This window comes from Haliotis rufescens, unplaced genomic scaffold (assembly GCF_023055435.1).
Source record: "Haliotis rufescens isolate VD_foot unplaced genomic scaffold, xgHalRufe1.0.p SCAF_59, whole genome shotgun sequence".
In the NCBI taxonomy this organism is placed as follows: domain Eukaryota; kingdom Metazoa; phylum Mollusca; class Gastropoda; order Lepetellida; family Haliotidae; genus Haliotis; species Haliotis rufescens.
Window position 1 is genome coordinate 2733602 of NW_025964323.1, and position 139953 is coordinate 2873554.

Consider the following 139953-nt stretch of genomic DNA (forward strand, 5'->3'; position numbering starts at 1 on the left):
GTAGGGTACTCCTTGTCTCGAATGCGGACCAGTCCATTGACACAAGTACAAGTATTTCTTCGAATGGTGTCCACATTTTTATGAAATATGGAGAATTTGAAACTTCTCCGATTATCAATATTCTGAAAAAGATCAGTTAAGTTTTGGAGAGAATCTTGGGACCTATCACAACAAATTCAGTTTTCACCTGGTTAAGTTTCAGTAGTTTGATGCCATTCCCTGCTTAATGCCAAGACAACAACTTCCAATCTGGCAACACAATCTTCAGCATCGCCATGTGAGAAACCAACATCTAGCTGGGTATCATCAGCTTCTTTTTTAAATTATTTATGTTCATAGTTTGTTTTGTTTTTTGTTTTGTTTTCAGCATCTTTATTATATCAGGATTCCACGTTTTCACAACCCTGTACAATTCCACGTGGACATGCGTATCCGGGGATATTGTTTCCATGCCAAAAGTATTTAAAATTATAGTATTTTTTTAATTGACATCATGCCAGCACAGTCTTTAGTTTGGATGCAATGGGTGACCTGATATACTAATATAGTAATTTGTACACTAAAGCGTAATAACATTTCGGAATGTATTAAAATGACAGTCGTTTCGATATATTTTACATATGTTTGCAATACCTTTAGCCAATAACAACAAATAACTCAGAATTATCATTTTGTCTTTCAAAATATTTCAAAGAAACATCATTCTTGACATACCCAGTAGAACATATATTTGAGAGAGTATGTTCACAACAGTTATTGTGATTATGATGTATCAAAATTGAAGGTTCAACTTCCACTTCAAATATATGGAAGTCTTCTATCGTGGAAGACCATATTGATGTATACGTTATGTATTGATGTTATTTCAAATAGCAAAACGTATTGGTAAATAGAAAACGTATCCGTCATGAAGGATGGGAACATGTAGGTAGTATATATCCATGATATTGTGTAGATGATGGTATAGATTCATAGTATCAATAAATAAATAGATCTGCTTTTTCGGATGTAGATGACACAATATCAAGTCTCTATACAAAATAACAGAAACCACAACCAAATATATACAGTTATATCTCAATACATATTTGGATAGTGGACGATTGAGAGAGGTTTTCGGATTTTTTTCGGATCGCTCAATATACAGGATCAAGCCAGTGGACCGACCACGTTACGTTCTCAAGTCTATACAATTTTCTTTTAACGTCTATTTGTCTGTACTGAATCCATTGAATTATTTTGAGAATTCACTTGTATGTCTAAAAAATGTATTTTACACTTTATATGCACTTTTAGGAATATTATAGAAATACCACGCTAGGGCATACCATAAATGGGCTTCACACAGTGTGTCCATATGGGGAATACAACCCGTGCCTTCGGCGTGACAAGCGTCTTCCACACCAGACACAAAGACCACATGGATTTCAAAGATCTTCAGGGCATCTTACTTAAGAACACTAGTTATCCATCTTCCAAAGTCAACGCATAGTAGCCCATATCTTAGTTTTGTTTCTAGGGTTTGTCAGCACCATACGGGTTATTTTTTGTGTTGGAGTGTATATGTATAAACATGTGTTTATTGTAAAGACGATAGATATTATACAGGAACGAGGCAGACTCTTTTTAAGTGTTTTATTCAAGGAAAACGCTGCAGGGCTCGACTATTTTCCAACAGGGGTACCGGCGTTGACGTGAATCATCAGAACCTGGAGAGATAGAAGGGCATTCACCACAACACAGGGAAGAATACAGAGAGGGTGTTCGTTCTACAACACGAGTCTTGAAAATGGTAAAATAGTCAGGAATGAGGTTTTCAGAAATCTTCAGTTCATAATAACAAGACCATTTGCAAGTTTGGGTTTTAAATGTGTCAATGTAATTTGGCTACATTTGGGTCTTAGCAATTATCCTTCTTGTTAACTTACGGCACCAATTGATTTGTGGAAGTTTAACTTAAAATGTTAACTTTGTTGGGTTTAGTTCAAAATTTAATTCTTTAACCCTGTTTGTACATTGACTCACTGGCTCACTGCGTGCAGTGTGGTGAGTTGTGTACAATTATCTCCGATTGGTCATACATTTAATGTATCAGTGATGATTAGTAAGAGCTAGTCCAGATGTAAAGTAATCTTACTTTCCTTTTATGCACAAACAGATGCATGTGAGTAACTGAATGACGGAGGTGAATCTTACCGTAGGATACTTAGCCTGAAACTCCACCTGTGTCACTTTGCCATCGCCTGAAATGTTTTGACAGTATGGTATTATAGATTCTATCCATTATTTCCACTTGGTGTTATCAGGTGTCATTATGTGAATGATCATTATTTCTCATGATACGATTGGTAATTGGAATCACAGAGTCACCCAGTGTCTGACACTGAGATTGTCATCAGCATGGTTTCGGTCGTGGTATGTGGCAAGGATCTGCGTCACTTCAAGCCTGACAACCCGACCCCGTTCGTCGTCTCTTGCGACAAGCATATTCGCCCCTTACGGCAAGCATGGGCTGCTGAGACCTATGCTAACCCGGATCTTGACGGGTCTAACCTACCAGTGAGACATTTTGGTATGGTAGACATTTATGAGGTGAAGAAAATGTCCAAAACGTCAAATTTCAGCTCTTTTCATTATAATAAAGTGTTTGATGTTTTGTTTTAACCAGTAGTAATGTATATATCAATGTAAACACATGAATCTTCCAACACATAAAAGTATGAAATATATTTCATAACACTTAATTGTGTAGGAGTGTCGAACACTCACTGTCAACGTCCAACTGGTTGAAAATTAGCTTCACATCATCCAAGGTTATAGTTCCATCACTGTTGGCATCGTATTTGGCGAACTCCTTTTCTGCAAAGACTTTGTTTCCCTGGAGAAGTGTCAGGAAATCGCTCTTTGAGATTTTGCCATCACCTTGAAATAGAATCATTATGATGATTCTCAAGATGTATACAGAATTTCTTTATTGCACTTACTTATAATCATCATTTTCCATGGAGCCTGTATTAGATTTACAACCAAAGGTAAATATTTACACACTTTATTCAAAGGCATTTAAGTTGAAGGATATATTCGCATCTGACTATTTTCTGCAGTCTATATTTCGCTACGTCTTGTAAGCAAACCGGAAACTGAGCACTAGTGTGGAAAACACTTAAATACATTTCTCCTACCGTCGATATCACCAGTATTAAAGTAGCCTTCCAGTTCGCCAAGCTCCAGTGTACCGTCCTTGTTGGCGTCAAGCGAGTGGAAAACGCCGTTAGCCAAGTCAGTTACACTTTGGCTATACGCCACGCTGCAAGAAATGTTACCTGCTGGTAAACTATGGATAACAAACACCAACTGTTTATGTGTTACGATATACTAAATGTACCATGGATAACAAACGTAAATGCTTATGCATTACGGTACACTAAATGTACCATGGATAACAAACATCAACTGTAAATGTTTATGTATTACGATATATACAATGTACCATGGATAACAAACATCAACTGTAAATGTTTATGTATAACGATTTACAAAATGCACCATTAAAATATTGTACCCACGGAGGTAACATACTGTACGTCCGGAGGGTGATATCCATGTACTAACGGAGGGTGATATACATGTACCTACGGAGGGTGATATACATGTACTAACGGAGGGTGATATACCTGTACCTACGGAGGATGGTATACATGCACTAACTGAGGGTGATATACCTGTACGTACGGAGGATGATATACCTGTTCCTACGGAGAGTGATATGCATGTACTAACGGAGGGTTATATGCATATACCTACGGAGGATGATATACCTGTACCTACGGCGGGTGATATACATGTACCTACGGAGGATGATATACCTGTTCCTACGGAGAGTGATGTACATGTACCTACGGAGGATGATATACCTGTACCTACGGAGGGTGATATACATGTACCTACGGAGGAGGATATACCAGTACCTACGGAGGGTGGTACACCTGTACTAACGGAAGGCCATATAGCTGTACCTACGGAGGATGACATACATGTATCTAGGAAGGATGATATACATGTACTAACGGAGGGTGATATGGCTGTACCTACGGAGGGTGATATACATGTACCTACGGAGGGTGATATACATGTACCTACGGAGGATGATATACCTGTACCTACGGAGGGTGATATAGATGTACCTACGGAGGAGGATATACCAGTACCTACGGAGGGTGGTACACCTGTACCTACGGAGGGTCATATAGCTGTACCTACGGAGGATGACATACATGTACCTACGAAGGATGATATACATGTACTAACGGAGGGTGATATGGCTGTACCTACGGAGGGTGATATACATGTACCTACGGAGGAGGATACACATGTACTAACGGAGGGTGATATGGCTGTACCTACGGAGGGTGATATACATGTACCTACGGAGGATGATATACATGTACTAATGGAGGGTGATATGGCTGTACCTACGGAGGGTGATATAGATGTACCTACGGAGGATGATATATATGTACTAACGGAGGGTGGTACACCTGTACCTACGGAGGGTCATATAGCTGTACCTACGGAGGGTGATATACATGTACCTACGGAGGATGATATACATGTACTAACGGAGGGTGATATGGCTGTACCTACGGAGGGTGATGCACCTGTACCTACGGAGGATGATATACATGTACTAACGGAGGGTGATATGGCTGTACCTACGGAGGGTGATGCACCTGTACCTACAGAGAGGGATATACATGTAGCTACGGAGGGTAAGGTACATTTACCTTCGGAGGGTTATACATCTGTACCAACGGAGGGTAATATACCTGTACCTACGGAGGGTAATATACCTGTACCTACGGAGGGTGATATACCTGTCCCATTGGAGGGTAATATGCATGTACCTACGGAGAGTAATATACCTGTACCTAAGGAGGGAAAGTTATCCCAAATATAACATTTGTTACTTATAAGTAATCTATCTGATATGCTGAAATTGAATAAATTGTCAAAGAACTTATTTAAATACGTGTATGGATGCTGTTTCTTTTATTCATAACTCACACACTCATTTACCTGAGAACAAGCGCAAACACTCACTTACCTGAGAACAAGCGCAAATACACACATGAAGAGGGAGCCCATCGTTGTTTAGCTGGGGAATACATATGTGGCATCAGAATTTAGAATGTCTCAGTTCAACTTTATAGGGCAGAATAAACACCTAGAAAACATCTAAGCCCCCAGCTTATATATATATATATATATATATATATATATATATATATATATATATATATATATATATATATATATATATATATAAAATAAAATAATAAAGTCCACGTTAGTCCATCATCTTCTTTATATCAGTTTCATACATAGTGCTTTCGCTGTCTCATGACAGCTCTTCAGTGTAACTGACATATACATATAATGACGTCATACTTATGATGACGTCATAAATTACAACTGTGACGTCACAATGTATTTACACACTCCAGCGACGACACCAAGTAATTTAACAGCAGATTAGAGACCCTAATGTTCGATGCTTAGGTGTCAGCAAACACATTGATGATTGCGGAAACGGGAAATTTACTATTTTTCCGTTTTATAAATTGTATACAAGTAACAAGCAGCTGAGACTGGAAAAAGAACAAATGTTTATCCAATTGATGAAACCAAAGTTGAACTCTAGAATGTATTAATAGATTTGTCATTTCAATCGTAAATGTTGCACTGTTACTTTACAAATACTGTATATTTAATTCAAATGTCTCCCTACAATTGTTAAATTACTTGGTGTCGTCGCTGGAGTGTGTAAATACATTGTGACGTCACAGTTGTAATTTATGACGTCATCATAAGTATGACGTCATTATATGTATATGTCAGTTACACTGAAGAGCTGTCATGAGACAGCGAAAGTACTATGTATGAAACTGATATAAAGAAGATGATGGACTGACGTGGACTTTATTATTTTATTATATATTACATGTACACCGAGTGAACATTTACCTCATTGTACCTCATTTAATATATATATGTTCTGTGTTTCAATACTTTATTTACTGCCATGTCGTATGTATATTTATATTGGCCCAGGCCCACACATATTACCGTATCTGTCAATATTGGTGATTATTATGTAATGGAGAATTTACTCCTCATTGTCCGAGAAGTGATCACATGATATAGAAATGCATATTGACTCCACCCTAGGTCTGATATTTTACGATATTGACTTGGGTTACTAAAAATAACAGGAACATCCCAGGACTATGGTATCCCTTCGTTCTCGGTCAATATTGTTAAACAGCTTGCCAATATTGTTTCTCTCGGGTCCATGCAAACATATATTAACCTCCTGAAAAGTCTATAATTGTAAAGTATACATCATCATAGTTACTATGTATTGAAAAATTGAAATGCACAAATTTGGTTTTTGGCAGATAACATTATCAAATGGAATATCTTCTTTAGCTAAAAATGGTGTCAAGTTGTTTAACAAGGTCACATATGGGTCAATAACTTGAAGAAATGCATTACTAACTGGCATACCAATGATACGGAGATATATGCATTGTGTTTAAATTAACAGTATAATTAACTCGTTCCAACCAATATAATTATAAGCATTGTTATACAAGCAATGAAAGCACATCTCACCTATGTTGCGGAGAACGGAAAGGGTTAGCTGTAAGCCTTGGTTGTATATATACGAGTTTCGTACAGAGATAAGAAAACGTACACGTGGTCGTGTAAAAACTCGGATCGCGGTGCTGATATACTTTGTTCATTCGTCTGCAGTGATTTCATTTCTCATTGCACCAGGTGCGCGTTTTACTAATAGCATTTTGCCTACGGTGCACTTTAACTGATACAGTGCGGTTTCCCTACGACGTGGGGCACTCCTTGTCTCCTTGTCACGTGAGAAGGAGACCCCAGGGATATTCCGAATTCTTTTTTATGCTTTTTGTGAATGTTCCTGTATACTTTAAACTGAACACGATTGGTTAATTGGTTCCTTTAAGAGATGAAGGTTTCTTTTCGTGAACACTTGGTGTCATCATTGATTTTTAGTGATCCATTCATATATTTTCCACCGCTGTTTTGGAACTTGTTTCGGCGGAAAATCGAGACTGATTATTTTCTGACGTTTTATGGATACTGGATGGTTGAAAAACAGTCATTCTCCTTCATGCTTTGCCCGGAGAGCAGGTGTTCAGCTTTTTGTTTACCTGGCCGCGCCATACAAAAGACGTTAAAAGATGGTACATGTTGTTACTCTGCCTGGTGCTTGACATAAAGGGGATAAAACAAGGACTGGTCAGCTTGGTGTCAGTATACTGTGTCTGGGTAGGATATGTATGCGGAATGGTATCTCAGGAGGCTGGCACTATAAAACCGGCATTAGTCCAGCCTTTTGTTCAGGTTGGACCCTACCCTTAGAGGTTGACAATAAGCCGGCTCGAAGTAAATATTTCTCCGGATAATCCAACCTTGATTCTTTATAATTGCCCCTCGGAGCCCATTGGAACCATTTTCAATTAAGATCCGCTTATAAAGTGAGCTTTAACTGCTTCAAATCAGTATTACAGCCGTGGTTCTATAACAGAATATTCAACATCGACAATTAAAAATATGTGTCAACGTTACGTATGTCGCTTTGTCTTCTGTAACTTGACCTGTATTTGATGGTGAAAGTGGCTTCCAGTAGATCCACTAATCACGAGAACTCACTAAAAACTTAATTGTGACCTTGATCTTTACTGTTAAACATTGATGCCGTTTTAATGGTGACAATTTTGAGTTGCGTAAGCCATTATATTATGTAGGTCACCTGGTGCCACACAACTGCTAATAAATGAAAACTTTAGCAATGGTTTGACACCAAAGGGTCCACATTCAAATCGATACCAGTATATCACTGTAGAGGTGTGGGTACACAAGTACAAAATGAATACGATATTATAATTAGTAATGATTCAATGCGAGTATTCTGTAAACCAAACTGGGACAAGTATCCGAGCTTGACCACCCAAGCAATGTAGTGAGACCAACTTTAGCTTATCGCAACCTATTGTAATCTAAGGATTGCCACATGTGCATGTTAGTTGGGATATTTGTGCAAACATTCATGAATTACTTTTTCAACCAGGTCTTTCAATACACTTTCCTTCAGGGGGTCACGGGTGGCCCAGTCGTTTAAGACGTTGCAATTCATCATTTAGAGTTGCGTCCCTTAACCGTGCCAGTATCCAATGGTCGCGGGTTCGAATTCAAGATTCTTAGTTTGACAGCACGATTGGCGTACTTATGGGTTTCACCAACATGGTAGGCATTTACGACCGGCATCGCTTCGGTGCTTTCCTCGAATAATACACTGAACGTCGTGACATCACTAAAATTGTACCCACTCACTCACTCACAATGTGGTACCCTATCTTTGTGTACTTATATATGTTACAGGAAACAAGTATAATCAGTGATTAAGTCTAATAACTGGAAATTTCAGTGATTATGTCTAATAACTGAATCACTCGGTGGTTATGTCTAATTACTGAAATCTTCAGTAATTAGACATAATCACTGAAATGAACCAAGGGATTTTATATTTGTTTACTGAAAGCATATCCCTGCCTTTTTATGATAACTTGTGAGAAGGCTTCCTTAATCCTGTCCTAAGCCAATCTTCTGTAAACAAACAGAATCATGTGTTGTAACAACATTTGAGAAGGCTTCGCTAGTTGTCCATAGAAATCAAAACATATGTTACAGGAAACAAGTATAATCAGTGATTAAGTCTAATAACTGGAAATTTCAGTGATTATGTCTAATAACTGATTCACTCGGTGGTTATGTCTAATTACTGAACCAAACCAAACTGTATAATGCTGACGATTTCAATACCGATTGAACACTCTCTTTGCGTCAAGCGGTTTAACAAGATTTCAGTAATTAGACATAACCACCGAGTGAATCAGTTATTAGACATAATCACTGACATTTTCAGTCATTAGACTTAATCACTGATTATACTTGTTTCCTGTAACATATATACACAACTACTAATGGAGTATTTCAATGATCTACCTGGTGTTTAATCTGGCTTTAACTGCAGACAATGACTCTATGTCGATTGTCTCCACGGATAGGATATAACCACAGGACCACAGTCCTCAAAGTTGCTTTCATAACAGTAAATTCATTTTAAAATGAAGTATTAAATATTTGGGTTATGATTCAAAGCGTAACAGTTTGCAATTACATAAATTATCCGGCAGCGCTGCGTGTAGTGTGATGTCACTCGTGACCTAGGCCTGTGAGTGCATATTTGTAAAAGATTATCTATGTTGAAATATCACCCCACTTAGCCCAGCATTTGACGTGGGTTTGTTTGTGACTAATGATTAAGGCATTATCTCCAGGTCACAACTTTAGTCATGAGGCAAAGTCACTCAGTAAACGTGGACAGAAGGACAACATAATTATGTTCACACGCCTGGAAACTGGAAGTACTTAGTCACGCTATCTAGGAATAGTTGTTTTCTTTAACCAGCGGCAACATTTCAAATATTCAGTAGAGTCTCCAAATTTTCCCAAAAATCCAGTATTTTATAGCCGCTGTTATAGCGAAAGAGAAAGAGTCAACACTGCGATAATATAGCGTGTTGTTACTCTGAGGTGTGGAGTTATATACTGACACAGTAAGAGAAAGGGTCAACACTGACTATAGCTGTTGCAGTTACTCTGAGGTGTGGAGTTATGTACTGACACAGTAAGAGAACGTGTCAACATTGACAATAGCTGTTGCAGTTACTCTGAGGTGTGGAGTTGTATACTGACACAGTAAGAGAAAGGGTTAACACTGACTATAGCTGTTGCAGTTACTCTGAGGTGTGGAGTTGAATACTGACACAATAAGAGAAAGGGTCAACACTGACTATAGCTGTTGCAGTTACTCTGAGGTGTGGAGTTGAATACTGACACAGGAAAGGAAAAGTGTCAACATTGACCATAGCTGTTGCAGTTGCTCTGATGTGTGGAGTTATATACTGACACAGTAAGAGAAAGGGTCAACATTGACTATAGCTGTTGCAGTTACTCTGAGGTGTGGAGTTATGTACTGACACAGTAAGAGAACGTGTCAACATTGACAATAGCTGTTGCAGTTACTCTGAGGTGTGGAGTTGTATACTGACACAGTAAGAGAAAGGGTTAACACTGACTATAGCTGTTGCAGTTACTCTGAGGTGTGGAGTTGAATACTGACACAATAAGAGAAAGGGTCAACACTGACTTTAGCTGTTGCAGTTACTCTGAGGTGTGGAGTTGTATACTGACACAGGAAAGGGAAAGTGTCAACATTGACCATAGCTGTTGCAGTTGCTCTGATGTGTGGAGTTATATACTGACACAGTAAGAGAAAGGGTCAACATTGACTATAGCTGTTGCAGTTGCTCTGAGGAGTGGAGTTATTTCTGACTATTTGCATCATATAAGTTCATGTTGAAATGTTATGTGTCCTGTTACCAGCTGAAAATACGTTCCTCGGATCATTTGTTACAATCAAATGTCACATTTTGACCGAGCTACGTCCGATGGATTGTCAGCGACAAAGCATGGCTATATTTGATAATTCCAGTGGTCTGCTGTTATTTCACTTCACTTCCGCCAACACATACTGCCTGTAAAACGCTTAATACAAACAAGATCAATTAGTACCGACTAGGTTATGATCTGATCTAAATGAAAATTGCAAGAGGTGTGACATCTTTAATAAACCAGGCAGAGAAGCTCTATGTATGAAATACGATTCATGCAATATAGCTTTATCATGTGTCTAGTCATGAACATCATGCGGGAAATTACATAATAAATAGCACATTTGTCTTTTTCTTGAAAAACAACATGTTTATCTCTTCAAGTGAACGAAGTAACTTGTTTTCAGAGACGTGACATCTTCTTAGTGACCTATTGTTTTAGCGTTCGCTCGTCACGTCGCCCTGGTTTGATTACCCAACATGAGTTAGAATTCCTTGCGTGAAGCCTTTTTCTTTTTTCCTCCGCCATGGTATTGATGGAATATTGATAAAGCGGCGTAAAACCATACTCACTCACGCACTCACATCACCATTTGTTCGTGATGAAGGTCATAGACATATATAAACCTCTTTAGTGAAAACCATGAGCACAACTACGGTGCCACCACACTAAGGATGATCTTTGAGACCAAGTTGGGATTCGAAATCATAAAACAAGAGTATCGCAGGTGTATGTTTCTCAATAATGAACATGAATTCATGAGTTGAATATTGAAACTAAAATCACAAGAAAGGACAGATGTCACCATGCTGTTCCTATCTTATCTTGGTGAGGTCAGGAGTCTACATACTGATTTTCACATTAGCTTCAGACTGTCTTACAAGGTAAGCATATATTAAAGTGTAATTGTAGGAGTAATATCGAAGCCATATTTTACTTTACCAGTGTAAAGTACTGCGATAGTCCAAAATAACACAACGATATTGAAAATAACACAACGATATTGTTGCAAAATGGGAACAATTTGCAAGTATTTGTGATAATTTCTTTTTGTGGTGAAATGGTGTTTAATGCCTCGTTCAAGTTTATTGCACTTCTACAGCAACGTGTGTCGGTTTGTTTTCTTTTGTTGTGTCTGTCTTGTGAGTGTGTGTGTGTGTGTGTGTGTGTGGGTGTGTGGGTGGGTGTGGGTGTGGGTGTGTGTGTGTGTGTGTGTGTGTGTGTGTGTGTGTGTGTGTGTGTGTGTGTGTGTGTGTGTGTGTGTGTGTGTGTGTGTGTGTGTGTGTGTGTGTGTGCTAGACCAGACATATGCCGATTTAAAAGTACCACCCCACGAAGATATCATGCCACAGTTTAAGATTAAGTACCTCATCTAGACACAGTATACTGATTCCGAGCCGACCAGTCCTTGTGTTAGCCCCTTAATGTCGAGTGCCAGGCAGGGAGCCATAAAGTACCGACTTTTAACATGCTTTGGTTTGACGCGGCCGAGGATCGAACCACCGACCCTCCGCTTTCCGGGCAGACGCGGTGATGAAAAAGCCTAATCCGTCCGCCCAGTCCCACATCCAACAGTTAGCATCTTGAGGTGATGAGGGAGGTTCCTCTGAGTATTGCCTGATTTTTACATGCATGTATGAATGTATGTGTGTATATGTATATGGGTCACCAGTGTGCGTGTGTGTGTGTGTGTGTGTGTGTGTGTGTGTTTGTGTGTGCGTGCGTGAATACTTATGTGCATGTATATTGGTGCGGGATCGCACGCTTTTGTTTTGTATTGATTACTATTCTAGTCTATTGTATTGTTGTGTGCATGTTCATACCAAACTGTTTTAATTGATGTCAAAAGTCTCCGGGTGGTTTCTGTACATTTTACCTACTAAATGTAGTTTTAATCTGTTTCAGTACCAAGACGATTCTGTTCACCACGATATGTTTGTACAGTCTTGAATAAACGAGCTCCATATCTCTCCGTGTTAAATATTGCCGATAGTTTAACTTGTCATGACTTTAAATATTTTGATCAGTTGTTAAATTCTGAGTAAGATGTGTTTAACGCCGTTTTAGTATTCCTGTTTATCACGGCATGCCAGAGTAATGCTGGTCTCAGACGTTTACCACTTTTGTAAAACCAGCGAGCACGGATAGAGTGCTGACAGACCTAGAAAGATATTCGTGGCGAACAGAGATTCGAACCCACGATCATAGGTTTCTGGCGTCCCTAGAGACGCAAGTATGCATAGCGAATTGCGGTGCCTGAGACGATAGGCCACTCGTGTCCCATAAACTCCGAGCAGGTATGCCAGATGTCATCAACTAAATGTTGTTTTCATCGTTGTTTTACAGTTTGTCAATCGGCCATGATGTTTTCGTCCATGTTTGTCTTCCTCGCCCTCTGCTGGTACGTGTTGTTGAATTATACCATGAGAGAGTGAGTGGTGTTAAACGCCTGTTTTATATCAAGGTGTGACAGCTAAATGAGACCCGCGGAGATTCGGGTTAGTTATTGGTCCCCAGAAACATAGTCGTAAGAGGCGACTAAATGGATCGGGTAGTTTGATTAGGTGACTTGATTCATTGCATGTAATCCTATCCCAAATAGCGTGGAGCAATGATTGTTGCAATCACTGGATTGTCGCGGAGGTATAATCAACAAAAATAAACAACACACACCAAAAAAACGAACAATTGTTTTTAATCACTTGTCAACATTCTGTTCCAGCATCACATATAGTGACCTCCTCGATGAAACAGAAAAACAACTATACGGCCAACTCGACCTCGACAAAGACCATGAGGTCACTCTTCCTGAAATGGACAGCTACTTCGAGAAATTTGACACGGACGGCAAGCATACACCTTTTCACATTTGGAGTCCAAACTATTTATTGTATCTTTTTTTTAACCTTAATTGACAACAGAGAAACCACGATAAACACAATCCCTTACACACCCACATGGTTAAGGGTTACTGGGATAGTAAGACTTTATTTCTGTAGTTAATGAGACAATACTGAGGTGGATAGGGTTGTCATCGGAAAAGAAGGGCACGGGGGAGGAGATAGGACAACAGTATCTAATCTAAGTTCAGAATTGACCATTTTTCGTTAATAATAAAACAAAGGTGAAATCTTTGAAAGGCATTTTGACATTTAGCAGTGATACACATAAGGAAGAGAATTTATGGATGTCAACTTCTTTATTATGAGGAACACAACGTTTCGGAGTTTATACTGACTCCTTCATCTGGTGAATCAGCATTCACCCGATGAAGGAGTGAGCATATACTCCGAAACGTTGTGTTCCTCATATCAGAGAAGCTGATTTTCCATACATTTACTTCCTTAATACAAAGGTGTTTTTTGGTCTCCAAGTATGAAAGATACTTTATCGAGATGCAGGGCAGGATCTTATTAGTCCCTCCTTCATAACCAGTAAAGTATTTTACTGAGGTTTCTATGGTTTCAGATTCTTTATTGCGAAACGAGCATAATCCGTCTTCACTTTTTCCAATATTTAGCAAAAACGTTTTAGTTGTTATAATTCTATGGATAAGTTTGTACTGAATGTTTCTTCTTTTATTATCCGCAGTGGATTTTCTAATCATATCAAAGCATTTTGACAGATAGTCTTCAGGTAATGTTACAGTTGGCTTCGACTCCAACTTTGCACAAAGGATATCGAGCGAGATGGCTTGTACATGACTTAATAATTTAAAATGAATTTACAATCGTTAGTAAACAGCATATCTAAGAATAATTGACAATGTTCACCGTCATTATTTCTTCCTACAAACTCACCCTTTGTACGTTTTATCCAACACTGTGGGATATCGTTTATGAGATTAAATGTAGAAGATAATTTTATGTTACTTTCAATTTAAAGTCTATTTTTAGATTTGAAAATGTTTTCAAGTGCACAGTATTTGTAAAAATGTCTTTTGAAATCGTTGTCGATATCTCTGAGTTGTATAAAATCTAATATAGGAATGGACGAAAGTTCTTTAATACTTTGTATTTCAGTTAATTTAAGACTGTTATTATTTGAAAGCACATCTTTCCAAAAAAACGTTTCTTACTTCCTTTACGATTGTTTGGAAGTAAAATTGACAATGTTGATATTTGAAGATCGTGTAATGTGCTAAATGATGCCATAAACCATTTTGCTATATAATTTCTTAATCAATTGTATAATATTATATATTTACAGAAGGATTCAATGTCAATCATTTGTAATCCGCCACTCTAATAATCATTAATTATCATTTTCCGTTTTCCATTCCAAATATATCGAAATAGTAGGGGGTTAAGCTCCTTGAAAAATGGATTGAAAAAAGATGGGTAAAAAGGGGCATAATTTGGGATAATATTTATTGTTTATCGTTAAACCCGTATATGTAGATATCAGCCAAGTACGAGTTTTTAGTTTAATGATCAGGAAGTGACGTTTTGGCAGATACACATTGTATCAAGGATCATTTTCAATGTGGGTGATGATGCGATGACACTGTGTCGGGAGGCGTGTGAATATTTTGATTGTGTGATCATGTAGCAGGGGTCGTGTATTTGCAGGTGATGGCATTATCACACTGAAGTATCTCATCACGCAGCTGGCTTTAGATTGGGCGACAGCCAAGAAGCAGATCTCGGTTTTTGACAAGAACAAGGACGGCGTCATTACTAAAGTAGATGTTAAGCTCATCTTCGATCTGCTCGACACAAACAGTGAGTTCACTTCAACATCATTCCCTTAATACAGCAGATGACAAGTTCATCATCAGTTTGACACAAGTAGTCCACCCATCAACATTCCATTACAAAAGCAGATGACGCAAAAAAGCGACAAAACACTTTCCATATTCATAAGAAATATTTGCCAAAAGCAGACTCGACTGCACGATTCCGACTGTATCATGAGCATGTATTTATGAACCACTATAAAAATAGTGATTACACCAGGTGTTCGCGAAAAGGTGGGCGTCGCAAACACATGCAAAGTAAAGTCACTTGTTCATCTGTCAAACATCACGGGAACATATGGTACAAGTCAACAAAGGGAATCTTCTTTGTCACTGACTCGTCAAATTTTGAAAATGTCCTCCAAATGACTACCCTAAAACGTTTCAAAAGATTTGGTGAGGCCTTGAATGTTGTGACCTTGATCAAACAACTTCTGGGCAAGAGTCGTGTGACGCACTTTCAAAAGTGAAATATTGAGACTAAGAGCTGGAGCTCCAGGAATATTGCTCGACCTGAAGGAAAAGTTGACTATAAGAAAGGTTAAAGTCATCCCTCGTCCACGGTCTAATGGAGAATGTTTTGTCATTCTGAATCTTTATGCATAGATCGAAATATGAAACAGATGAGGCGGTCTCACTGGTCTCCTCTATTTCTAGTTTAGTTGGGTAAATCAGTGAATGGGAATTGTCTATTTGATGGTTATTGAAGGATATTTGACCATCCATATAATTTGAAGGTTAAGTTAAACTTCTTGCCCAAATGACCTTGTTTTGACTCTGGCAATACGAATAGAAAATCCGATTTTTATTCATAAAGAAACGGATCAGCGGGGAGGGGGGCACAATTGTGCCCTTAGGGATGCCCACCCCTTGCCCAAATCCTTCCAGCATCCCTCCTTTAATACAGCAGTTTTAATACAAACTCATCTATAACTAGCTTGACACAAACAGCGATATTTGCATATTTTGGACCTGACGCAACACTAAATGCAGAGGTGACATACATTTTCCTTGACATGAGCCAGAGATGTAGGTGAAGACTGTGGTTTGATGGAGTAAAATAATCAGCTTGAGTCACAGATTTGTCCATAGCTAGACTCTAGGTTGAAGATCGCAATCGACACTATTTACTGATACTAGCTATACTCCTTTATGCCACATCAAATCATGCATTTCAGAAAATGGAAAAGTAACGTTGCAGGAATTTCAAGATAAATATGTTGAGGTAAGTAAAAGTAAACTGAAACAAACACAAACCTACCTTTCTTACAATATTTAAACGACATATAAATATTTGAATCACTGGATAATGAAACCAGTTGGTTACGTTAAACGCATAATTGTATATAGATATTATCTCAGCATTTGTTTGATAAAAAAATATGTTTCAGTTTGGAAACAAATCATGATCACTTGATTAATACAAAACAATTTGATCAGATTCAGCAAATAATTCTACGTCGATTTTTTAATTTAATAGTATAATAATAACGATTTTGACGTTTCAGGTTCTTACCGCAGGCGTAAATATTATCGGAAAATAAGATGGACATAATTTTGTGATATATTTGATAACACTCATGAAATAAACATATATGTTACATATAGTAAATATGCTTAAATCAAGGGACCAGATGTTCAGGGAACTGAACACTATGACTCGATGGAACAAGATGTGTATATATTAATGAGTGAATGCGTCTTAAACCATAGTCATTGTCGTATATTGCACGTATTGTACGACGACATGATAGGACAACAGGAACATCAGCCTAAACATCCCATATTATGACCACATTGAACGTAGGCATAAGCATCACATACCATGACCACAAAACAGTGAGCGTAAACATCGCATACTCGGACACATGACAAGCATTTCCTCTTCGACCATATGATCGTCGGCACAAGCATCTCACACAACGGACACAGAGCCCCTTAGCTTAAGCATCAACGAATATGACCCCAATACAGTTAGCACAAGCATCGCATACTTCGATCAAAGTACCGTTATCATGAGCATCGCATACCACGACCACATCGTCACTGAGCAGCAACATAGCAGTGAATAAGACCACTCACCTAAATCGTCAGTCTGTGTTCACCTCATCGTTAAAGGAGACATCTGAATATGGGCATGGTCTTCAATGCCAAAATATGTTCTGCCAACGGATTTGAACTCGGAAGTGCTTCATCATATGTTTCTTGACATTTTATTGGTATCGCGCGCAACAGAAATGAAATCTCATTTACAATCGTTTAGTATGAAATCTGCGTTGATGAAAATACTTTCTACATAGATGGAAATACCTTCAACGTAAATGAAAATACCATCTACGTTGATAAAATTACCATCTACGTAGATGAAAATACCATCTACGTAGATGAAAATACCTTGTACGTTGATCAAAATACGATCTACGTTGATCAAAATACCATCTACGTTGATCAAAATACCATGTACGTTGATGAAAATATCATCTACCTTGATCAAAATACCTTCCACGTAGATAAAAATACCTTCCACGTAAATAAAACAAACTTTTTAAATAGTAAACACAAAAAAATGTAATGAATCCTCTGTAGATAAACTTCAGTTCAAATGTAAAAATTCACGCAATTATTAAGGGATTCCCATTCATCTAACAGCAAGTTAAGAACACACAATTTGGTCAAGTCATCTATAAATATTGAGAATTATCTTACATATTGTAAAAACAAAGGTCATAGGTCACTTTTCTCAAAACTTCGTTTTAGTAATCACAAACTAAAAATTGAAAAATTGATAGATATACAAAAACACCAACCCCATTAGAACAACTTATCTGTGAAACATGTGATGTCTCAGAAGATGAGCAACATTACGTACTGTCTTGTATAAAATACAACCAAGAAAGTGAATCACAAATAATCCTCAATCATGATAAAGAATTTGGTACACTCTGTTAAAAGGAACAGTTTTTAATAACAGTTATCCAGAAACAACTTCCAAGATCTGCTATCATTTCAACAATTACAAACAAATTACCATAGTTTTGCTCAATTCTTATATTGTTTCCATATCATTATAATACACTTGTTTGGAAATAAAATTATAATGTACCTCCTTTGTATGTTGAATGTACCTGTGTTTCTTAATTGTCGTCTATTGTGCATGTATTTTGTAGTTTGTGATAGTGTAATATTGCCACTGTTTCGTCATGGAATGTTTCGCAATACATATCTCATCTAAAACATCTTTTTTGTGTGATAGTTTCTTATAGTTGTGTACGGGGGCACAGTTGGCACAGTCGCCTAAGGGGCTGCAATTCGCTATGCAGAGTTGTGTCCCTTGGGCACGCCAGAAACCTATGACAGTGTGATTTAATCCCGGTTCGCTCCAATTTTGTTGTCAACACAAAACCCGTGCTCGTTGGTTTCACCAAAGGGGTGAACGTCTAAGACCTGCATCACCTCGGGCTTTCCTCCCACATCAAGCTGACACGGAATACTATTCAAAACGGCGTTAACCCAACTCACTCACTCACTCTTGTGTACGGCACCGTTTGGTTAACCGGGTTTGTGTTGTGATTGCTTCCAGTTTAGATTTGAAGTATGTTTAGAAGAATGTTACTATTTTTAACCTAAACATCGTGAAGATATCATGCAACCGGATTATCTTTTAGGCAAATAATTGCAAACTACAGACCAACTTGATTTCCTATGTATCCAGAAGCAAAGAACATATACGGGTGTATAATCTATTCCGGAAGTTAAAAAAACTATCAAACCGTAAACTGCCGCATGAAACGGTATGAATCATACATTACATACAGTGAACTACTTGTAACAGTGATACTGGAATATTGCTAAAAGCGGCGTAAAACCATACTCACTCACTGTAACAGTACTGTGCTCAACTATGCCCAGCAAGGGTCATACATGTGATTATGAAGACAACTAATTACAAATTTATCATATCAAACACGTTGTTTTACATGTGTTGTTTATTGAACAAAGTCATACTTTTTAGAAGCCTGGTATTTAATTGTGTTGAACAATATGTTGCAACAGCAATGTGAGGTTGAAAGATTGAGTGCGCGTGACAGGCTTGACCTAAATTCCTCCCTGAAACCTTTCTCGATGGCTGCCTTAATAACATGCGATACATTGCAAAGGTAGTGCGCAATAGAGCTGTTCGGGTAAGTGCGATAATCATTCGTTCGCAGTGATACAGCTTGAATAAGATACGATGTACAGCATTGCAAGGTCAGTGCGTGATGAAGCTCAATACTACGCATATAGCTAAAGGAGATAATCGTTTCATGCGCAATAGTTTATTCTTACAAAATATAGACCGGATAACTTTAGCGAAATGAGATATATATTTCCCCTAAACATTTTTAGCTCTTTTAAAAACAAATTGAACAAATGTCATGGGTTATCTGCATTACGAAACGTGACTAAGTCTCAGAATAGCAAGACGATTTTGAAGCATCTCCTAATGCGGGAAAAGACTGGCATCAACATTCCACGCACATGATCATGACTTGTATGTTTCGTTTCGGTAAATGCATGGCTTGAAATTTCAAATAAACCAACATGTCGACATACATGCTAGAAAACTAACCGTTCCCGTATACTTACTTCCCCGCCTTCAGGGCGGGGAAGAATGATCCGAGAAGCCTAGAATATATCTTCAGCTACTGATAATAGAACGCACCATCTTTCAAACTGTTGTATTGCTAGAATATAAACGAATAGTTTCTTCAGCTGTCTCGTGGACCAATTCAGCCGGCGGGTGGCCAAGTATATAACTCTACACCACAGTAGAACTTCAGCAGCTATAGTCAATGTTCACTCTTTCTCTCTATACGTATATAAGTATATACGTCTATACTACAGGGTAACTGCAACCGCTAAATACAAACAATGCCAGTCGGTACTGATTGATCTGGTTTGTATTAAACAAAGCGTTTTACAAAAAAGTGTTGGCGGAAGTGAAGTGAAATAACAGCAGACCATTGGAATTATCAAATATAACCATGCTTTGTCGCTGACAATCAATTGGACGTAGTTGGGTCAAAATGTGACATGCGTTTGTATCAAACGATCCGAGGAACGTATAACCTATTTTCAGCTACTGATAACAAGACACATAAACTTTCAACATGAACTTATATAATATGCAGAAATATGACTGTCATTACAAAGTAAATGTAATACCTATAAACACTACCTCAGTGTTGAGTCTTTCTCTAATTATGTAAGTATCTATATATCTTCACATCACAAAGTAATTGCAACAGCTATAGTCAGTGGTGACTCTTTCTTTCACTATACTTTGTCTATGACACTCTATGTCTTACCGTAAGTATGTAAATCTATACCTCAAAGCAACTGCAGCAGGTATATTCCCACAGTGCTGACTGCTGATCTATAATCCTTCAGTGTTGATTTTTTCTCTTACTGTGAAAGTATATAAACCGTACACCACAGACTACTGCAACAGCTATAGTCAGTGTTGACTCTTGCCCCAACTGTGTACGTACACACCACACCAACTGCAAAAGCAATATTCCCACAGTGTGCTCCTGCGGTAAAAGTATGCAATGCTTCAGATAACGGTTCTGTGGTCACAGCATATGAAGCTGTGTGCAAAGCCTATGGTTTATGGTCCTGTGGTTGAAGTATGCAATGCTTCAGATAACGGTTCTGTGGTCACAGCATATGAAACTGTGTGCAAAGCTTATGGTTTATGGTCCTGTGGTTGAAGTATGCAATGCTTCAGATAACGGTTCTGTGGTCACAGTATATGAAGCTGTGTGCAAAGCTTATGGTTTATGGTCCTGTGGTTGAAGTATGCAATGCTTCAGATAACGGTTCTGTGGTCACAGCATATGAAGCTGTGTGCAAAGCTTATGGTTTATGGTCCTGTGGTTGTAGTATACAATGCTTCAGATAACGGTTCTGTGGTCACAGTATATGGAGCTGTGTGCAAAGCTTATGGTTTTGATCCTGTGGTTGTAGTATGCAGTGTTCAGTGTATCAAGTAGTGGTATGATAAATGCTTCTACGATTATGTCTATACGTGTTAAGACGACATTCACTCACTAATATATTGACATAGGGTGCTCCTAGTGTTGACTTCCATGACACTGAGGGGGGCACGGGTGGCCAAGTCGTCTAAGGCGCCGCGATTCGCTGTGCAGAGTTGCGTCCCTTGGGCACGCCAGAAACCTATGATTGTAGGTTCGAATCCCGGTTCGCCCCAATTATGTTTCTAGGTTTGTCAGCACCATACCCGTGCTCGTGGGTTTCACCGAAGTGGTAAACGTCTGAGACCTGCATCACTTCGGGCTTTCCTCCCACATTAAGCTGACACGCCGTGATATAACTGGAATAATGTTTAAAGCGGCGTTAAACCCAACTCACTCACTCACTCATTCCATGACACTGAGGTCAAATTCTCTAAGCATGCGTTCTTCATGCAAGCAATATGTCTTTATTTCACGAGTGTTCTTAAATCTATCACATAAGCATACATATCCGTCCTATTTTCCAGTAATGTTTTTCACTGTAAGATACAACTTACATAGAATAATGGGTTGAACTCATTAGCTACAGTACCCAAATGGTTTGGTCCAGTTTTTTTCTAATAAATATCAAAAATACGCTGAGGTTATATCTATATAGAATTATGTGTTGAACCTAACCAACTGGTGTCATTATTATTTCAGTGTTCAAATATTCATATGTCGTTTAAATATTGAAAGCAAAGAGGCGTTTGAATTTGTCTCAGTACAATGTTTTAAATGCATTATTTTACTCACCCTAACATATTTATCTTGAAATTACTTTTTCATTTTCTGAAAATCAAACATGATTTTAATAAGATATAACGTTTGCAGGCAACACACAACATGAAAACAAAATATATGGCTAAGGATCTTTTTATGATCAATACGCCCCCCTTATCTTTTTTTCCAATTGCACGATTGGTCTAGTAATAAAGAACTATAGCTAAGATTAGCGAATAGGGTCGATTGCGATCTTCAAGTGAGAGTCTAGCTTTGGGAACTTTGTGACCCAAACTGATAACACGCTCCACGATCAGCCATTTTGTGATGCACCTGTGCATTTAATGTTTTGACACGTCCAAAATATTCAAATACAGAAAATAACATCTTAATAATATGAATAATTTTTTCATGAGGATTGTTTAAAGATTTCCATCATTCTTGAATTGTGTGACTCAAATTGGACGAAACAGTTCATTGTCATACATTTTCCCTTAACTGGAAGATTGATGAAAGGAAATCACTGTTTGTGTCAAACTGTTCGAAGATGTGCTTGTCATCTAATTTAGTAATTGGAGGCTGATGGAAGGAAATCATTGTTTATGTCAATCCAATTGAAGATGGGCTTGTCATCTGCTGGGTTAAGGAACAATGTTGGAGGGAACTCACCGTTTGTGTCAAGGAAACCGAAGATGAGCTTACCATCGGCATTGAAATGACGCCGTTCGTGTTCTTGTCAAACACCGAGGGCTGCACCGTGGCCGTCGCCCGATCTACTGTCAACAGCGTGATGAGATCCTTCAGTGTGATCATGTCATCACCTACAAACACACGCCCCCTGACACAGTGTGATCATGCCATCATAATATTCATTCGCCAACGACACAGTGTTAATGTACCATCACCTACAAATACACGCCCCCCTGACACAGTGTGATCCTGTCATCACCTACAAACACACGCCCCCTGACACAGTGTGATCCTGTCATCACCTACAAACACACGCCCCCCTGACACAGTGTGATCATGTCATCACCTACAAACACACGCCCCCCTGACACAGTGTGATCCTGTCATCAACTACAAACACACGCCCCCTGACATAGTGTGATCATGTCATCACCTACACACACACGCCCCCTGACACAGTGTGATCATGTCATCACCTACAAACACACGCCCCCCGACACAGTGTGATCATGTCATCACCTACAAACACACGCCCCCCTGACACAGTGTGATCATGTCATCAACTACAAACACACGCCCCCTGACATAGTGTGATCATGTCATCACCTACAAACACACGCCCCCTGACACAGTGTGATCCTGTCATCACCTACAAACACACGCCCCCCTGACACAGTGTGATCACGCAATCACCTACAAACACACGCCCCCTTGACACAGTGTGATCACGCCATCACCTACAAACACACGCCCCCTGACACAGTGTGATCATGTCATCACCTACAAACATACGCCCCCTGACACAGTGTGATCCTGTCATCAACTACAAACACACGCCCCCCTGACACAGTGTGATCCTGTCATCACCTACAAACACACGCCCCCTGACACAGTGTGATCACGCCATCACCTACAAACACACGCCCCCCTGACACAGTGTGATCACGCCATCACCTACAAACACACGCCCCCCTGACACAGTGTGATCACGTCATCACCTACAAACACACGCCCCCTGACACAGTGTGATCCTGTCATCACCTACAAACACACGCCCCCCTGACACGGTGTAATCATGTCATCACCTACAAACACACGCCCCCCGACACAGTGTGATCATGTCATCACCTACAAACACACGCCCCCCTGACACAGTGTGATCCTGTCATCACCTACAAACACACGCCCCCCCTGACACAGTGTGATCCTGTCATCACCTACAAACACACGCCCCCCGACACAGTGTGATCATGTCATCACCTACAAACACACGCCCCCCTGACACAGTGTGATCCTGTCATCACCTACAAACACACGCCCCCCTGACACAGTGTGATCATGTCATCACCTACAAACACACGCCCCCCGACACAGTGTGATCATGTCATCACCTACAAACACACGCCCCCCGACACAGTGTGATCATGTCATCACCTACAAACACACGCCCCCCTGACACAGTGTGATCATGTCATCACCTACAAACACACGCCCCCCTGACACAGTGTGATCATGTCATCACCTACAAACACACGCCCCCCTGACACAGTGTGATCATGTCATCACCTACAAACACACGCCCCCCTGACACAGTGTGATCCTGTCATCACCTACAAACACACGCCCCCTGACATAGTGTGATCATGTCATCACCTACAAACACACGCCCCCTGACACAGTGTGATCCTGTCATCACCTACAAACACACGCCCCCTGACACAGTGTGATCACGCAATCACCTACAAACACACGCCCCCCTGACACAGTGTGATCACGCCATCACCTACAAACACACGCCCCCTGACACAGTGTGATCATGTCATCACCTACAAACATACGCCCCCTGACACAGTGTGATCATGTCATCAACTACAAACACACGCCCCCCTGACACAGTGTGATCATGTCATCACCTACAAACACACGCCCCCTGACACAGTGTGATCACGCCATCACCTACAAACACACGCCCCCCTGACACAGTGTGATCACGCCATCACCTACAAACACACGCCCCCCTGACACAGTGTGATCACGCCATCACCTACAAACACACGCCCCCCTGACACAGTGTGATCACGTCATCACCTACAAACACACGCCCCCTGACACAGTGTGATCCTGTCATCACCTACAAACACACGCCCCCCTGACACGGTGTAATCATGTCATCACCTACAAACACACGCCCCCCGACACAGTGTGATCATGTCATCACCTACAAACACACGCCCCCCTGACACAGTGTGATCCTGTCATCACCTACAAACACACGCCCCCCTGACACAGTGTGATCCTGTCATCACCTACAAACACACGCCCCCCGACACAGTGTGATCATGTCATCACCTACAAACACACGCCCCCCTGACACAGTGTGATCCTGTCATCACCTACAAACACACGCCCCCCTGACACAGTGTGATCATGTCATCACCTACAAACACACGCCCCCCTGACACAGTGTGATCCTGTCATCACCTACAAACACACGCCCCCCTGACACAGTGTGATCACGCCATCACCTACAAACACACGCCCCCCCTGACACAGTGTGATCACGCCATCATAATATTCATTCGCCCACGACACAGTGTTAATGTACATGTACCATCACCCAAAGGAAATAATCCCCGATACAATGTGTATCTGCCAATACACTCCCTCGTTAAACTAGAACTCATACCCGGCTGATATCTACATACACACGTGTCACCTGTCCATTTCAGAAAGAGTGACCTCATGGTCTTTGTCCAGATCGAGTTGGCTGTATAGTTGTTTTTCTGTTTCATCAAGGGTGATGCTATATGTGATGCAGAAACTGTTAATTTTTATATTTATACATATCAGTTTTTATCAATTGTGCCAAGTGATTTAAACAGAAAATCGTTAAAATGAATTATTTAAGTGACCCCAACAGCAGAAAACGTAAAATATATACAATGCGACCACTCAAGAACTGCGATTTGAATAGTCAGCAATAACAGCATCTGTGCTTGAAGATATTTATACAAATGCATGACAGCCAAGACAGAAGTTGTGTTGTGTTGTGTTGTGTTGTGTTGTGTTGTGTTGTGTTGTGTTGTTCTCAGGAACATTCCAGCTGTAAGCCTGCGGCCTGTACACAATTGTGTCTGGACCAAGCAGTCCAGTGATTGGTATTGTGAGCAAGGTACCATGCCGTCGCGTTATGTTGACACGCTATTAAGCAAAACACCGAGCCAGACCTCCCATCCATTAAGTCGCCTCTTACAGCCAGGGTGGTGGGGACCAATGCTTACCCGGAATCCAGACAGGTTCTCATTTAGCTGTCACGATTATGTTTCTAGGTCTGTCAGCACCAAATCCGTGTCTCGCCTCGCGTGTTTCACCAAAGTGGTAAACGTCTGAGACCTACATCACACTGGGCTTTCCTCCCACGTTAACCCGACACGCCGTGATATACGTGGAATAGTGAATGCGGCGTAAAAGTCAACTCACTCACAATTCGGAATTTAATAACTGTCACACACTGAGAGAAGATGTTTATTTAAGTCTCACATTCTGTACACTCATATCATGCAGATAACATTCATGGCACTGAAGCAGGATAAATATACAGTAAGTAGCTAGAATGTACAGGAACTACCAAGGGTTTATGAGAGACTATTAAAATCGAGGAAAACAGTTTGGTATAAACATCATTAATTTTTAAGGCAGATAATACAATATATTAAAATAGAATAAAATAAAACACAATACAAGCAATAGACATTCACACAAACGCATGAACGAACACGCATACGATGACACATATAGATGACAGGCAAACACAAGCGCATACGCAGGTGTCACGTACACTGTTGATAGTATCGGCAGATACATATAGATGACTGAGGCACACACAAGCGCACACGCAGGTTTCACGTACACTGTTGATAGTATCGGCAGATGTAATACAATACTATCAACCAGTCTCTCACCCATCCGTTTTGAACCAAAATACTATTTGCTTGAAAAGACACGTGGGTATCCATTCAGAATACATTATGTAATTATACATGAGGCAATACTCAGAGCTGCCTCCTCAACACCTCCTCAAGCTAATTACTGGATCTAGGACTTGGCAGACAAGTTAGGTGTTGTCATCCCCGCCTCCGTGGTGTAGTTGAGAGAGCTTCTGTCGGTGGAGAAAGCGTAAGGTCGGTGGGTCGGCATTAAGGGAAAAAAACAAGCACTGGTCGGCTCAGAATCAGTATACTGTGTCTAAGTGGGGTATCCATATTGAACGGCGTAGTAGTATCTCAGAGGGTAAGGCATTAGTACGCACGACACACACATACACACACACACACAGAAAGAGAGAGAGAGAGAGAGAGGGAGAGCGAGAGAGAGAGAGTTTAACGTCGCGTCCAAGATTATTGCACTTATATAGCGACGTGCATGCACGTGTATGTGTGTGTGTGGCTGCTTTTACTAGTCCGGACTGATGCCGATTTATAGTGCTAGCTCACTGAGATACCATGCCGCAGTTTAACATGAATACCCCACTCAGACACAGTATACTGACTCCGAGCCGACCAGTCCTTGTTTTAGCCCCTTAATGCCGAGCGCCAGACAGGGTAACAACAAGTACAATCTTTTAACGTCTTTTTGTATGACGCGGCCCGGGATCGAACCCTGGACCTTCCGCTCTCCGGGCGGACGCTCTACCACAAGACCACGGAGGCGGTCGACAGAGAAATGAAATGATTTTATATTGAGAGATAAATATTAGTATTTCGTCACTAACTACACAATAAACCTCTTTAAGCATAAATCCTATTTCTTACATGAAGCCTCTATTGTTTGGTTTATTGACTGGGGGGCGGTCGGGTAGCCTAGTGGTTAAAGCGTTCGCTCGTCACGCCGAAGACCCGGGTTCGATTCCCGACATGGGTACAATGTGTGAAGCCCATTTCTGGTGTCCCCCGCCGTGATATTGCTGGAATATTGCTAAAAGCGCCGTAAAACCATACTCAGTCAGTCAGTCAGTTATTGACTAGGCGTCACACCTCTTGAAATTGTCATTTAGATCTGATCACAACCTAGCTGGGACTAGAGATGTGGAATAGTCTATATCATGTGGGAAAGGTTACCGCCCAAGGGTAAGACATGATGTTTGCAATTGTGAAGTAGGAAGCAGAGAAGCAAGGAAGCACTTTTTAACGAAGAGTGGACCTCAAGTCAGACAATCTGGTGCGCGCCCGCTCTCGTCGTCTTGACACTATCTTTCGAACCAGAAACCAATCTGAGGCATCAGCATTCCGACTGACACTGAAAGTCCCTTAATTAAGTGCCAAATAGAGTGCGGAATGACCAGCGACACAAAGAGTGAATAAAAGCTGTAGAATGAAGGACGTCCTCTTGTGGTTGCTGGGGGAACTACGGTAAAGGTCCAAGGCCCTCGAGCACTGACACTGTACGGCCCGCAGATCCTAAATCGCCAGGACCAAAGAACGAGGGTTTTCCTGTAGTTCAGGTGACGGTACGTCAATCCAGAAGTTGGCAACGACTAAGCCGGAACCCAAACGACCTTCAAATTACCGTAATTAACATACACTAAGTACCTTGGGCAGTACGTGTGGGAGGAAGGGAAGTGAAGTAACAGCAGAACATTGGAGTGAGTGAGTTAGGTTTAATGCCGCTTTTAACATTATTCCAGTTATATCACGGCGTGTCAGCTTAATGTGAGAGGAAAGCCCGAAGTGATGCAGGTCTTAGACGTTTACCGCTTCGGTGAAACCCACGAGCACGGGTATGGTGCTGACAAACCTAGAAACATAATCGGGGCGAACCGGGATTCGAACCCACAATCATAGCTTTCTGGCGTGTCCATGGGACGCAACTCTGCACAGCGAATCGCAGCGCCTTAGACGACTTGGCCACCCGTTCCCCCGCAGAACATTGGAAGGATCAAATAAAAATTACTTTGTCGCTGACCAGTCATAAACGTACTTTGGTCAAAATTTGACGTGTTTGTGACAGATGATACGACGAACATAGAATCTATTTTCAACTTCTGATAACAGCACACTAACCTTTCAAACTATTGTATTCTAAAAATGTACATGCACAGTTGCTTCGACTGCCTCGTGGACCAATTTAGCTTACGGATTAACCCCTCACGGGGTCATCACAGCGTCGTTTTACATGAAACGGCCAACTCAAAATTACACGGAATGGGGAATCCTACTTTCCAATTGAAACATTACAAAATATAAAAAATCAGAAACATGATTGGCATAACAACCTACTTTTAGAAAAAGTTTTCATTGAGTTATAGAATAACAGAAAAACTGCAACAGCTGTATTTAAATATGTTAACATGTCTGTATCTGTTGTCATGATCACTTTACAATGAATATGTGAAATTGACAAATGATAAGATATTGTAGTTTTGGCCACAAATCGTTCACAGCAAAAAAAAGTGTAGGTTTCCGTCTTCCGGAAACCTTCCGGATACCTTCCCATTTTGAATCCGGCCCGGATACCTTCCGGAAATCTTCCAAAAATATGTCAAAATTTGGGGGGTGCATTTTTGTTCACATAGGTGTGAAACACATACAAAAAATATCTTGAAAATACCAAGAAATTTGAAGGTTGCTGAGGGCATCTGGAAGGTTTCCGGAAGGTTTCCGGAAGGTTTCCTGCTACACTTTTTTTGCTGTGGTTTTCAGATGTTTTCATATGAATGAGAATAAGTCTCTTTTAATCCACACTTGTATATACTTTTAGCAACAACACATGTAAGGTTGAGGCTAACATGTGCTTTAAAATGGTTATTTTTCGAATATACATGACCAAGTGTTTTATTTGTAGACAAGGCGTGAGATTTTCTCATGAATTTCGAAAAAGTCGTCCTTTTTATGCACCATCCTTACTTAGTACTCCAACTTCTAAATGCCTATCAAAGAAGCACCATATGACGTCCTTCATTCTAAAAGTGGAATTAATACCGATGCTACTTTGATGCTGAGAGTGCGACCATTGCAAGATAAGGCCTTCGAATGGTTGGAAGTAATTAACATTTAAAATCCTAAAACCTGATCCAGAATAGGTTTGGAAACAATTAATAAATTGCCGAAAGAATGCAAAGAATGTAATAAGACACACGTTCGATAGTAATCATACTATGACGAATAGAATTGTTTGCAATTAAACATCGGGCATATGCTTGTCTAACAAGGTGACAATGGCGTCTGAAGCTGCTCATAACATCACTCACTGGTTCTTCTGGCCCATATTCGGTTATGTACAGACGGTCATTATGTGGCTGGAATATTGCTGACTTCATGTGGCTGGAATATTGCTGACTTCAGCAACAACAACCAACAGCAAACAAGTAATGTTTTGCAATGTTTGTGACACACATATTGACTTCTATAATATCCATGGATACCGTTGTACAAGCAATCATCTAGGGCCTAGTTTGCTTCAAACATAGTGCTAAAATGCTGTGTGGAAGAAAAGCACATTGCACGAGTCGTAAATAAAAGCGACAAAGCCCTCCTCGCAGCCACAAGAAATTTCTGCTGTACGGAGACTGAATTGTACGATTCCAACTGTATCATGAGCATGTGTGATTGAATCACTATCACATAGCGATGATGTAGGGTATTCGGGAAAAGGTGAACTTATCCTGCTCCATCGGTGGCACCCGTCACACGGAAACGTATGGCACAAGTACATCTTTATGTCGATGGACGGATTAAAGGCAGGTAGGTGAGGGTGCAACAACACAGGTCTTGATGATATCATTCCATTCTGTGTTGGCAGGGCAGGGCATATCATTTAGAGTCCCAGCGTTACAAACAGCATACATGTGACAGCCTTGACAAGAGTGGTATCGTCCATCTCTTCCCGTACAGTCGGTCACACAGGCATCTGAAGAAACACGTTCATCAATCGATCAGTATGTTACAACATTGTCATCAGGCTTAGTTATACAACATGGCATCCTAGTGATATTTTCTCGTGAGAGGGTTTGGTTTAACGCCGCTTTGAACAGTCATATCACGGCGTGTCAGCCTACTGATTGAGGAAAGCATGAACCAAATTGAATGCAGGTCTTAGACGGTTACAACTTTAGCACAGGTATGTGGCTGTGAAACCTAGATATACTCTGAGCAACAAACTTATTTGGGGTCACAGCAGTTGAACATGGTCATTTAATAGCTTCATTTTGTATTGTAACATACATGTCTCAGCTGCAGTGGTGGTTGTTGTCATTGTTGTAGAAGTAGTAGTGGTCGTTTCTGAAGTGGTTGAAGTGGTCGACGAATGTTTGATCGTTGTTGTGGGAGCAGTAGTGTCGGCGTTGAGCGTTGATGAGTTTGGTGATGTAGTCGTGGTAGTAGACGCATACGTAGAACGTCCTCCTGTGGTAACAGTCGTTGGTGCGACACTAGTTGTTGTTGTGGGAGTAGTAGTGTCGGCGTTGAGCGTTGATGAGTTTGATGATGTAGTCGTGGTAGTAGACGCATACGTAGAACGTCCTCCTGTGGTAACAGTCGTTGGTGCGACACTAGTTGTTGTTGTGGGAGCAGTAGTGTCGGCGTTGAGCGTTGATGGGTTTGGTGATGTAGTCGTGGTAGTAGATGCATACGTAGAACGTCTTCCTGTGGTACCAGTCGTTGATGCGACACTAGTTGTTGTCGTGGTTGCGGCTGCAGGTGTGGTAGGTGTCATAGAAGGTTGAGTTAAGCCTGTATAATAAGAAGCGTTACATTTCTGTAAGAATTTTGTTTTTGGCTTCTTTTTAAACTATGAGATTTTAGCCGGGTCGGATTATGTGCCCTGGCTTAAAGTACCTTAACCTTTTTTCTCAATACAGTAAACTACGGTTATAACGAACTTAAAGGGGCCACTAATTTTAGTTTGTAATAACCGTAATCCTTTATAAGCATATACACAGGATATTTACAACAAATGGCCGGGACTAAAAACAAAGTTCTTTACACTGATCAGTTCGTTGTAAGCGTGTTCGTTATAAACGTAGTTTACTGTAAGCTCATTCTCAAAATGCCTCTTGTTGGACCTTTCACCTTCCCTTTTTAGTGTAACATATTAAAACAGTAAACTATGTTTATAACGACCACGCTTATAACGAACTGACGGATATAACGAACTTATGTTTGTTCCCGTTTGCTGTGCATATGTTGTATATGCTTATGACGAACTACGGTTATTACGAACTGAAATTAGCTGTCCCTTTGAGTTCGTTATAACCGTAGTTTACTGTATTAACAATATTACCTGAAGTGTTTTAGTTTGTTGTTGAACGCCGCCATCAGTAATATTCCAGCTATAAGACATCGGTAAATAATCCAGTCTGAATCAGACAGTCTAGTAATTGCACTTTTCCACCTCATTTCCACATGTGGGGGATAACCTTGGCTTTGTACAATACAGCTCACAAATAATAACCTCTTTCCTGTAGATTTTACGCGAACTTCCTGCGATACCACACTAGTGGCGAAGTATGCAATGTGTATTTCCGCAAGCATACTGCCGTAATTCCACAAACGTATCTCGATCGTACAGCGATAATTCGGCGTGTAGCATTAATTCCGCGATGTACCGCGTCAATTTCGCAACCGTACTGGGGTGTAACCGCGACAGGCTTTCAAAATTATTTGGGTAATAATAATCTTGCGTCCTCTTTGGGTACTTAATTGTGAGCAATAGTGTACGACCTTTAGTGGTCACTCGAAGGATTAACGCATGGCTAATATAACAGAAAACAATGGTCGATGATCATGATGTCAATCACTGGATTGTCTGGTCCAGATTCGATTACTTACAGTCCGCCGTCATATAGCTGGAATATTGCTGAGTGCGGCGTTAAACAACAAACCAACCAAGGCATAGCTGATCTGTTACACATAAGTATGAACCTTCCCGTGTATAAGCAAAGCATAGCTGATCTGTTAAACATAAGTATAAACCTACCCGTGTATAAGCACAGGTGACCAGTCCCCGCCTCCACGGGGACACAGATCTCCCCAGTATGACATGGTCGGCTCATGCAGGGATGCTGGTCGTTCTGAAAGACAGAGAAGATGCTTCGTTTTAAACGTTTAATAACTTGACTGCCTCACATATTAAGCAGCTTCACTATATGTGTTTCTTGTTTAATGCCACAACCAGCAATAGTTCAGCTCTGAGATGGCGGTCTGTAAATATTCGAGTCTGGACCAGACAATCCAGTGATCGACATCATGGGCATCTACCCATTGTTGTTTGTTTTTTTGTTTGTTGTTTAAAGCCGCACCCAGCAATATTCCAGCTATATGACGGCGGTCTGTAAATAATCGAGTCTGGACCAGACAATCCAGTGATTTACATCATGAGCATCGATCCACGCAATTGGGATCGATGACATGCCTCAACCAAGTCAGCGAGCCTGACCACCCGATCCCGTTAGTCGCCTTTTACGACAAGCATAGTTGCCTTTTACGGCAAGCATGGGTTGCTGAATACCTATTCTACCCCGGATCTTCACGGGTCACTGAGGTAATATGTATATGTAGCTGAATCTGAATCAAACACAAGCAAATGAACTATTGATCACAGTAGACAATACTCGACAACCGATCTCAGACATTACTAGAAACAAAATAGTTTTTGAGTGTCGTGATGTGGTAAGGAATGATCATTTAATGTTATTCAAGGAGGAAGAGAACTGCTACCATATTTTTCACAACATGCAACATGTCCCGCAAAAAATCCTATTTAATTTAAAACCTGAGGCAACTTATTTTTTCAGTATTTTCTTGACCGGCTCCACGTACCAAATGGTCGGTCACGAAGTAATTTGTAGTTACTTACAATTAAATATACAGTAAACTACGGTTATAACGAACTCAAAGGGACCCCTAATTTTAGTTCGTTATAACGGTAGCATATAGAGCATATGCACAGCAAATGGTCGGGACTACAAAAATAAGTTCGTTATATCCGTCAGTTCGTTGTAAGCGTGTTCGTTATAAACGTAGTTTACTGTAAATGAGTACATATCAATGTAATTTAACATGTGAATGAATCGATAGTGACATTGATTGATGCCTGGCATCCCAATTGCACACGATAACTCACTTAATAAAATTATGATGATGGGCCATATTCCCTTAAGTCCCTTTACACATATAAAAATTACAGTACCTCGCTGACACTGATTGGTATTTGACCCCTTAATTCATCAACAGCAGATGCATTCCCTTTTTGCGAACACCTTGTGTCTTCACTGATTTTCAGTGATTCATTCACATAATTTTCACTACTATTTTGGGTTTTACGCCCAATGGAAGCTGTTTCGGTATATACAATAAACTACGGTTATAACGAACTCATGATCAAAGGGACCACTAATTCTTATTCGTGAAAACCGTAGTTCGTTATAAGCACATGTACGGAATATATACCGCAAATGGACAGGACCAAAAATAGTTCGTTATATCCGTCAGTTCGTTTTAAGCGTGTTCGTTATAAACGTAGTTTACTGTAATCTAGATTTACTATTGTCTGACGTTGACGTTTTAGATTTACAATTGAAACAACTCACTGATTCTTTGTGTTGTAATTTAACTTCGTGTCTATGCATCGGTGTGATATATAGATATTATTTGCTGAGTGTGTTATATAAAAAAGCCTTTGGCTCCCATAATACAAAATTTCTTATCCCCAATATATTATATTTTGTTACAGTAATAATTTCTTTATCGCATAATGTCATTCTAAAAATAATCGATGTTTAAGGCGTTATGTCGCTCAATGTAGTAACTTTGAAAAGGTGTATGAATGTAGTGCTGGATCAAACCTCCCTATACTACGCCAAATGATTTACAGTCTAGTTTTTCTGCTACAGAAAAACACACACATTGGAAAACCCATACCAAACCTTATTGGAAATGCTGGTCAATAGTGTATTGAGAATACAGGCATTGTATGGAGTTTAAATTAGTTCTTGCAAGGTGATGCATAATTTTTCGATCTTATTTTTCTGTTTTTCAGACGGGATTATCGCATCGATAACAATATCCATTACAAAAGAATGTAGTAAGTCAAACCAACCTGTGGGATAGATGGCAAACTGACACCAGGCATGGCATGTATTTCCGAACACAAATACAATCATAAACTAACACCAACACAGATAAAACCAGCTGCAAAACACATTAAACAAAATAATCCAACGTAATCCCATTGAATGAGTGAGTGAGTATGGTTTTACCCCGCTTTTAGCAATATTCCAGGAATATTCCAGCAATATCACGGCGGGGGACACCAGAAATGGGCTTCACACATTGTACCAATGTCGGGAATCGAACCCGGCTCTTCAGCGTGACGAGCGAACGCTTGAACCACTAGGCTACCCAACCGTCCCTAATCCCATTGAAAGCAATATAGCAATATATAGTTTTGGATATAGTCATTCAGTTTTCAGATATTTTGGAATAAGGGAAAATTTAATATGTGAAACAAACGTCAAAGCCAGACAATAACCAGTCTCTATTACATGAGGGATGTATTCGTCTGTTTTCATACAAGGAGTTTCAAAGATCGGATTAAATCGTTCCTTTCGTTCATTGGGCAGCAAGTGATTCTGCATGAAATAGTATTTATCTTTACTAAAACAATAAGTCCTCTATGAAGGTGTATGTAGTTTTTTTTATACATTCATGTATCTAAGCAAACCAACGTGTATAAATTTTTATTCCTTAAACAAACCTACATTCTAAGTTATTCATTCTTACGTTTGTAATAAAACTCGAAGGTAAAAGTCTGCGTATCAAATTCCGTGCAGTTATTTTGATATAAAACGTCATTCCAAAGAGTAACCAGTCTCGATTACCCGATGCTACTGATTCCATTTGGCGTACAAGGCAAGACAGAGGTGAAAATTTGTGAATGGATCCCTGAAAATCAGAGATGACACCAGGTGTTCGCGAAGAGGGAAAGCATGTATGCCCAACCGGTAGCACCAGCCACTCACGCAAGATTGGTGAGTGAGTGAGTTAAGATTTATAGTCACATCGGCAATATTTAAGCCATATCGTGACTAAAGCAATTTATACGTTAAGAAAACATCGGTTGGGACTATATTAAAACCTGTCAGCAAAGGACAGAAAAAATTACTAGACTTATCACAGATTTCAATTTTTCAAAACTAGTATGTGGTCATAAAAAGAGATTACTAAACAGAACGATACATTGTAAAAACGGGCTATAGATCGCCAACAATTGAAGGTAGATCACCATACTAGAGACCATGGGGACTTATAGTACCTAAAAGTTTGCTACCTGCATGGATTTACATCATTCCTTCAGCTGCTGGCGCTTTAATGCAAGTTTAGCCATCAATTAAAAGTAACAATTATTCTACGATTAAAATCGTGGTAGGCCTAAATTTACTTTGAATGATGTGGAACTTACGTACCCACTCAGGGACACGCAAGATTAATACGACCGTGACCTGTAAACAAACGAGTCTTGACCAAACAATCAAGTGATGGACCAGACAGCGCCTTCACTGAGTTTGGTGAAACTAAAAAGGACATGTTAATTTTGCATTATGTTTGCTGTGTACAAGAATTGAATGAGCGTCCATTCCATGTTCATTTCAGCTTGCAAGCACCAAAGTGACGTTAGTATGGACAGAACCCGTGACGATCCGGGGTAGAATAAGTCTTCAGCAACCCATCCTTGCCGTAAAAGGCGACTATGCTTGTCGTTAGAAGCGACTAACGGGATCGGTTTGTCAGCCTCACTGATGCATGTCAGCGTATCCCAATTGCGTGGATCGATGCTCAATCACTGGATTGTCTGGTCCAGACTCGATTATTTACAGACCGCCGTCATATAGCTGGAATATTGCTGAGTGCGGCGTTTAACAACAAACAAACAAACAACCGAAGGTGTGTTTAACGATCTAAACCATCGGGTCACAATGACATGTAACCAGCTTTTTAACAGGCGTTTTCAAATTATGATCTATATGTACCATATCGACAAAAGCATACCTAACATTCAACGTTAAACAACAAACAAACAAACAAAGTATGGACAGTCACGTTTGAGACATACACTCATAAAAAGTTAAAATATATCAACCTTTGTCTCATCTTACATCTGTTTTTACTAATTCCTAAATTATTTCGTATTAGATGGATGTAATAAATCATATAATGAAGTTTACATTATCGCCTAGCTATAAATACACAGAAACAAGAAGTATGTTCTTGTAGCATGACCGTATGGCAAATTGCTTACGTTATTACTGCAAGTATATTCCTGGAAACTTGCTTTCTGTCGTTTAAATATGAAACATCAATGCCAGAGAGTAACCAGTCTCGATTATCCGACGAAACCGATTCATATGAGCGTAAAAGGAAACATAGCGGTGAAAATTTAATGAGTTTGTCGCTGAAAATCAGCGATGGCACGAGGTGATCGCGAAAAGGGGAATTATTTCCTTCACAGCCAGTTGCACTCGCCACAAACACAATTTGCGGAAAGAAATTATGTGTTGTTGCCTGGCACAGCACAGCGTTACTCCCGCCATGCGACAGTGGCATTTAACAAACCTGAAGAATCAAGTGATGAACCAGGCACACGATAGTATATTTACTGATTTTGTTAAAAAACAATAAACGATATCTGAATTTTGAATTACGTATGTAGTGTCTAGTTCGTAAAAGTACAGGGTTCCTGCTCATAAGTAAGGTGAGTGAGTTGGTTAACTGCAAATAGAACAACGTTCTTCACAGACAAATTATCATCGGATAAGGAGATTTATTAGAACTATAATGGCACTGGTGTCCGTCAAGTGAACTTTTCAGTCATGGTCAGTTAATTGAGCGAGTAAGTGGGGTTTAACGCCGCTTTTAACAGTAGTCCAGTTATATCGCGGCGTCAGCTTAATGTGGGAGGAAAGCCCGAAGTGATGCACGTCTCAGACCTTTACCACTTCGGTGAGACCCATGAGCACGGGTATGGTGCTGACAAACCTAGAAACATAATAGGGGCGAAACGGGATTCGAACCCACAATCATAGGTTTCTGGCGTGCCCAAGGGACGCAACTCTGCACAGCGAATCGCGGCGCCATACACGTCTGGGCCACCCGTGCCCCCCTCTGTGTAATGGAAGTCAACACTAGGAGCACACTATGTCAATATATTAGTGAGTGAATGTCGTCTTAACACGTATAGACATCATCGTAGAAGCATTTATCATACGACTACTTGATACGACCATACGATCACCAAAAAACACTGCATACTACAACCACAGGACCAAAACCATAAGCTTTGCACACAGCTTCATATACTGTGACCACAGAACCCGTGCCCCCTCGTACGTATAGGAAAAACTTTTAAGAAATATGTTCGTTTAGCAACACAGTGGTGGGAGGGGAAGGGGGGGCAGTAGTAATGTCTCGGCCCAAACATTTCTTTTGAAGTTGACTTAGCATGGTTGATAAGTGCTACAGAGCTGTATGGTGAAACTCTGGGACTACGAAACGTCCACTGCAGAGAATATACAATCTCAATCATTATCTCAATTATAGTAAGGAACGCAGTCGGATCACATTTGGAACGCAAGCGAAACGCAATGCTGTTTCGGAAGGTATGAGCCATGTCACCAAGCATAATCACCGATCCTCTGAAGTTGGCTCTAAAGACAAGCCTTGATACTGAATTTATTCTTCCCAGTAATTCCCATGCGGTATAATATACAAAAAGGCAAGTGTACATACCAGTGTATTTGGAACCAATACATCTGAATATAAATGATGTGGGCTGACACCTTGGTGATTGTATGAAAGCAATAAGGGCTTTAAAAGCAAGTGCACAGTATGACATATTATTGCAGTGCTTACTGTACGTACTGAAGAGTTACTATTTACTTTAAGTGAAGGTGTCTGACAGAAAAGAAATTTCTAATATCATAGACGAGTACATACCAGTCCAAATGGATTCATGACATCCGAATACATATAATGTGGACTGACAGAGAAGGATGCTGGTGAGGTGTCCCTGGTCTCACTGCTGAGGTAACACAAGCCCGTCCTTGTAGCCCAGGTGCAGGACATGCAGGAGACGGAGTACCAGCACAGAGACTGACACGAGGTGAAGCTGGAGACCCCTGTCTCCATGTATACACCAGACACAAGTTGTCCAGAGAAGGTCTTCTGTGCGTGTCCATGTGTTGAAGCCAACAGGGTACAAGCAATGAGCAATACAAAACTACACCCGTAGGACACCATGTCTGTTGTCTTCTGAGAACACTCCCTGGATATTAATCTATGGTTATGAAGCGAATTGTGTCATGGCATGCCTCAGTGCGGTTTCTGACAACGAGTAACGGAATTTTCCAGAATATGTCGATATGAGTCGGTGTCCTTCTCTCAGAACTGAGACAAAGAGTTACCACTCAAAACTTACATTAACGTTATTGCGTTCAGTTGTCTGTAATCTGATAACAGAACGCATCCTTTGTCTAAACTTGGTCTGTGGCGATCCCCATTGTCTCAACTCTGTTTTCTACCAACATACTTTATGGGACTGTAATGTAATATATATAAAAGGGCGAGATTGAAATGACATGCTATCTGCATCAGGCATCCAGGCGTGCCCATGTGAATGTAATCTGACAATGCTAGAAAACATCAGTCAAGAAGCAAGGGATCACTCATGATACAACTGCACCCTAGGGATAGAGTAGTGTCTCATCATTCAGATTAATTGCCCATAGAGTAATGGGTATTATATATCTGATACACCGCGTACATTCTGAACAATGTATGCACGAAACCTTTGTTATAGTTCATTATATCCTGAATAATAAAGAGGTAATGATTTGTTCATACAAGATCCAGCTTTTGTTTCAACTTGTTATCACAGGAGTACTAAACAACCCTAATAACGATACGACAATATGAGAAAATGTTAAACAATAATCATTGACTATTGATTTTCACACAGGACCCGAGAAGAACCGGGTTATAATTAATCTTGAGCAGCCAATGCTTGCATCGTGATATGGTGGTCGGGCTCGCTGACATGGCTGATGCGTGTCATCGTATCCCAATTGTGTAGGGGCGGTGGGATAGCCTTGTGGTTAAAGCGTTTTCTCGTCACCCGGAGGCCTGGGTTCGAGTCCCCACATGGGTACAATATGAGAAGTCCTTTACTGGTGTCCCCCGCCGTGCAATTGCTGGAATATTGCTAAAAGCGGCGTAAACGATACTCACTCACTCAAATTGTGTAGATCATTATGGCAAAAACTGGATTACCTGGTCCAGACTCGATTATTTACAGACCGTCGTCATATACCTGGAATATTGCGTAAGTCGACTTTTGCGACGAACATGGGCCGCTGAAGAACAATTCCAACCCGGATCTTCACGGACTTGGTTTCAATTGCAATGAAATGTAACAAAAATGCACTAACTACACTTGACAACAAGTAACAATAATACAACTGCAATATTTATAATGGATGTAACAAAACACTACATTGCACACAGTTATAAATAGAACCTATTTTCCGTGACAAACAGTCACACTTATACATTACAGCGATCTCCCGGGGAATGATATCGAGTGTTTCGCAATATTGATGCAGGTGAAACAACAAATCATCGATCTGGTCTAGACTCGGGACAATTTCAATTTGTTCATAACGTTTGTTGCTAAAACGCCCTTGAGTAAGTTAGGTAGTGAGTTAACGCCTCTTTGAACAATATTTTTAGTGTATGAGACAACTGCTTATATTCTTTGTCACGGCACATATTTAAAAAAATAACACAGCAGTGCTTCAACATCTCAGTTTGTTTACTGTAAGATAAATAAATTTTGTACAATCAATCATTTTGGCGCGGGCTTGCAGTGAAACGGTTGTGAGTGACCATCTTTTAAGGTCAAGGTCACAGTGAAGATGTACTCGTCACCAAAGTGGTCTGTCCAGCTTCAGTGTTAATTGTACATGAAAACGTATGTATATATGATGGCTATCTTACGATGATAGCAGCACGTCAAGGCGAGCAAATTTCGAAGAGGGACATATACTAATACTATCCTTGTTACATTGAATTCCACCTCATCATCATAGTTGCCTTATATAGTGGATAGCTCTTGGGTATGTTCACGACATAATTGTCACTAATATTGAAGGTCAAATTCACTCTCACGGTGATAAGGTCCAAAACATATTATTTTCACCACTCAAGAGAGCCCTAATGGTGAAGTGGAATCTATTACATAATTATCATCACGGGATGGAGGAAAAAGTGTTAAAATCTTGATCGGCCTTCAGTGAAGTTCAAGATATATAGAATACTAAACGAGCTCCCGTGTAATACCAATTTTATGAAACGAGTGAATAGTTGTGGTATCTGACGAGCGAAAGCGAGTCAGATACCACAACTATTCACGAGTTTCATAAAATTGGTTTTACACGGGAGCGAGTTTAGTATTTTATTTATTACTTGCAATTTATAACTTTTTTTTTAATACTGTTGAGTATGAATAGGCTGACACCTACATGATCCACGACATAGTCCAATTGAGTTTAACAGAATAATACTTCAAACACGTCAAAAGTTGAAACGTATGAATTTCATACCATACAACGGGTCTACCTTTAGAATTCACAAAATTATCGTAGGGCTAAGACTTTCGCATCTCACATACTTTAACTTAGACCAACGACTGTCGTTGCGCTACAATACGATCGCCTTGTGGAACGGACCTTCCACCTCAAAGTTTTCAATAACGTCACAATACCCGATGACGTAATTTGTGGAATTTTTGATGCAAGATCCATCGGCGAGACAATGCCATGTGACGTCAGCCCAGCAACAAGGTTGCTGGGGTCATCGAGTGTGCATAAGCTCCTCTCAGTGATCTATCAACTCCACACGCAATGTCGTTGAATAAGCCAAGGGATGTTGAGAGCTTTCAATATTTGTTCGTGAAACGTGTTCCGAGAGTACATAAGCACGCGTTTTGGTATTACACAATGTGTAATAAAGCTGTATGTTTATTAAACGGGTGATCTCTTCACGGGCAAGTAATAAAACTGGAATAGTCATTCTTAAGGTTGTTCTGATTACTTGTGTCAAGAACCAACCGGTTGGTTTTGGTGTGGCACGTTAAGAGACAGTAAAAAGAAGCACCGATACGTCCAACTAGACGTGACCGCCTCCGTGGTCTAGTGGTAGAGCGTCCGCCCGGAGAGCGGAGGGCCCGGGGTTCGATCCCCGGGCGCGTCATACCAAAAGACGTTAAAAGATGGTACTTGTTGTTACCCTGTCTGGCGCTCGGCATTAAGGGGCTAAAACAAGGACTGGTCGGATCGGAGTCAGTATACTGTGTCTGAGTGGGGTATTCATGTTAAACTGCGGCATGGTATCTCAGTGGGCTAGCACTATAAATCGACATCAGTCCGGACTAGTACAAGCAGCCACACAATGCACACACACGTGCATGCACGTCGCTATATAAGTGCAATAATCTTAGACGCGACGTTAAACCGAATTTCACCTCACATAATCAAGCACGTGATGAGATGGTCAAGGTCGTTCAACGAGAATTGAATATAACTTTCTTATAATAGTAGACAGAGAACCTTCTGGTGTAATATGTGCTACTTTGGGTTCTGTTTACACGTATTTTAAATATTGAAGCAATACCACCACAGGGGACATCAGAAATATGCGTCAGACATGGTACATCCTGCCGCTAAGGGAAATGAGAGCACTACCATTGTACTTATGCATATGAATTATAGTTAACCATGTAAACTTTACGTTGGAGCGCTGTCCTTCACTGAATTATTTGAGTGAATGGCAGCACAATATTGAATAACATACTATTGTTATAAGATCTAACAGCAGGTAGCGAAACCTTTTCGTGCCACACAAGCGCTCGTAAGGCTGGTTTTAACGTCGCTTTGAACAATATCTCATTAATAGTATACTGAAGCTCACCCGTAAAGATCCGGGTTTGAACAAGGTCTTTAGCAACCCAAGCTAGCTGTTAAAGGCGACTATGCTTATCGCAAGAGGCAACTAACGGGATCGGGTGGCAAGTCTCACCGACTTGGTTGATACATGTTATCGTGTCCCAGTTGCGTGGGTAGATGCCCGACCCGTGAAGATCCGGGGTAGAATTGGTCTTCAGCAACCCAAGCTTGCTGTAAAAGGCGACTATGCTTATCGCAAGAGGCAACTAACGGGAGCGGGTGGCAAGTCTCACCGACTTGGTTGATACATGTTATCGTGTCCCAGTTTCGTGGGTAGAGGCCCGACCCGTCATGATCCGGGGTAGAATAGGTCTTCAGCAACCCAAGCTTGCTGTAAAAGGCGACTATGCTTATCGCAAGAGGCAACTAACGGGAGCGGGTGGCAAGTCTCACCGACTTGGTTGATACATGTTATCGTGTCCCAGTTTCGTGGGTAGAGGCCCGACCCGTCATGATCCGGGGTAGAATAGGTCTTCAGCAACCCATGCTTGCCGTAAAAGGCAACTATGCTAGTCGTAAAAGGCGACTAACGGGATCGGGTGGTCAGGCTCGCTGACTTGGTTAATGCATGTCATCGATCCCAATTGCGTGGATCGATGTTCATGATGTAAATAACTGGATTGTCTGGTCCAGACTCGATTATTTACAGACCGCCGTCATATAGCTGGAATATTGCTGGGTGCGGCTTTAAACAACAAACAAAAAAACAAACAACAATGGGTAGATGCCCATGATGTCGATCACTGGATTGTCTGGTCCAGACTCGAATATTTACAGACCGCCATCACAGAGCTTGAATATTGCTGGTTGTGGCATTAAACAAGAAACACATATAGTGAAGCTGCTTAATATGTGAGGCAGACAAGTTATTAAACGTCCCAGGTCAATTATTTGTGAGTGAGTGAGTGAGGTTTTACGCCGCATTTAGCCAATTTCTAGCAATATCTCAACGGAGTACAGAAATAGGCTCCACAAATTGTAACCAGTTTTGAGGACCTATCGCTTTAAGTACTTGGCTAGAAATAATCCCCAAACAAAAATCATCAACCTATCCAATACATACGGATGACATACTGCGTTGAATGTTAGGTATGCTGTTTTCGATTTGGTACATATAGATCATATAGAAAATGCCTGTTAAAAATATTTGTGATCTATGAAAGTGGCTGGTTACATGTCATTGTGACCGGATGGTTTAGATTGTTAAACACCCTCTTGTTTGTTTGTTTGTTTGTTTGTTTGTTTGTTGTTAAACGCCACACTCAGCAATATTCCCGCTATATGACGGCGGTCTGTAAATAATCGAGTCTGGACCAGACAATCAAGTGATTAACATCATGAGCATCGATCCACGCAATTGCTATACGATGAAATGCATCAATAAATTCAGCGAGCCTGACCACCCGATCCCGTTAGTCGCCTTTTACTGCAAGCATGGGTTGCTGAAGACCTATGCTAACCCGGGTATTCACAAGTTTAACTATAATAAATACTTGAACACTTGAACACTTGAACTCGTGAACACCTGACTCAGACAACAAAGCAAACAGTCAGAACAGAATAGTGCAGCAGCACGTAAAATGCTCTTGAGAAAGATACAAGTGTGCATACTGAGAACAAGATTGATTTTGCTTGTAATAATAAATACCATAAAAGTAAACAACGTGACAGTATTGATGCCGTTGAGTGCTGCTGTACAGGAGCCTGAATGTTTCATCTGCTGCTTACATGTAAAGCGTTTAATGCACAAACTCCAAAGAGAGCTTTTTCAGAAGCACTTGGACAATTCGTTTAATTTCATTTTTTTCTTTTCGTCAATATACACAATAATTTACTGATATCAAAACTAGATACCGATGATAATATAAATAGTATTCAGATAAAATACCAATTGTTCCCTTCATCGGTCATCAAACACACTCTTCAACCGACTCCAAACACAAATTATCTAAGTTGATTATTAACAGCTCTCGGATAATACTAAGACATCAGAGGTCACATAATGTTAACACACAAAGATCGATGCGTTTTAAGTGAGCTGTTTCTCATAAACATTCATACTTTTATAGAATGCAAACAGCATGATTCAATTTGGCACTACCAGTTTCTACTCTTGTTTTGACACTGTTACTTACCTACACCTTGCTGATTGTTTGAAAGCATTAAGGGCTTTAAAAGCAAGTGCACAATATGACATATTATTGCAGCGCTTACTGTACGTACTGAAGAGATACTATTTTCTTTGGGAGAAGGTGTCTGACAGAAATGATTTGGCACTACCAGTTTCTACTCTTGTTTTGACACTGTTACTTACCTACACCTAGGTGATTGTATGAAAGCATTAAGGGCTTTAAAAGCAAGTGCACAATATGACATATTATTGCAGTGCTTACTGTACGTACTGAAGAGCTACTATTTACTTTAAGAGAAGGTGTCTGACAGAAACGAAATTTCTAATATCATAGACGAGTACATACCAGTCCAAATGGATTCATGACATCCGAATACATATAATGTGGGCTGACAGAGAAGGATGCTGGTGAGGTGTCCCTGGTCTCACTGCTGAGGTAACACAAGCCCGTCCTTGTAGCCCAGGTGCAGGACATGCAGGAGACGGAGTACCAGCACAGAGACTGACACGAGGTGAAGCTGGAGACCCCAGTCTCCATGTATACACCAGACACAAGTTGTCCAGAGAAGGTCTTCTGTGCGTGTCCTTGTGTTGAAGCCAACAGGGTACAAGCAATGAGCGACACGACACCACTACCGTAGGACACCATGTTTGTTGTCTTCTGTGAACATGCCACGGAAACTGACTGGAACGTATGTTAATGAAGAGAATATATTATTGAACGTCTTCCTCGTGGGCTGTCAACCTGGATGGATGAACTGTTTTGATCATCATCATCAAATAACATGGTCTTTTGTATATACGATGTGAAAGACTACTTCGTGTTAATGTTTGTTTTGCAGTGTCCGATGGAGAAAAAAAATAGCTAACAAAGCACATTTGTGTTTAAGCATCAGAGGATCAGTCGGGGGGGGGGGGGGGATTGCGTTCCGGTGGGGTTTTTTTCGAAAATAGAAAATTGTCCAAGAAAATGCTTGAAAGAAATAATTGTGCTTCGAATTGGTGAAAAAAAAATTGTCTGCAAGAAAAAAAACATTGTCGCAGGATCTTCGATTTTTGAAATATGACTGGTGTGTGTGTGTGTGTGTGTGTGTGTTTGTGTGTGTGTGTGTAGCGACGTTTCGATGTTAATCTTTATGCCGTTATCAAGCTGGAGTAGGTTCGTAATCCCCTGCTTTTTTAAAGAGTATACCTGCAAATTGAACAACGTCCTCCACAGACAAATTGTCATCGGATGAAGAGATTTATGAGAACTATAATGGCACTGGTGTCCGACAAGTAAACTTTTCAGTCATGGTCAGTTAATTGAGTGAGTGAGTGGGGTTTAATGCAGCTTTTAACATTATTCTAGTTATAAGTATATCGCGGCTTGTCAGCTTAATGTGGGAGGAAAGCCCGAAGGGATGCACGTCTCAGACGTTTACCACTTCGGTGAAACCCACGAACACGGGTTTGGTGCTGACAAACCTAGAAACATAATCGGGGCGAACCGGGATTCGAACCCACAATCATAGGTTTTGGCGTGCCCAAGGGACGCAACTCTCCAGAGCAAATTGCGGCGCCTTAGAAGACTGGGCCACCCGTGCCCCCCAATGCCGAATGACCGACAGGCTGTTGACGATGGCCTTTAAAGAAAGCCTTGTATTGCATTGATCTGGTAAATACGTTTGAAGAATAGACGCCCAGAGGCGACAGATCAGCAAAGAATAGCAGGTATATTTGTATAGAAACTTCAAAAGGTGATTGTATAAACAAAAGCACACGTATATGAGTGCCAAGTCTTGAGACGTAATGTTAATACGAAAAATAAATAAAACAACCAGCCTTCAAAATAATTCTTGGTTAAAAATGAAAATGACGTCGACACATAATCGTTGTTGAGAGCTATAAATGGACCTTTACTTTGCTGACTGCGCAGAGGAAAATTCCAACGTCAAATCAACATGGCGCCTCGTGTTTCAAGTGTGTGACGTGTGTGAACACGCTTGGAACTGTAGTATTCACAATGACGTAAACATTATGTAATTAACTGTGGCACGGTTGGAACGAAAGGAGTTTTGCTGTGTTAAGGAGTACTGTTGTTTGGCGTCAGTCAATACATATTTATTTTTATAAAATTGGGTGAATGTCGGGGGCTAACGTTACAACAAGACACGTTCACCCTTTTCGCGAACACCTGGTCTCATCACTGATTTAGTGGTCCATTCATTTAATTTACACAGTTATTTTACCATTTACGACATATGGAATCTGTTTCGGCCGCCAGTCTAGACTGGTTATTCTCTTGCATTGACAATTCATATTTCTATTAACTCTCAAGATGGACGAATTAGAGACACGTCATGGATTGCGATATCATTCTTCGCAAATATCCTGCCTCGTTGCAACGCAAGTCTAGAAATCAGTGAAAACTATGTACTACTATTGTTTACCCAATGTTTACAAAACAACTGACTCCAAGTCTTGGCGCTTTACATCCATGTCTTTGGCGTGAGTGAGAGTAGGAACCACTTGGTTATCTCACAGACCCGTGTGTACATGTTGGCTACACTGTCCTGTAAACTAAATATTTCCCACAATGTTTAAAGACCCTATGAGAGCGACTTCGAACTTACTTTTCGAGAAGAGTAATATTATGCATATGTTCCACTCAATAAATTTAATCGGGACAAAAATAATTCCTTATTCATAAAACACCTCTGCCAAAAGCAGAGTCGATTATAGGATTCCGACTATATCATGTGTTTCTGCATCTCTATCAAATAGTGATGATAAGTGTTTGCGAAAACTTGAGCGTATCCTGCATCATCGGGGACTCCAATCACATACACATGCAAAGGCAAGTCATTGTGTAACTGAAAAACCATGGTACAAGTCAGAATAGGGAATTGTATCGGACATCATTGTAGTCACTGATAGGTCAAATTTCGGAATGTCCTCCATTTATCTACCATAAAAAAAAGTTTTGAAAGCTTTACTGAGGCCTGGGGTGTTGTAACCTTGATACAAACTCTTTTTGAACAAGAGTCGCATGACGTTTTTTGAAATCTTCGAGAGATTTGAAAGGTTGGAGTAATCCCTCTTGTCTCGTGGAGAGTTTTTTGTCACTCTTTTTGTATAGATCGAAATACGAAACAGAAGAGGCAGTCTCATCGGTCTTCTTTATTTCCAGATCAGATGGGTAAATCAATTGGAAGGAACTGGCTGTTCTATTGTTATTAAACGATATCAGATCATTGATATGCATTCTCAGGAGATTTAGATAAAGATCGAAGTCAACAGAATCGTCGAGACGTAAACTGTCAATACTCAGTGTAATTTAAACGTGTCTTTCTTTTACCATATACAGCTATTGTTGGAAAGGCACAAGCCCGTTCCGTTTGGCGCATTGCCTGAGCTAAAGGCACGTAGGTGAGGGTTTAAGAACACATGTTTTGATGAGATCATTCCATTCTGTTCCAGGAGAGCAGGACATATCTGTCAGAATCCCTTTTTCACAAACAGCAAACATGTCGCAGCCTTTGCAAGAGGGATATTGTCCTGTTTTTCCAAGACAGTCGGATACACACGCATCTGTAGAAACATGTAAAATGAGAAAATATATAAAGTCAGCAGCAATTTTATCAGAATTTCACGAATATTCTTTTGTTTGTACATAGGATTGTTCCACAAATAGCCAAAGGATCGGAATTATCTGCATTGTAAAATAGCATACCATTCTCCGCAGCTGCAGTGGTCGTTGCCAATGGTGTTGAAGAGGTATCTTCTCCAGTAGTCGAGGCAGTTGTAGTAGTTGTCGCATCAGCTTGTGCTGTACTGACAGTTGTAGTCGTGTTGGTCGTACCAGCCCCTGCTGTAGACGCAGTTGTAATCGTGTTGGTCGTACCAGCCATTGCTGTAGACACAGTTGCTGTTGTGTTGGTCGCACCAGCCCTTTCTGTAGACACAGTTGCAATTGTGTTGGTCGTACCAGCCCTTGCTGTGGAGACAGTTGCAGTTGTGTTGGTCGTACCAGCCATTGCTGTGGAGACAGTTGCAGTTGTGTTGGTCGTACCAGCCCTTTCTGTAGACACAGTTGCAATTGTGTTGGTCGTACCAGCCCTTGCGGTAGACACAGTTGCAGTCGTGTTGGTCGTACCAGCCCCTGCTGTAGACGCAGTTGTAGTCGTGTTGGTCGTACCAGCCATTGCTGTAGACGCAGTTGTAATCGTGTTGGTCGTACCAGCCATTGCTGTAGACGCAGTTGTAATCGTGTTGGTCGTACCAGCCATTGCTGTAGACACAGTTGCTGTTGTGTTGGTCGCACCAGCCCTTTCTGTAGACACAGTTGCAATTGTGTTGGTCGTACCAGCCCTTGCTGTGGAGACAGTTGCAGTTGTGTTGGTCGTACCAGCCCTTGCTGTGGAGACAGTTGCAGTTGTGTTGGTCGTACCAGCCCTTGCTGCGGAGACAGTTGCAGTTGTGTTGGTCGTACCAGATATTGCTGTGGAGACAGTTGCAGTTGTGTTGGTCGTACCAGCCCTTGCTGTGGAGTCAGTTGCAGTTGTGTTGGTCGCACCAGCCCTTTCTGTAGACACAGTTGCAATTGTGTTGGTCGTACCAGCCCTTGCTGTGGAGACAGTTGCAGTTGTGTTGGTCGTACCAGCCCTTGCTGCGGAGACAGTTGCAGTTGTGTTGGTCGTACTAGCCCTTGCTGTGGAGACAGTTGCAGTTGTGTTGGTCGTACCAGCCCTTGCTGTGGAGACAGTTGCAGTTGTGTTGGTCGTACCAGCCCTTGCTGTGGAGACAGTTGCAGTTGTGTTGGTCGTACCAGCCATTGCTGTGGAGACAGTTGCAGTTATGTTGGTCGTACCAGCCCTTGCTGTGGAGACAGTTGCAGTTGTGTTGGTCGTACCAGCCCTTGCTGCGGAGACAGTTGCAGTTGTGTTGGTCGTACCAGATATTGCTGTCGAGACAGTTGCAGTTGTGTTGGTCGTACCAGCCCTTGCTGTGGAGACAGTTGCAGTTGTGGTGTTCGTACCAGCCCTTGCTGTGGAGACAGTTGCAGTTGTGTTGGTCGTACCAGCCCTTGCTGTGGAGACAGTTGCTGTTGTGTTGGTCGTACCAGCCCTTGACGCTTCTACAACAGTAGTAGAGGCATGTGTTGTGCTGCTTGACGTCATTGTTGTTGAGGCTGCTGTATTCATTGTAGTTGATGTTGGATATGCTGATGCTGATGTTGGAGAGGCAGTGACATCAGTAGTAGACATCGTTGTCGTGGTGGTGTCCGTGCCAGCCCTAGTACTCGAGTCAGTTGCAGTAGTTGCTGTAGCATCAGTCACATCACCTTACAATAACAAAAGGAAAAAAACAATATGTTTTCTTAACCTGGCAAACACTGATCTTGGAAGAACCAGCATCCAGTAAGCTAAGTATGTATAATATCACTATAGTCCTATGATATAATGTGCTAATCATAGAGAATTAAATGGCATAAACCAATTTCATTCATAATTCCCCAAACATTACAAATAAAACAAAAAATTGAATCGGAAAAAGGTACAAATAAACCTGGATTTCATTCCACAGAGCGATCTGAGCACTACGCCTATCGCAAGCCTCTGTTAAAGTAAGGGAGATCATCTTAGCGCTAAGATCGCTGTGTAGAACAGGGCTCTGATGATAAACCCTACACTGTATGTACACATACTTATTTACAACCAAAACTGGATTCCACGGGAGATTCCGCGTGGGTGAGCTCAAGCGATATCTTCTAGGAGATATACCTACAATGAAAATGCATCACAATGCTTTCCGGAACATGGTGACGTAATCTGTTCCATGACGTCACAATCAAATGTCATCAGGAATCTCTAGAATTACCAATGGTACTGGAGTATGACGGAACGGCCGCTTTTTAGGCTGCAGACTAGACGCTTTTTACGGCTGCAGAAAAGCCGGCTATTTGACCTGTCAATTTGAAGTTTTCACGAATTCAAGGCCAGCGTGTTAAAGAAAATTAATGTGACAGTCGTGGCCCAGAAACAGTGGTTCATGTTCTGAAATGAATCTCAGTGATCAAGTGTGCTTTGATTTCAGTGATGTCGGGACATTGTTTTCGCCTTTCGATGGTAGCTGGAGAATCTAGGACTGTTTTCTGACGGACTTTTAAATCCTCTCCTGCCAAATCCTTACGGTGGTGGTAAACGGAGATGGCAATGAATATAGATCACAAAAAGGTTTGTAAACAATATGTTGTCATGAATAGATTTTCTTCAAACATGGTTCATAATGTTTTATTTTACTGTCATTGTCGGTTGTTTCAAAGATTAAATAGCCTGTTCCGATTCTGGTCGTCATAGAATGTCCCTAACAGCTTCATAAACATTTAATTTGTATGGAAATGATATCGTTAAATATTGTAGTGTCATCAACGTAGCAATAAGGGTTGGCCAAGAACGCCAAAAACATCCGATTTCAAACTACCGTATTTTCTCTATTAGACGCTATGCCGTCTATTTATTTCGCGAGAGCCCTTGACTCTGCGTGTATTAGAGACCTGTCTTGTATTTGAGACCCAGCGTGTAATAGAGGAAATATAGATACGTTTTACCGTTCATAAAGGGATGATCGATCGCCAGCCATTTGTTATGAATCGATATGTAGGTTATCGATGTATTCATATACACAGGTTTTGTGTGAAAAGGTTTAATATATTTGAAAGGGGTTTCTGTAGCAGAAAAGAAACCTCTTTTTAAACAGTCAGAATCAAGCATTCATCAATGCCACGGTAGAATACTATTTGCACACTGAAAAGTGGGAAGAATGATTTGGGATAATAAATAGTATCTCACCCTTGTCTCTTCTGATATCAAATATACAAACATTCGTCGATAAAGTGTACACCTCCTCGGCAAGCCTTGGGGCTTTAAACTGTTATCGGCTCGTGTTAATATACCTATTTTGATATGAAAAGAGATTATCTGTTTCTCAGCTACTTAAAGTGAGTGAGTTGAGTTTTACGCCGTATGTAACGAATGGGTTTGACCGCCAGTCTATCCATCGCACACAGCAACTAACATTTGAATCACATCCAATGTTAGAATGTTCTATGTAATTACTATCCTGTGTTTGCATACGTGCATTTGTTTAGAAATGTACAAGCATATTGGTGCGTTACTACACTATATTGTCAGTATGGCACTGAGACATTATTAAGAAGAATACAACGTCATTATTTCGCCCTGAGCCCTGATAACACTTTATCATCAGACCAGTATCTGGATACGTGCTGTGAAGAAATGTACAAGCATATTGGTGCGTTACTACACTATATTGTCAGTATGGCACTGAGACATTATTAAGAAGAATACAACGTCATTATTTCGCCCTGAGCCCTGATAACACTTTATCATCAGACCAGTATCTGGATACGTGCTGTGAAGAAATGTACAAGCATATTGGTGCGTTACTACACTATATTGTCAGTATGGCACTGAGACATTATTAAGAAGAATACAACGTCATTATTTCGCCCTGAGCCCTGATAACACTTTATCATCAGACCAGTATCTGGATACGTGCTGTGAAGAAATGTACAAGCATATTGGTGCGTTACTACACTATATTGTCAGTATGGCACTGAGACATTATTAAGAAGAATACAACGTCATTATTTCGCCCTGAGCCCTTATAACACTTTATCATCAGACCAGTATCTGGATACGTGCTGTGAAGAAATGTACAAGCATATTGGTGCGTTACTACACTATATTGTCAGTATGGCACTGAGACATTATCAAGAAGAATACAACGTCATTATTTCGCCCTGAGCCCTGATAACACTTTATCATCAGACCAGTATCTGGATACGTGCTGTGAAGAAATGTACAAGCATATTGGTGCGTTACTACACTATATTGTCAGTATGGCACTGAGACATTATTAAGAAGAATACAACGTCATTATTTCGCCCTGAGCCCTGATAACACTTTATCACCAGACCAGTATTTTGATACGTGCTGTGAAGAAATGTACAAACATATTGGTGCATTATTGGGCAACGTCAGAATGAAATTGTTGAGAAGAATGCAATGTCATTTATAGACCCTGAAATGTGGATACTCGGCACTTCATGTTAGAACTCGTAACATATTTTGAATCACGCAGGATAAACTTGGTTTTTCTCTATAAAATATCATGCTTATTTTAAATACAATTTCAGATATGTTACTGGTTATTTAACTGTTCTAGTCCACATGTTATTATGACATATATTTTTTACTTTTTCCAGTCAAAATACAGCTGAAATACTGCAGCATGACTTTCAATTTTAACTCACTCACTCACTCACTCACTCACTCACTCACACAGGGTCATCCTCACACTCAATCAATCAATGATTCTTAAACTATCAATGGACAGCTGATGTCATCACTGATTTTCAGTTAATATTCATTTATAAATCTTTCCACGCTATTTGACCGTTTACGCCCAATAATTGAGGCTGGTTATTCTCTGGTTTGACGTTTTATATTCACATACCCTTGTACAGACACATGTGGCCAGTCCCTGCCTTCACTGGGACGCAGATCTCTTCCGTAGAGCATGGTCTGCTGATACACGGATGCTGCCCATTCTGAAACACATAGAATATTTAGTTTTATTAAAACAAGTCTCGTTTAAATAATTTAGTATGCAATAACTAAAAGATAGAAGGCTCCTCACACGTTATTAAGTTTAAGATCCGGGGTAGAATAGGTCTTCACAAACCCATGCTTGCCGTAAAAGGCGACTATGCTTGTCGTAAGACGCGACTAATGGGATCGGGTGGTCAAGCTCGCTGACTTGCTTGATGCATGTCATCGTATTCCATTTGCGTGGATAGATGTCCATGATGTCAATCACTGGATTATGTGGTCCAGACTCGATGATTTACAGACCGCCGTCAAACAGCTGGAATATTGCTGAGTGCGGCGTTAAACAACAAACAAACAATATTAAGTTTAACTATGATACACATTCCACTGAAACTCAACAAGGATTAGAAAAAGTATTTTCATGATAACTCAATGACGTTTAGGTAAAGTTGACAAAACGTTTATGGATAACAACTTCTTTGTTATTACAGTATCATAAAGATGTTTTTTATCCATAGATTCTTGTCTACTCCGTCAACTTCAAAGAAATAAAAATCAAACAAGACGTTTAGGTATAAGTTTTAAAGATAGGTAGGTGTCATTCCTATCGCTGACTATACGTGTAATTCCTCGGAATGTACATGTGTAGTGTACATGGACTAAGGTATGGGTGAGTGGGTAAAGGTTGTTCAGTTGATTTGATGGGGTCGTGTGAAAATCAAATCCAGGACAATGTGAACATACTCGAGTTTTCACGACCCGTTGAGCATTAATCGGTTTTGAGAAAAAAACATGTAACATTCGCTGCGTCTCTAATGGTTTGGTATTATTGCAGTTCATCTTTGTTTACTCTTTTATATAAATATAATCAATATATCCCATTGTGAAACACGTTTGGAGCACATTACTTCTGTTGCAATGGACCGTTCACAAACTATTTCTCCTTCAAGAAAGTAACTCAGTGATGTAATCGTTGAATGTAGGCTTGTGAACTAGTGGTCAACTAGTGGCATTATGAAAGTTTGTTTACTAGTGGTCGGCAGGACGTCAACTAGCGGCACTATGAAGGTTTGTTTACTTGAGGTCAGCAGGAGGTCAACTAGCGGCATTATGAAGGCTTGTGCACTAGTGGTCAGCAGGAGGTCAACTAGCGGCATTATGAAGGCTTGTTTACTAGTGGTCGGCAGGAGGGGGTCAACTAGCGGCATTATGAAGGCTTGTTTACTCGTGGTCAGCAGGAGGTCAACTAGCGGCATTATGAAGGTTTGTTTACTCGTGGTAGGCAGAAGGTCAACTAGCGGCATTATGAAGGCTTGTTTACTAGTGGTCACCAGGAGGTCAACTAGTGGCATTATGAAAGCTTGTTTACGAGTGGTCAACTAGCAGCATTATGAAGGTTTGTTTACTAGTGGTCAGCAGGAGGTCAACTAGCGGCACTATGAAGGTTTGTTTACTTGAGGTCAGCAGGAGGTCAACTAGCGGCACTATGAAGGTTTGTTTACTTGAGGTCAGCAGGAGGTCAACTAGCGGCATTATGAAGGTTTGTTTACTAGTGGTCAGCAGGAGGTCAACTAGTGGCATTATGAAGGCTTGTTTACTAGTGGTCAACTAGCAGCATTATGAAGGTTTGTTTACTCGTGGTAGGAAGGAGGTCAACTAGCGGCACTATGAAGGCGTGTGTACTAGTGGTCAGCAGGAGGTCAACTAGCGGCATTATGAAGGCTTGTTTACTAGTGGTCAGCAGGAGGTCAACGAGCGGCATTATGAAGGCTTGTTTACTAGTGATCGGCAGGAGGTCAACTAGCGGCACTATGAAGGTTTGTTTACTTGAGGTCAGCAGGAGGTCAACTAGCGGCATTATGAAGGTTTGTTTACTAGTGGTCAGAAGGAGGTCAACTAGCGGCACTATGAAGGTTTGTTTACTTGAGGTCAGCAGGAGGTCAACTAGCGGCATTATGAAGGCTTGTTTACTTGTGGTCGGAAGGAGGTCAACTAGTGGCATTATGAAGGCGTGTGCACTAGTGGTCAGCAGGAGGTCAACTAGCGGCACTATGAAGGTTTGTTTACTTGAGGTCAGCAGGAGGTCAACTAGCGGCACTATGAAGGTTTGTTTACTTGAGGTCAGCAGGAGGTCAACTAGCGGCATTATGAAGGTTTGTTTACTAGTGGTCACCAGGAGGTCAACTAGTGGCATTATGAAGGCTTGTTTACTAGTGGTCAACTAGCAGCATTATGAAGGTTTGTTTACTCGTGGTAGGAAGGAGGTCAACTAGCGGCACTATGAAGGCGTGTGTACTAGTGGTCAGCAGGAGGTCAACTAGCGGCATTATGAAGGCTTGTTTACTAGTGGTCAGCAGGAGGTCAACGAGCGGCATTATGAAGGCTTGTTTACTAGTGATCGGCAGGAGGTCAACTAGCGGCACTATGAAGGTTTGTTTACTTGAGGTCAGCAGGAGGTCAACTAGCGGCATTATGAAGGTTTGTTTACTAGTGGTCAGAAGGAGGTCAACTAGCGGCACTATGAAGGTTTGTTTACTTGAGGTCAGCAGGAGGTCAACTAGCGGCATTATGAAGGCTTGTTTACTTGTGGTCGGAAGGAGGTCAACTAGTGGCATTATGAAGGCGTGTGCACTAGTGGTCAGCAGGAGGTCAACTAGCGGCATTATGAAGGTTTGTTTACTAGTGGTCAGCAGGAGGTCAACTAGTGGCATTATGAAGGCTTGTTTACTCGTGGTAGGCAGGAGGTCAACTAGTGGCATTATGAAGGCGTGTGCACTAGTGGTCAGCAGGAGGTCAACTAGCGGCATTATGAAGGTTTGTTTACTAGTGGTCAGCAGGAGGTCAACTAGCGGCATTATGAAGGTTTGTTTACTCGTGGTAGGCAGGAGGTCAACTAGCGGCATTATGAAGGCGTGTGTACTAGTGGTCAGCAGGAGGTCAACTAGCGGCATTATGAAGGTTTGTTTACTAGTGGTCAGCAGGAGGTCAACTAGTGGCATTATGAAGGCTTGTTTACGAGTGGTCAACTAGCAGCATTACGAAGGTTTGTTTACTCGTGGTAGGCAGGAGGTCAACTAGCGGTACTATGAAGGTTTGTTTACTCGTGGTCGGCAGGAGATCAACTAGCGGCATTATGAAGGTTTGTTTACTCGTGGTCGGCAAGAGATCAACTAGCGGCATTATGAAGGTTTGTTTACTCGTGGTCGGCAGGAGGTCAACTAGCGGCATTATGAAGGTTTGTTTACTAGTGGTCAGCAGGAAGTCAACTAGCGGCATTATGAAGGTTTGTTTACTCGTGGTCGGCAGGAGATCAACTAGCGGCATTATGAAGGCTTGTTTACTCGTGGTCGGCAGGAGATCAACTAGCGGCATTATGAAGGTTTGTTTACTCGTGGTCGGCAGGAGGTCAACTAGCGGCATTATGAAGGTTTGTTTACTCGTGGTCGGCAGGAGGTCAACTAGCGGCATTATGAAGGTTTGTTTACTCGTTGTCGGCAGGAGATCAACTAGGGGCATTATGAAGGTTTTGTTGACTCGTGGTCGGCAGGAGATCAACTAGCGGCATTATGAAGGCTTGTTTACTCGTGGTCGGCAGGAGATCAACTAGCGGCATTATGAAGGTTTGTTTACTCGTGGTCGGCAGGAGGTCAACTAGCGGCATTATGAAGGCGTGTGTACTAGTGGTCAGCAGGAGGTCAACTAGCGGTATTATGAAGGCGTGTGTACTAGTGGTCAGCAGGAGGTCAACTAGCGGTATTATGAAGGCTTGTTTACTACTGGTCGGAAGGAGGTCAACTAGCGGCATAAGGAAGCTTGCAAACTTGTGGTCAACTGGTTAACTATCGGATGATGAAGGCGTGTTAACTAGTCGTTAACTAGCGGCATTATGAAGGTTTGTAAACTAGTGGTTAACTGGTGGTTAACTTGGGAACCACAAGTTATCAGGGAAAGCCACATTTGAAAATTAAATTGTCCCGGGAGAGCCAACTGGCAGTGAGGCTACTCACGATGCGGATGTGTTTACAAATAACGCGCTAAAGAAGCAAACATTCTGTGTCAAGCCCACCTCACACAAAATTCAAAGTCAAGGTTATCTAAAAAATATAGTTACGGATAAACTAAATGATGTCCAGTTGCAATCCTGGATAGCTGCAGGAGATAAATCTCCCAAAAGATTATATGATTGAAAAGAAATAACTGTTTAAATTAAATGCCACTTCAGTTCAGAACATCCGATCACAATTTACCAGATGAAACAGGCGGATGGAGGAAAATAACATTTACTGGAAGGAAATGCTCATTGCGTGACACAGGAGATGGATTTCACTTTTTGTTTATCTGTCCTTCATTTGAAAAAGAGAGGAAACAACTCATTCATAAATATTATTTTATCAACCCAAACATATATAAAATTAATTTACTTTTTAACAGCTCAATGGGCCGGTTACAACTGTAATAATTATGTGCCGTTAATTACTTCGGAATTACGTCACCTGGAATCAACATTGATATCAATATGTGCATTATAACATTTTATACATTTTAACTTGCATAAACTTAAAGTGCAAGTTCACACGGAAATGAACCTATTTTTCTTGTACTTTTTCCACATTAAAAGTGTTAACCTAGAAGTGTCATAGACAAAAATATAAAAATATCACAATTTATTAACATATTTTTCGCATTAAAACGATTTATATTTTTCACATTTACCAAGTGTTCTATTTCCACAACAAAAACACCATGGCTTATGCCCCTTGCAATATGACGTCATTGGTGCCAATTGATTAACATTATGACGTCATCATGCTTTGTTAGAGCCGCTTCACGTGGTGTAGGTACAGGTGTGTGATTCTAGCGTCTCAGATGCCAGCCAGCATAGTGTTATGCTGAGTCACCACTGCGCCGGAATGTGTCGTAGGCCATGTTGTTTTACCGCAAACTGGTACTTGATATCTTTTGCGTTGAGAATAGACAGGGACCCAGTTGAATTGGCACCAATTACGTCATAATCTAAGGGGGATAACTCAGGCCTGTTTAGCTCGAAAAACGAAGGCCTCATAACGGCATATCATTTTCACACTATTGTGAGCTTCCTACTTTCACTGTGAAAAAAATGAGTGTATTAAAGATCAAAAGTGATTTTTGCGTGTACACTTCCCCTTTAACACTACGGTAATGAAATTGATGAGCGGTACTGTTTTGTTCTCGTTTCATTTACATCCCGTGTCGATGAACCGTGTCTACGCCCTTACTGGTCGCGGTAGTGCCACGATGAGTTTACCTCCTAAATATCAAATGTGGCGCTCCCGGATCAACACCGGTTAACTAGTGGTCTACTACTGGCATTATAAACGCTTTTGTTTACTAGTCGTCAACTAGTTGAAAATTAGTGGTGCAGTGGACGTTTCATAGTCCCAGAGTTTCACCATACAGCTCTGTAGCACTTATCAATCATGTTTAGTCAACTTCAAAAGAAATGTTTGGGCCGAGACATTACTACTGCCCCCCTTCCCCTCCCACCACTGTGTTGCTAAACGAACCTATTTCTTAAACGTTTTTCCTATACGTACGAGGGGGCACGGGTGGCCCAGTCAGATAACGGTTCTGTGGTCACAGTATATGAAGCTGTGCGCAGAGCTTATGGTTTTGGTCCTGTGGTTGTAGTATGCAGTGTTCTTTTGTTTATCATGTGGTCGTATCAAGTAGTCGTATGATAAATGCTTCTACGATGATTTCTACTCGTGTTAAGACGACATTCACTCACTGATATATTGACATAATGTGCTCCGAGTGTTGACTTCCATGACACAGAGGGGGGCACGGGTGGCCCAGACGTGTATGGCGCCGCGATTCGCTGTGCAGAGTTGCGTCCCTTGGGCACGCCAGAAACCTAAAATTGTGGGTTCGAATCCCGGTTCGCCTCGATTATGTTTCTAGGTTTATCAGCACAATACCCGTGCTCGTGGGTTTCACCGAAGTGGTAAACGTCTGAGACCTGCATCACTTCGGGCTTTCCTCCCACATGAAGCTGACACGCCGTGATATAACTAGAATACTGTTAAAAGCGGCGTTAAACCCAACTCACTTACTTACTCACCAAATTAGTGGTCAAATGGTGGTCTTCTGGTGGCATCTAGTGTAGGAAAACTTACTGGGTACGAAATGGAAGTACGGCCGTTCTGTAATGGGATATCCATATCCTCAGGTCTTAGTGTAGCGGTTGCTTCAACAAAGATCTGATTTTACTGAGGTTGAAATATGTATGGAATCATAAAAAAAACATTGTAGGGAAAACAATGACTGACAATCGAGGAAGTACATAACCTGTGGCACCAGGGCGTCTGAGTAGATGTGATGTGGGCTGACAGAGAAGGATGCCGGCGAGGTGTCCCTGGTCTCACTGCTGAGGTAACACAAGCCCGTCCTTGTAGCCCAGGTGCAGGACATGCAGGAGACGGAGTACCAGCACAGAGACTGACACGAGGTGAAGCTGGAGACCCCTGTCTCCATGTATACACCAGACACAAGTTGTCCAGAGAAGGTCTTCTTTGCGTGTCCTTGTGTTGAAGCCAACAGGGTACAAGCAATGAGCGACACGATACCACTACCGTAGGACACCATGTTTGTTGTCTTCTGTGAACGGCCCAGGAATGATACATCATTCTGATCGTTGATGCAGTTGGTAAAAACGTCCACGACGTCTTCAGAGGAAGATCATCTCGTGCTTTCACATCATCTTGAGTTAACGGAACTTATCTCAATATGTTCATAAAAAGAACTGTATTCTTTAGACATCTTCAAGTATATAAGGAAGTTCGTTATCTTCTCAAGTACTATCAACTGCTTGACCGATTTCGGGAGATTTTAATGCACCGGGACATAGTACCTACACAATGTACTGTATGTCTTTTAGATTTGCAAACTGTCCTTTGGGTAAACAAATATTGATTACAAAATATACATCAACTTTTATTGGCAAATCAAGGAGTTCTGAAAGCAGTTGTTTAATCGTTACACCAGTTTGCTATATAGAACAGTGTAGTCGGATTTACGCTTCACCGCGTGGAAAAAGAACTGTCAATTTGACATGTCCACAAGAATCCCTATCGTGGGTATACTGGTACTTATGGTAAAGTGGTTGAGTAGAATAGGTACGTTACAGTGTAACAATCCAATCATTAAATTCAGACGCAGGAACTCGGTGCTACTATTTCACCCCCAAAGGAAACTTTTGCAGACAGGTATTCCCAGTACGACTGTAATGATCCATTTACTGTAACCAGACCACGTTCCCTGAGTAGACATACTCAGTGGAGTGAACAGACCAGGAAATGGATCGTGTTTAACGGTCTGCAATGGCAAAACTAAAGCTGAGGATATCGTTATCAAAGTTGGCCATGAAAGGAGAATGTGATCCTCCCTGACATACACAGCTAGTGTACTGAAGACACGTGGGCTAGTCAAGTGCAAATGGAAAATGGAAACACAGACGTTGAGAACAAATATGGAATACATAGCAACGAGTGAACTTGGTCTAATGAAATGAAATATAAACTTTTTCACGAACCTTTTTACTTTACCTTCTAAACAAACACAAATGCGGGTGCGCACGCGCGCACACACACACTCACACACATACAAATACACACACAAACACACACACACACACACAAACACAAACACTAACAAATACACACACAAACACACACACGCATACACATACATACACACACAAACACACAAACACACACAAACAACCACACGCAAACACATACACACACATATACAAACACACACACACACGCAAACACATACACACACAAACACACACACATACAAACACACACACACATACATACATACATACATACATACATACATACATACATACATACATACATACATACATACATACATACATACATACATACATACAGGTGACTAGGTTGTGAAGAGAACCGGGGTAGACGTATACCCGGCACCCCATTGCTAGTCGTTATATAAGAGGTGACTAGGTTGTGAAGGGAACCGGCGTAAAATGAATACCCAGCACCCCATTGCTAGTCGTTACATAAGAGGTGACTAGGTTGTGAAGGGAACCGGGTTAGACGTATACCCAGCACCCCATTGCTGGTCGTTATATAAGAGGTGACTAGGTTGTGACGGGAACCGGGGTAGACGTATACCCAGCACCCCATTGCTAGTCGTTATATATGAGGTGACTACGTTGTGAAGGGACCCTGTTAGACGTATACCCAGCTCCCCATTGCTAGTCGTTATATAAGAGGTGACTAGGTTGTGAAGGGAACCGGGGTAGACGTATACCCAGCACTCCATTGCTAGTCGTTATATAAGAGGTGACTAGGTTGTGAAGGGAACCGGGGTAGACGTATACCCAGCACTCCATTGCTAGTCGTTATATAAGAGGTGACTAGGTTGTGAAGGGAACCGGGGTAGACGTATACCCAGCACTCCATTGCTAGTCGTTATATAAGAGGTGACTAGGTTGTGAAGGGAACCGGGGTAGACGTATACCCAGCACTCCATTGCTAGTCGTTATATAAGAGGTGACTAGGTTGTGAAGGGAACCGGGGTAGACGTATACCCAGCACCCCATTGCTAGTCGTTATATAAGAGGTGACTAGGTTGTGAAGGGAACCGGGGTAGACGTATACCCAGCACTCCATTGCTAGTCGTTATATAAGAGGTGACTAGGTTGTGAAGGGAACCGGGGTAGACGTATACCCAGCACCCCATTGCTAGTCGTTATATATGAGGTGACTACGTTGTGAAGGGACCCTGTTAGACGTATACCCAGCTCCCCATTGCTAGTCGTTATATAAGAGGTGACTAGGTTGTGAAGGGAACCGGGGTAGACGTATACCCAGCACTCCATTGCTAGTCGTTATATAAGAGGTGACTAGGTTGTGAAGGGAACCGGGGTAGACGTATACCCAGCACTCCATTGCTAGTCGTTACATAAGAGGTGACTAGGTTGTGACGGGAACCGGGGTAGACGTATACCCAGCACTCCATTGCTAGTCGTTATATAAGAGGTGACTAGGTTGTGAAGGGAACCGGGGTAGACGTATACCCAGCACCCCATTGCTAGTCGTTATATAAGAGATGACTACGTTGGGATACGGGGTTATAATGTAGTCCTACTAACCTATGTTGTTCGGGTGGTCAGGATCGGTGACAAGGTGTCAGCGTACCAGAACAGCATGGATCGTTGGACATAATAGCGATCAATAGAGAGTCTGTTCCCGACTTTATTATCAATCATTTACAGGCCTCCGTCATGCAGATCTAAATCTGGAATGTTGCTAAGCGCGACGTTAAACAACAACAATTAACCTTTCATCTGACCAGTCAGAGTGTCGCTTACCAGATCAGGAAAGTGACAGTAGTTATGCAACATCGAAACAGTTACGTGGTATTCCAAACGACAGTTATGGGCTGTTCGACTGATGCAGTCTAAATCATCGTCTATCTCACGGGAATGGGATAAATATTTGAACGGAATTGATTTTGAATAGCCCGTTGAAACTACTGCCATATAATCTTGGCCATCTGTTAGACATTCCATAATGTTAGTTTTGTTCAGATATCATATTGTGAATCAAGAACTTTGTCAAATTAATTTTCAAAGCTTAGGTGGAATAGAAGTCGCCAGTTTGAAACTGGTGCCGTATAACTCGAGATAGTTGCCTTCTGATTGGTTAATGTCGGCACGTGTTAGTTATGTCATTGATAGGTCAAAGTTCGTGAAAGGTCGACGTTCTGACATGACCGGTGATTGGAGGTTCTCAGATCTTTGTTGATATCTGATTTTAATATTGTGTTTAAACTGTCTACAAGTAGCACCCTAGGCTAAATACGGAGAATCTTCATCTTTATACGAAACTTCATAAGACAATATGTACAAGTACTTTTCTGATATTCTTAAATTTTATCTCAAAAACCTTATCAATACCATGATATACTGCTAGATAATACATTATGTATTCACTTACACATAAATCAGTTTATTGACGTCGGTGATAAAGTATCCCATTTAATTATTTAATTACTACATGCCTGCCTACAAAATGATTACCGTAAAGTATGTATATGTACAAGCACAAGCAAATAGATATTATAAATGAAGTAGTCATAGTCAAAATGATTTCATGGTACGTTAGGCCTCCGTTCCAAATACAGTGGCTAAGGTCATCTAAGGAGGTCATTTCTGGAGAACATCTATTTTTAGACTTCGTTCACATACACTTAACGCCGTTGAATTAATGGAAAGACACATGTACAGAAACCTTTTACAATCTAGCAGGTTGGTCTTCTCGATAGAATTTCAAATTTAAAAGGGGGAGGTCGGGTAGCCTAGTGGTTAAAGCGTTCGCTCGTCACGCCGAAGACCCGGGTTCGATTCCCGACATGGGTGCAACGTGTGAAGCCCATTTCTGGTCTACCCCGCCGTGATATTGCTGGAATATTGCTAAAAGCAGCGTAAAACCATACTCACTCACTCACTCAAATTTTAAAGCCCCAAACTTCAGACCCGAGCAAAAGGAATTTTGCATTTTATAAAAAGATGCGTGTTTTAACATCACCTTATTACAGATAGGACATACAACTGAATTGTTTTGTCCTTACTCACAGGGCAGGGCCATCTTACAAAAGCGTTTGAATATATAGCACATCGAGATATGTATAATCATTTAACACCTCCACAACCTCTTCCTTTGTAACATTAAATTTCTCTTGAGGTTACCACCTTTTTGGAGGTCAAAATGCATTTACAGTGAGGATAATTTCTTTTTTAATCTTTGCTCATGAAAGACCCTCAATAACTGCTCATGATACTAATCAAGCGATTGTCTGGTCCAGACTCGATTGTTTACAGGTCTCAGTCGCATGGTAGGAGTATTGCTGGGTGTGGCATTATAATTAGGCCAGAAACGATTACTTTCCAAACAAATTGCTGGAGTGGCGGGTGCTACCGACCGAGCAGGATATGCTTGCCCTATTCACGAACGCCTGGTGTCATTACTGACTTTTCAGTTACACATACTGTATTCGACGTAAAAAGCGCCCCGCTCTAATAAGCGCCCATGGCGATATTTGTTAATATATTGGCTAGTGAACAATCCCAAAAAGCACCCCTTCCGATTGATCAATGTACACAAGACTTATTTATTCGTGTATAATACGCACTCGTGCGTTATATGCACCCTTAATTATGGGCAATTACATTCATGAAAAATATATCTGTCGTATATAAAAATGTCAGGCTGTCAGCATAAACCACGAAATTTATCTTTCAACTCTGTTTTTTTTTCACCAAAATACCATTCTAATAAGAGCCCCCTATTTTTTAATTTTAAGATCGCCCTGGGCGCTTATTACGTCGAATACGGTAAATATAATTTCCACTACAGTGATGTGTTTTGCGTCATGTGTCGGCAGATAATCGGTACAGATTATTCTATGGCGTGCATTGGTTGTATATTATTATGTCAATGTTTGTTTGCGAATGGAGAATTCAGTGATTACATTGAGTGTCCTATGGGTGTAAAGTAAGTCTATTATATACTAAGTCTATTTTCCATTTCCTTCATCATTAAGGAATTACCAACAAACAATAGTCAACTTTGGGGAGTCAGAAACAACATCGTCTACAAAGGCCATGTAAATATTCATTTGCCGGCGCTTCAAACAGTTCGGGAAGCGCGCAAAATGGGTAAGGATATTATCTGTTTTTAAAAATCCTGCTTTCGACTTTGTTATTGTGTCTATTATATTTACCCGAGCATTTTATCTTTGCTTCACAATAAACATAAATAACTTCCCCAAATAGTGGTTATAGAGAAGCCACTGAAATAATAAGGCTTTCTTATTATCTCCGATTATTTGTAAGGGACAATTATTCTCCTGGCCATGGACCTTACCTCAAAGAATTTATCAGTACCGAATCCAGTGTTAAAGTTGTGTAGTACCCTGCAACATCAACACAGCATCCCCCTTCTTCCTTTCATTTCGGCTGTTGTAACCTCTCAGTGGAGCCTTCCGGATGACGATGGGCTATGATTTTGTTTGTTTGTTGTTCAACGCCGCATTCAGCAATATTCCGGCTATATGACGGCGGTCTGTAAATAATCGAGTCTGGACCAGACAATCCAGTGATTGACATCATGAGCATCGATCTACGCAATTGGGATCGATGACATGCATCAACCAAGTCAGCGAGCTTGACCACCCGATCCCGTTAGTCACCTTTTACGACAAGCATAGTTGCCTCTTACGGCAAGCATGGGTTGCTGAAGACCTATTCTACCCCGGATATTCACGGGTCGGATGGGCTATGAAGTTGTCCGTGAATGAATTGAAAATTGAAAATGTTTACTAGTTCCAATACGGGGGTCTGTAGCCAGTAATACATAAGACATAAGAAATAAGAGATCTGGTGCCTAACAGATGATGATTCAGACGATTTGTTATTCGTGGATCTAATGTCACCAGAATAATTGTGTTCTTACAACACTACATTAAACTATCATTCAAAGGGTTAAATGCGGTTATGAAATAAAAGGGACAATTCATGCCAAATGAAACGATTTTGTTTGATTGTAATCTGGTTGAAAGGAAGTGAGCTGGTCCTGTCTCAGCCCTCTTGGCGTGAAACGTACCCGGGCGACATGAACCGTTGCTCATGATATCAACCACTGCGCTGTAGTGGTTAGAGCGTCTGCCTGCAGAGCGAAATGTTGGTGCTTCGATACCCGGCCGCGTCATCCCAAAAGACGCTAAAAGATGAAACTTGTTTCCCTACCTGGCGCTCAGCATTAGGGCTAAAACCAGGACTGGTATGCTTAGAGTCAGTATACAGTGTCTGAGTGGAATATCCGTGTTAAACTGCGGCATGGTTTGATCAGTGACAAAGTAGACACAATTTATGGATAACAACGTCTTTAATGTGCCATTATAGCGACCTTTCGATACAGACAAGCATGCGAGTTGCTATATAAGTTCAAGAATCTTAATCTGGACGTTAAACTGTTTCAGAAGCAGCAGAGTGGCACGGGTGGCCAAGTCGTCTAAGGCGCCGCGATTCGCTGTGCAGATTTGCGTCCCTTGGACACGCCAGAAACCTATGATTGTGGGTTCGAATCCCGGTTCGCCCCGATTATGTTTCTAGGTTTGTCAGCACAATACCCGTGCTCGTGGGTTCACCGAAGTGGTAAACATCTGAGACCTGCGTCACTTCGGGCTTTCCTCCCACATAAAGCTGACAGGCCGTGATATAACTGGAATACTGTTAAAAGCGGCGTTAAACCCAACTCACTCACTCACTTCACTCACTCACTCACTCACTCACTCGGAAGCAGCAGCTAATGTTCCAGAGAAGAAACAGGATCCGCGATTGCTCCTTGTCCCCATTGATTCCAACTGCAAGGTTCGTCAACTCGTCAACAACACTTTCAAGGCGTACCCTCATACGGACGTAACCAACGTCATCTCTGTCGCCTATGTCTCATCATCAAAACATATCCTCTTGCTGACAGGAATATTAGGCAAACCAACAACACCAAGTCATCTCATCTCCTGTACATTAGATGTGAAGAACTGTTGCATAATGAAAAACAATGTTGCGGCTGCCTTTAGTGTCGGTGTTGACAATAAGAAGCAGATTTTGTTTCTGGTAAAGATGAAACCTCGCCACAAACGACGCCAAAGCAGAAGGATCACTAACACTTATCTTTTAAGCAGTATGACATTAACTGGAATCCATTTGAATGGTCGTGTTTTTCATTTCAAGTATGAACTATACACAACTGCTGTCGATCCACATAATGCAAGGATATATTTGCATAGCATCCACAGCATAGCCTATTATTCTTATGATACATTTAAAATCAAAGTTTTGGTGCAAGGCAAAAAATATGCCATACAGACAATAGCTGTGGATAACACTGGAGAAGATCTGTATTACAACAATAAACGTCGAGTATACAAGGTCTCTCCCGCTTCGAAGCGGGAACAACTAGCTGTACGAGATACGGAAATGCAAACAAGTGTATATGCCGAAAACAAGATTTATTACACTTGTGGAATTGGGAGAGCGGGATATATTGGTGTACTGAATGTGACGTCGCCAACTCAGCAAAGGAAAATATCAATGTCATTCAGTAAATGCGTGAGTTGGTTGAGGTGTTAAAACTGACAAAAACCTCGTACTCAGTGCATAGATTATGTGGTAGTATATTTACCCTAGGTAGATCAGTCTCTTTGTTTGCACATTAACTGAGACGCGTGTCATTGTGGTTATATGGCATGCTGGAATCCAGCAATTAATAAAGAATATCGAACATTAAAATCAAATTCTGTTTTATTTCTTCTACGTGGCATGCTGGTGAGTTCTCAGAACTCTCTGTGTGTTTGTGTGTGTGAGAGAAAGAGGGAGAGTGTTTGTGTGTGTGTGCTATCTCAATTGGAAAGTTTACTTTTGCTTGCTAGTGCTTGTTTGGTTTATTGACTTATGTGTACGGCATTAATACTCTAGGGACCTCCCAAGTCTAGGAAACGCTGATAGCAAAATTATACCATACACTCATAGAAAGATATATTTCAACAAATAATTTGTAAAGGCTCTTTTCATAATAGCTTTCTTATAAAATATATCACAGATATATAGAGATGAAACCGAGTGAATGTTGTTTAACGCCGCAGTCAGAAATATTTGACTATTCCACTACGGCCTGTGCGTAATCGACAATGGACCAGACAGACCAGTGACCGACAGCATGAGCATCGTTCCACATCATCGGGTTACGATTTGCCCTGTCATGAAATCTGACCGCCTAAACCTCCAAGGACAATATGATGAGTACTTTGCTAAACACACAGCAATATCCCAGCTACATGACGGCGGTCTGTGGATAACTATGTCAGGACCAGCTAAACCAGTGATGTATATTACGAACATCAACCCACGCCGTCGGAGTACGATGAGACGCAAACAACTGAGCTTGACCACCCGATCCACACCGTACAAGCCAAGTTTGCTAGGGACCCATTCTAACACCCACAGCGACATCAACCAAAACAGACCGCCTCCGTGGTCTAATGGTAGAGCGTCCGCCCGGAGAGCGGAAGGTCCGGGGTTCGATCCCCGACCGCGTCATACCAAAAGACGTTAAAAGATGGTACTTGTTGTTACCCTGCCTGGCGCTCTGCATTAAGGGGCTAAAACAAGGACTGGTCGGCTCCGAGTCAGTATACTGTGTCTGAGTGGGGTATTCATGTTAAACTGCGGCATGGTATCTCAGTGGGCTAGCACTATAAATCGGCATCAGTCCGGACTAGTACAAGCAGCCACACACACACACATACACGTCGCTATATAAGTGCAATAATCTTGGGTGAGTAAGTGAGTTGGGTTTAACGCCGCTTTAAACAGTATTCAAATTATATCACGGCGTCTCAGCTGAATGTGGGAGGAAAGCCCGAAGTGAGACAGGTCTCAGACGTTTACCACTTCGGTGAAACCCACGAGCACGGGCATGGTGCTGACAAACCTAGAAACATAATCGGGGCGAACCGGGATTCGAACCCACAATCATAGGTTTCTGGCGTGCCCAAGGGACGCAACTTAGACGACTGGGACACCCGTTAAACCCCATTTCACCTCACCTCAACCAAAACAATCAATTTAAGGGAAAGGCTATATTCCGCTCCATTTATGAGGTCGACCCCGTTGTATTCAATCTTCCAGTAGTTTGATAATGATAAACGTTCATTTGATGCATAACTACATATGGTTTCCGGGTCCCCTTTCAGCGCCAGGGAGTACAAATAGGTTAATTGAAGTGACGCGAGTGGCAAAGAGAACCGCCCACAGCCCAGTAAACAGCGTGCTTGTGAAATAACCAAACTACGTGTAACCTATATCCTAATCTGTGTATATTATCTGGTCACTTTATTTGGAATGGTAATTCCTGTAACCTAATCAGTGTAACTACCTACCCCTCACTGTGTATCGTACCAGGCAACGAAGGTGGCATGGTCATAAGTTGAGTTAAACAGACAGCAGGTGGGGATGTTGATGAATGGCGTGGGAATTGAGTTTCTCTGTAAATAGTAAATAGCTATAGCGGTTCGTAAGTACGTGTTATCGAATCTTAACCAATAAAACCAAGTACGCAATCATTCACTTCACACATTGAAACTTATAATTCATTTTACTGAACTCTTCAGCAAGTTTGGGAATCCCCACACGTGGATATGGAGGGTCATGGAACCTGTTTTGGTCCTTATTTGCCATACGCTTCGTAGATATCTGATCACACTTGCATCACGGTGGTCAGTAGGACATCGGACCTGGGCCAGAGGAAGCAATGGTCAGTAATGTGAGCCAAGGTACGAGCTCTCAGAGTTTTCGTTGAGTCGTTTCCTTGAACATCGTCGCCTTTGACATTTATTGCATCGAGATACTCCGTTCCTGGGACATTGACAGTCTTGAACACTTGCTGCCTGGGAAGATCGTCGCTTTTGACATTTATTGCATCGAGATACTCGGGTCCTGGGACATTGGCTGTCTTGAACACTTGCTGCCTGGGGAGATCGTCGCCTTTGACATTTATTGCATCGAGACATTTGTTTCCTTCGACATTGGCTGCCTTGAACACTAATCATGCTGCCTGGGAAGATCGTCGCCTTTGACATTTATTGCATCGAGACACTCGTTGCCTTTGACACTCGTTTCCAGGGACATTGGCTGTCTTGAACACTTGCTGCCTTGGAAGGTCGTCGCCTTTGACATTTATTGCATCGAGACACTCGTTGCCTTTGACACTCGTTTCCTGTGACATTGGCTGTCTTGAACACTTGCTGCCTGGGAAGATCGTCGCCTTTGACATTTATTGCATCGAGACACTCGTTGCCTTTGACACTCGTTTCCAGGGACATTGGCTGTCTTGAACACTTGCTGCCTTGGAAGGTCATCGCCTTTGACATTTATTGCATCGAGAAACTCGTTGCCTTTGACACTCGTTTCCTGTGACATTGGCTGTCTTGAACACTTGCTGCCTGGAAAGATCGTCGCCTTTGACGTTTATTGCATCGAGACACTCGTTGCCTTTGACACTCGTTTCCTAGGACATTGACTGTCTTGAACACTTGCTGCCTGGGAAGATCGTCGCCTTTGACATTTATTGCATCGAGACACTCGTTGCCTTTTTTACACTCGTTTCCTGGGACATTGACTGTCTTGAACACTTGCTGCCTGGGAAGATCGTCGCCTTTGACGTTTGATACACTCGTTGCTTTGGACGTCGTTGCTAGGTACAAGTATTTCATCGGGACACCTATTGCCTTGGACACTCGTTGGGTTTATTCTACCCGGGAATTTTCTACGAGGGTAATCCAGTCTGATCATATTTTGATAATTATGTTGAGCTCGTCTCAATAACATTACCAGGTGGCCTTTGCGACATCATTGGTAGCAACTACGTTGTAACAGGGACTCGAGTTATACTTCCGGCGGATGTGTACATTTACACTCCTCTATTTAAGTTTCTTGTTACAGTTTATTACCCAGTCAGCGAGCGGGGAGGGGCACATGTAGATATACACGAGCAGACCCTGGATGTACATCTGTGTAGGAAGGAGACCTCTGACTGTTGATGTCAAAATGAACATCCTCATCCTTGGAATGTTAATAGCAGTTGCAGCCTCATGTAAGTGTTATATATTGTATAAGTCACATTTTATGTGTGTTAGAATGAATCACCTTTTAAAAATATTATTCAGGCTTGTTAATAAATGTCCACCCGCCCGCGCTCTACATTATTCTTTTTTTTAAGCACTTTTAAGAAATGACTTCAACTAAAATGTCATTTATGCAAGGGACTCCGACTCTTTTCACCTTCGTGCTGCAGAGTACGTGACCAGATGAATTCATGAGGAACATTGAACTAGGTTTACACATATTTATTTGTAACCTATACTATAGAAATTTAAAACATGGTTATCCCTCCCTACCCAGTCATATTTGAAAGAAAGAAAAATACTTTCTACCTGGCCTTAAATACAAAGAAACACACTCCTTCGCATGGTAGGTATGCCTGTTCTCTTTGCCTTCACACACAGTAATGCAGCCTGCACTACAAATTGGGTTCCGTTGAAATAACAGCAATAGGAAGTAGAAGACGGCGGTGGTTGCCTCTGTATCCGCCGGGGTTCCGGTAATTACATTGTTATAAGGGCCAAACAGATCTAGAGTGAATCCGTTTTGACAGCTTTGTAAAAGCATCATCCGGCGATGAAGTGGTATCAATAATAAAAACAAACAAGGTCACATATAAAAGTTCATTGTCATACAAACCCACACTGAAAGAGTAAATGCTTCTAACAAAATGATTAAGTATAAGAATGACTTTCTTTCGTGTCAAGAAATTCCAATTTAAATATATGGCGATAGAAATACTATTTTTTGTCAATTCATTTTACAGGTGTTTCAAGAAAGGACAAAGTGAGTGAGTGAGTTGGGTTTAACGCCGCTTTTAACAGTATTCCAGTTATATCACGGCGTGTCAGCTTAATGTGGGAGGAAAGCCCGAAGTGATGTAGGTCTCAGACGTTTACCACTTCGGTGAAACCCACGAGCATGGGTATGGTGCTGACAAACCTAGAAACATAATCGGGGCGAACAGGGATTCGAACCCACAATCATAGGTTTCTGGCGTGCCCAAAGGACGCAACTATGCACAGCGAATCGCGGCGCCTTAGACGACTGGGTCACCCGTGCCCCCAGAAAGGACAAAGGTTCTGCTCCATAAAGGAACAGATTAAGCGGATTAGTCTCATCAACAACATGTTAAATTAAGCACGAATTATGTCTTCGTGCTCCACTTCTTTCGATCTGTATCATGTTGGTTACCATATACTCTCCTATTTAACAGTGCCGGTGAAAAGAAACTCGGAACCCCTGCTTATCTCAACGTTTGATTGGAACCATGACGGCATCTTGGATCGGCGCGAGATGAGGATTGTGTCTGCGATCATGTCGGCCATCTTTGCAACTCCAAGACGTCGTATCCGATGGAAGATGAGGCGGGCGGACAGAAACCACGATGGAGTATTGTCTGCTGGAGGTAATATGCTTATATACGCAAAAGCAAAAATAACTTTGAAAATTGTATTTTTGATCACATGATTGTTTTAGATACTCACTGCCGATTCTAAATCCCTTAGGCTTTCTTTTTATATACAAATTCATATTGCCATAAGTAATGTTTTCGTTTTTTAAATACAGTATACTACGAGAGAGAGAGTTTATTGCGGAATGGGCCGGTGGCCCCTTTACTGCAATAAACTCTCTCTCTCTAAACTCTCTCTCTCTACAGTATACTACGTTTATAACGAACACGCTTATAACAATCACACACACACGCACACACAGATGCGCAAACACACAAACACACACACACACATACACACACACACACACACACACACACCTCATACCCTCTCGACTCTCGTTCTGTATCACGTATATAGACTAGAACTACATAGAACGCCACGTAGATGGGACAGGAATTACGTAGAGTCGGGTCCGGACTCAATTACTTACACCCCGCCGTTACATAGCTGGAATATTGTGTTAACGAACAAACAAACAAAGAATGTTTATATTGCGCTAATTCCACACCTTAAAGCATGCTCAACAGCGCTACATTATTACCCCGGTGAGTGGATCAATGTGCACTCATTCTCAGCTCCATGGGGAGTATACAACCCAAGCTGCCTGTGAGACCTACAGAGTTAGCAGTCATATTACCATCTCAACCTACCGTTTAGAATATTGTCGCAAAAGTGACAAAATTTGTAATGGTATCTTTAGTACATTATCCAAACTTTATAATGACCTAATAAGGAAAATGTGACCTTCGAATACAACATTATTTGGGTGGAAAAACCAAAATGGGACGAATTTTAAAAATCAAATTTTTTTAATCATGTGTTTTTATTCCAGAATTCAACAACATGATCGAATCAAACTTTGGGAAATAGTTTTAGGGATGGCGAATGTCGACACTTGCAGTTGTCATATAAAAACAATTTAATGAAATAATAAACTATTGCTTTTTTAATATTTCCTTTTGTGTTTTTATATCAAAACATGGTCGTTAGCTAACTCAATCCTGGTTGAAAATCCCAAGACCCTGTTCAATGTCGTATCCAAATTGCATCGATTCAGCACTTGGGCAGAAGAAAGTATACATTCATGGCTGATGGTGGCTAATACTGAAACAAACACTAAATGGTCATCCGGTGGTGACGTATCTGATACGGTATCAAAGTATGTTTTGGATCTTACACTAGCAGTGTTGCGAAGACTGTTTTCAGCCAAGTAACAGTTTGATAATGTTTATATTATATAATTATTACGTTGCTCATGGGTATTATCACTTCGCGCATATATAATTATCACTTTACTCATAGATAATTATCACTTCGTTCATAGGTAATTATCGTATGTCGGCAAATCACGGTGGAATCGTTGTTTATGTAGGAGTCGCTTTTCAGGAGTTATTCAAGAACCATACTCTTTCCTGACATAGAGTATTCTCTACCGCCCCTTGGATGAGAAAATACACCGGCCACCAGTTGTTCTGGAGTCTGTTATGTTTACACCGCCTGTCCAGCTGAAACTGTGACAGTATTCCGACATAGCATCATGGGGCGATGCAACTCATCGACCACTGGCAGCGTGTTCCTCACGGCAATGATATACCGCACCCAGTCTCTGTCTGACATAACCAGAAGGCTACTGATCCAGGAGCAAGTGTCTTGTCTAATGGAACAGTTGTTGAGTATTATTTACCTACCTTCCGTCAAGTTCCTGAACAACCAGATTCAGATGAAGACGTTTCTTCTGTCGTCGATGATGTTGACTGGTTACTGGTCGCACTAAACTTGAACGTATATCTGGCTATTTTTAAAAGCACGAAATACAAAACTTTAGTGACGAAATTGACCGGTAGCGTGTTCCTCACGGCAATGATACACCGCACCCAGTCTCTTGGAGACGTTTCTTGAAGTTCTGTCGTCAATGATGCTAACGAAGAATGTTACCATGTTGATACTGGTCGCAATAAACTTGAACGTATATCTCGCTATTTTATAAAGCACGGAACACAAAACTTTAGTGACAAAATTTCGAGTTTGAATACCAGTAGTGAGTGAGTGAGTGAATTGGGTTTAACGCCGCTTTTAACAGTATTACAGTTATATCACGGCGTGTCAGCTTAATGTGGGAGAAACCCACGAGCACGGGTATTGTGCTGATAAACCTAGAAACATAATCGGGGCTAACCGGGATTCGAACCAACAATCATAGGTTTCTGGGACGCAACTCTGCACAGCGAATCGCGGCGCCTTAGACGACTGGGCCACCCGTGCCCCCTTTGAATACTAGTAACCATAGCTTTCTTGGATTGCGAATGTTGCTTTGGGAATATTGCCTGTGTTACATGATAACTATTCAACCTTCTCGTGCCAGGGGTTTGGATATCCGGACGCCAAATCTACGACTGCGTGGAGGGTTGTACTAGTTGGACTACAGTGGTTACTTGGACTTATCGCTAGTATCGGTTTCCTCTGCAAGACCACACGACACGGGCGTACTGTACTCACGGGAACACACGAACCCGTCCGAAAACTGAAACTCGCAAAGTTCGTTTTTGCTATCTCTTTATTTCAATTGGTTAAATAACGGCCATTTTAGACTTTCTTCGATCTATACAACCGCCTCATACAACCTGTCTAATATGAACATAGGTTTTCAACTCCTTGAATTTTGACTAAGTTTTATTCCAATTAGGGGGCGGTCAGGTAGCCTCGTTGTTAAAGCGTTCGCTCATCACGCTGAAGACCCGCGTTCGATTCCCGACATGGGTACAATGTGTGAAGCCCATACTCACTAACTATTCCAATTTGAAAGTGGTTATCTATCCCGTCCTTTATACTCCAATGCGGAAAACTGCCAACAACATGTTCTGCAGACGGACCAATATGGTAGACGCTACCAGAACAGCCACTATGGCAGCATTGGGTGAGTGAATCTTATTTACTCCCGCAGTCGGCAACATTCCGACTGTATTGCCGCATTGTGTTAATAATCGAGTCTGGTCCAGACAACTCATCACTGCAAGCATGATTAACAATCTATGTCACTCAAGATGCCCTTGCTGACCACCCAATCCTCTTTAGTGGACTCGGCGGACGTGGAAAGACAAAAGACGTGTTGGAAAGTACAATAGGCAGAATCTGGAAGACCATTGGCGTATTGTTGAAATGCGCCAATGGTGTATCACCACAAAATTATGTGAAGGACCCATCTGTTCTGAGTCCAAAGAAAGTCCGAAGTACTAATCGTATAATAACCCATCTTTGTGTGATAAACAGGGGTTTTGAATATCACGTCAATCCGGAAATGTTTTAAGCTCCCTCCTCCGGTTAAGGAGTGTTCGATGTCATATCTTAGAGTCAGAATTCCCTGATACATCTGTATTGAGAAACACTAGGAATTTAGGATAGGAATACAGGTCCCCAGCAACCAATGCTTGTAAGACGCGACTTAATGGATCGGGTGGTCAGGCTTAATTGCATCTCAACACTTTCAATTTTTATTATTTCATTATGTGGAGTACGTGGCTGAACAGCAAACACACTAGACAAGCATAGGTTACGGGTTATCGGGTACTGCTATTATTCTGCCTCGAAAGCATCACGGGGGTAAGTTCAAAGTTGCCAGCTTCCTACCCGACTGTGTAGATCGTTGATCACCACATCTATCACTGGATTGTCTGCTCCTGCCGCTGTTATATAGATGGAATGTTGCTTAATGTGGCGTTAAACAACAAACACATTCAACAGTAATAAAAGTGGTAACAAGAGTCATCAGAAAGATGACATATCCCCCCGGCTGTAAAGTAACCACAAGTAAATGTGCAATTCTGTATGTAATGAGTCAAGAGTTGAATGTTCTTGAAGAGGCATACATTGTTTACCCACTGAATGGTTTTCGAATTCTGGTCCGGAAACGAACCCGTTCCCCAATGGAGTCTATGTCCAACTTCATTCCATAAAAATTTAAAAAAATTAAAATTAGAAAAATCCCAAAATATCAAAAGGCACCAATTCAGTATGTGCCTGATAGATTTGCCAAGTTTCAATCAAATACACTGAATGGTTTTCGAATTCTGCCCCGGAAACAAACCCCATCCCCAATTGAGTCTATGTCCAACTTCATTCCATAAAAAAAATTTAAAAAATAAAAATTAGAAAAATCCCAAAATATCAAAAGGCACCACTTCAGTATGTGCCTGATAGATTTGCCAAGTTTCGATCACATACACTGAATGGTTTTCGAATTCTGCCCCGGAAACGAACCCCATCCCCAATTGAGTCTATGTCCAACTTCATTCCATAAAAATTTAAAAAAATTAAAATTAGAAAAAATCCCAAAATATCAAAAGGCACCACTTCAGTATGTGCCTGATAGATTTGCCAAGTTTCAATCAAATACACTGAATGGTTTTCGAATTCTGCCCCGGAAAAGGCTATATCCCCCCGCATTATATGCCGGGGGTATAAAAATGGACATAATTCACAAATGTTTAAGTTTATTCAATTCGATGACCAGATTGAATCCAGGAAGTTTTGTTTTGCATGAGGCTGCTTGTAGATCATTTTTGCACACAATTAAATACCAACCAATTTGGACCCGTGAAGATTCGGGTAGAATAGGTCTTCAGCAACCCATGCTTTGCATAAAAGGCTACTATGCTTGTCGTAAGAGGCGACTAACGGGATCGGGTAGTCAGGCTTGCTGAATTTGTTATTGCATGTCATTATTTCCCAATTGCTCATGATATCAATCACTGGATTGTCTGGTGCAGACTTGATTATTTACAGACAGCCGTCATAAAGCTGGAATATGCTGAGTCCGGCGTTAAACAACAAACAAATCAATATGAGGTCATTAAAATTATCATTAAGTAGTTTGTGTGCTGTCATGCGTGCATGCGTGCGTGCGCAAGCGGCATCATTCCAGCTAAATGACGGCGGCCTGTAAATAATAGTCTAGCCACACGGTCAGGTGGTTAATTTTTGATATTTTGAGCAAAACATTGCTGTTGGGGTACGATGACATGCAATGAACCAAATCACAGAGTCTGACCACCTGATGCATTAAGTCGCCTCTTACAACCAGCATATGTTACTGAGAACCTATTCTAACCCGGAAAACCCTCGGGTTGAACATAAAAAAATCCCATTATGCCTGATCAAAGTCTCCCCTAAACATCAGTCAATAAGGCTTTGCACTATCCACCATTCTACTCCATGAATAGACGATCTTCTAACAATATCATTGGTGATTGAGATGGGTTGGGAAGAAAAGCGACAAAACCCTTTCAATTTTCATAAGAAAGAAACCCCTGCTAAAAGCAGTGTCCAGTGTGTTTAAGAATCCATGATTATGGCAGGTGTTTGCAAAAAGGTGAGCGTATCCTGCTCCACCAGTGGCACAATCACAAACACATGCAAAGGCAAGTGAATTGTTCACCTGAAAACAAAGAAACATATGGTACAAGTCAAAATAGGGAATGGCATCAGTTATCCAAGCTTGTTTTGACAGTATTTCAATTATTTACAAGTGTCAACTTTCTGTGGGAAGAAACCCCAAGGCCAAGGTCATAATAGCTGCAAATTTACTGTTCAAACCAAAGACCAGCAGATCCTGACATGGCAAAGGGCTACAACTCTCCATAGCAAATTACAGCACCTGAGCCCACTGGATGCCTCCTCAAGCAACACACTGGCAGCCATGTTGAAAATTGTAATTTTGATGAGGTGTTCTGTGTTCAGTTGAAGTAATACGCTGATGAAATGAATGTACTTTAACTCATAACAACAAATGTCTCCCCTTCCCCCTTTGAGATACATTAGTTCAATTTGTTACTATAAATGTGTTTGCAATTCCGAAAAACAATAATAGCAAATTATAGCCTTGAAGGCTTAGAGTTTTGGCGAGAAACAACTGCTAGTTGTTAGTGTTTAAAGTGATAAGTATGAAAAGAAGCATATGGTCATTGCCCATGTATAGTTTCATGCAAAAATATTCATTAATCGCTTGAGAGTCATGGCTTGGAAAAGAAGCTATTTGAGACAAAGTCTAAATTGTTTCCATGCTAACATAAAAAAATGTAATTTCAAAAAATTTCAAAATAGCAAAAGACACCAATTGAGCAATGCACATGAAAAGTGAAGGTGACATCTGTTGAAAGGTTTTCATGTTATGGCTCGGAATATGATGGGAACGCAAACGCAGACGCCAACGGAATGAGCCAAAAATAATGTGTTCCCTCCCTTTGAGGGGCAGACATAATGATCACCAGCAATATTCAGCCAGGATGAGGAAGCAACACATGTCAGTTTCAGCAGTGTTTTAATATTCAGCAGTCACAAAAGATGACAGAGATTTACAATCATTATAGATATAATAAAAATTTACATTTTATATATTTTCAAAAAAAGATCAAATAAAACTGTCCCCAAGGATATTACAGGGTGTCAATATTCTAAGTTCGTAAGGTCAGAACCAAACTGAGGCCTGAAAAATAACAAAGGTGGCGAAGTGACATCAGCTCTGGCATGACATCTCTATCATGACATGATATCACACTGACAACTCTGACATGATATCATCACATCTCTGGCATCACCATGACATCTCTGACATGACATGACATCATAATGACATCTCTATCATGACATGATATCTCACTGACAACTCTGACATGATATAATCACATCTCTGGTCTCACCATGACATCACCATGACATCTCTGACATGACATCAAGACATCACCATGACATCTCTGACATGACATCAAGACATCTCTGGCATGACAAAATGACATCATGACAATACATTATGATCAATTTTCTCCAACAAGTATGAAAATCTGCCCAGAATAAAGATGTGACATGCAAACATTCTAAAACTTTTTCATGTAAAATTAGAAAACACAGTGTCAACAGATTAAATAAAGAACAAATGAAATGAAAGAAAACTAATATTCTAGTGGATAAATCAAAAGATTATTTCTCTTCACACATTGACCATGATTGACTTGTTTTTTCTTTATTACTGAAAACCCTTTACTGACGCTTCTCAAAAACAAATTCCACAATCGTGAAAATTTGGGGCCAGGGATCCATTTACAAAGTATAAAAAAATAGTTTTTAAAACATGATATGAAAGTGCACATTATATCCATGGCTTATTTACACTTCATTTGAGATTTGATTAAACTATACAAACTGTATATGTACAATTTGTACAATGAAAAGTGCAACAAATATCATGCGTAGGTAGTTCACTTCAACCACTTTCACTCATACTTAGACCTAGGGGGACTAAGGGGCAAATCTCATGTCGGGGACCAATAGAAATAGGTTTGTACGCATGTGGGCATACAAACTTGGGTCTTCCACATGAGCAAACACTTCAACCACTAGGCCACCCCAGTGCCTTGTAAGTAGAGAGCAATGTCCCCTTAGACAGTCATAAATAGACATTCACAAACGTAACTGTCCACAAGTTGGGGCATCCAGACTAATAGTGTCCAAACTAACAGGGTTTCACTGTTGCCATGGACACTGCTGGATTCTACAAAACTACAATTCATCAAATAGAATTTTTGTAAAAGGCAACACATTTTATCACAAAACAGTATCTAAATAAGTCAGTTTCCATCCCAACTTAATGACTATAAAAGCTCCACTAGCATAAAATGAAATTTCTACTTTGCTAAATATGATGGTAGACTTCCACACAAATGCATTAAACCACAATACTGCTTCTGAGTTGTTTTGACAATACTTTTGAGATGCGAAATTTTAAATCAGTGTGCCGATATTAACAGGTAAGATGAACTTGACATTGCAAAACTATAAAAAAAATCATTGAAATCAATTTCTTGCATCATCATCATCATCATCATCATCATCATCATTATCATCATCATCATAGTGATGGAACAAGTCCAGTTAAGGGCGTCCCCTATTTCTGAAGATCAGAGAATATTCTAGGGAGTGATTAAAGTGGCATGACAAGACCATGGCAGAAATCTGTTGTCCACTGACAGGCAGTCACGTATTTGAGTGATCCCCCTCCCCACTTTCAGGTAGTCAATTGTACACGTGACAGGGACCCGTCTACCCCTCTTCCTCTACTGATGAGTGATGTGCCAGACATTATTAGCACTATTTCAATGCTGCATGATCAACGAACAAATGGACATGAAAATGTTGTATTGAGATCTGCAGACATGAAATATAAGTGCTTATCACAATAGGTTGGCATAGGTTGGAGTGTAATACTGACAAACGTAATGGTCAATAACAAACAAAGATGTCATGTAATAAAAGCAAGTATGTCATGAAATTACAAGAGATTTTCATCCTTCCATAAAACAAGTTCCTCTCACACCCTCAACAAATGAAATACATAATCTCATAATATATCACACATCTTTTTATCTTTTAAATAGCATAGTGGTATTTATCATTTATCAATAGATTGGATATGTCATTCCAAATATTTTGTCTTACCACAAATATATATTTTTGATGGTCGTGGTAGTGTGTGGTGTGTGGTGTGTGTCTGTGTGTGTGTGTGTGTGTGTGTGTGTGTGCAGGTGTGGGGGGGTGGGGGGGGGGGGGGGGTGGGGGGGGCAAGAGGGAGACTGAATTTTGGTATGGGTTGGAATGTGTCAGAAATAAGACATTTTTTGAGAGAATAACCACGATAAATTTTAAAATATGACCTGCTCACAATACTACTGAATAGCATACAGAAGACTGCATGAATACCCATCATCGATATGACACACAGATCTGCAAATGCTAGGACACATCCATTTCCCCACACAACTGGTGTTCACAGCTTTTCAATGTTCATCTCCCGACATGATACATCGGCCGAGATACGCCATCCATCCTAGGATATGACGCACATCCATCCCTCCTCATCCTCCTTTGTTGGGGGCAACAGATCTGGAGACGGCTCCTCAAAGTCTTGTGGGAAATACAACCTACAAATAGACATATTTCATTGGTTGGTTGGTTGGTTTGTTATTTGTTTAACACTGCAGTGCAGTAGTTACAATCCAGATTAATGACCACTGCCTTTAGTAAGCCAAACAAAACAGTGGTTGATATTATGAGCAGCAGACCACACCTATGAGGTACGATGACACACAATCAACCTTGTTACTAAACCTGGACACCCGATCCATTGACTCACTTGTCACAACAAGTCTAACCCAACCTGTGCTTTCTTATGGCCTGTGGGGTCAATCTGCATCTGCACTTATTCTGCCTGAAATTCCCATGTGAGTCAAACATTGGTTCCTTGGCAACTACTCTGCATGGAATTCCTATGTGAGTCAAACATTGGTTCCTTGGCTACCACTCTGCATGGAATTCCCATGGGAGTCAAACATTAGTTCCTTGTCAACTATTCTGCATGGAATTCACATGGAGGTCAAACTTTGGATCCTTGGCAACTATTCTGCATGGAGTGAGTGAGTGAGTATGTTTTACGCCGCTTTTAGCAATATTCCAGCGATATCACGGCGGGGGACACCAGAAATGGGCTTCACACATTGTACCCATGTCGGGAATCGAACCCGGGTCTTCGGCGTGATGAGCAAACGCTTTAACCACTAGGCTACCCGACCGCCCCTATTCTGCATGGAATTCCCATGTGGTCAAACATCGGTTCCTTGGCAACTATTCTGCATGGAATTCACATGGGTGTCAAACATTGGTTCCTTGGCAACTAGCTTTTAAAATTGGTAGAATGAATTTATATCTGAGTTTGTTAATGGCTGTATCCTCAAACGGGGTCTACGTAGTGTAAAATTATTGTTCCCCTGAGAGGATATCGTAAGACCATGTCATTCAAAGAATAGTTCTGCCTACTACTCTTTTAAACGTAGTATATTTGTAATTATAATTGTGGCTAACTTTGCGTACAATTGCTAGTTGCTGAGGGGATGATGTAAATCCGGCTGGGGTCCATGCAGGAAGCTAAAGTACTGTAAGTCCCCATGGTCCCTAGTATGGTGATCTACCTTCAGTTGCTGGCGATCTACAGCCCATTTTTATAATGTGATGTTATGTTTAGTGCTATAAATTTTATGATTCCATATTAGTTTAAAATATATTTCTGTGATAAGTCTAGTTATTTTACTGTCCTTCGTTTGGCAGGTTTTTATTTAAGTTTCAATATATGTATTATGTTCAACACTTGATAGTCACGATATGGCTGAAATATTGCCGATGTGACTTAAAATTTTAACTCACCCATATATTGGATCCTTGGCAACTATTCTGCATGGATTTCCCATGGAGGTCAAACATTGGTTCCTTGGTAAATATTCTGCATGGAATTTCCATTGGTGTCAAGCATTGGTTCCTCAGGACCTATTCCCCTCTACTATACCAACATGAGACATGAATGAGGAACTATTCATCCCCAGCAACCCCCTGGGGGGCGTGTCTGAGACAGACCTACCTGATACAGGTGAGCTGATACCTCCCGCTGGACTGGTTCTTCGTTGTATCCACTCTGTCCTCAGCAACCCCCGTCCCCCAACTCTCAGGGTTCACCATGTACTGAACAGACTCCATACTGAGGAGGGGGGTCTCTGTAACCATGGAAACATATGTTACTGTAGCATTTCCTAATTTCACTGAAACCACAATATGGTGAATAATTTAAACATCTACAATGTCACACTCCTATAGAAAAATTCATACTCTTGGTGTCGTAATTCTGAGTTCATGCAATATTCATGTCAAGCATTAGACAGATAAATAAAATAATAAAGGTTACTCAGTATTAAGAATTTGTGCATGATTTGATTTCCATAATTTACCTGGCATTCAAAAATGCCATTACAGAATGATAGTTTGGTCACATGAAAATACTTTTTTCTATGGAAGAGCCTGCACCTATGCTTTAATTTTGTAACAGTTAAAAAAACACAATCAAATTGGTGTTTGATTAAAAGGTTTTTTTGGCAATTTTGTTAACACTCATATTTAAAACATTAGGCTCGCTGACTTAATTTTGCATGTCATCGCATCCCAACTGTGTGGATCGATGCTCATAATGTCAATCACTGGATTTTCTGGTCCAGCTCGATTATTTACAGACCGCCATCATATTGCTGGAATATTGCTGAGTGCGGCATTAAACAACAAACAAACTTCAAATTCCCTTCTATTCTGACTCTCTACCCATGCTTTCATGTTTGTGAGTGGATATAGAAAAATAGAAAAATCCAAAATAAATAACAACAAATCTACTAACGTGTGACATTGAGCCAGGCTATGACTCTCTGCATGGTCTTGGAGAAACACTCGAACACTTTGCCAGTCTGGTTTTTGCGGACCGGCACAAACAGCCTGCTTGTCATATTGGTGGTGGGCGTGGCATCCAGGGAGGTCACCTTCTGTTTCTTCACGTAGTAGATCCGCAAGACCTTCAAGAACTGGCAGCTGTCCTCGAATGCCATCTCGCCATATCCAGAAGAATCGGAGTCAAACTCTATGTTGCCTGGAAGAGAACAGGGTCTGAGTGAATGTTGTTTGACGCTGATATTTCAGATATATTGTGGTGGCCTGTGAACAATTCTGAGCCACATAAACCAGTAGTTGATAGACCCTTGAAGATCCGTGTAGAGGATAGATCTTCAGCAACTTATGCTTGCTGTAAGAGGTGACTATGCTTGTCATAAGAGGTGAATAACTGGATCCGGTTGGTCACAAATGCATGGTTCGATGCTCATGATGTCAATCACTGGATTGTCTGCTCCAGACTCTATTATTTACAGACCAACATCATATAGTTGGAATATTGCTGAGTTTGGAGTTAAACAACAAACAAACAAACAGTGGTTGATAGCATGGATGTCCATGCAGTAGAGGTGCAAGTTTAACATTGTTATCCCCTGATTCAATTTGTGAGGTCTTACAATCCTGGAACACTGGGTCTATACTCTGCTCCAGAATCCCATGGAAGTCAAACATAGGGTATTTGGGACATATTCTGACCCAGAATCCACACAGGGAGTCAAGCATTGGGTGTTTGGGACATATTCTGCCCTAGAATCCACACAGGGAGTCAAGCATTGGGTGTTTGGGACATATTCTGCCCTAGAATCCACACAGGGAGTCAAGCATTGGGTGTTTGGGACATATTCTGACCCAGAATCCACACAGGGAGTCAAGCATTGGGTATTTTGGACATATTCTGCCCCAGAATCCACACAGGGAGTCAAGCATTGGGTGTTTGGGACATATTCTGCCTCAGAATCCACACAGGGAGTCAAGCATTGGGTGTTTGGGACATATTCTGACCCAGAATCCACACAGGGAGTCAAGCATTGGGTATTTTGGACATATTCTGCCCCAGAATCCACACAGGGAGTCAAGCATTGGGTGTTTGGGACATATTCTGCCTCAGAATCCACACAGGGAGTCAAGCATTGGGTGTTTTGGACATATTCTGCCTCAGAATCCCCATGGGGAAAGAGGACTGACGGTAGAGTGACTGACAAGACATCGCACTTTACCATTGTTGGCTTTTACAGAACCACATCAGAACAGCACAAAGAAACATCTGAACCAAACTGGCTACACTGTGGCAATCTTCACCATACCTTTATTCAATATCCATATGGTTCATCACATGTTCAAGTTAAGCTAGATCCTGCAAATTCATATGAACAGCTCTGGTGATTATGTCTATGCATAATAAGGGACTGGTCATTAATTATAGAGGGTGGTGGGGCGGTGGGGCGGTGGGATTGGTCTTAGGACTGTACCATATTTTGCTGACCCCTCCTCCCCTACCGACATTTTATGAAACATTTCTTTCATGAACCCCCCACCCCCACCTCTCTCCTCCTTATGATACATGACCAGTCATTCACAGAAGACAAGCTGCAAACTGCCTGCAGCATCACTAGATATTCAATCATCGTGTCATGTGGAGCAGCTGTGCCAGAAACAATTTTACGTCTGTTTCAACCGATACTCGCACTCAACAGATAACCACTTGTTTTCTTTCCTCATGGTGGTACATGACCCAAAACTGCATCCTCCCAGCACTTGCTGATACGCCCAACAGTGTATGTTGTGTAGAACTGATTTTAAACTACTGACATTAGTCTACAAATGCTTCAATGAATCAGCCCCATTGTAACTGATGGAACTTTTGCCTCTATAAGCCATCTAGATCTCTCCATTCTGAAAACAACACTTGCTGCAAGTTCCAGAAACCTGCTTGAAGACTTTGGTCACAGATCTTTCGAATACTATGCTTCAACACTTTGGACCAATCTACCAACAGAACCTTAGCTCTCACCATCACTCCCATCATTCAAGGCACCTCCAAAGACCTACTACAAATGTGTGTACACGGAACAGATACCTACCGTTGGGAAGCTTCAACACTTTGACATCGATAGTCTGCACATTGACCACCTTGATGCCCTGAAACAGAATGTTCACCACTTAATAAAAACTAACACCAAACTATTCTCGATGATCCAGTGTAATTGTTTTTCACTTTAGGATGAAGATACCCTGACCTATCCACTAGAACATCTTTATCATAAGCATCTGCCAACAGCTGGAATTTGTCTCGTGAGTTCTACAACCAATCAAAATGGCTCTTGTGTTTTAATAAGTCATAAAACTATGTATGACGTATAAACTGGAGCATTTATGTTTATTTGTTGTTTAACGCCGCACTCAGCAATAATCCAGCTATATGACAGCAGTCTGTAAATAATCAAGTTTTGGACCAGACAATCCAGTAATTGATGTCGACAGCATCGGTCTACACAATGTGGAACAGATGTTTCCCTGGTAAGGATGGGGCTTTATGCAACCAGGCACTCCCATGTGTAGTTTGAGATGGTATGTAACAAAGCAAGTTAAACTTTGGTGATATACAAACCTTGCACTTCCAGAGCCCTTTTCAAGGTAACTTCTGTGCTAACTCAAGTTTTATGAATAGGTAAATCTGACAATACTATGATACAATGTGTCAATGGCCAAGTCCAGATCTGAACTGGGATGGCACCCTACAAGGAGTGAGTGAGTATGTTTTTTACGCCGCTTTTAGCAATATTCCAGCAATAAAATGGCGGAGAACACCAGAAATGGGCTTCACACATTGTACCCATGTCAGGAATTGAACCCGGGTCTTCTGCGTGACGAGCGAACGCTTAAACCACTAGGCTACCCGACCGCCCCACCTGACAAGGAAGTACAGAAGCTACTGTATGCAGGTCCATCAAGTATACGCTCATATTCTTTACATTCATGGTAGCTCCAGGACAAACCTGTTGTTTCTTCAGCCAATCAGAGGCTTTCTGCACTGTTGACCTGTAGGTGGCGAACTTTAACCTCTGGATCATCCCCTCAGTGTTGCAGGTGTAGTCTGGGATGATGTCCTTGGCCCCTGGGAAAAACACATGCTGCATTGTACAGGGGCTAGCTTGGGAATACTTCATAGCACTAGTAGTAACTATCACAAGTAGTAAATAGCACACATAGTTTGTTTGTTTGTTTGTTTTTCAAGCTACACTCAGCGCTATTCCAGCTATATGAATGCAATCTGTAAATAATGGCGACTGGAACACACAATCCAGTGATTGACATGAGCATCCATCTACGCAATTGGGATATGATGACATGCATCGACCAAGTCAGTGAGCCTTACCACCTGATCCTGTTTATCCTCTTACAAGCATGGGTTGCTGAAGATCATTTCTAACCAAGGATCTTCACGGGACCACAAGTAGTAAATAGTTTTAGCAGACACAAAATAGTGCGCCCTATGATCTAAAATGTCCCGATTATATCTCACTTACAGATTGCCAATATCTCCCAACAATTAGTATTCTTGCATACAATAAGTCAATGTCTCCCAGTTCCTGCCTGCATCTCACCTACATGCTGCCAATATCTCTCAATGTCTGGCAACATCTCACCTACACACTGCCAATATCTCTCAATGTCTGCCTGCATCTCACCTATGAACTGGGTACATCTCACCAACCACCAGGTCATTATTCCAAGTATCTAGAATATCTCACCTAGTGTCTCAAATGCTGGTTCTCCGATGACGTAGAATATCCTGAGAGCGAACACAAACAGCCGATTGGTCCTCCCTGTCTCCACCGAGCAGGTAGTCTCGGGGTTGGGTTTGCTGTCCGACATCAGGAGTTTAATGGTCTCCACATTCAGAATCTCACCTGCCAGGAGAAGAGTAGGTTTACTTATCAAGAACAATGACATAATGAATGACCCCCTACTCCTCCAATCTTGTAGACAGTGATCAGAGTTGATTTGGATTCAGATCTGAGGGGCTAATTATAATGGTAATTATTACCCATGAAGGCATAAAACATAAAAACATATCGGGGTTCATAAAAATCGTATGTGCCCTAGTGTCATATCATGTCACGAGACGACAGCGTATTGTTTCTGTCATCCGGACAGCATTTTTTACGTCATTCGAATGTTATTGTAACGTGAGATCGGAATGACATCACGCTAGAAACGATGTCATAGCTGAAGATTGTTGACGTCATTTGACAAATTGTGGTTCCGCTACGGTTGATACTTGCTGTCCTTATAGGTAAACACTAAAATTTGTCTTGGTGAGTAGACATCTTCTTTTATACATTATATTTGTGTTCATGTCATACTATGTTTACGATACTCGTGCATAAAGTCCACTCATGTCTTAAACACAGTATGACATGAACACTCGTATAATAATCTCTACATAGTAGGGCTGACCTACACTAGGAGTTTCACAGTACAACTGACCTCACACTACCAACCTTGCAATACAGCTGACCTCACACTACCAACCTTGCAATACAGCTGATCTCATACTACCAATCTTGCAATACAGCTGATATCACACTACCAACCTTGCAATACAGCTGATCTCATACTACCAACCTTGCAATACAGCTGATATCACACTACCAGCATTGCAATACAGCTGATATCACACTACCAGCCTTGCAATACAGCTGATATCACACTACCAACCTTGCAATACAGTTGATATCACACTACCAGCCTTGCAAGACAGCTGATATCACACTACCAACCTTGCAATACAGCTGATCTCATACTACCAACCTTGCAATACAGCTGATATCACACTACCAGCATTGCAATACAGCTGATACCACACTACCAGCCTTGCAATACAGCTGATATCACACTACCAACCTTGCAATACAGCTAATATCACACTACCAACCTTGCAATACAGCTGATCTTATACTACCAGCCTTGCAATACAGCTGATATCACACTACCAGCCTTGCAATACAGCTGATATCACACTACCAGCATTGCAATACAGCTGATATCACACTACCAGCCTTGCAATACAGCTAATATCACACTACCAACCTTGCAATACAGCTGATATCACACTACCAACCTTGCAATACAGCTGATCTTACACTACCAGCCTTGCAATACAGCTGATATCACACTACCAACCTTGCAATACAGCTGATCTTATACTACCAATCTTGCAATACAGCTGATATCCCACTACCAACCTTTCAATACAGCTGATATCACACTACCAGCCTTGCAATACAGCTGATATCACACTACAAGCCTTGCAATACAGCTGATATCACACTACCAGCATTGCAATACAGCTGATATCACACTACCAACCTTGCAATACAGCTGATCTTACACTACCAGCCTTGCAATACAGCTGATATCACACTACCAACCTTGCAATACAGCTGATCTTATACTACCAATCTTGCAATACAGCTGATATCCCACTACCAACCTTTCAATACAGCTGATATCACACTACCAGCCTTGCAATACAGCTGATATCACACTACCAACCTTGCAATACAGTTGATATCACACTACCAGCCTTGCAAGACAGCTGATATCACACTACCAACCTTGCAATACAGCTGATCTCATACTACCAACCTTGCAATACAGCTGATATCACACTACCAGCATTGCAATACAGCTGATACCACACTACCAGCCTTGCAATACAGCTGATATCACACTACCAACCTTGCAATACAGCTAATATCACACTACCAACCTTGTAACACAGCTGATCTTATACTACCAGCCTTGCAATACAGCTGATATCACACTACCAGCCTTGCAATACAGCTGATATCACACTACCAGCATTGCAATACAGCTGATATCACACTACCAGCCTTGCAATACAGCTAATATCACACTACCAACCTTGCAATACAGCTGATATCACACTACCAACCTTGCAATACAGCTGATCTTACACTACCAGCCTTGCAATACAGCTGATATCACACTACCAACCTTGCAATACAGCTGATCTTATACTACCAATCTTGCAATACAGCTGATATCCCACTACCAACCTTTCAATACAGCTGATATCACACTACCAGCCTTGCAATACAGCTGATATCACACTACCAGCCTTGCAATACAGCTGATATCACACTACCAGCATTGCAATACAGCTGATATCACACTACCAACCTTGCAATACAGCTGATCTTACACTACCAGCCTTGCAATACAGCTGATATCACACTACCAACCTTGCAATACAGCTGATCTTATACTACCAATCTTGCAATACAGCTGATATCCCACTACCAACCTTTCAATACAGCTGATATCACACTACCAACCTTGCAATACAGCTGATATCACACTACCAACCTTGCAAGTCAAGTGAGCTAATAAGAAAACATATTCAAGAGATCTCATGCAAGTCTAGATTTCTTCAGTGTCAGGTTGATGTGGTAGGAAAGCCCAAAGTAACGTTTACCAATAAAGTAAAATCCGAGAGCACATGCACGGTGCTCACAAACCTAGAAACATAACAGGGCAAATCTGGGAATTTAACCCCCAAAAAATGTATCTGCTTCAGACACTCCTATGGCATGCAACACAGACTCAGTGTTAATACAGTAACCAAGAACAAACACCATCTTCAACAGGGCCACTTTAGCTCACCAGAGATAGGGTTCAACTGGAACTGCCTGAAGAGTTTCTCCAGAGTCTTGCTCAGGGAGTTGAACTGCCCAAACAGCTGTGCCCCGCCAAATCGGAAGCCGGTCTGCTGGTTGAGGATGTTGGAGACGACGTCCGCAACACTGCCCCCTCCCTGGGCGTTCTCCTCCGGCAACACAGATATGTACGACAGCTTCTGCACAGGAGCATCTGGGTTCATCTTCGGGGTCAGCCACAGCCTGAACAAACATAAGTTACATTCACCAACTGGTGTGTTCAACATATCAAGAGCCCTGGGTCTCGTCCAACAAAGTTACATTCACCAACTGGTATGTTCAACATATCAAAAGCCCTGGGTCTCGTCCAACAAATTTACATTCACCAACTGGTGTGTTCAACATATCAAAAGTCCTGGGTCTTGTCTGACAAAGGGATCTTTGCGATTTTCGTAAGTCTATGCTAAAGTATGGGAGTTACAATCGTCTTATCACTAAGATCACTTTGTGGAACAGGGCCCATGGTCCAGACTCAAACAAAACCAACTAGCATGTTCAACATATCAAGAGCTGTGGTCCAGTAAACATCACTCTATGCAAAAAAGTATATTCTAAATTTAATTACAACAACTAAAGATTAACTTTGTCTGTTTTTATTATGCTTTTATCACAATCTCATTAAACATGTTAAAGTCAGATCTTTCACTCTGATACATCTCTGAGTGAAGATCTGTCAAACCCTCCTTTGGAAATCATGTTAGTTTGCAATATATGTTTGTTAGATATAGATAAGCTTAACAGATACAATGGAGTCTGCCAAGTGTTGGTAGTATGGGTTTAGTCTGACCTGAGTCCCATGAGGAAGGCATTGTTGCCATGACTGGACAAGTGGATGAAGACAGCGTCGTTGTCAAGTTGGTAGTCGTGGTTGTTGAGCTTCTTCCCCACCGTCTCACACTTCCACACTGTGTACTGCGGCATGGACTCCAACCACTGGTTTGCCTGCTCCACCACCGTCCTGCACCACAACAACCATGCATTTTAGTCGGAAAACGATACGATACGTATCACGATACACGGGTCACGGTACGATTCATATCCAAATACACATGTTTACGTCAAACAGCATGGAAATGTCTTGACAATATATATTTCAGAGCAGATTTTAAAGTAAAAGTTAACTTTAGACATATGTTCGTAGCAGCTATTCTTAGTAGTGAACTTGAAACGCTAATCACAATACATTTTGCGATATTTGACTGACAAAAAATCATTCACATCTAGGGTTCATAACGTGCCATAGTCTATTTCTAAAAGAGAAATATTGCTTCCTGCCAACTTCATTTTCACATTTTTGAAGGATTGCTTATTTACCTCAGGTTCTGTATAGAATGATTTTTGCCTTGCAGAGGTTGAAACATGTAAGGTTACTTATGAAGAGCATTACATAGATTGGTTCTTAACAGTTTTGCATTGTGTCATATTTATGATATGTAGAGGCGGTTTGCAAATCTGGCGATTCTATTTTTGGCTGATAGCCACATTGGGATTTCCCTTTTGTTACATTCCTGATGTCATTCCAAAAATAGATAACAAAAAAGACAATATTTCTAAAACTGTTATCCATATAACAAATCTAAAATATATTAAACAGAAAAATTGAAAATATTATCTTTAACCTTTACCATACAATGCGCAATGTCCTAAATTCCAAACATGTTATCACTGAATATCATATCAAGATTTGGGCTTTTCAAAGTTTGCATATTTCCCTTTGACAACTACAAATAATATCAAACAATATCACATTATTACATTAAATACAACAAATTCACAATGAAAAGTTTTGAATATTTTTTAAAAAGATATGAAAAACTTACCCAAATTCAGCAAAGTCAGGTATTTGTCCCTTGAGATACCCAGTTCCCAGGCATCTTGGCATGAAATCTACATAGGTAAGGGGAGTTAACTCTCCCTGTAGTGTTTCGGCTCCCTCGAAGGCCAGGTTCTCCTCCTCCAGGACAGTCTCCCCTTTCCTACACTCTTCATCTTCGAGGGGGATATCAGGCTTCCCTGGTAGTGATTCAAGTTCCAACGTTCCCAAAGGAATTTCTGGTGTTTCGGACGTCATCATTTGTTCCATAAATCTGTTTAACACATTCAAAATAAATAAAAATGTTAAATAATAATAAATAGACAGTGCACCAGTACCCGCACTAATCTGCGGCAACAAAAAGTTCTTAAAATTCTGTGGCCACTTTTTTATAAATCTGCAACCAAATTTTGATAATGTTGTACAAATTCCGCACACTTTTAAACTTAGATTTTGTCAATTTCGAAGTTTTGCGACTGTTACACTTACGGCGGCCATTTTTATGATAAACTTGTCCACGGCAAGAATAACTTGTTGCCGTAAATCTGGAGATCAATAGTGTAATAACACAGACATGTACTTTTCGTGAGCAATAACACAAAAGTCATCTTCACTTCAAAACAAAATAAACATCCATTCACATGTTCACCAGATTTCGGCTCACATGTTAAAATTTTGCAGTGTATTTGATGAATTCTGTGGCAGATAAATGCAAAATGCTGCATGAGTTCTGCACAAAATGTGATTGTCTGCAAGATAGGTACATTTCTGCACCAAGGGAACATGTCTGAAAAATATTCCGCAACCATGGAATATCGAAATACAGCAAGGACTGGTACACCATTTACATATGTGAGGGTATCATTCAAGGATATATCAGTATTCAATACATATTCACTACAGCTTCCATATTCAGTCGACTGTTATGGGGATGCTTAAACAGTGTTTGAACCTAAGGTGAGGTGATTTGAAGTGGACCTTTACTTCACGTTCAAGATTATTTCACTCACTCGGCAACATGCACGCACGTGTGTGTGTGGCTGCTTGAACCAGACCAGACTTATGCCAGTTTATATGAAATTCCATTTTCAATGAAGACATTAAAATCATATGATTTTTAAAAGTAGAACTTTGGTTATCATGGTTATAGGTACTTGGATTGCTTGAGACAAATGTGAACTCATATCAGATCATACGAGAGCCTAATTATTAGTCCTATAAATTAACTGTCTAGCTTTTATCAATTAGTTGATGTGTATTTTTTTTTTTAATTTAGTGATCAACTTGATGTACTCCGTGCATTCCTTTCATCAAGTTAACAACCATAAGCATACTCACGTGCCACTTGCAGAATGTAACTTTGATATTTTACTCTCAGTAAGAAACAAACAGTATATATCCACGTGAATATTGCTCATGTGTAAATATAGATGTCAACATCTAGGCCTAGACATGGTAGAAGTTTACACCAATTGTGTACACAGATTCGATAACGTTTGTCCAGGTAATGAAAGTGGGAGAGCTCATGGAAATTAAATAATATTGAACACTTACTCAAACTGCGATGGAAGATGGAATGATATTTACTGGACGGAATCCAAATACACTGGGAACTCGTGCCAGTCGTGGACGTCAACATGTGGCAACTTGCCAAAATCTTAGAAATGCATTCACCAACAACCAACATGTTTGGACGTATCATGGCAACGAGAAAACAAACCAAAGAGAATAATAACAGCGTGATCAGCTAGTGATGCATGCTCTTGATTTTATTGCTGTTTCCCACGCGAATTACTCGTGCTCTTAAACTAAACTTTAACGGAATTAGTTTTGTACTGATACGGTGATAGTTGTTGTAATGTTTAATATGACAAATCATGAACAGATTCTTAAAATAGGTATTGCTGTAAGGTTGCGCGGTCGATAGGTGCGTAGCGATAGTTATCGATAGACAGGGACCCAGTCAAGCAGGTGCGCATAATACAACAACAATAAAACGAAACATGATTTGAACGAAATAGTTATTCGTTAGGGACATAAATGCACGGTAAAGGTATCATTCTTTCAAAATAAATCAATTATCTATTTCTATTTAATCTAGAACTAAAACTGTAAGGTTTGGTTCTGGGATAGTTTTCAAACAAATCGCCGGCAGTCGCAGATTGGTTTTACTTTTTAACATTCAAATTATTTTCTCCCTTTACGACACTTCCGGATCATTCAGTCAACGTTTTGAGTGTTTGGATTCTTATCTATCTTGAGTTAAGCTACTGCTCGAAGAGATTCCCCTACTAACGGAATATGTTATGCATATTTTAACAACAAACACACAGTAATTCGGTGGATTAATGGATATGCTGGACAAAAACAAAGTAAAAAAACTGAAGAAATATATCAAAGATGACAGACCCTGCAAACTAAAATCTTACGTCAAGAAGTATAGAATTTACTTGAAAGATGTCGAATTAACAAAAGGAAGATCACTTCTCCATTATTGCTGCCAACATGGATCTGGAGGTGTTTTGCGGTAATTTAACAAAATATTATTATTAAAATATCACCATGATCCTGATCATGATCATTAGCTGATTGGGTCATGTCGTACATTTATGCTATGCAACTCTACTATCAACTAGACATTATGGCTGTATGTCATGTTATGTACGCTGTGTTGATGTAGATTAGTGGAGCAATGTACCATAACTAGTATGATATGTCCTTCTTGATAAGTTCACTATTATGCATCACCATCACTCGAGTACACAGGGAGATACACACCAAGATACAAAATGAATACAAATACAAATGTATACAAATGAATATGGCTAAAAGCCACACATACATATTGTCTGATCCATGCACATGTATCATGATATATCACGCATTTGGGTTACGATGACATGCATCAACCAAGTCAGCGAGTCTGACCGCCCGATCCTGTTAGTCACCTCTTATGATAAGCGTAGTCGACTATGAAACCAGCCTTAGTCCAGACTAGTACACATGGTACAAGAATATGCACACACATTCACATGCATGTGCATGTACACTGCTCTAAAAATGATAAAGCTGTAGTAATCTTGCACGCAATGGTAATCCTCATTTCAGCTCGCCTCCCCACTTATAGTTATACACCCAAGCCTTTATTGTACCTTTAGTGCACAGCTGACACAAGCACAACACCAATGATTAAGCATGTTAATTGTACATTCGCTGTCCTACTGATACACCCAGCCATTCATGGGATTGTGCAGCTTTACAGTAGAGGACGTAACGGGTACGCGAGACGGCTCTCCCGTCTCGCGTACAAGTGACCACCTGAGAGGGGTCACTCGTATGCGTGACGGTCTGTCAGTGGACCATGGATTTCTGCATGTTGCACACAAATGTCTCTACAAGTGTTATCATGGTTATTGTGAAAATAATAAAACAAAATTACGTAGAGTCATTGATCATCATACTAGTTATCATGGTTATCGTATGACATGAAACAAATGTCATAAGAAAAATAATATACGGTCAAATTCGGAGAAAAATGTGCAAAAATTGAGCAAAATGTTCTGTTTTTGACAGTGATTTTCTCCTATGTACATATTTTTCAGAAACTAACATGACTTTTTGTAGTATTTTTATTCAAACAAATCTGGAATTTGTAAAAGTCATTGTATCAAAGCAAATTATGGTTGTATGATACATAGGTCATATACCATGTATATCATATGTAAATTTCTGAATCCGGTACAATTGCAGCAGCCCAAATGGTTCCAATTCCTTCCATTGTGTCTACATGGTGTATGTTGTTACTGACAGGTATTTGCTGACGGAGGGCGTGAGTGCTGTTGAGCCAGACAATGGTGGAGATCTCCCTCTTCATGTCAGCCTGAAGCAAGCACTGGACCTTGACTCACAGCAGTCCAGAGAAGGTATGTTAGCAATGTGTGCTGGTCTGTATTAACATACATGTAGTTATGGTATCAATGAAAGGTTTGTAGGTGTCACTTTGTCAGCCTGACATGACACAACTGTGTTGATCTACCTGACATGATACAACAGTGTTGATCTACCTGACGTGATACAACCGCGTTGATCTACCTGACGTGATACAACCGTGTTGATCATGATGGTGTAGACCTTCTTGACATGATACAACTGTGTTGATCTACCTGACATGATACAACCGTGTTGATCTACCTGACATGATACAACCATGTTGATCTACCTGATGTGATACAACCGTGTTGATCTACCTGACGTGATACAACCGTGTTGATCATGATGGTGTAGACCTTCTTGACATGATACAACTGTGTTGATCTACCTGACATGATACAACCATGTTGATCTACCTGATGTGATACAACTGTGTTGATCTACGTGACATGATACAACTGTGTTGATCTACCTGACATGATACAACCATGTTGATCTACCTGACATGATACAACTGTGTTGATCTACGTGACATGATACAACCGTGTTGATCTACCTGACATGATACAACCGTGTTGATCAACCTGATGTGATACAACCGTGTTGATCTACGTGACATGATACAACTGTGTTGATCTACCTGACATGATACAACCATGTTGATCTACCTGACATGATACAACCGTGTTGATCTACCTGACATGATACAACCGTGTTGATCTACCTGACGTGATACAACCGTGTTGATCTACCTGACATGATACAACCGTGTTGATCTACCTGACATGATACAACCGTGTTGATCTACCTGACATGATACAACTGTGTTGATCTACCTGACGTGATACAACCGTGTTGATCTACCTGACATGATACAACCGTGTTGATCTACCTGACATGATACAACCGTGTTGATCTACCTGACATGATACAACTGTGTTAATCTACCTGACGTGATACAACCGTGTTGATCAACCTGATGTGATACAACCGTGTTGATCTACGTGACATGATACAACTGTGTTGATCTACCTGACATGATACAACCATGTTGATCTACCTGACATGATACAACCGTGTTGATCTACCTGACATGATACAACCGTGTTGATCTACCTGACGTGATACAACCGTGTTGATCTACCTGACATGATACAACCGTGTTGATCTACCTGACATGATACAACCGTGTTGATCTACCTGACATGATACAACTGTGTTGATCTACCTGACGTGATACAACCGTGTTGATCTACCTGACATGATACAACCGTGTTGATCTACCTGACATGATACAACCGTGTTGATCTACCTGACATGATACAACTGTGTTAATCTACCTGACGTGATACAACCGTGTTGATCATGATGGTGTAGACCTTCTTGACATGATAAAACCATGTTGATCTACCTGACATGATACAACTGTGTTGATGTTGTAGCCTACCAGACATGATGCAACTGTGTTGATGTTGTAGCCTACCGGACATGATGCAACTGTGTTGATGTTGTAGCCTACCAGACATGATGCAACTGTGTTGATGTTGTAGCCTACCGAACATGATGCAACTGTGTTGATGTTGTAGCCTACACAGAGATGGTGCTGCCGCTGTTGGAGACGGTGCCAGAAACCCTGGAGGTGAGGAACCACAGTGGAATGACCTGTCGCCAGCTGCTGGACCAGTTAGTCAACAGGAACAGACAGGAGGTAACCTTCTCACATGTTCAGCATCCATAAAATCAGAAGGTTTTACCAAGTTGAAAATGTTGCATCCATTAGAAAATAGACACATATAAATTTATATATTTATATTATCTTTTATTTGTTGCATTTCATACCGTTTTTACAAACAGTAAAACAATGCCTTCCTTCTTACAGAAAAAATAAATGACATAATGACCAAATTTTATTTAATCTGTCTGACATGTCTGAATGCCAACTCATTAGTGCTGTGCATTTGGAAATGAACTAATACTGCTTAAGTTCATTCTGGAAGATCTGGAGTGAAGGAATATGCTTTCTTTCTTTACATGATAAAATAACATTTTGGTAAAGAATAATTTTAAGTTTTAATGGATCATTACTTCTGAATTGGTATCCACATGATCCAAGCAAAACCTGTCGTTTAGTGATATTTATGTTGAATTGAACGCTGGTATTATGCCAAAGTTCCAGAGATGTCCAGATCATTTTTACTTTGCTGCAATCCCAAAACAGGTGTCCAGTCGTTTCTATGTTTGTGTCACAACCATGTATAATATGTACAAATACCTTCTATTTCATACTCCCATTGGATGCAAAAAATAATGATTAATACCAATCTATCAACCGTATAGCATGCACACAGATTTTACTCTTCATGGACGATTTTCTTCACTGTGTCACTTTGTGTCATACAAGGAAAATTACTTCCCGGTTTTGTTTGTGTATACTTTGTTGTTGATACAGTAATCTCCATCTTGGACTTACATTTCCATGTCTGGGACCCCAACATAATGTTGCATAATGTAGAAATATACGACAAGTGGGAGTTGTTTATCAATGATCATACAATAAAACACTGCAGGGAGAATAAACCATGAGGGGCGCAGTGTTTTATTGTACGATAAACAACGACAATGAGTCATTTATTTCCCATATGAGATATCAACTTTATGTACAGCCTCTTTTAGGATGTTGATAAAATGTACAAGCTTTAAACATTGTTAAAAATATTTACCCAAAGTTTAATAATGATGACTCCCTGAATAGAATCCAACCTCGGAAATGTTGGCCAAGTCCATTTTACATGGGACTTTAGTTTGGTATTTCTCACATTTTCTCATGTCAATTATCTGTGCCTTTTCTCCTAATACCGATTGTCATATCTCTCCCACCTTTGGATGCGTACATTTGTCCACTTCATTTATCTGTGTAGCCCAGCTTCATCTATGGGGAACAACTTACCAGATACTCCCTCTCAAAAATAATGTTGTCCAATATATGACATCATCTATTTGCAAACGCACATTCTAATCTCAAGAAATGATGTCATGATAGAACAATGTTTTATCGTGAAATAAACCACGCGTGGCTGTTGTATATTGTTGATTAAACAACATTCACTTGACATTGTTATATGATAGGTCAACTGCCTCCGTGGTTTAACACGTTTAATGGAAAGAGCATCAGATCGGTGGTTCAGTCTCCGACCGTGCCATAATAAAAGACATCACAAGATGATACTTGTTGTTACCCTGCCTGGACCTCGGCATAAAGTGGATACAACAAAAACTGGTCGGCTCCTAGTCAGTATCCTGTCTGAGTGGGGTAGCAGCGGTAGAAACTACCAGTTTCAGTCCACTAGTCCTTATAATGATAGCATATAGCAAAACCTTTAAAATGGCTTATTTCTACTAGTCCTTAGGACACCTTTACTACGGGGCAGTTTGGCAAGGACTATAGGACTAGTGCCAATTTTTAACGCTGGGTAGCCATATGTATTGCATGTGGGCAACTACTATAAAACTGTGATAAGTCTTGACTAGAAGTACTAGTACATGCAGCCTCGCACGTGCATGCACGTCACTATTTGAGTTAACTAGTCTCAAACGCGACGTTAAACCCAAAGTCTCCTCTCTTTCATGATGTTCAGATACTCTACACCATGTACATCGTTGTAATGATTAGTTTTAGGTGTTGATAAAGTGTTTAGGAAAGTATCATTGGATGTGATGCTTATTTTAAAGACTAAACTTTTATTCGGCATGTTCAGTTTATGTTGTTCCCTCATTTAGATTGTTTAGCAAATAATCATTTATCCAGTATAGGTTCTGGGTTAGGCCACAGCATCCTATGCTGGTTGTACGAGGCAACTTGGTTCATTGTGTATTATCATAATTTCGATGGTTTGCATCATTGCTCATGATATCAATCACTGGTTTGTCTTGTCCTGACTTGATTATTTACAGGCCTCCCTGATAAAGCTGGAATAGTCAATTATTCAGACAATTGTCAAATCTTTTTATTAACTTGCCAGGACTTGTGCTACTTCCATACTCTTTCATCATGCCATACGGTTGACCCTGCTTCTATTCTACAGCAGGAATATTGCTGAGTGTGACCTTCACCTAACTATATTTTCTATTACCTAGGAGGAAGCTCATGCAAGGACGGTATCGGAGGAGTGGGAGAAGAAGCTAGGAGAAGAACTGAATTGGGAAGAAGAGGAGTTTACAGGCAGATACCACACGGAATACGGTGAGTCCTGTCACAGACTGTATGTGATTGTGATTGAAGTGAGTTATACGTTAACTGGGAGTGTATCGATACACCAGACTATCGATGTATTGCAATTGTTTCCCCTATGATTCTACTCTATCGATAGGAATTTAAAAATTTGAATAATATTGTCGGCAGTTTGGTTAACAATCGTCAGTTTCAATAGTTGCAATTACCGGTAGTTTTAAATAAATTATGCCTTGTGATTAGCAAGGATTATGACTACTTCAGATGAGAGTTACTTCCCTTTGGTTTGAGTAGCAATAAGGAGAAAAATTATAGACTTTGACATTGTTGACAATACTTTATTCATTTCTATCACTGATTAATCTAGAGAAAGAGCCTCAGTTTCCCACATCATACCATTGACCTGGACTCCAGATAATTTTTTTACCATATGTGTACAGTACTGTTGATTATAAGAACTGACAAGTACCAGACATATTTTTTCACACCAATAAGTACCGTAATGCTCATTTGTAGAATTGATGAGTAAGACAAAATAGCTTTTTACCTGTCCATCTCACCAGTACATCGTTTATCAGGTTGTTTAAAATTTGTGTCATTCTTTTGCTGACCACCTCTGTGTGAATTTGTAGGCCTGATAGGTTGGAAATGCTCCACCACACTATTCAAGGACCTTATGTTGTACGTTCAGATTTTTGTATGGTAACAAGTGATCATGTGAGCGTATTGTATTGTTTGCCTGCATATTTGATACAGATGTAATTTTAATCTGTCCGTATTTGGGGGAGGAGTGGGCAAGCGGTCAAAAGCACCAGGCTAGCAAGCACCAGGTGCTGATACAGATTGTATCCCGCTAGTGACCGGGCTGTATTGAGCCTTGGGACCAACAATGTTTACAGTGTTGTCACTGCCCCTAGTGTACAGTACAAACACCCTGTGCACTCAAAAGAACCCACTCATCCGATGGTAGATGACCAGATGGTGGAAACACGAATACGTACACACACCCGAAACACAAGTGTCAAAACGTGTGGTGTCACCCTGGGCCATTGACTTAGTTAGAATGTGCCTCTATTCACCCAGCAGAGAATGGGTACCTGATGTGAGGTGGATGTATAAATCTTCTAGCGCCCCTAGGCAGCTTGGGTTGTATACTCCCTAGGGAGTTGAGAATGATAACTGGAATGTGAACGGATCCACTGGTCAGGGAACAAATAATACCGCATTTGAGCAGATACTAGTACCTGGATACCTGTGTTATACAAATGTATCATATATTATATAGGTATTTGACCGTTTTTCATCTGTATAATATGCTGACACAACATCTATCCAGAGCACTGACTGACATCATCTAGACCTAGACTGGACATGGGCATAGAGCGGGCAGCAAGTTTACCTTTATTCAACATTCACTCACTCTATTACATTTCAGATTATTACGAGGAGCACACACAGGACTCCTATGACCAATGGGCAGATCAGATTCATTCCAACTACAGGTGGAAACACAGACAGAAGACGAGCACCGGCCGTGACGCCCCACCATCACACACAAAGGCCAGACACAAACAAAAAGCAGCAGAATCCAAGAAACCGCGTGTCCTAGATGAAGAAAAGTTACGACAAATCCGAGAAGAACTGAAAAGGAAATATGAAGCAAATCAAAAATGTGACGTGGAAAATCGTAAAAAGAGACGGAAAAATCTGTATGAGAAAAACTTTGAGGGTATACTTAGTAAAGACAATGAAGATCAGTTGAGCTTCAAGGATATTCCATGGCCCGGTAGAGGGTCACTGCATGACTTCACCGAGGTGCTGTTTTGTGATTTTCCAGACAAATCAAGTTCGAAATTTCGGAAATATTTGAGGGATCAGCAGATTCGATGGCATCCGGATAAATTCACACAGAAATTTGGGAAAAGACTTTTAGATAGTGACAGGGATAAAATCATGGAGAAAGTGAAAGAAATATCACAGGCTCTGAACAAGGTGGCTGAAACACTGCCAAAACAAGTCACATAGTCCCTGAAGAGATCTGAAGAACATTCATCTATTCTGTGTCTGATCAAAAAGTGATTTTGCCAAATTTGAAGTTGAACTGCTTGAATTCTGCAAGATATAGGCTTCCATTTTTCACTCAAACTGAGACAAATGTAAACAGTGATGAATATGTAATGATTGAGATCAGACTCTATTTTAGAAATAAAAGACTCCTGGTGGTTGTTTATCATTCAATAAAACACTGTACAATAAACAACGACCATGAGTCAATTATTTCTTGTATGAGATGTCTAAATTTTGTACACCTCTTTTAATGTACAATTTTAATACTGATGACTCCCAGAATAGAATCCGACCTCGGCTACGTCGGACAAGTCCATATTATGGACAGGTGGGTTAACGTTTGTATTTCCCGCATATTCTCACTATCCTCATGTCGACTATCTGTACCTTTTCTTCCAATACCAATTGTCATATCTCTCCCACTTTTAGATGTTTACATTCGTCCACTTCATTTATCTGCGTAGCCCAGCTACATCTATGGGGAACAACTTACCAGACACTCCCTCTCAAATGTGAGCTTTTGGCCACTGCATTTATCTGCGTTGCCCAGCTAAATCTATAACTCACTAGACACTACCCTCTCAAAATTAATGGTGTCCATCAAGTTGCGAGCACATGTTCGAATCTCCAGAAATGACATCATGATAGAACAATGTTACATCGTGAAATAAACCACGCTTTGTTCTTCATTGTTCTTTGCGATTTATCGTGTAGCTGTCTTATATTCAAGAAATAAAGGACTAGTGGGAGTTGTTTATCATACAATAAAACACTGCAGGGAGAATAAACCATGTGGGGTGCTTCCTGCAGTGTTTTATTGTACAATAAACAACTACCATTGATATAACAATGTTTTATCATGAAATAAACCATACTTCGTTCTTCATTGTTCTTTGATAGCTTCACGATAAATTGCAAGAACAATGAAGAATGAAGTGTGGTTTATTTCACGGTAAAACATAGCTCTGTCATGACATCATATCTCGAGATTTTGAACTTGAGCTCAAACTTGATGAGGTCGTATAGTGGATGATTTTATTTTTATGAGGGGAATGTTTTGTGAGTTGTTCTCCATAGATGAAGCTGGGCAACACAGATAAACGCAATGGCCGAACGATTGCATCCAAAAGCTTGGAGAGATATGACAATTTGCATTGGGAGAACAGGTACAGGTAATTGACGTGAGGATTGAGATAATATGCGGGAAATATCCACCTGTGAATAAATGGACTTTTCCGATATTTCTGAGGTCGGATTTTATTGAGGGAGTCAAAAGTTTGGTAAATATTTTTAAAGTTTGTACATTTTATCATCATCTCTAAAGAGGCCTCGCAGTCGTTGTTTTAACGTACAATAAAACACTGCAGGGAGAATAAACCATGAGGGGCGCAGCTCCCACTCATCATTTATTTCTCAAATATTAAATAGGTCATGTATGTTTGAAATAAACAAAATTCATGTGATACAGTTAATGCAAAAAGTCCAGAAAAGAATTCATGGTTGTTTCATTTCCTTCTTAATAAATCACTTCATTTGCACATATTTGTTTAGGCGTGGCTGTAAACCTGGTTATGGCCTTTCCATGACCCAAATGCATTGGAACCTTACGATATTTTTGGTTTCAAGATGCTGGTATGTTTTTTTCAGGAGAACAACCAACCCGGGATTAAAAGTAATGAAATATGAGCTCTCAAAACTCTGGACACTTTTCCTCCCAGGAGAGCCGGAAATTTATGAATATGTATCATTTAGTCATGGTTATAGATTGATAATCTCAAAATTTATATATGTATGTAAGGCAGAATTGCGTTATTAGACCAGAGAAAGCAGCATCTTATAAATTGAAAGCTTCCAGTCTTTTGTCCCAAGGATATTCTGTAGAAAGTCCATCTGTCCCAGAGATATTCTGTAGAAAGTCCATCTGTCCCAGAGATATTCTGTAGAAAGTCCATCTGTCCCAGAGATATTCTGTAGAAAGTCCATCTGTCCCAGAGATATTCTGTAGAAAGTCCATCTGTCCCAGAGATATTCTGTAGAAAGTCCATCTGTCCCAGAGATATTCTGTAGAAAGTCCATCTGTCCCAGTGATAGTCAGAAAGTCTATAGACTCTCCCTAGGACAGATGAACTTTCTATAGACTATCGATTGGGTTGCGGCCAGGGCAAGCCGTTGATATTGGCATTATGAGGGTAGTTACCGTGACACGAGCTGTGTGCGGTGGAGTGTTGTCCTGTTGAAACGGCTCCCTCTGGCGGTCAATGATTGGAAGAAGGTGAGGTTGAAGAATTTGATTCATGTTGCGATTTGCTGTCAAATTTCCCTGAACCACAACCAAGTCAGATCTCGTGGTGTAGGATACGGCCCCCCACACCATGACACTACCGCCACCGAATTTGTCGAATTCACGTATACAATGTGGGGCAAAACGCTCATTTCGACGACGATAAACACTTTGTCTTCCATCTCGCCGGTGAAGATGAAATCGTTATTCATCGCTAAACCACACTCGTCTCCAGTTTCTTAAATTCCAACGCTGTAAGGTATGGCACCAACGCAAGCGTCGTTGTCGATGGATATGTTGCAAAACAGGGACGATAACTGGTCTTCTGAGTAGGATTCCAGCCTCGGGAAGATGGTTCCTGACAGTCTGGTCCGATATCCTCCTCAAACCAGGGATGCGTCCTGCAGTCTCCGTAGCTGTGGCATTGCGATGACGTAGGATGGACAGTCGAATGTAGCGATCCTGTGCAGGGGTGTTAACTCGTGGTCGGCCAGTTCTCGGACGGTCTGCAGTGGAATTAAACTGTGTGTATCGGTTACAAATGCCACAACTTCCACGTGCATTTCGCGAACACCGTTTTCCTATCAGGCCACCAACAGTTTCCAATAATATGTATGTAAGGCAGAATTGCGTTATTAGACCAGGGAAAGAAGGATAGGAGGTTGAAGAATTTGATTCATGTTGCGATTTGCTGTCAAATTTCCCTGAACCACAACCAAGTCAGATCCCGTTGTGTAGGATATGATTTTGCCTGTTGCAATATATCATTTAACTAAGAAACGAAAACAAGGAAGGCAAGAGGGAATAAACGAACGAAATATTGGCCTTAGAAACCTTATACGTTATTTTGAGCGAGAAAACATTTGTTAACTTTCCCATTGAACGTGATGTTAACATATTACATCTGACGAATGTAACTAAATCGGTCATAAAATATTCACGAAATATTCCTTAAAACATAGTATCTTCCAAGTATTTCTCTTCCCGGCCCCGGTGCATTTTCTTGACTTTGATAATCGGAGTGAGTGAGTATTGTTTTATGCCGCTTTTAGCAATATTCCAGCAATATCACGGCGGGGGACACCACAAATGGGCTTCACACATTGTACCCATGTCGGGAATCGAACTCAGGTCTTTGGCGTGATGAGCGAACGCTTTAACCACTAGGCTACCCGACCGCCCCTTGATAATCGGAAAACATTGACGTTCAAGTGCGTGTGGGTTCTTACTGTGTTTTACTGTACGATAAACGTCATAGTCAACATACAACTGGAAGGTTTTGTTGAAATCACTTGACCATGCTCAATGGACAGTGCATATATTATTTGCTGAGCACCTAAAGTCTATGAACATCTAGTATATTGTGTTCAAATTACTTAATCATGTTCAATGGACAGTGCATATATTGTTTGCTGAGCACCTAAAGTCTATAAACATCTAGTATATTTTGTTCAAATTACTTAATCATGTTCAATGGACAGTGCATATATTGTTTGCTGAGCACCTAAAGTCTATATACAACTAGTAGATTGTGTTCAAATTACTTAATCATGTTCAATGGACAGTGCATATATTGTTTGCTGAGCATGCAAAGTCTATAAACATCTAGTATATTGCGTTCAAATTACTTAATCATGTTCAATGGACAGTGCATATATTGTTTGCTGAGCACCTAAAGTCTATATACAACTAGTAAATTGTGTTCAAATTACTTAATCATGTTCAATGGACAGTGCATATATTGTTTGCTGAGCACCTAAAGTCTATAAACATCTAGTATATTGTGTTCAAATTACTTTGTCATGTTCAATGGACAGTGCATATATTGTTTGCTGAGCACGCAAAGTCTATATACAACTTGTAGGTTGTGCTAAAATTACTTAATCATGTTAAATGGACAATGGATTTGCTGAGCATGCAAAGTCTGTCTCTAAACAGCAGATAGTGTTGAATTTACTCAACCATATCATTTATCATTTTGCGGGTTATGACATTATCGGTCTACAACTCCCCATTGAGCAGATATCACCTGTGACTTGTAATATTCACGAGTTAAAGTATTCACCAATAACCTTGGACTACTTGTCCACACAAATTTACACTTTGCCCTTTTACAGACATTTAATTTCTAACGAATACAGTAAAGGGTAGAACCCAGGCATGTCTGCAATGTTCACTCACTCAAATATCTTGCTTGTTAGAATATCTGACGATATTGGAGCCCAATCTCCATCACTAGCTTCTGATCATAACACCTTGGGTGAGTGAGTGAATGCTGTTTTACGCCACACTTCCTATATGTCTTTTACTCCTATACGCTCTGGTGACACCCCATTGTAGAAAGCGTTTGATAAACATTCTGAAAAGCCAATTAGCGTCTAAATTTACCGCATGAGTGAGCGAAGCATTTAGACAAGCACATTGATTTCTCTCCAAAATCAATATAATCGAGGAATTCCGTCTGCAAAAATATAAAGCCGCGCCATTATATTGTTGTGCATATGTTTTACACACTGTCGTTTCTGAGCGCCATCGTATCAATACCCAAAACGGAGTACGACCGAAGGATTATACATTTGTGTTCTGTGTGGGTGATCATTTGTACAAATCTAATTTTCCAATTCAAAGTGGTAAAGAAATGAAGCCGAATAAAGTTAGACAGCTGGCATCGAAATGGCATCTTCCTTCATGAAAAGGTGGCCAATGTATCTTTGTACTTATCAACATTAAGTGAGTGAGTGAGTATCGCTTTACGTTGCATTTAGCAACATTCCAGCAATATCAACGGGGGCACCAGAAATGGCGGGGGACACTAGAAATGGGCTTCACACATTGTACGCATGAGGGGAAGCGAACCCGGGTCTTTGGCGTGACGAGCGAACGCTTCAACCACTAGGCTACCACACATTCCTTTTAGATTGGGTGGTCAAACTTCGCTCAGGGTTCACCTGACTCGACCTCGATGGAGGTGTCCTCAAATCTTGGAGTGAGTGAGTGTGTTGGGTTTTACGCCGCTTTAAACAGTATTCCAGTTATATCGCGGCGTGTCAGCCTAATGTGGGAGGAAAGCCCGAAGTCAGATGTTTACCACTTCGGTGAAACCCACGAGCACGGGTATGGTGCTTGCAAACCTAGAAACATAATCGAGGCGAACTGGGCTTCAAAACAACAATCATAGGTTTCTGACGTGCCTAAGGGACGCAATTACGCACAGCGAATCACCTTAGACGACTGGGCCGCCCGTGCCGCCCCCCCCCCCCCCCCCCCCCCACCCCCCCAAATCTTGGAGCAGAGAGGTGTCGTATATAGAGCAAAAGATAAGACCAGACAAGTAATGGTATGAGCAAAGTCCCACGTGGTACGATAACACGTACAAATACAAATAAGATAACAACAAGGTTAACAACACATGCATCTGTCTTTTATTTCATAGACGTATCAACCTTTCATTTACAGGAGTTTGGCTCTGGAATGAATGGTCTATAGCAGTTGTTGCCGCTGCCGGAAATGACGTCATGCAGTTGTGACTTGTGGAAGCAGTGGACGTAGCCGAGAGGGGCCGAGCTTTGGATGAGAGGAACCATGTCACAGTCACATCTGAGTGTTACATATTGTACAGACTTCAGACCGTCCAGCGCCTTGCATCCCACGTTCATGATGGATCCTCTGTAAAAGTTGGAGGTGGAGGAGAAGGAGGTCGTCTCCAGAGAGGCGAAAGCGTAGCTGTTGAGGTTGGTGACGTTGTTTTGGTAGAAGTGAAAGGTCTGACTGTTAGTTATCCTGTTGAAGGCGTATGTTTGGATGGTGGAGATTTTGTTACTTTGAATGCTCATGTACTTCATGTTTGACAGTCGGTAGAAAGCGTTGGATGAGATCAAGCCAATCTGTCCATTATTGATTGAAATCCTTCTGGCAACATTGTTCAGGTCTCTGAAGGCTCCTGATGCTATGATGCCGATGCGGACACTGGAGATGGTAATAGTCTTTGCGGGAATGGCGCTGAAGGCACATGGGGCAATGGAACTGATATTGCCATTGGAGATAGTGATGGACTCCAACTTGGGCATCGATCTGAAGGCGTTCGAGGGTATGTTGCTGTTGATGTTGTTGAAGCGGACGGAGGTGACGTCGGGGAAGGCGAGTGTGGGAATGGAGGTGAGGCCGTTGCAGGTGATGGAGGTGGTGGTGCAGGTACACCCGTTCAGACACAGGGCCGAACAAAGATCGACAGTCACCATCAGCAGCAGAAGACGGAGAGCCTAGGGAAAAACACATTTGAAATTCTTAAAGATTATATACATTGACTGAAACGAAGGATAATGAATCAGCATATGAAAATACAGGGCGAATCTGGGATCCAACGAGGATCAGCGGATCCTGACGCAGTTAATGGGCGTAACTGCACAGCAACGTATACGCCGGAGATCACTGTACCATCAAACATGGAGTTCCCGTATTTGTACAAGTGAAATTGTGTTCTCGTGTAGTCATACCGTCAACTGATTGGTTGCAGGGTGATGTACAGGACCATAATTGAGTCAGAATATAGTTGAGTCAGTTGATCATTGAGTCCGGAAACCATTGCGTCTGTTACTACATAACGTCAGTAGATCATTGAGTCCGGAAACTATTGCGTCTGTAGATCATTAAGTCAGTAGATCATTGAGTCCGGAAACCGTTGCGTCTGTAGATCATTAAGTCAGTAGATCATTGAGTCCGGAAACTATTGCGTCTGTAGATCATTAAGTCAGTAGATCATTGAGTCCGGAAACCATTGCGTCTGTAGATCATTGAGTCAGTAGATGCGTCTGTAGATCATTGAGTCATTAGATAATTGAGTCCGGAAACCATTGCGTCTGTAGATCATTAAGTCAGTAGATCATTAAGTCCGCGGCCGTAGACCATAGCGTCGGAAGATAATTGAATCCATTAAGGCAGTAGATCATTGAGTCTGTACATCATTAAGTCAGTAGATCGTTAAAGTCAGATATCATTAAGTCAGTAGATCCCGGGAGTCCATTATTTCAGAGACAACCGGCGTCTCCAAATGGCAGACGTTTATTCAAGGACTTAAGGTGGGTATTTGCATCTGTACAACGTCGCATTAAAAGAATAAAAACCGTTGCAATCCATAAGTCATCGTGGTCTTCACTGATATTTCAGCTTCTTAAATCCAACTTAAAGACATAATACATATATACTTAACTTTAGTTAACGTTCAACGGATCCTGACACAGCTGAGGGGCGTAACTATGCAGCGAACCTATACACCGGACGTCGCTGTACCATCCGAGATCACAGGAATAGAGCTCCCGCATTACATTTTGTCACACCGTCAACCGATTGGTTGTCTGGCCAAGAGAAAGAGACCTCATTGCTGCACAGATTGTGTGCCATATAATACTCATGTTTTATACCTCCAGAAACCCTCTGGTCCGGATTATCGAGGGTACATATATACCACTGACAACCACACGAATGTTTGCAAGCGTGCCAAAGTCGATAAGGATATTTTTTTTATTAATCCCCGTCGTTGATAATTTACGCTGTTACGCATGTCCCCTCCCGTCCCCTTCCTCCCCATCCTCAAGTACGAGGTGGTGGAGTACATAGAGCGTTTGCCGCAGATCGGAAGGTCAGTGGTTCGATCCCCTGGGCGCCTCATACCAAAGACGTTAAAAGATGGTACTTGTTGTTACCCTTCCTGATAGAACAAGGACAGTATGATGTGTGTGAGTGGGGTATCTATGTTGCCATGTGGCATGGTACAGTAAACTACGGTCATAACGAACACGCTTATAACGAACTGTATATCAGTGGGCTAGCCGGGATAAATACGGACAAGTACAAGCAGCCACACACACGTGCATTTCGTTTACACCCCATTTAACCTCACCTTCCACTCCTAGAGAACATATAAACATTAAGAAAACAGTTTTCACATATAAAAAAAAATTTCAGTCGTCTCATAACTATATAAACAGTTGTGAAAAAGATTGGTAAAAAGTTAATAAAAAAATAATTATTGTATTGAATGATTTATCCGTGACCTTAGGTATTACAGTGAACTGTGAGTGAGTGAGTGGGTATGGTTTTACGCCGCTTTTAGCAATATTCCAGCAATTCCGGGGAACACCAGTAAGCGCTTTAACCACTCGACTACCCCTACCCGCCCCTACATCACTGTGATGACACATCTGACACCTACATTCAGTCCTGTCAATTGTTTCAGTTATCAGACCATTTTAAACTGATACACGTGAATTAAAGCATTCGGCCAATTATTCCGTTCAACAAACATACGAATAAATCTAACAATTTCCCCCGATATATGGAATCGAAATTTTCTTTTTGTGATTTATTAGTTTTTAACATAATTATACTTAGAAAGCGAAAACATAAATACTTTTTATCCTCTGAAGAGAAAGGAAGACATATTCTTACCATGTTTAAGGTTGGTGATGGTAACTAGTTGTCGCCGTTAGTCGCTCACACGCAGAAGGAGTATGTTGACAGAACCTCAATTTAGCAACGCGTCCGTTTATCAAGCACATGCGCAGATGGGCGGGTTGGTTTCAGAGGTAGGCGCGGCTATGGCCAACCAATCAGAGTCTCTCATCAATGTACTCTATTCGAGTGATGATGTTAGCAAACATATAAATCCGATTATGACATACCACTTCGGCCCTTTTGTAAAAAAACTTCAGCGGAATAAACTCGGCGGGGTACGAACCTGCACTCTCTTGATTTGTAGTCGTTTAGTGCATCGGAGACTGTTGTCACAGACGTCACTTCTCCTAGTCACCATGACTTCGCCTGGTTTATTTGTACATGTTTGTGTTCAAGGTCTAAATAGGTTCAGGATTGTGTTTAACAGCCAAACGTGTTAAGCGTCTAAATGTACCACTCTCTCCCAGTATATATTATATATTATACATCTGATTCATATTTGATGATTAGGACAATACACAATAAAATACATTTTGTCGTAAATTCTAAACATGTTTAAACTCCAAACATGTTAATATTCAAAACATGTTTATACATATCTAAACTTTAAACTTGTTCAAAGGTGATAAAATTCTGAACATGTTTATCTCTAAATAGGTTTACATTCTGATGACACACCGATGAAGTAAAACTACTGCAAATATTCAGAGCACATTGTGATTCTCCAAATATAAACGTATACATCATTGAAGTTCCATAATGGTAAAAAACATAAATCCGAAGTTATTTAGATAAAAAAATTGAGGCTCGAAACAGGTTGAAGGAAAATTGAATACATGGGAACTGATTTCCAAGAAGACTTAAATCCTCCCATGCACCTAATCTGAGGAGTCAATATAAAATTGTGAATCGTTTAATAATGGGGATTGTTGTTCACTTTAAAATCTCGGAACATTCTTGACGAGAAGAACAATGCAACAAAGCGCATGCGTGACACCACTGACCCGGAAGTAAAAAATGAGTCGCTTAAGATGTCGTTGAATAAGTCTGTGAATAGCAAGCATACCAGTGAGACACATTACGTAGACAACATAGATACAGTTCAACTGCTAATTGCTCTGAGATATCTGAAACAGCTGTTTATTCTGACCTTCATTTAAGTTCTCACGTGTCTTTTGAAGTGTGCTATCAAACATGAGTGCTTTAAGTGACGGTTTGCCTCTGGTACACACGCCTTATTATTCCGAATGGCTTAGCGGCTACACTGTAAAATGTTGACTCGTACGAAACAGAAAAACACCCGTTTTCAACAACACAAAAAGTGATGGCGCGTGCACATTCCGTGACCCAGACGAACCCGGAAGACACTTCTTATTAACGAATCAGAAGACCGCATTTACCATCCTAAATATAAATTGACAAGCATTTTTCGCATTCTTTACAATTAAATATTGGCACAAGGATTTAGAACCTTGCCCAAACTGTTTTTCAAAATAGGATCCTATGTGCTCATTGAAAAATCCACTGAGGCAAGAGTTACAGTGTGCGTCCAAAACACAATCTCATATAGCAACATTCTTGTCGTCATGTAGGCACGTTAAACACTGGCTGTTCGCCGAAACGTAAAACCAAATATGAAATGTTGAATTAAATATTTGTTAAATTATTACACATTCAACAAACGGATACAGTCCCGGTATTTTCATCTTCATCGGTGACAAATATTAATATGCATGGCTAGATTTTCAAAATTGAAAGGTTCATTGAAATTAAATAATGATTTGACAGGGTCGAAGCCATTAACTGTCTCTGGGGAAGTAGTTACAGTTGTTTTTAGCCTCGCGGTTCCATCCTAAGGGGTGGGGCGGTGGAGTAGCCTAGTGGGTAAGGGGTTCGCTTGTCACGCCGAAGGCCAGTGTTCGACTCCCCAAATGGGTACAATGTGTGAAGCCCATTTTGGTGATCCCTGCCGTGATATTTCTGGAATAATAAAAGCGGCGTAAAACCATACTAACTCACTGTTTTCATCCTAGCAACAGTTGTTTTCAGCCTCGCAACGTTTTGATAACGTTGATAATTTTTTGGTAAAATCCAATTTTTAAGTGTGTACATTCAAGGCCTCAGTAAAGCTTTCAAGAAGTTCCAAATTTGACGCATCAGTGACAAGAATGAGGTAAGATGCAATTCCTTATTTTGACTTTGCATGTGTTTGTGACGGGTGCAACCGATGGGGCAGGATACGCTAACATTTTCGCGAACAACTGATAACATCACTATGTGATAGTGATTCATAAACATATGCTCATGATATAGTCTGAATTATACAATCGACTCTGCCTCTGGCGGAGATTTTCTCATGAAAGTAGAAAGGGTTTTGTCGCTTTTCTTTTCCCCTGAGCCCACTTGCACAAAACGATCTTAGCACTTAGACTATCGTAAGCCTATGTTAAAATATAGGAGCTAAGATCATCTTAGCGCTAAGATCGCTTTGTGCAAGTGGGCCCAGCAGTTTAGTTAACTCACGAAACGCTTAACTGATTATTGCTGATGAATTACATACTTGGAAGAGTCAACAGATTGAATATACAGTGTCAGTTTAATTACACCAAACAGTGGTGACAAAGTAGTGCCATAGTGTCACAAATATGATGACAGTTGAATTTACTAAATCATTAAAAAAATGTGAGCTCAAACCAGCAAAATTGATTCTACTTTGTCGCATAAAAAGAACCAAGGGTTGATTACATGGGGAGACTGTAATCCACGTGGAGTCCACTGATTCAGTCTCTGTGTCCAGATGCTGTGATTGGACTGAGTTTTTGACTGAGGCTTGAGATCCTAAACACAAACCTAAACACGTACCTTGTCCCCTAATTTTGACACGTTTAGGGTCTAAGGAAGTTTAGTTCTGAGTTTAACAACTAAACGTGTTAAAGGTCTAAATGTGGGAAAGACCTGTATTCCGCTCTCCCCTAAAGGGGAAAGTTGTGTGTCTCAAATGTCACGTTTCGAAGACACCATTAACTTAGCATGTTATTGTTTCACATATTTATATATTCTACAAAGTTCGTTGTAAGTCCTGGTGGTGTATGTATTTTCCTGTGAGTAAGTACCTGTAAATTTCCTTTGCACACATAATTTCTAAATATGTTCCAAATCTAATCCCTATTTGACTTAGTCCCTAATTATAGCTCATTTCATGTGTTCAGACCCTAAACGTGTTTAGAAGAACGCACCAAATGTGCATTCCGTTGATAGGCCTAAACATATCGTGTATGTGTTTACATGATTCTAAACTCATATTTTACAGTGTATTTGTTTCTAGTCGAACTCCGTACTCACCAATATTACTAGCCAGTGATTGATATTGTGAGCAGCGATCTACGTCGTCGGGGTACGATGACACGCTATAAAACGTTGTCACCGGACCTGGACATCCGATCCATTAAGCTGGGGTACAGGGGCGCAGGGGCGCAGGGGCGCAGGGGTTGGGGTGCAGGGGTTGGGGTGCAGGGGTGCAGGGGTTGGGGTGCAGGAGTCCCACCACTTTCTGGAACATACTAATCACGTTGACGTATACAGAACATGTAACAAATCATTTGGTGATGTGTTATCAACAATTAACTATTAATTAACTAATTTTTGGCTAAAAAACGCAGATGCACCCTCATTACCAAGACTTTGTATCGCATTTCCTTATCTGCCTTACTCAACCTCACACAACACAACACAACAACAACAACAATAATAATAATAATAATATTTCGTATTCTTTTGGTGTTGTTGATTGGACGAATCAAGATATTCAGGGTATTTACACCCTCACACGAAGAATCATGTCAAACAATAGATCCCACCACCCTTGCTCTTCCCTCAATCGCTTATATTTACCAATTACAATGGGAGGACGTGGTTTGATTAATGTGGAGGATCTTCATGATAGAATTGTTTTGTGCACTTTTGCACACATCTATTTGTCTGATGATCCTCTTGTGAAGCATGTCCAGACTCATGATGAAAACAACTTGAAGGCATTCCACAGTTTTCTAAAACGATCCAATGATGTAGGACATAATCTCAATGTCGGTGTTGATTTTGTTGATGGTTCTGTACTGCTGGACGGTACAGAAATGAGTGTCAACCAAGCGAAGTGCCATATCAAATCGGCCCAGACTTTTAAAAGAGAGGCTTTCTGAACGACCACTGCATTGAGTTTATGTGCAGCGTGTTGATCAGCAATCCTGCAGAGTCCTTCGCTAGGAAGAAGTCGTCTGGCCTGAAAAGTGAAACAGAAGGCTTTCTGTTTGCTGCTCAGGACCAGTCACTTCCAACTCGAAATCGTCAATGTGTGATTTTGCATCAAAATGTGAATATGAAATGTAGATTATGTAATGAATTTAATGAGACTGTCCAACACATTGGATGCCCAGCTTTGGCACAGACACAGTATCCTAAGCGACATGATGGGATGGCTCCATCATTTTACTACCTTCTTCGCCATGCTGGTGGTTTCGACACAGAGGTCCATCCATGGTACGACCCGGAATATGTAGAGGGAGTCATGGAAAACGATAAATACAAAATCCTTTGGAATAGGCCCGTATGCAGCCTGAGACATATCCAGGCCAACAAACCTGATCTTGTCCTTTTTTATAAATCCAATGAAATTATTTATATCATTGAATTTTCTGTCCCTTTTGACACTAATGTGATTGACAAGATTCAGATCAAACATGGCAAATATGCAGACCCCTCTTTCGAAATGTCACGCTTGCATCCCAAGTACCAAGTTGTCCGACTGTTCTCGGTGCCTTAGGTTTGGTACCTCCCAATGTGTTGACTGACATCAGGAGAGTACCCGGGTTTGCTACCAGGAATACAGACAATCTAGGTAATGCAGAAGGTTGCAAAGTCGGGGAGTCTTCACATTCTCCGAAAAGTTCTGGGTGGGTTTGACTTGGCAGCGCTAGTCCCATTCGCTATCTGGGCTGCGCGTAAAGGGGGAAACAGCCCTGAGCTGATGATGAGGCCCACCAGCCTGACTGTGCCAGGACCACCCAAACCCTCTTTGCTGCATTTTTAATTTTTATCTGTACATAATTAGTAATACTGATACTAAACATGCTAATGCTGACAACAACAAAAACAACAACAAAAACAGCAACAACAATACCTCTTTGTTGCATTTTGTATTTTAATCTGTCCATAATAATTGCCTACTTAGATAAGTAAAGGAAAGCACCCAGTGTTTGTGAAGGGCGGTACGGTTAGCGAAGGCCATGGGGTGAATGATATTAACATACTACACCAGGAAGTATCACTGTTAAACACACGTAAGATTCCGTGTGAAACAACACCTCAGGTAAACACGGTTGTATTAAAAAGCCCAATTGTATGGGGCATGCATCCTGATGAGATGCAACTGATTATTTTCTTTCTGTAATGGTCAACTCTCTACTTTTTGTCATAACCATGGTAACGTTTTTAACTCTACTCAATCCATCCCCCACCCTACAAAAATAGAAAAGAACAATAAGTATAAGATTAGATTTTTTTTCCGTTTGTTTCAGGCGTTACAACCAATATTCCAGCTACATGACGGCGGGAATGTTTTTTTTCTACTATGAATCTGTAACAAATTAAGAATGTGTACGTGGGCCTTCCCGTTGGCACATTTGACCTGATCGTGATTCTTGTCAGCACCATACCCGTGCCGTCTTCCCGAGGCAAGAGAGTAAACTGACTTTAAAAGTCCAGTTTCCACCCTTGTCGAACTAGGCTGGCATTATGGAGTTACATTTTGGTTGGCCTGTCGAGTCTATGCATAGTCCAATCAAACTCGCGCAGCGAAATCGAAATCCCGTTTCGGTCGATTGCAGGATTTCCACCGCTAACTCGTTGTCCAAATCTTTTCATGTTTTTAATCAAGGTGCTCCTATGTATCGAAGTAAGTTTCATGTTTTTAATCAAGGTACGCACGTGATTTCGCGATGTTAGACTCGTTTGATCACAATATAGATCTTGATTATCGATCAGATCGTCCTGACTGTGCGTCGCCAATTTGTTTGAAGCAAATTCAAGTGATACGAGAGGTGGAATCTGATTGGCCAATAGGAGAGGCATAGAAGGTACATAACTGGTAACAGCCACTGGTGGCGCTACAATCAAGCCCAGTAATTCCAGCCAAGTTCGGCAAGGGTGGAAACTGGACTTTATAGTCAGTTAACTCTCTTGCCTCGGGAAGATGTACCCCTGCTGCTTGGTTTCAACAGAATAGAGGGCTCGAATTTAGTTGAAATAAAAAATATGTTCCCGACAATCCTGGAAAATAGAAAAAAAGAATTTAAATAAATCGCCACCCCCACCCGAATATTGACTTGTCAGTCCCTAAATGTCTATGATCTTCATGACTTCGGTTTCCTCCCACACAAAGTCAACACGCCGTGATATATCCAAAATACTCTTTTAAGTGATTTTAAAGCTAACTCTCTCTTATCAGAAACATCTATGTCTTGATAACACTAAGGGAGATATATTCCACTACACACCAGTGGATGATAAGAATTTTCACAATTGCAGCCTCTGAAGCCTTTACCTGTCAAGCTTCACCCATGAAGCGAGAGACACAACTCCACCCTGCTGTCTGTGATAGACAGTGATGAGGCTGCTGAATCTCTGATATAGATCATGGTCCTACGTCCTTTGAAGTAAAATAGCGATATAAACAATTATAAAAATTGACTTTCCTTTGTGTGAGTTCATTAGAGTAAGAACCTTCACAGAGTAAGGGCCAAACATTGTATGAACGTCCTCGCAGGCTCCCACAGGGAATGTCAGTTCTTAACAGGCACCCGTCATGTGTGTGTTAATTACTGGTGTAAACTGATTAGAATGAATGATGAAAGATATCCCCGACAGTGTTATTTGTTAATGAAGAAGCTGGATGAATGTGGTAGAATTACTTGGGCAACTCCTGTTAAATATTTACTCGACATATATGGATTTGGTAATGTGTGGTACGAACAGAATATTGGTGATGTTAAGTGTTTCTTGCAGCTATTTAGACAACGTTTGTTGGATTGCAACAAACAGAGTATACAGATGAAAATTTATGAGTCTCGTAAATTAAGGTATTATTCACACGTCAAGATATTATTGGATATGGAATATTATGTTACAGCTTTCAGAAATAGAAACCATAGACGTATGATGTGCCTGTTGCGATTAAGTGAATTGCCTATACGGAGTAATCTGGGCAGAAGAGAGGATATTGATTCTTCACAACGCTTTTGTAGGCTATGTAACAATGGTTGTATTGAGGACGAAGTCCATTTTGTGTTTGTCTGCCCGTTTTACGCAACAATAAGACAAAAGTATATTCCTGTAAGATTCTATAACAATCCATGTATTAAGAATTTTAGTAATCTCTTAAATAGCAAAAATGACTGTATACTCAGAAATGTAGCTAAGTATGTGAAGGAAGCCCTATTATTACGTACCAAGTCCTAATATTATACCCTTAAGATTGTTTGCAATGTAAATTGTCTCAATTGTATAATTGTATATTACTATATATAACTGAAATGTACATGGGCCTATGGCCTCCCATACATGAATAAACACACACTTTAACCCGTCATATAGCTGAAATATTTATGAATGCGGCGTTAATCATCAATCAATATCAGTCATATATTTGTGAGTATGGTTTTAGGCCGCCGTTAGCAATAATCCAGCCATCTCACGACGGGGAACACCAGAATGGGCTTCACACATTGTACCCATGTGGGCTAAGCCACTAGGCTATCCCACCACCCCAAAGCATTGTTAAAGACTTTTATATTCCATTACCCCCAACTGTGTTTTAAGAGTATTATTTGTGAACGTTTTCCTATTTTCATTTGACGTGTCCACAATATTTGAAGCGGGTGCATCTGACGCATCATCAATGTTCAAGTCCAGTACAATTCCCTCTGCCAAAATCACACATTGTCTCATTCCATGCATTTCCTAAACGCTAGCTGCCACAGTCAAAACTGTGCCTTCTGTTGGGGCTGTTCTGTACCACCACCATTTTTTACTTACTTTTGGGGCATACATACTGTACAAAGAGTTGCCCCGTGTCCTTCAATAACCAGCGGCCTTGGACATATTTCAACCCCAGTGTCTAGAAGCGGATACATCAACTTTAACCCAGGTATCACACAGTCGCTGGTGGGCTGGAAGGGTTTTGTGAGTGAGTGAGTTTGGTTTGAACGGTTTTCCCTGTCATTTCACGGCGTGTCAGCGTGATGTTGAAGAGAAACCTCATGTGGTGCAGATCTTATGTGTTTACAACTTTTTAAGACCCACACGCACGGGTATGGTGCTGACAAAACTAGCGACATAATTAGGGCCGACCGGTTTTCGAACCCACGATAATAGGTGCCGCTAGTATACATGTGTATCCTGCAAGTAGCATGAAATGTTATCAATGAAAGAACACAAGAAATGGTTTGATGTTATTCATTTAATTAAACACAAATATATTCAAACAAAATAATACAAAACTGATTTTGATTTAAAATTAAAAATGTACACAATTATTTTCATTTTCCATATTTACAGGTATGTACAAATACAAACATATCTACTCCTCCTCCTCAATCACCTCCAGTCCCCACACAGTGACACGTGACTCCCCCTCCTCACACAGCTGATACTCTGGGGCCACCTCTGCCCCCACCCCTGCCATATCCCCAACCACGTCGCTCCAATTCACACCATTGTCCACACAATATTCAGGATTGAACTTCAGTTCTCGTTCCATGTCCATTTTCTCAGAAATCATGGCTTGGGTTTTTGTCTGCTGGAAGTTGGGCTGCAGAATATCGAGAATGTCTATGCTTGCCATCTCGGCGTGTTCACAGCGGGATAGACGACGGTTGCTTGTCCGCCATGCAGGTTTCTGTGTCCTTATGAAAGCCTTCCACAGGACGTAGACAGTGACTACCACAGCTGAAACAGAATATTAAAGTGTGAATATTAAAATGGGGAACTTTACAAACGGTGAAATGCGTTAAATCTTGATAGTGTGTGATTTTGAGGTACTAAACGATTCAGAAGAGGAGGAAGAGAGAAATAACCTACCAATTCCTGCAATTATTGCGAGAGTGATAAGACAGATGTTTCCTGGGCAAAACCACGTGACATCTGAAAGAAAACAATCACATATGTACTATTTCAAACGTAACAAGATATTCGACCTTTTACATCAAGAGGGACTGATATTGGACATTTCCCATCAGTTATTTAATACGTTTACATAATCATGAGGTATTATATATATGAAATGACATCCAACATAAAATTCAGATACATCAAATATTCATAAATGAACATCAGTTGTCGGCTGCTGTGTAATATACTCACCACGAAAAGAAACGTAGGAGGTGACGTCAGCTGACGAGAGTGTCGTAGTACTGAAACAGAGCGGGTTTAATAAAAAGTGGGATGACATATGGCATAAAGTCATCTTGTAACCATAAAGTCGTTTTGAATAAAGATATCACCATGAAAATTATTTTATTGTGATAAGCTAAATGTCGGACAAAAGAAAGTATACACGCATGTTGGAAGATGGCTAAAAATGAAACAAACCAAAGTGATTATTAGGGGATGATGTATTCGATATGGATATCATAGTAATGTTTGGACCTTAACTTTGCAGAGTTTCGGCGACTGTTTTCAGTCAAGTAACGATTTGATAACGTTTGTAAATGTTTTGGTCAAATCTATTTTTCAAGTTTGCACTTTCCTTTGCCCGTTACTTTTACTTTGACATAATGACTCAAAAGTGTTGAGTTGATATTCTGTCCCAATAATGATTAGTTATTAAAACAATTGTGACAATTAAAGGCCCTTATTTGGGATTTACCCACTGGCCCATACCACTGCCCCCAGCTAAAAACAAGACAATCTTACCTCGTACGAGCCGGTAGAATCCAGTTAGGAGGCATCTTGGTGTCCAAAACGACGGAAAACTCGAAGAGCGTGACAAGTTAGTACCATACGGGCAGGCGCTTTGTCGTGATTGTGACGTCATGGCTCATAGTGACAATTGTGACGTGTAACACCAGTGACGTCACGTGTTTGCGTAGATTTAGCTGGGTTCCATCTTAAGCTGGCTCCCGACTCCCTTCGCGCGTCGTCAACTTGCGATATTAAAGACGAGGTCCAGCTTAGGTTTCTCTTCATCACATTCCGACGCAGTGGTGACGCAGCATAACACCGGTGCCACAAGCTAATTTGCATATCACGTGACCGGACTTTTCTCTTGTTTGTAAACAAACGCGCTTTTTCAGAAATCAGTATAGAACGGACAAATACAATTATTTGGGGGCGCTTTACATATTGTTTTGCATAATTATATAGACATGCTACTACAACTGCGACAGTGAGTTGCATGACAATAATTTATATATATTTTTACATCAAAGTGACCGTATCGCTAGCTCTCCGTTGGGCTTCGATGACAGCACGTGGAGCCGTACAACCAATGTAAACATAGGATAACTACGCAAAAACAAGTAGATTTTCACGTACAAGGATACTTTCTTAATGAACCGTAACCATTCTTTGACATTTGTTTATGAAAATGTGTAGACTTGTCAAACATGAAACGGATGAAAAGCATATGCAATATCTTGAATGGACTGTGAAAGATGTGATGAATCGTCACATGGCGCTGGCCTGTGGCAGAGGTACCATGTTGGTCGCATGGAACTCTGGGTAAGAGAGTGACAAACGATAGATGCGTAGAGAAAGCGAGGAACCAGCCTATGTAAACGATGAGGGCGTCATTGTATTATTCATTCCTGAGCAGCTCGTGTTATTCCGGGACAAGTCGTATTTTCGCAAGTGACATTCATCGATAGGGGGACGAGTCTTTTTTGCGGGTTACGGAAAGGGGCGAGTGGTGACGAATGTAGACTATTGTGTTGCACTAATGGAACGGGCAGTCCTCTATACAGTTATTGCTAGCCAGGAGTACAACTCCCATGTGGGTAGGGTGGTCACTGGTCAGACTCGCAGACTTGGTTGATTGCATTGTCGTATCCCAAATGCGCAGATCGATGCTCATGATGTCAATCACTGGCTTGTCTGGTCCACACTCGATCATTTACAGACCGACGTCATATAGCTGGAATGTGTTCGGCATTAAACAAAAAACAAACATGCTGGAGGTAACATCTTTGACCCTCCTGGGTGCCATGCAATGCAATGATCATGGCGAGTCAAATATTCCTGAATTTGGAAGGACGTATGCTCTTTCTTGAGCCGACTGTACATGCACTGTAACCCCGACTTTCGGTCGACAGATGGCAGAAATAGGACAGGACATGAAATAATTCCAACCCGTTAGCCCTAGTGACGTGATCGTTTACAATAATTCCAACCCGTTAGCCCTAGTGACGTGATCGTTTACAATAATTCGTTAGTGGAAATTTTAGTTATATTGTCGCTTTCTTGGTTGAAATTTGTTTCTCTTCACGGCAGATATGTCAAATATAAGTACCACTGTAAGGCTTTGGCTGATTGGTTCCATGGTACATACCACTAGGACTATACACTAGTGGTCGTATGTCCACGCACAATGTATACATCATCTTCATACAATATGCACGAAGAAAGGACCGCGAATTCAAATGGGCTTCAGCTTGGAAAATGTGCCAAAGTGGTGATGCGATCGACGGGAAGAAATATTTACTCTCACTTATACTAACTCTGACAATTTTGTGTGGTTGATATAACAGCCACTGTAAACACCAACATGTGAAACAAATCGTTAGTTCTCGACCAGAGCTACTTTCCTGCAATGTGTTTATATCTAACATGCATGATATATATTCCATCGACATCCAGGTAAACATCAGAAGACTTCCATATCATGCCATGCACCAGGTGCTCAGGGAAGATAGGACACGTGCCAAATACATCACCATCATTTAGGCAACTCTACAGTAAAAACTGTCCCTGGCTGAACGCGCGATTTACTTTGAGTGCATGTCTTTCGACACTGTGGCTAGTTTAATATCAAAGCGTTCCCTGGTTAAAATTATAGCTGATCTGATGGTATGTCACACCTCTACTTGTATGATTTGGCACATCACAACTTTATTTTCCCGATCTTAGCTAATGATATTTGTGTTTACCTCACACATCCCGTACGCGTAAACTAGCTTTGCCTATTGTTTATTGGACCTTTCTAACCATCCTCAGTACTTCTTTGATCTCTTTCAATCGACCTTATAAGTAAAATCTCAATTTACAGGACATCTTTAAAATATCCACGGATCAATTTAGCGTTTCGAATGAGATATATTTCATAAATTGTAACTATATGTTGCTGATGTAACTAGGCAGAAATGTAGGCCTAGACGTACCATTAGTGGGTATGTTTCTCATAACGTTGGACTCATTATCGAATTACTGTGCAGAATGTATATGAAAGGCCAGGGAGGTACTCCGTAGTTTTAGTGTTTGCAAACAAACATGGTGTCACCACGTCTATGGGCGATCGAGTCAGAATTGGCAAATCTTGACTAATAACTGGTATACGTTTTGTTTTATTACTATCAAGATAATGGAAGGATACAGAAACCCAGTACCTCGCACGTGTAGGCAAATAGATGTAGCGAGGACGCTATCGGGATCTGTTGCCTTTCCAGCTAACTGGAGCTTTTACATGTGCAGCAACATTGCCCTGGAGAAATAAGCGAAGCACTTTAGCGAATAGAGTTGGCATATATATATATCCATATCTGTGCCTATGGACCTAAGCGCCTTTGAGGTGTGTGTGTGTGTGTGTGTGTGTGTGTGTGTCCTTCCCGAGTTTATAACAGTTGAATTTGGCCTAAATTGTACCGTGTTTCATTTTGCCGTCGTAGAGACTAGAGTAGCTTCCCTTTGATAAAGATTGCCTCGAAGGGCGAGCACTGAGTAAGTTGAAAATCATGTGTATGCATTTGCCGTTTTGACTTGCAATGTTTATGTACTGTTGTCAGAGATAAGAGAACAAATTAGACCATAAGTTTGAGGATAACATTATGATAATTATCTTACGCATATTCCAGGAAAACTTGCAATGTTCAGATACTGCTGTCGACGATTAAGAACGGAACTTTCTTAATTAATTTACACACAAACCATTTGGAAAGCTCACCTGTTTTATGAAATCATACATAGGAAAATTAAATTGCGAGAAGCTCGAAATCGAACTTTCCACATGGAGTCAAAACACGACTCGTGTTGCACACACCCATCTATTATAACTACCACACGTGTGTCATGAACTCAAGCTGCGCTTACCGCATTCACCTCATCGTTTAAATTAGTTTTTTTTCTATATGTCATAACAGGGAACGACGGAATGTCGCGTATGAATAGTGCGTTGTCTCGTCATACTTGCATATTTCTAAGTTAAACGTATTTCCGCATATATACTCTTTCAAAAAAGACCGCCTCCGTGGTCTAGTGGTAGAGCATCCGATGTGAAAGCGAAGGTCCGGGGTTCGATCCCCGGTCACATCATACCAAAAGATGTTAAAAGATGGTTCTTGTTGTTACCCTATCTGGCGCTCGGCATAAGGGGCTAAAACAATCTGGTCGGCTCGGAGTCAGTATGCTGTGTCAGGGAGGGGTATTCATGTTAAACTGCGGCAATAGTTCAAACAGACACACACACACACACACACACACACACACACACACACACACACACACACACGGGCAAGGTGAATTGGGACTAATCTGAAAACATGACACTATATAGTTTAAGAGTATACAATATAGAAGGTTTTCCTTTTTTTATTTGACTTGGCCACAAGAATTAAAGGGGGTGCTAACGCAATATCATTTTATAAATCCTGTACAATTCCCTCTGCCATTATTACCATTGTATCATTCAATGCATTTCCTAAACGCTAACTGCCACAGTCGAAACTACTTACCTGTATACAGGGCCTTCTGTTGTGGTTGTTCTGTACAGCGAGATAGCACCATTGGTGACTTACTACTGTACTGTATAAAGAGTTGCCCTGTTTCCTACAATAACCAGTGGCCTCGGACATTGATCAACCCCAGTGTCTGGAAGCGGATACAACATCAACTTTGGCCCAAGTATCACTCCCTCACTCACTCGATGGTAGGCTGGAAGGGTATCACGAGTGAGTGAGTTGGGTTAACACTGCTTTGAACAATTGTCTCAGTCATATCACGCCGTGTCAGCGAGATGTGAAAGAGAAACCCGATGTAATGCAGATCTTAGGCGTTTACCGTTTAGGTAAGACCCAAACGCACGGGCATGGTGCTGACAAAACTAGCGACATAATCAGGGCCAACCGGGATTCGAACCCACGATAATAGGCTTCTAAAAATCTGCACTGGGATTTGTGGCGCCTTTGATGACTGAGCCACCCGTGCCGCCAGTATACATGTGTATCCTGCATGTAGCATGAACAGTTATCAATGAAAGAACACAATAAATGGTTTTACGTTATTCATATAATAAAACACAAATATATTCAAACCAAATAATACAAAACTGATTTTGATTTAAAATTAAAAATGTACACAATTATTTTCATTTTCCATATTTACAGGTATGTACAAATACAAACATATCTACTCCTCCTCCTCAATCACCTCCAGTCCCCACACAGTGACACGTGACTCTCCCTCCTCACACAGCTGATACTCTGGGGCCACCTCTGCCCCCACCCCTGCCATATCCCCAACCACGTCGCTCCAATTCACACCATTGTCCACACAATATTCAGGATTGAACTTCAGTTCTCGTTCCATGTCCATTTTCTCAGAAATCATGGCTTGGGTTTTTGTCTGCTGGAAGTTGGGCTGCAGAATATCGAGAATGTCTATGCTTGCCATCTCGGCGTGTTCACAGCGGGATAGACGACGGTTGCTTGTCCGCCATGCAGGTTTCTGTGTCCTTATGAAAGCCTTCCACAGGACGTAGACAGTGACTACCACAGCTGAAACAGAATATTAAAGTGTGAATATTAAAATGGGAAACTTTACAAACGGTGAAATGCGTTAAATCTTGATAGTGCGTGATTTTGAGGTACTAAACGATTCAGAAGAGGAGGAAGAGAGAAATAACCTACCAATTCCTGCAATTATTGCGAGAGTGATAAGACAGATGTTTCCTGGGCAAAACCACGTGACATCTGAAAGAAAACAATCACATATGTACTATTTCAAACGTAACAAGATATTCGACCTTTTACATCATGAGGGACTGATATTGGACATTTCCCATCAGTTATTTAATACGTTTACATAATGATGAGGTATTATATATATGAAATGACATCCAACATAAAATTCAGATACATCAAATATTCATAAATGAACATCAGTTGTCGGCTGCTGTGTAATATACTCACCACGAAAAGAAACGTAGGAGGTGACGTCAGCTGACGAGAGTGTCGTAGTACTGAAACAGAGCGGGTTTAATAAAAAGTGGGATGACATATGGCATAAAGTCATCTTGTAACCATAAAGTCGTTTTGAATAAAGATAATACCATGAAAATAATTTTATTGTGATAAGCTAAATGTCGGACAAAAGAAAGTATACACCCATGTTTGAAGATGGCTAAAAATGAAACAAACCAAAGTGATTATTAGGGGATGATGTATTCGATATGGATATCATAGTAATGTTTGGACCTTAACTTTGCAGAGTTTCGGCGACTGTTTTCAGTCAAGTAACGATTTGATAACGTTTGTAAATGTTTTGGTCAAATCTATTTTTCAAGTTTGCACTTTCCTTTGCCCGTTACATTTACTTTGACATAATGACTCAAAAGTGTTGAGTTGATATTCTGTCCCAATAATGATTAGTTATTAAAACAATTGTGACAATTAAAGGCCCTTATTTGGATTTATATGCAACGACTGATACCATCAGGTTTGAGTGAGTGACTTGGGTTTTAATGCCGCTTCAAGCATTATCACGGCAGGGGACACCTACAATATGCTTCACACGTTGTTCACATGTGTGGACTCGAAGCGGGTCTTCGGTTTGACGAGCGAAAACTTAACCCACTGGCCCATACCACTGCCCCCAGCAAAAACAAGACAATCTTACCTCGTACGAGCCGGTAGAATCCAGTTAGGAGGCATCTTGGTGTTCAAAACGACGGAAAACTCGAAGAGCGTGACAAGTTAGTACCATACGGGCAGACAGCTTTGTCGTGATTGTGACGTCATGGCTCATTGTGACAATTGTGACGTGTAACACCAGTGACGTCACGTGTTTGCGTAGATTTAGCTGGGTTCCATCTTAAGCTGGCTCCCGACTCCCTTCGCGCGTCGTCAACTTGCGATATTAAAGACGAGGTCCAGCTTAGGTTTCTCTTCATCACATTCCGACGCAGTGGTGACTCGGCATAACACCGGTGCCACAAGCTAATTTGCATATCACGTGACCGGACTTTTCTCTTGTTTGTTAACAAACGCGCTTTTTCAGAAATCAGTATAGAACGGACAAATACAATTATTTGGGGGCGCTTTACATATTGGTTTGCATAATTATATAGATATGCTACTACAACTGCGACAGTGAGTTGCATGACAATAATTTATATATATTTTTACATCAAAGTGACCGTATCGCTAGCTCTCCGTTGGGCTTCGATGACAGCACGTGGAGCCGTACAACCAATGTAAACAAAGGATAACTACGCAAAAACAAGTAGATTTTCACGTACAAGGATACTTTCTTAATGAACCGTAACCATTCTTTGACATTTGTTTATGAAAATGTGTAGACTTGTCAAACATGAAACGGATGAAAAGCATATGCAATATCTTGAATGGACTGTGAAAGATGTGACGAATCGTCACATGGCGCTGGCCTGTGGCAGAGGTACCATGTTGGTCGCATGGAACTCTGGGTAAGAGAGTGACAAACGATAGATGCGTAGAGAAAGCGAGGAACCAGCCTATGTAAACGATGAGGGCGTCATTGTATTATTCATTCGTGAGCAGCTCGTGTTATTCCGGGACAAGTCGTATTTTCGCAAGTGACATTCATCGATAGGGGGACGAGTCTTTTTTGCGGGTTACGGAAAGGGGCGAGTGGTGACGAATGTAGACTATTGTGTTGCACTAATGGAACGGGCAGTCCTCTATACAGTTATTGCTAGCCAGGAGTACAACTCCCATGTGGGTAGGGTGGTCACTGGTCAGACTCGCAGACTTGGTTGATTGCATTGTCGTATCCCAAATGCGCAGATCGATGCTCATGATGTCAATCACTGGCTTGTCTGGTCCACACTCGATCATTTACAGACCGACGTCATATAGCTGGAATGTGTTCGGCATTAAACAAAAAACAAACATGCTGGAGGTAACATCTTTGACCCTCCTGGGTGCCATGCAATGCAATGACCATGGCGAGTCATCTTTAAAATATCCACGGATCAATTTAGCGTTTCGAATGAGATATATTTCATAAATTGTAACTATATGTTGCTGATGTAACTTGGCAGAAATGTAGGCCTAGACGTACCATTAGTGGGTATGTTTCTCATAACGTTGGACTCATTATCGAATTACTGTGCAGAATGTATATGAAAGGCCAGGGAGGTACTCCGTAGTTTTAGTGTTTGCAAACAAACATGGTGTCACCACGTCTATGGGCGATCGAGTCAGAATTGACAAATCTTGACTAATAACTGGTATACGTTTTTTTATTACTATCAAGATAATGGAAGGATACAGAAACCCAGTTCCTCGCACGTGTAGGCAAATAGATGTAGCGAGGACGCTATCGGGATATGTTGCCTTTCCAGCTAACTGGAGTCTTTTACATGTGCAGCAACATTGCCCTGGAGACATAAACGAAGTGATTTAGCGAATAAAGTCGGCATATATATAATTAGTGCATATCATTGGTCTAAAGTCAATGATTGATATGATGACCCAACACTGTAAACACAGACTACCACAAAGTCCCTTTACCTGTATTTAGATACATGACCAACGACATGGCGTCATGACCAAATTTTCACTTTTCCGAAATTACATCCCCTTATCAGATTTTTGTTGAGTCAGTCAAGTGTGGGATTCAGACTTTTTTTCCTCGTCTTCACTAATGCCACTGGTCTTACGAGAATTTGTTTGAATCTCCTGCTTCATTGTGTTGCATTTGGTGAGTTCTGACAACACTAAAGGAAACTCCTCCTCGGATATCTTGCCATCAGCCAGTGCTTTTGAAATATGATCCTCAATGCTATTCAACTTTGCTCGGCGAGTATATAATTACGGTCATGTTTTAATGCTTTCTTTTGCAACTTACGGGAAATAAATTTTATCACTATTCCTGCCAGTCCAGAGACTCCAGCTGCTACTTCCATGCCAAGTACGATAGGCGAGACAATATTAGTTGATAATAAACCAACACTGGCTACAACCAAGTCCCATGCTAGCTGTTACAAGCGCAAGGTCAACTCCGTCGAGAGCATTCACAGCTCTGTGATACTTTCTATATAATCTAAGTCTCAACTCCCTCTCCTTCTCTATTCAATGTTTTACGTCGCTTATTTCACGTAAACTTAATCCATCAACAGTATCCATCTTTTCAGATGCTTCATCTAGCACCGGATATAAACCCATAACATATATTATGACACCAGAGTGTTTAATTGGTTGGGTGACAATAACTTGAGAGTATACACTAGCCTTATTAGATGCATATTATATGGCAAAAATATTGTAGTAAGTGAAAGGAGCACCCCACCAAATCCCTTATTAACTTGGACCCCCTCTAGGGTTGCAACGGGCGGTACCCCTGGACAAATTATTATACTACAATGTTGACGTTCGTGTTTCTTGAGCCATTTAATTGATAGACCTGGTATTATATCATAGGCATTTCTAGTGCATCCCCAAACAAGACTTCAGTAATAAGTGTAGCACTATTGGGTATAGTATTCAAGTTATTTCATATATCATCGAATTCAGTAACTAAATTTAAGATAACTTTCAGTTGACGACCCAATAACATATAGCCTGGGTCATCTGGCAGGGGAGCAACTAACACACTGTTACATTTTGAGGGATATAAGCCCCGAGAAGGATCCCACTATTCATTATCTTAGTTAAATAATGTCCATTACCCATCATCACATATTGTGGGGCATTCGCGCTACTAAGTAGCCACTCGAATTTTTGCGCATAGTCCATTTATTGTTATCATCGCGAAAAAGATTGCATAAAGTGTTTTATTGGGTCTACGAACATCAACATCATTTAAATCTCCTAGATTAGGTGTTGGTCCTGTGAATACAACCTCTTTCCGCTTGTATACATTATCTTGTAAGTGTTAACCATATAACTTGCCATCGGTACCGGGTTTATCCTTCTGTGTCTCCAAGATCGGAAAGCGCAATTGTACTGCATTGTCTAAGGTTATGCGTTCCAGGGCCTGAAGAATCAACCATTATTTATAATATTGAGTGTCAAACTCAAATCTCCTATATGTACAGGACGATGTTTTATATCTAATACAGAAATTTTAAGATCTGTAATAATACCCTGCTTTAACTTTTTATATTGTAATGATGAGACAGATTCTGTTCTACCATTATGGTATTTTTCATCTTTGACTGGAATAACTCTTAGCAGAGTTGAAGGATCCGAGTTGAATATTATAGGTTGTACTGATCTGCTCAAGATGGATGCACAACTCTTTATAGAGAACTATATCGGGCTATTTAACTCCATGCACTGTTGTGTCGAATGTTACTTCTCTTCTTATAAATCCAAGTGTATTTGCTAAGTCCCTGTCAAGTTTTATAGAATGTTCTCCACTGCCTAAAGTCAGCACCCCATTTGACTCATTTTGTCTTTATTTTTACCTCTTGCAGTACTTATATTTGTAATACGTTATATCGCAGAGATACCGAGTGTAGTATCGAAGCAACTTACCTTATGAACCAGTCGATTTTAGTAAGAGCTTCTGGTGCTAAGTTTTTTGTTCAGTTTCCTGATATTTTTGGAAAATACAGGGTCACGGCAACTAGCGATACAATGGTGCAAGATTGGTTCCACATTCCAATGCAATTTTGGCAAAACCAGTTAAACTTTGCCATATGGTGTGCAACAACAGGATGTGGTGTATCTCTTTATGCCCCAGGATTTGAACTAAATAAGTCTGTTTTATCATTTCACGTGTACTATCAGATTAGACATATACTTAAAGAAATTAGTGCCCCATTACCGCAGGATCGAGCATGGAATGCATCAAATAATCCATACAATAGGTGGGCAATGAACGTATTTGTCTGGAATTTTATGTTTCTACAAGTAAAGATTGGCGTCTGCATGGAGTTAACCATGGTCTAGGTATTCTGTACGCTGATGCACACTCTGTAAATGAAGGCAGCAATGATTTACTGAAAAGAGGTCGGCTTCTTCCGAGCTTTGCTCTCTTGAGGAACGAGTGGAGAGACGATCGTATGAACTTTAAGGGTGGTGTTGCTTTCACCATCCAAAAGGTTGAGCAGCCACAAGATACTGAAAATGCTTGGAATGAATTTCTTTATGAAGCATCCCTAGGCGATAGGTTAGAATACTAACTCAAATTTAATGACTACAGCAGAGTAATCAAAGCTGCCGATGATGCTCGCTATTCCATTGACAATATCTCACTTGAGTATGATATGATAACAGATCCTGAATTAGCGAGACAAATTTGTAACCAGTATAACACAAGTTTAAACGTCCCCGCTAGATCGTTGAAGGGTATTTTAATGTTGTTCGAGGACCCTTCTGAAACATTTGTAAGAGATACCAAGGCATTCTACAACCCCAAGATTACAAAAGTAGAATTGACTATTGCGGGCGTACCTTATCAACTATATAGTCAAGGCATGCAAGCATATCAACAGTGGGATGAGATTAAAAAACTCACTTCTATGAGACGAAGCCCAGAAGTTAATGCGGTCCAAAAGATCTGGCTCTTGGGGATGTATCGCTGGCTAATTTCCTTACCACAAAGTATACGCTATGGCTCGACATGTGAACCACAGATGATGACCAACTACACGACAGTGGGCGGAGAATAGAAAATGCTAGTGAGGGTGTTACTATACAGATAAGGAAGGTCGCCGAAACGGCTGGTAAATTAAACATATATTTGTACGTGATTATGGACGCACAACTTAATATACAGAATGGAAGATTCGTGCAAGCGATCTATTAATAATCCTTTTTTTTAAAGAACTGCGCTGCGCTATCATCTGTTGGCAAACGGGGTGTGGAAAAACAGCTTTTATTCTAGATATTTTACAAAGTCATCATCAGAATGTTTCCGACCATATTATTATTCTGTGCCCGACTCTAAACGTTAATAAAACATACCTATCGAGAGATTTGGTAATGAAAGATCCCGGGGTGCACAGAGTTGATCCGGGCGATCGTTTACAAGACTATTTACGAGTATGTCATGAAAAATACAAAGGAGGACCAACCCTTTCCATAATAGACGACTGCATTGCGAGTAAAGAACTTACCAAAAAGAAATATATGCTTTCATATTTAGCATTCTCCGGACGACATATGGGTACTTACTCAAAAATACAACTCTGTCCTGAAAGATCTCAGAGAGCAGACCAAATGGGTTAGCCCTGTTTCACAGCAAAGATCAAGATTCATTTGAGGAATGTCTACGTGAAAATGATGCTATTTCTACCAAGCTAGAGTGAGATAAAATCAGAAAACTTTTATCGGAAATACAGCCCTGTAAGCTCGTATTAAAAACTGATCAACCAGCTGCTTATGCAATTCCTTAGCAAATTTTAGCAACTGATATGCTAAAATATAGCAACTGCTTAGCAAAATAGAGAAACTGACCTGCAAACTTTAGCAACATATAGCAAAATATAGCAAATTATAGCAAAAATATAGCAAAATAAAGCAAACTTTAGCAAACTTCAGCAGGCATTTCAGCACCTACTCCTCGTTTCCAAAAATACACCGAACCTCGTTAATCCGGACGACCTACTTAAATCGTACGGATAATCATATTTCTGGTTTAGCAAGTCATTGTTACGGAGAAATATCACTTTGTAAGCGTACCCGGCACCCTGGGAGGTAGGTTTCCGGTATTAACAGTGTCCAGACTAACGAGGTTGTGTTATACTTTGTAAATTACATATACCCTACTCTAGGGTAAACACTATCCGCTCTCTGTGTAACACCACACCTTGGTATTCCGAACACAATCAGTGGATATGTGGCAGGAACACGATACTTTCTCAGTTGAAGTACTTCCCCCATGCTTGAAAGAGAAAACGTGACACTTGGAAACACTATGTAAGACATATAAACATTTGGGGAAAACATTTCATAAAGAACCATTCGTGACAATTCGTGCGATTCTCCAGGAACCTTGACCCCGGAAGATACGTGACTCGTGCTTTCGAGGTACCGCTGAACAAGTTTGAGATCATCAAACATTACAGATCCGCCTATGTAATCACGCAGTGGCTTACGCTATTCAAACAATTGGCTAATTAGTTTTTTAGTAACCAATCAGAGGGAATTAAGGGTATCCGTCTTTTTAGTAAAACATTAAGTTTGTTACACAACTTAAAATAGCACAGGACATGGATAAATGCGCATCTAATCGTCTGCCTTTACCTGGCGGTTTGGTAACCACACAATTGTCAGACATCCCATTTGTCAGACAGCGTATACCAGGATTCGTCAAGGTTGGCTAGTCAAGCAATAGTTACCTGTATACCTTTCATTGAAGTGGAACAGACCAGAAATCACACATTTTGAGGAATTTACAGGAGAGGTTTATCATGCACTTTTAATCATCAAATCATACCAGAAATCACATATTTCAATCATTTACAGGATATATTTCAATGTCTATAACTACAATGTCGAACATATTTCACCATAACCACTCATACAGCTGACGGAAATGTTATCACTTTACATATAAAGAAATAATATCATTACATTATTAGAAAGACACTGTACACACAATATACACTGAAACGTGTGATATCACACATTTTGAAGTATTGATATGTGTTGATATGATTTTTATTTTCGTATATTGATATGATTTCACTTTTATGTTTGGCTGCTCTGTTTATAAACTGACGTCCAAAAGAAACTTTACCAGAGTTTGAAATCACTCTTGCTCAAAAACAAGAAAACATACATGCATGAAGCAAAGTGTATTGAGAAGATCAATATATCAACATAATCAACACTGAAAATGACAATCAAACCGCGAACGAGAATGACGTCAGAGACCCCCAAAGTGGGTGTGGTACAAAACTCGAGCTTTCAGAATCATGGACAATAGGCAGAGTACATAAACAATCGTTCACGTTCAATAACAAGTCATTAGTAGCGTGTGTGACCACCAAATGCCTCAATACACGCAAAAACTCTTCGACGCACAGAAAAAGTCAGTCGTCTGATGAGGTCACGTGGGATTTGACGCCATTCTTCTTGGAGGGCCAAGATCAGTTCTTGCCGGTTGGCTGGAGAGTGTGGTCGTTCTCGAACATGACGATCCATCACGTCCCAGAGGTGTTCTATGGGGGACATGTCGGGTGAGCGTGCAGGCCACGGCAGGAAGTTGACGTTGTTGGCTGCGAGGAGGTTAGTGACAACTCTGGCTGTATGGGCTCTAGCGTTGCCATGCTGATAAATGACACCACGTGGCTGCTGTTGGAGAAATGGTAGGACGATTGGACAAAGAATGTTATCCATGTACCGCTGAGCTGTCAAGTTTCCGTCAACGATGACAAGCGGTGTCCTCTGCTGCCCACAGATCCCTCCCCACACCATGACACTCCCTCCACCATATGGTACGACCTCCTGCACGCAACACGCCACCGTTCGTTCACCCACGTTCGTTCGTCCTCTGTATGGTCTAAAAGCCCTGATTCCATGAGCCCTGAGTCTCCTGGCCACTGTCTGTCGACTAACCCGGTGACCTAAGCATTTGTCGCCGATGACGTCATTGTCAGGAAGCGATTTCGGAGGTGCAAGGTACGCAAGTACCGGTCATCATGGGGCGTGGTCATCATGGGTCTGCCTGTTCTTGGCCTGTCAGCGGTCTGCCCTGTCTGTTTGTAACGTTGCATCAAGTTGGTAACGGCAACACGGGAGCAACCGAAGGTTCGTGCAATATGGGCGTGGGTGGCTCCCATCTGTACCATACCCAAGGCTCGTTCACGTTGTTCGACTGTGAGTCGTGGCATTTCTTTTGTGTTTTTTATCACTGTGGATGTCTGACTTGCCGTTGCAATCGTTTTATACCCTACCCGCACGTGCATTTGCAGTTGTCCGTGGTGCACGTGTTTTTCACTTTTTCGCGTGTTATCTCGCAAACATGTAACAGACGATTAACATTTTCTGCATACACTATTGTTGTATTTAGGTTAAGTGTTTTAGATAGACTTCATCGGGAAATTTTTTTATGCTTTGTCTGAAATTTATATTTTCAGTTGGTAAAGTTTCTTTTGGACGTCAGTTTATGTTCGAGTAGCTGTCCATTTGTCAGAAATTGAGATAGTTTGGACTCGCTATTGCATCTCTTGGCTACAGGAGATTTATAACAGATAGCGGATCTAACTGCAAATCTTGTTTTAATCGAGCATGGGCTGGGGCATGGTCTTGACATTCCAGTTACAAGTGATCAATGGATTTAGGTTAATTGCAAGATGGGCATACCTATTCATTGTGCTTGTGGTGAATTCCTCAAAGTAATATAGTACGGTACTTATAGTACATGTGAGATTATACTCAGGTTATGGAGAAATTTAATCTACATAACTTATCTTATTCTACCTGACAATGTATTCAATGAAAATAATGCAAAACAAAGTCAACGGTTAAAAGGTTTTTATGAATCTTAACAGAGTTTCCTATATTCTATATCATTTAAAAAAACTACTGCTAGTCTTGCCTAATAAAACACCCGCAACCCGACACAGATCAAACTCAACTTACAAACACAATCATAATCTGGTTAATCTGTATCACTCAACGAGTTGGGGTAGCTCACTCTGCCCACAGTAGGGAGTAGCTCGGTACTGAGTAGGTAGGACAAGGCAGTTACACTGGTCACACTTGACTGGTCTGTCGGATGGTCGTCTGACAAATGGGATGTCTGACAATTGGGAGTGGCAGTAAGGACCATTCGATCAAAGACGACTCTATATCGGGTGTGACAGCATTCTATCTGGTGGCTAGTCGCCCTTCTTACCTGTGAATTTCTCCCCTGTCCAGATGACTTAAACAGTATGAGATGCTTTCGTTTTCGCAAGTTAAGCCTTGTGCTTGAGTAGGGTCGTTTAAAATAAATGGACAACATATATTTATTTCTGCCAAATTTGCCCGGGTGTTAAATTTCATTCCCGTTGTTTAATTCACTGAATACCTATATACTTACTCGTTCGTGTTCTTCATAATAAAGAAGTTGACATCCATAAATTCTTTTACTTATGTGTATCACTTCAACATTCCTTTCAAAGACTTGATAATAATTATAATTCATAATTTAAAATCGGCATTATACACTTATCGGAGTTACATTGAGTTAAGTTCAAAACACGTGACGCACCGTCGGCATATTCCATCCCACTCGTTATGTTGTGTCCTCTTCAAATTGTCGAGTCTTCTCTGAATATCCTCATATTTCCCAGTTGTCTAAGGCACCGCGATTCGCTGTGCAGAGTTGCGTCTCTTGGGCACGCCAGAAACCTATGATTGTGGGTTCGAATCCCGGTTCACCCTGATTATATTTCTAACTTTGTGAGCACCAAACCCGTTACCTGAGTCAATGTCCAAGTTCTCGGTTACCCGAGTCCGTGTCCATGCTGTTGTTCAACCCGTGTCAATGTCCATGCTGTTGTTCACCCGTGTCAATGTCCATGCTGTTGTTCAACCGTGTCAATGTCCATGCTGTTGTTCACCCGAGTCAATGCCCATGCTGATGTTCACCCGAGTCAGTGTCCATGCTGTTGTTCACCCGTGTCAATGTCCATGCTGTTGTTCACCCGAGTCAATGTTCATGCTGTTGTTCACCGTGTCAGTGTCCATGCTGTTGTTCACCCGTGTCAATGTCCATGCTGTTGTTCACCCGAGTCAATGTTCATGCTGTTGTTCACCGTGTCAGTGTCCATGCTGTTGTTCACCCGTCGATGTCACAGTCGAATCTCAGCCTCAGATTATACACATTCGCCAAGCAATCAAATGCTTCTCAGCCAAGGCTCATGAAAGAGCTACTGAAATATATAGTTCCGGCGACACTGTGCAATTCTTTGAAATTTCTGCGAATATCGTGTTGCTGATAGTGATTTGTTTTGCAGGAATGTTCCACATTGTAGCTGATGTTGTTGGTTCGGAGTGAGGTGACGTTGCGGAAGGCGAGTGTGGGCATGGAGGCGAGGCCGTAACAGATGATGGAGATACCGACAGAACTGCCAACAACAGCGTCAACAGGCGGCGAGTCTGGTAGAATAACGTCATACCTCATACCTATATACCCAACCACTAATCTCATACCTATATACCCAACCACTTACCTCATCCCAATATATCCTACCACTACTATCCTCATACCTATATACCCCACCACTACTATCCTCATCCCTATATACCCCACCACTACTATCCTCATCCCTATATACCCCACCACTACTATCCTCATCCCTATATACCCCACCACGACTGTCCTCATCCCTATATACCCTACCACTATTAACTTCATCCTTATATACCCTGCCACTACTAACCTCATCCCTATATACCCCACCACTACTGTCCTCCTCCCTATATACCCCACCACTACTATCCTCATCCCTATATACCCCACCACGACTGTCCTCATCCCTATATACCCTACCACTATTAACTTCATCCTTATATACCCTGCCACTACTATCCTCATCCCTATATACCCCACCACGACTGTCCTCATCCCTATATACCCTACCACTATTAACTTCATACTTATATACCCTGCCACTACTAACCTCATCCCTATATACCCCACCACTACTGTCCTCATCCCTATATACCCCACCACTTCTGTCCTCATCCCTATATACCCCACCAATACTATCCTCATCCCTATATACCCTACCACTAACCTCATACATATATACCCCACCACTAACCTCAAACCTATATACCCCACCACTAACCTCATACTTATATACCCTACTACTACTAACCTTATCCTTATATACCCTGCCACTACTAACCTCTTCTCTTTACACCCTACCACCACTACTAACCTCTTCCTATATACCCAACCACCACTGATAACCTCATCCTTATATACCCTGCCACCACTAACCTCTTCCCTATATACCCTGCCACCACTAACCTCTTCCCTATATACCCTGCCACCACTAACCTCTTCCCTATATACCCAACCACCACTAACCTCTTCCCTATATACCCTGCCACACTAACCTCTTCCTATATACCCAACCACCACTGATAACCTCATCCTTATATACCCTGCCACACTAACCTCATCCCTATATACCCTGCCACCACTAACCTCTTCCCTATATACCCTGCCACCACTAACCTCTTCCCTATATACCCTGCCACCACTAACCTCTTCCTATAAACCCCTGCCACCACTAACCTCCTTCCCTATATACCCTGCCACCACTAACCTCTTCCCTATATACCCTGCCACCACTAACCTCTTCCCTATATACCTGCCACCACAAACTGACAGCCACTATCAGCAGCAGAAGATGGAGAGTCTGGAATATATATATATCTGGTGGGGGGGGGGGGGGGGGGGGGGGGGGGGGGGGCGGAAGAACTGGCTTAGGATATTCCGTCCCCGGGCTAAAACGTGACTAGGCCAAACCTTCCTTGGGGGAGTACTGGGCAAGGGAAGGTTTAGCCTGGTACACCGGGTCAAAACCATTGCATTTCAATCAGAGTTCACACTCGAGATGGAAAATGTTTCCACGTTCTTCTGTTGCACTCCACTTCAACGTCCTACACAGCACCCCTTTGCCGCCTTTGTTCAATTCCACTGCCGAGTTACTACCCCTGCAAAGGATCGGTACAATCGACTGTTCCCTCTACGTCATTGCAATACCACAGCTACGGAGACTGTAGGACGCATCCCTGGTTTGAGGAGGATATCGGACCAGAACTGTCAGGAACCATCTTCGCGAGGGTGAGATCCGACCCGGAAGACCAGTTATCGTCCATGGTTTGCAACAGAATCCACGACAACGACGCTTGCGTTGGTGCCATACCTTACAGCCTTGGAATTTGAAAAACTGGAGACGAG

General features: G+C 41.0%; 10 protein-coding genes across 10 annotated transcripts; 3 read left to right on the top strand and 7 right to left on the bottom strand.

Annotated features, from left to right (window-relative positions):
* Window positions 1-1620: 1620 nt before the first annotated feature.
* On the bottom strand, window positions 1621-6752 carry LOC124115773 (calcium-binding mitochondrial carrier protein SCaMC-1-like). The gene is made up of 6 exons (XM_046476889.2): window positions 6676-6752; window positions 5105-5155; window positions 3183-3307; window positions 2770-2922; window positions 2197-2243; window positions 1621-1709 (listed from the first exon to the last, which is right to left on the bottom strand). Exons 2-6 carry the CDS (start codon window positions 5143-5145, stop codon window positions 1665-1667), a joined length of 411 nt encoding a protein of 136 aa, XP_046332845.2. The 5' UTR covers window positions 5146-5155; window positions 6676-6752; the 3' UTR covers window positions 1621-1664.
* A 4618-nt stretch (window positions 6753-11370) lies between these two features.
* On the top strand, window positions 11371-16920 carry LOC124115783 (calcium-binding protein NCS-1-like). Its single transcript, XM_046476901.2, has 6 exons — window positions 11371-11438; window positions 12901-12955; window positions 13277-13401; window positions 15126-15278; window positions 16471-16517; window positions 16801-16920. Exons 2-6 carry the CDS (start codon window positions 12915-12917, stop codon window positions 16834-16836), a joined length of 402 nt encoding a protein of 133 aa, XP_046332857.2. The 5' UTR covers window positions 11371-11438; window positions 12901-12914; the 3' UTR covers window positions 16837-16920.
* A 12466-nt stretch (window positions 16921-29386) lies between these two features.
* LOC124115750 (integumentary mucin C.1-like) lies at window positions 29387-39401 on the bottom strand. The gene is made up of 4 exons (XM_046476863.2): window positions 38748-39401; window positions 32734-32827; window positions 30981-31487; window positions 29387-30666 (listed from the first exon to the last, which is right to left on the bottom strand). Exons 1-4 carry the CDS (start codon window positions 39048-39050, stop codon window positions 30491-30493), a joined length of 1080 nt encoding a protein of 359 aa, XP_046332819.2. The 5' UTR covers window positions 39051-39401; the 3' UTR covers window positions 29387-30490.
* Window positions 39402-48116: 8715 nt separating this feature from the next.
* LOC124115726 (autotransporter adhesin BpaC-like) lies at window positions 48117-60187 on the bottom strand. Its single transcript, XM_048385467.1, has 4 exons — window positions 59888-60187; window positions 53466-53559; window positions 48658-50268; window positions 48117-48515 (listed from the first exon to the last, which is right to left on the bottom strand). Exons 1-4 carry the CDS (start codon window positions 60182-60184, stop codon window positions 48340-48342), a joined length of 2178 nt encoding a protein of 725 aa, XP_048241424.1. The 5' UTR covers window positions 60185-60187; the 3' UTR covers window positions 48117-48339.
* A 10950-nt stretch (window positions 60188-71137) lies between these two features.
* Window positions 71138-73710, top strand: LOC124115772. Its single transcript, XM_046476888.2, has 3 exons — window positions 71138-71295; window positions 72520-72711; window positions 73593-73710. The coding sequence occupies exons 1-3, from the start codon at window positions 71205-71207 to the stop codon at window positions 73628-73630; spliced, it is 321 nt and encodes a 106-aa protein (XP_046332844.1). The 5' UTR covers window positions 71138-71204; the 3' UTR covers window positions 73631-73710.
* A 7639-nt stretch (window positions 73711-81349) lies between these two features.
* On the bottom strand, window positions 81350-94500 carry LOC124115749. The gene is made up of 10 exons (XM_046476862.2): window positions 94175-94500; window positions 92628-92894; window positions 91595-91765; window positions 90755-90990; window positions 87814-87972; window positions 87058-87176; window positions 86143-86200; window positions 84015-84260; window positions 83214-83346; window positions 81350-81726 (listed from the first exon to the last, which is right to left on the bottom strand). Exons 2-10 carry the CDS (start codon window positions 92888-92890, stop codon window positions 81633-81635), a joined length of 1479 nt encoding a protein of 492 aa, XP_046332818.2. The 5' UTR covers window positions 92891-92894; window positions 94175-94500; the 3' UTR covers window positions 81350-81632.
* Window positions 94501-94815: 315 nt separating this feature from the next.
* LOC124115748 (NF-kappa-B inhibitor-like protein 1) lies at window positions 94816-104328 on the top strand. Its single transcript, XM_046476861.2, has 5 exons — window positions 94816-95147; window positions 96431-96543; window positions 98137-98258; window positions 100685-100790; window positions 102214-104328. Exons 1-5 carry the CDS (start codon window positions 94969-94971, stop codon window positions 102801-102803), a joined length of 1110 nt encoding a protein of 369 aa, XP_046332817.1. The 5' UTR covers window positions 94816-94968; the 3' UTR covers window positions 102804-104328.
* Window positions 104329-108529: 4201 nt separating this feature from the next.
* Window positions 108530-111645, bottom strand: LOC124115725 (slit homolog 2 protein-like). The gene is made up of 2 exons (XM_046476826.2): window positions 111571-111645; window positions 108530-109385 (listed from the first exon to the last, which is right to left on the bottom strand). The coding sequence occupies exons 1-2, from the start codon at window positions 111571-111573 to the stop codon at window positions 108573-108575; spliced, it is 816 nt and encodes a 271-aa protein (XP_046332782.1). The 5' UTR covers window positions 111574-111645; the 3' UTR covers window positions 108530-108572.
* Window positions 111646-119975: 8330 nt separating this feature from the next.
* Window positions 119976-121575, bottom strand: LOC124115724. The gene is made up of 4 exons (XM_048385494.1): window positions 121540-121575; window positions 120988-121037; window positions 120706-120768; window positions 119976-120573 (listed from the first exon to the last, which is right to left on the bottom strand). The coding sequence occupies exons 1-4, from the start codon at window positions 121572-121574 to the stop codon at window positions 120206-120208; spliced, it is 516 nt and encodes a 171-aa protein (XP_048241451.1). The 5' UTR covers window position 121575; the 3' UTR covers window positions 119976-120205.
* Window positions 121576-126240: 4665 nt separating this feature from the next.
* Window positions 126241-127845, bottom strand: LOC125374568. Its single transcript, XM_048385441.1, has 4 exons — window positions 127729-127845; window positions 127023-127072; window positions 126741-126803; window positions 126241-126608 (listed from the first exon to the last, which is right to left on the bottom strand). The coding sequence occupies exons 1-4, from the start codon at window positions 127761-127763 to the stop codon at window positions 126241-126243; spliced, it is 516 nt and encodes a 171-aa protein (XP_048241398.1). The 5' UTR covers window positions 127764-127845.
* Window positions 127846-139953: the final 12108 nt, after the last annotated feature.

Bases quoted from the DNA above. Each gene is read 5' to 3' on its own strand.
- LOC124115783 (XM_046476901.2), top strand. From the start codon at position 12,915: ATGATGTTTTCGTCCATGTTTGTCTTCCTCGCCCTCTGCTG. The intron at 13,402-15,125 runs GCAAGCATACAC...GTGTATTTGCAG, and splicing joins CGAGAAATTTGACACGGACG to GTGATGGCATTATCACACTG. The intron at 16,518-16,800 runs GTAAGTAAAAGT...TTGACGTTTCAG, and splicing joins TTCAAGATAAATATGTTGAG to GTTCTTACCGCAGGCGTAAA.
- LOC124115724 (XM_048385494.1), bottom strand. From the start codon at position 121,574: ATGCCTCCTAACTGGATTCTACCGGCTCGTACGAG. The intron at 120,769-120,987 runs GTGAGTATATTA...GTTTTCTTTCAG, and splicing joins CTCCTACGTTTCTTTTCGTG to ATGTCACGTGGTTTTGCCCA. The intron at 120,574-120,705 runs GTAGGTTATTTC...ATTCTGTTTCAG, and splicing joins CGCAATAATTGCAGGAATTG to CTGTGGTAGTCACTGTCTAC.
- LOC124115750 (XM_046476863.2), bottom strand. From the start codon at position 39,050: ATGGTGTCCTACGGGTGTAGTTTTGTATTGCTCATTGCTTGTACCCTG. The intron at 32,828-38,747 runs GTATGTACTCGT...TCTGTCTTTCAG, and splicing joins TCATGAATCCATTTGGACTG to AACGACCAGCATCCCTGCAT. The intron at 30,667-30,980 runs GTATGTTACAAT...GTGTTTCTTCAG, and splicing joins CACCACTGCAGCTGAGACAT to ATGCCTGTGTGACCGACTGT.
- LOC124115773 (XM_046476889.2), bottom strand. From the start codon at position 5,145: ATGGGCTCCCTCTTCATGTGTGTATTTGCGCTTGTTCTCAG. The intron at 3,308-5,104 runs GTAAGTGAGTGT...CATTTCTTGCAG, and splicing joins GTATTTGCGCTTGTTCTCAG to CGTGGCGTATAGCCAAAGTG. The intron at 2,244-2,769 runs GTGAGTGTTCGA...AAAACATTTCAG, and splicing joins CAACCAGTTGGACGTTGACA to GCGATGGCAAAGTGACACAG.
- LOC125374568 (XM_048385441.1), bottom strand. From the start codon at position 127,763: ATGCCTCCTAACTGGATTCTACCGGCTCGTACGAG. The intron at 127,073-127,728 runs GTAAGATTGTCT...GCTCTGTTTCAG, and splicing joins ATTCTACCGGCTCGTACGAG to TACTACGACACTCTCGTCAG. The intron at 126,804-127,022 runs GTGAGTATATTA...GTTTTCTTTCAG, and splicing joins CTCCTACGTTTCTTTTCGTG to ATGTCACGTGGTTTTGCCCA.
- LOC124115748 (XM_046476861.2), top strand. From the start codon at position 94,969: ATGGATATGCTGGACAAAAACAAAGTAAAAAAACTGAAGAAATATATC. The intron at 95,148-96,430 runs GTAATTTAACAA...TGTTACTGACAG, and splicing joins GGATCTGGAGGTGTTTTGCG to GTATTTGCTGACGGAGGGCG. The intron at 96,544-98,136 runs GTATGTTAGCAA...TTGATGTTGTAG, and splicing joins CTCACAGCAGTCCAGAGAAG to CCTACACAGAGATGGTGCTG.
- LOC124115749 (XM_046476862.2), bottom strand. From the start codon at position 92,890: ATGGAACAAATGATGACGTCCGAAACACCAGAAATTCCTTTGGGAACG. The intron at 90,991-91,594 runs GTCAGACTAAAC...ATGTTTGTTCAG, and splicing joins GCCTTCCTCATGGGACTCAG to GCTGTGGCTGACCCCGAAGA. The intron at 84,261-86,142 runs GTAGGTATCTGT...GTTCTCTTCCAG, and splicing joins AGTGTTGAAGCTTCCCAACG to GCAACATAGAGTTTGACTCC.
- LOC124115726 (XM_048385467.1), bottom strand. From the start codon at position 60,184: ATGGTGTCCTACGGTAGTGGTATCGTGTCGCTCATTGCTTGTACCCTG. The intron at 53,560-59,887 runs GTTATGTACTTC...TATGTGTTTCAG, and splicing joins CAGACGCCCTGGTGCCACAG to AATGGGCAGCATCCGTGTAT. The intron at 48,516-48,657 runs GTATGCTATTTT...ATGTTTCTACAG, and splicing joins CACTGCAGCTGCGGAGAATG to ATGCGTGTGTATCCGACTGT.
- LOC124115772 (XM_046476888.2), top strand. From the start codon at position 71,205: ATGTACATCTGTGTAGGAAGGAGACCTCTGACTGTTGATGTCAAAATG. The intron at 71,296-72,519 runs GTAAGTGTTATA...CCTATTTAACAG, and splicing joins AATAGCAGTTGCAGCCTCAT to TGCCGGTGAAAAGAAACTCG. The intron at 72,712-73,592 runs GTAATATGCTTA...TTTTTATTCCAG, and splicing joins TGGAGTATTGTCTGCTGGAG to AATTCAACAACATGATCGAA.